We start from the raw sequence: 144,179 nt of genomic DNA on the forward strand, positions 1-144,179 counted from the left end.
TCACCTTTAGTATGGCATCCTCAGTGCTCTTTCCCGGTCGGAAATCATACTGGTTGTCCATTAGCAAATGATCACGAATGATTACCAATCTAACAATAATACGCAAATATAGGACCTTTTCAAAAACCTTACCAATCACAGGCAAGAGCGTTAGTGGACGGTAAGAAGAACTAACAGTAGTGTCACCACCTTTGAACAACAATACCAAGTCTCCATGTTTTCAACACGTCGGAAAATGACTGGCGAAGAGCAACCTATTGTAAATTCTCGTTAGAGGACCAAGAAGTACTGGAAGTGCTCAGACGAGGAGCTCCACTGTGATACAATCATATCCGGGGGATACAATCATATCTTGTGCCGTACCACACTGCAGATTACCTGATGTATCTCCACCTCAGTGATCTCAGAAGACTGTAAGTTGGTCTCGAAAGCTGCGACTTCCTGTCTGACATGCTGGTGGTATGAAACCTCACCAACCATAGTGTCATCTTGGAGCAAATCATTCAGCAAAATATTAAGGACGCTATCCTTATCAATTACCACACCCTCGCTGGTTGACAAAGCTGACAAGAGGACACCTTTCCTGCGCTCTATACACAATGCTCCAAGGGTCTCTATTCCCTTGCTCCTGAACGAAGGAACGCCAGGAATTATGCTTGGAGGACCTAATGCTATGAAAGTCCTGCATGCATTCTTTTTAGAACGAGGGCCGTCATCCGTTGTTTGCAAGAATCGATCCAGAAGTGTCTAAGAGTTACAAAGAGTGACAGGAGAGTTTAGAAGGTCTCCAGCTACCTGTAGCTTGCTGCAGATAGTCATTGCATTTGTGGGCTTGCCCAAATTCATTGGTAGGAGGAAGACAGTGAGCAATGTCGTACGTTCAGGGTAGTGAGGCTAGGGTAACTCTGGCCATCATACAGGATGAGATGCAGTTAACATGATTTTCTTTAACTACCTAAACTTAGTGTTGAGCCGAGGGCTGGAATGTTGGTTGTTTCTACACGGTCTAAAAAAGATGATCTTGTACATGAGTTTAGTAAGGCTATTGGATGTGAGGGTAGTTCAGCTCCACACTTGAGGGAGTTCAATGAATGATATGACTTACTGATGCAATTTTTAGATAATCCCAAACGTGGTTCAATTGGTTCTTGAAAAATGGCTATCTCTGGATTGAGAGGTTTTAAATAAATTATCACTGTCCTATCCAAAGGATATGAGACCTTAGCTGCTAGGCCTGCAGAATTGAGGGGGGTGGTGGTTAAAGAAAAGGTTTCAGTTCCTGTGGTTATGCCTCAGCGTAAGCCTGAGAGAAATGAGAGGCCAGTCTGACCCATAAAAAAACGGAAGTTGTTTTTATCAACTGAGAAGAGGGGGTAATAGCTAACATGAGTATGCAGATGAAGAATGAATTTCAGGTCGTTCATCAAAAGAGGTCGTACCTGAAAATTCATAATATATTTGAAACGAAAAAGGGGTTGTTTGTTGTTACTGATGACAAGCAGACTGTCAAAGTTATTTTAGACTCCCTTGAAGTCGATAATCTGACATGAAAGTTGGCCCCAAAAGGAAGAGGCGTCCAAGGATCATAGTTTATGGCATAGATCAATGTTTATCGGAGGAGGAGGTGATGACTCATATGAAAGATCTAATATTCATATTGAAATGAATAATACTCATATAGGTCATATTGAAATGTCCAATACGTACATTATTTTTCTATGTAGTCAACTCCCTTGTCAATGCACTTGGTCCAGCAGTCCACAAACTTGCATATTCTTCCAAGAAGAAGATTTTCAGTTGGTTGTGAAGCCACTTTAGCACCGCTTCCTGAAATTCTAAGTCTGTGGAGAATGAATGACCTCGCAAGGCTTCCTTGAATGGTCCAAACAGATGCAAGTTGGAAGGAGCAAGATTTGGACTACAGGAAGATGTTCCATTACCTCATGTTTCAACTTGTTGATTGTTTGAACAGTATGGTGAGCTGTATGCGAGCATTGACTCGGTACCCATCACGCACAGACTTTACAGAAGCCAAGCTCATTGTGGACAATTTTATGGGTAGAACCATGACTGATGTTCAAAGTAGACACTACCTCATGGATGGTAACTTGCCTATCTGGCAGAACCATCTCTCAAGCTTGCTGAATCTTATAGTCCTTGGTGAAAGTCGATAGCTCACCCTCTTCATGCGTTGTCATCTTTGTGTGGCCTCCAACTAGAAACCCTCCAACTTTTACACCCTCCAACTAGAAATATCAGATCATGGTTCATTATTTCTCCTTGGTACAAACTGCTAGTAGAGGGGCACTGCTTAAGCTATTAACACTGTAATAGCTGGAAGGTAAATGACACAATCAGGATCAAATTTCGCACATGTGACCGCAGTCATACCAACTCTAACAACACATGCGTAGAAGGCAGTATGACAATCTTGAAGATGGGTTATAATGAAAGTGTAGATAATTTTTGACTAACTTTTGTATTTAACACTGGTTTTTAGCAACTCCTCATGTTACAAACATCATACTATATAAAACACAGAATGAAATAAAAAAACAGAGATAGAAAAAACCTAATATTATCTTACAAATGGTTGATGTGCTTACTGGCACATAAAGCTGTGAGTGTCACCTAGTGGTTTTCTAACTGGCTTGCTAGAAAATGACTGCTCAAATCAGTTACCAGTGCTTCTACCAATTCATGGTAAAATTATTGTGGGTTTGAAGATGCAAAGGTTTTTGGCTGCTTTAATTATTATTTCTTTAATTTTATTACATCTTTTGTTTTTATATTTTTTAATTACATTGAAGTAATTGAATTTTTTTTCATTTAATTAAATCTGGCTTGAATTAAAAATGATTATTTATAGAATTTGTTTAATATATAATTAACAATAATTATTATGCTTTAATTTTTAATAATCATCAATAATTTGTGAAGTGTAGGTAGTATAACTATGAGTAAATTTGTAAAACTCTTCATCTTTCCATATTTTGGAGAAAAATATTCTTTCTCTGGTCTTATCTTCACAATTGAGTGAACCCACATTTGCCAAATTTTTGTTCTTTTCCAACAGTAATACAATAATGATGATACAAGCATTTACCATCTGAACTGTTGCATAATTTCCCTTCCTGAACTTTAACAGAACTCCTTTCTTCCACAATAAGACTGGCATTATGACCTGCCATGTTAAATGTGTCAAGAAGTTTGTTAGAACTTCACCGGTAAGAGTCTGCAGAACTGGACAGCATGGTGAAGTCAATGAACTATTACTGTTCTAAACGACCTAATCTAAAAGTGAAATGAAAATGGGAAAATAAATTAACAAATAAGCATGAAAACATTATATTTCAGTTCAATTAGGTTTGTAATAAAGAATATTTTCAAAAAATACCTCGAATTTTGTTACATAATGTTTTTCTTCCATTTGATGAAATGTGAGACTTGAATATGTCGCTTATCCTCAAAAAGATGGGTTTACAAACCATGCCGCTAGGTAGCAGTACTTAATAGTACTAGGTATCGTACAAAAAATTGATAATGTACTTGAAATAATCGAATTTAAAAGATAATATTCTACAGCTTGTTTTGAATAGTAAATGCTGTTATGTAAATGAAAGTACTGAAGATGAAATAATTTGTTTAATTCTCATCATCTCATTAAAAAAAAATAAAAGTATTACTTTATAAGAGATTATAGCTGTTAATAAAACACAAACAGTACTAAGTGTTGCAAATTGTAATTCTACAATTAGAACTATTTGAACTAATTGATGGAGAAATAAAAAAAAGTTCATTTAACAATAATATAAAAAGTGTGTCCATAGATATAACAGAAATCAAGGGTTACACTTACAAACTAGTAAGTGCAATATTATATCACGTATTTCAGATTCGTGAAGGTCATTATACTATTTTATTAAAAAAGGAAAAATATGGTATGAAGTGAATGATATGATCAACAACAAAAAAATTGGCCAAGAAATTGAAAAAATGTATATTTGTTTGTTCTAGAAAGGCAATAAATTTTAATAATAAATCCATAAAAAAACAATCAGTAACTCATAAAAGAATAATCTAACAAAATGGTGTGATATCCAAAAAAAATTACAATGAAATTGTAAACCGTATGGTAAGAGTCTCACAAATATTTCTTTCGCTCAAAAAACAAACGTTTCTGTAATATAAATAAAAGTGTTTTTAACAAAATGATACTGATATCAAAAAAGTTAAGCACTACATTTCTATTATCAAAATCTGTTATTAATTAGAATTTTGTTTAAAAAAAAAATTCATGTTAAGTATATTTAACAGACAATAAATATACAATAACAGATAATAAGCAACATTTAAGCGTTCCATTTAATAAGTAAAAAATAGAAAAATTTGTTACAAAACTCTTACCAGCCCGATTTCATTTATATGTAATACATATCGTATTTAAAGAAATAATACAATTCTTATGATTATTTGTTGTGTAATAAATGAAACCAGGTCCGTAAGAGTTTTATAACAAATTTTTCTATTTTTTTCTTATTATATGGAACGCTTAAACATTGTTTATTATCTATTATTGTATATCAATTGTCTATTACACACATTTAACATGAATGTTTTTTTTTAAACAAAATTCTAAATTAATAACAGATTTTGATAACAGAAATGTAGTCTCTTAAATTTTTTGATATCAGTATCATTTTGTTAAAATGAGTTATATTTATATTACAAACATTTTTGTGTTTTGAGTGGAAGAAATGATATCTACGAGACTCTTACCATATGGTTTACAATTTCATTGTAATTTTGTTGATTGTTATTAAAAATTACTCATCAAAAAACTGCTGTATGTGTCTATGGTCTAAAGAATATAAAGTTCACCACCAACTCAGCGGACACAAAAAATATGAAATTTATAACAGTAATTTGGGAAAATGAACTAGTAAAAAAGAAGTATAATAGGTAAAAAATCAATAGTATTAACCATATGCTAAATGACTTATTAACTACATTCATATAAATGCCATTTACCACTAATACTAGCACCATCTGCAATACCACTGACAAATAATCATATAATAATTATTAAAAGTTATTCTGGAACTACGTATATTTTTGAAGAGGATATTGTTTTAGGTTTGTTAAAAAAATATTTAAAAAAAAGTAATTTTCAATTATTAGTTACCTTTATTTCATATTTATATTTTTATATATATTATTTTAAATACATATTTACATAATAATTTTACGGTCAGTCTATTTTGGCTCAAATAGTTATCATAAAATTAATCTTCATATATGTATGAATAATAAATATAATTTAAAAAATAAAACAAAAAATAGGATTTGTACATCTCGACTTTTTCTATCATGTTTTGTCATATTTATTTAATATTTTACAGCAGATTTAGTATAAACAATAAAACCACCTCCTTTCCCAACATTTAGATATTTAATTATATATTTTACATATATACATTGGAAATAACATACATATTGATTTTAATACAATAATATTTACAAAGTTTAATGCAGTTAAAACAAATAGCATTAACAATATACAAACTGCATAAAAAATATTCAAACTAAAGAAGAGAAAATAACCTGTACTATAACTTTTAACTAAATTTTTGAATGTTAAGACCAGCATTAGCTGACTTCTATAAATACAATCTATAAGTGTAAATATTACACTATTCAATAATAAAAACTAATTTTTTTAAAAATAATACTGTTTTCTGAATATAAGCGATGTTTTCCTATCTGGACTTGTCCTCCACCCCCAAATTTATTTGTGAATTATATAAATATGCTGATAAAACTTTTTATTATTAAGGAAAAAGAAAGTAGGATGATCCTACAAGAAAAAACACAAAACTTGCTATGAATCCCACAATAGTACTAAGTAAGTTCATCTTACAGTGGGAGCTAGTTGTTAAACTGAACATTTTTTTTCTTCATAATTAGTATTATTTTTCTTTGTTAGTTACATTATACGGCCGGGAAAGCTGATGTAGCTGTTATTAAGGTAAGCTTGGTTTCTAGATCAGCTGATCGTAAGTTTGATTCTCAAGAGAATAACATTTCCTTCTTCATCGTTAAAATATATGTCCAACATATCTGGGATCATAATAAAAGATTGTTTAATTAAATTAATATATTTTTATATAATATGTGGATGAAAGGAGATATATCTTGAAAAACATGTAAAATAAATTTTAATGATAAGATTGCTTTATTATACAATCATTTATTGTAGTCACAAAATGCATCTTTCTAAGAGGAAATAACCACATCCAGTATTCTTGCCGAAACCCAGTTTCATCGAATAGCTCATGTAATTATTTCTTTCAACAATTATACAGTTATTATTTAATTTTAATACTTTTATGAAATTAAAACTATAATTTTAATCGATTATTTTGTTTTTATAAATGTAATCAATTAAATCGTAATTAAAAACAATTTTTCTCTTTAAATTCTGAACATAAATTTTTATACAGGTACAACTTATATTCAGAAAAACAGTTTGAGTTTCTTTAGTTGTTTTTAAATTCAGTAAGTTTAATTAAAATAATTAAATATTATATACTTTAATGCTAAATATAATAATTGATTTCAATATAATTTCCTTTTTTCAATAAAGGATTCTATCAAAACAACATATATAAGACAGGAATACTTTTATTATAGTAATAAAAAAACCAATAGAAAAATTTATTTTTAGTTTTTCAAATTTTATATTATAATCTTATTTAATTTGAAGGTAGAATATAACCAGATCACTTATTCTCAAAATGCCAAATTACATCTTCAATTCAAAATAATTTTTTTTTGTATAAAAATTAATAAATAAATAATATCAATCAACACAAATGAAAAATTTAAAAGTAAAATGAAAACTGCAATAATAAAAATTTTTTCAAACAGGAAAAAATATTTTTTAAATTAGTTTTCCTTTAAATTCTATTTTATTCATAAGTAGCAAATTTTTCATTTTCTTTAAGAATTTTCATCCAATAATGGTCAGGATATTTCTTCACTTTTTTTTAAATCCATAAAATATAGTAAAAACAAACTAAGATGCATAGTTAAATAAATAATAAGCTTCTAATGTTCATATAAAGTTAAATTTATTTCCCTTAACAATTATTTTATTATAATTTCATATTTACTTACACTGTTATAAACTACTACATTAAAACTGTTTTACAGTAACTGCAGATATTCACAACAGATATCCCCTTCCATAAAAATAGACATTCCTGGTAACTATTTTCCAATCCACATAAAAGACTGGGGTTTTAAGATTTAACTGTGTTTTCTAATTAAATGAGTCATTTATTATCTGAAAATGCTCTTCATAGAATTCTAAATTCTTTCATAGAATTCTCATTTGTGAGGAGACTCCTGGTTAAATTACTTATAAATCGAGTCGGTACAGTATTTAAATCATGAAAAAACGATATTCTATTCCTTTATTTTACATGAAAAATAATCCATATTATACATTAATGCATGTATTAATACTTTTCTTATATCAATTGCAGTTTGTTAATTATAAACTATACAAAATGTACATTTCAAAAAAAAAAATGGCAAGAATATTTTAATATTAAAATTCTACTTGAAAAATCCTTTACTTTGTGTTTTCATTAATTAAAAGAAAAAATAATTTTCTTACTATTTTGTATAATTTTATTAAAAAATTAATCAATTCCTTAACTTAATCATTTAAATCATGAATTGATAGAAATATAATAAAGTACACATTTAAAATGTCTTACACACACACACACACAAACACATATACACTGCTTTGGTAGATTTCTGATATAAAGAGGGGCTAACTCATACAGACAGAATTGTAAAAAATAATTAATATTACTATAATTTAAACAGTTAAGATTATGATTTATATTTTCTTTTTCGTTGATGAATTAATTCATCACATAAGCTTTGAAGCTTGTAAATGGGAATACGGTAGCTTATGAAAAATGCCATGCCTGACTGGTAATTGAATCCATGACCTCCACTTGAAACATCAAAATACTACCACTCCATTATAGAAACTGGCATTTCTCTTGTAATATTTCTGTTCATTTCTACTTCAAAAAATTTCCTCTTTAGTAAGGATCTTCTAAATCTGAAGTAACTGAAATTAAAATTTTTTTTTTTTACTGATAATCACTTTAGAAAGGTTGTTTTACTGAGAAAAAAAATACATATATGTCATAAAAACAAAACATAATATGTATATAAGTACAAAATATACACACAGATATATATATATATATATAGACACACACACACACACACACACACAAATATAAAAAAATGAAACCACACCATTAATAAAATTTCTTATTTTCCCATAAAGTATTGCACAGGATGATTAATTTTTAAAATATTAGTTCTTCAAATACATGATGTATAGCACAATAGCACAAACACTTATTTAATAATATTATTATTATTATTTTCATATAACAATTTATTAACGTATGTTTATAATCAAAAAGGAAAAATGATTATTTGGTGTAATAAAATATATATTATTTTATATCAATGGTATCTCCAAAAGGAAAAAAGTTGAATAGGCACATTTAAGTAAGGCATCCGCAAAAATTATTAAAAACCATACTGATTGAGTAGTTTTCTAAAATACATTTAATGCACTATGTAAATGAAGGCAACTGTCTACTAAGTAATTATATTACAAAAAGTGATGGTTATGAAATCTTAACTTTTTGATACTAAAAATAGGGAAAGTGAGCACATAATTGTATGCAAAAATCAGTAATAGAAAAACAATTATGATTTTAAGCAATTTATTGTACCAGGTGTTTGAGAATTATCTGAACAACTTTGATGTCTTATTAGAAAAAATGTAATAGTCCTATTAATGAATAGTTGGCTCTCTTTAACAGGCAACTCGTAAAGTTTCCCTTGGCAAATATTAGATAGTGCTGCGATTGCATATGTAACCGCATACATCAGTCACCATAAATCCACATATGAAAGCACAGTACTTAAAGTGGTTTATTAAAACAAAATCAGACACACAAGTGCGATGCAATTTTAGAACTCGGTATAACTTAGAGCCGCTTATTCATTCATGGTATGACAAATTTAAAGAAACTGGCAGTGTTGAACATAGGAAGAGTGCAGGCAAGCCTAGATCATCAGATGAAAAAAATGGAGATCATTTGTCAGTCTTTTGTTGGCAGTCCTGGGAAGTTGACTCGGAGAGTAAAATGCACCAGTTAAATATTTTGCAATCTACCATTCATGATGTTTTGAAGAAACAATTAAAATTGCATCTCATAAATTACAAATATTCCAGCACATTATACAAGATCGCACTGCTAGAAAGGAATTTGCTGTGGAAATGATTGAGAGAATTGAAAATGATGAATTTTACATGAAAAAAGCTATTTTCTTGGACGAGATGTTTCCACACACATTACATGCGACTGGAAAAGTGAACACTCACTCAGAACATTCCAATAAGGGGATCAGAGAGAACGCACATGTTATTCTTGACCGCATTAGAGATAGTCCAAAAATTAATGACTGCTGCACAATTGCATGAATGGATCTTTTTTCTTTGCGGAAATGGCATTTAATGCAAATATCTATTTGGATTTGTTAAAGGGTTTGTTTACCCCTAGCTTGTAGAATTGCAACCTGAAATCATATCCCAACAAGATGGAGTGCCACCACATTGGGGTTTATTAATGGGTGAATCACTCAACAACACGTTCCCAAATCGCTGCCACTTAATTTTCTCCTATGGAGTTTCATCAAGGATATGCATATAAAACTCATGTAGTAAATATTGATGACCTAAGTAGGATTGTTAACACATTTGAACTTATAGTTGTGGATATGTTACAACAAACATGAAAATGATGTTACAACGAGCATGAAATTGATTATCGGTTGGATATTTTATGAATTACTAATGGCGCACACTTTAAATGTCTCATTATAGGTTAAAAAAACTTCCAGTTTTAATGTTTCTAAATTTGTACGACCCATTTTTGTATCTTAATAAATAAATTATTTACTCAACATCAAAGTTTTCAGGTAATTCTCGGACACCTGGTATTTTAAGCAAATATTTTTATAAACAGATTTTGAGCGTTTTTTTTTTATTTTCCAATATATTTAGTAATATTTAGTGTAGCTCTTTTTATGTACTTATTTTAATAACTAACACAGAATAAAATGTATAAGTTCAGAGAATTCAAAAAGCTTTTAAAAGTAAATTAAAAGTAACTGAACCGAACGAACAAGGAAAATGCTTAAATTAAAAATTAATCCATTATTCATAATTCTCATTCTGAATTTCTGTCTGTAACAGATCTCACAATTATTAACCCATATACAAACTTTTTTCAGATAACTAATAAAATTTAATAAATGCTTCACGTTTACCAATTTTTTCCATTTAATATACAAAACATTTTTGTAATAAATGTAGTGGATATCCAAATTACTTATTTATGTGTTAACAATTTACAGGATAGATCTTATGAGAAATTAAAAAAATTATACAGAAATAAACATCGTAAATAAACTAAGTAAACTTGACACTAATGTTAATAGACTGTAATATAATGTTTTGTTTGCATCAAAACAACTACGCATAAGTAAACATAACTTAGATAAAAAAACATTAGAATTTATAATTATTTGTATAATACATAAAATTACTTACTTAAGACAACAAATTGTTTAAAATTATTAAATATAGCATTTTAAAAATATCATTACACTTTCTGACATTTAAAATGAACACAAAAACAAATGAAAGCATTACATTAATTTTTAAAACAATTCTATTTATTTCAAAAATTTGGTTTGGTTTAACATTAAAAATTAATAGTTTAATATAATTTTTATCACTGATCGTCAAGGATAAAAACATCATAAATAAGTTACCTATATTTAAATAATGAATAAATTTATTAAAGTATGATTAATAAATAATAAAAATTGAATAATTGTTAATCTATATATGTGATGTACAACTATGAATATTATTTTCATGATAATTACAGTTTTATGACAAAAATATTACGTTAAAAAACCTGAGTGAATATAATCGATATAAAAAAGGAATTTTAAATGTACGAACTTCATTTCATTAATCTTTTAAATGCATACTTAGAAATATAAAAAAATAATAAACAAAAAATTAAGATATCATTAAACTGAACTTGCATTTCAACCCAGCGCCTTTAAATAAAATTATGTATTAAAAAAACATATCGTTTTATTATATTAATATTCATCAATTTTAGAACTTTAGAAATTAAAATTTCTAAATTTTAGAAATTAAAATTATATATTTACTAGTATAAACCTTTTTCAGTGGAAAATGATGTATTACATCATACATAAATTTAAACTTTGAATATTAAATATTTATTTACATATTAAAAATTATACATCATAAATAAAAAAATACATAAGCAACTTTCTACAAAGACTTATAGGCCTACCAAAATAATTATCATGACATTTCCCTAATATTTTACCATTCGTACATGACTATAAGGTTACTACTATAGAGTAGCTCTATTATAGCGTATATTACCATATGTAATTAAGTCAAAAACTAAAAATTTACCAACTTTTTCTTTTGATTCAAAAGAAACTAAAGAAAAAATTGGAATTTATCAATGTATATTATTCATCCAGACATTGTTTTTAATTTTGACATGAGTTCTATTTTTATATCAAGATTATATAAAATAGAATGCAACAGTAAATGTTATATAACTACAGATAATTTATCTGATACCTATCCGATTAGTATTTTATCAATTCATCTATAAAATAAGATATACACTTAAAATATAATACTTTTATTTCAGAGTTTATATTCAAATACAAACTATGCACACTAATCTAAGCCTGTCTAATCCTTATTACATTTACATAATATTCATAAACAAATAAATATTACAACACCAAAATAGTATTAAATATTTATTTTATTGAGTATCTTCTGTAATATCTTTTAATGAGATCTTTTGAAATAAATATAACCTATAAAAGAAAAAAAATTTGAATAGCAAGTCAATAAGAGCATATACATGGTATCAGAATAAACCAACTGAAGGAAGTGCACAATCTTCCAAAGACCACATGAAAAGTAATGTATTTGACTGTATTTCAAGAGGAAGAAAAGATTTATTTATATAAAGAGTGGACGTTGCTAATATATTAATTATGGAGTTATATTTCTCTGAAATTGTCAGAAATATGAAACTACATGTAACTTAGAAAATAAAAACCAATTAGAATATAAAAAACTGAAATATATGAAATGTTGAAACTATCTGTCCAATCCTTCATTGAATTCTTAAACATACATGGGATGATAAAAGGACAAGTATAAAACTATTTTATAAGAAAAATATTTGTTTTTAGGTATTATTATAATAATACATGCATAACAGAAAATAAGTTTTCAGTGTTGATGTTTCAGGCAAACTGAAATGAGAAATATGAAATCTATTTAAAATATATTATATGGATGGCAATATACTTCATAGTAAAATAAAAGTAATCATAATTCAACTGAAAACTTTACATGAAGAAAAAATATTTTAGTAGCTAACAGTATACTCCTGCTCTATAAACAACAAATAAGTAAAGAGTAGATGTTACTATATACATAATATATATATAAGAATTATAAATTATATATACATATACACATAAACCAAGATATTGTATATAAATTATACAATATATATTTTAGAAAAAAAAAAACCATTAAAAAGATGTTAGAAAATCGCATTAAAATAATAATAAGTTTATAACAATAAAAAAATAATATTTATATAAAAATTTTAAATACAAAATAAATTTACATTAAAATTAAAGCTACACACCAAAGTTCATTAATAATAAAATTCATTTTAAAATATAAAAATAAATTCTACAATTAATTATGTATTGATAATATTACATTATTAGAATATGAATGAATACTTAAATAAACACACAAATAAATGTGAAACAATACATAAATTTGTACGTTCATCAATATTTAAATGTTATTCACCAAAGTAAAATTTTTGCATCACGCTAATTCTTTACCCACAATGTGTCCTCTAGCTTAACTGTATTATCAGGCTTGCTTAAGTGAAATTTTCAAAAATTTATTTTTTAAGTAAATTAAAAAAAAATGTTTTAAGATTAGATTAGAAATTATTGGCTTGGATTAAAATTACTAAATTAGATTACTGGCTTACCACCAGCACCAGTAATTTACACTGCATCAACAACAATAATCCACTTTTTCATTGGTTTCAATGATTTTCAATAATATTTCATTGGTATTTATTATTAAATAATAGAATTGTAAATTATTTTATCCTGATATTTAAATTAGAAAAAATTATTCTTAAAAGATCAGTGCCAATTATTGTATTACCTAACCACGAAATTAATTTTTTAACATTAAATTTATATTAAAAAAATTAGAATGACTATTTATCAATAGGGTAAAAACTTTTATATCATTAACAATTTTTATAATTTTCTAAAATCAGGAAAAATCTCTTCAAAATCAGTTAAGACGCGACTGTTACAATTCTACAATAAACATAGTGAGCTTTAAATAGCGAATAAAACAAACAACTATTATACTCGTATATACTTTCAGTATATGAGTCGCCCATACACTTACATGTTGCAGTGAAAATACTCATTTATCATTATGATAAAATATGAAAGTACGGAACCCTATAGGAAACCTGGTTAATATTAACACATTATTACCAAAATATACAAGAGAACTGTTTCTCAGGGCCGACTCCCAAAAAAAAAAATAATAATTTGGGTATAGTAACTCAAAAGAGCTATAGTGATGGGACCAGCATATAATCACTTTTCACTATTTTAGGCTTTTTTACTATTTTAGGCTTAAAAGTTACTAAATGTCAATAATGAGTAACAAAAAGACAGTATTGTTCAAACGTGAATACAATGGAAACAAGTTGCCTACGTGTAATGTTGACCAATACATCTCGTAAGAGCCAATGTATTAGTGTAATGTAATGATAAAAAAGATACAAGGGGTCAGATATTCAAAATGAGATTGTTAATAACTTATAAGTTGATGCAGCATAACATTTTGAAAAGTATTTTATTTGTTACTCAGAAACTTCAGTATATAATAATCAGTTCAAAGGGATATTCACGCAACATCAGCTATAAGACAAATCCTATGCAGTAGCCATGATTCTTTCCAGTTTATAAGTGTAAATGATTAACCAATGATGATCTGTTGGTCAAATAAAAATAAACACTGAAGAAATATCATGTTGCCATGATTTCAATGACCTTACTAATAAACATCAATTAAATAATTCTTAGCTGTTAATAACAAATTATTTTATAATTTTTGTTTTAATATAAATTTTCCTTGAAATAGATTTTATGTGTTCCTTTGAAGTAATGATTTTGATTTTATAGTAATGTGCAAGGACAGAAATTATAATAAAAATGTAGTGCAATGATTCTTATTATTGTAGAGTGTATTAAATAACAGTGTGGCTAAACCGATCGAGAGAGATAAAATATTTTATTAATTGCAAAAACATAATCATCATATAAAAATTATAACTTATTGGCACTGAAAACTAATTGTTATATAAAATTAAATTAAATATTTGTATTAAATATTTATACCGTGTAATTACAATTCATTAGTTTATAAACATGATAAACTCAAACTAAATTAAGTTTCTCTAATGCGTCTAAATAAATGACAAATGGCTTGTATAAATAAATTGTGTCTTAAAGGCAGAGTTTATAAAAATATTTTTAACAAAAATAGCAATATATAATAGTCCAGCGAAAGGAGCAATTATTTTGTTGATGAATTTTATTTTACAGGACTTCTTTTAACATTACCATTTTAGTGATCATTCACACAATTGGAATTAACATTTTTTTAGACAAATAGAAATCTTAACTACGCTTGGTTTTGAGTAAAATGAGCATTTGTGCAGTTTACATAATCTGATAATCCCTTTACACTGCAAACTTAATAAAACAGCTAAGAAACTATATCACTCATGCGTTCAATTTAATTTGAAGTAACGTTTATAAAATGCAGAAAGAAATTACAATTTTATCTCAAAATAATCACAATAATAACAGGTATTTTGAATCGTTCAATAACCAAAACGAATTACGTTGCATTATGTTTTTTTTTGTTTATACTACACTGCGGGTAAAAGATTTTATCATGAATTAAGTAAATACGAATATCATACATATTTTGCTATACAATGCAAGATTTAAAAAAAGTTTTACAATATATTAATGTAGTTAATTTTGTTAATTAGTATTATTCAATTTTTTTTAAATCAGATAAGTTTAATTAATTAATAGAAATTGAAATACATAAATTTACAATCATTTATAGAAAATATACAATCTCAGAGGATATACAAAAACAACAAATATAATTTAACTTAAAATTTTAATAAATATTTACAATTATCACAAATTAATAATATTAGTAAATTATATTTATTACAAATAATTATGTTTACTATGTAAACAACAAGGAGTTAAACACTCCTAATATTTAAAATTTTATTTAAATACCAACTGTGAATTCTCTCTTTCTTTAAATGATTCGCAACAATACTTGTGCAGTAACAAAGTATGGAAATAAGCGGTTTCATTTCAACTTATTTAACTGTTGTAATAGGGGCCATCAAAACATTATCTTATGCTACTGATTGATGCCATACAAAGGCAATCAAAAAAAATATAGACGACTCACCTTTAAGGTTGAATATAACAAGAGATATGGTATTAAAATATATAAATGATAATTATTTAATATATTGTATTCAGCTCTTATTAAACATTTCTTAATAAACTCCTTTTTCTTAAAACATCACAGGTGTTACTTGTATGGAAAGACTGACAAGACAGTTGTGAGCAACTCCTATGTATTAGATAATCGCTCTTTTGGTTACTATAATGAGCACATTAGGAATTCCTCATATTGTATTCAACTCTAAAAGAAGGCTGTTAACCTTTAGAAGGCTTTTAGTACGTTATGAAAAATTTAGGCTCTTAAACTTTGACGTGAACTGCACAAAGTGACTATCACTGTAGTGTTTTCAGTTTCCAAATCTTACATTCATAAAAAAATTACAAGTGAACTGATAAAGTCAGCAATAATCTTAAAAAAAACAATAAGTTGCGATAGGTTTCCTACTAGTCGCATATGGTATTTGTAATGGAAGCGTTGTTCCATATTATTACAGGAAAAAGAAATTTAGTGCAGACAAATGAAATTTTGTTCTCGCATGTAGTTTTCTGTGTGGCAGGCTAAACTTATTAAAAGAATACAATAAATTTAGAAAATGATTTTTAACATAAATGAGGGGTATAAATGCAAAACTCACATTTTCCTTTTTTTTAAAAATTGAGTTAGAACAAAATCTTGTTCCTCAAACTGAACTACAAAGTACACATGCCCGATACAAATAAATTTAGAATTAATTTTATTTTTAATTGTAAAATCTACATTTTGTTTCAAAAGTCACATTCTTCACCAGAATATTGTCAACAGAACTTTTAATCTCATTTACCAGTAGTAGGCACTGCATAGGAAATCCTAAAACATGGCTCACCTACTCTCTTTTTTAGCCTCCGGGACCGTCATTAGGTATTGCTTCAGAGGAAAATATGAAATGACACAGTTTTGTAGCATGTGAAAATGCCATACCTGACCCGGATTCAAACACGGTACCTCTGATGAAAGACCGAGGCCTACCATTTTTGCCCTGGAGACTGGAGTAATATTAACTTTGTTTCGTTGATGTTATGTTTTTTATGAGAGTAGCTTAAGACATATTAATGTTGCTTTAAGATTAAATTAGCTCTTTCATTTTAATAATAAACCGGCTTTTTCTTTTAATAATATTAAAATGGAACAATTTGTTACACCGAGTAAAAATAAAGAAGAAAAGGATCCTGAAAAATTAGAAGAGAAACAAAGACAAATATTCTGCTGTATTGCCTTTTGTTTTCTTACACGAGGTACTCGCTAAAAACTTACTTATCTACAGTGAAAGCATTGTACTAAAACATATCATCGTTTTGTTCTCTCGATACAAGATGTTGTTTCATTTCACAAACTGTTTTATAAAAATACAACAAAAGTCGAGTTTTTGTTGAAGTATATTGAAAAATGTCTGTATTCAGGTGTAGACCAAAGGACAACTTCAAACAAAAACGACAAACTCACTCAGTTTTCATTATTAGAAATCGTAGAGGTGTTAGGGTACCAGTTTGTAAACAAGAATTTGTCAATATTTTGAAAGTTAGCAAGCGTAGAGTTGACAACATTGTAAAAAAAATTTAATGAAACTGGTAACTTAGCAAAAGAAACCAGTGACGAGCAGAGGAGAGGAGAGGAAGACATGAAATTTGCTCCTAAACATAATGCCATAAAAAACTTATCTTGTTAAATTGTGTTAAATCACACTACTGCAGGAGGATATCTTGGAGACAGTATTTGTTATCTAACTTAAATATAACTAAATTGTTTGAGATGTACCAAGAAAAAGCAACAGAAGAACTAAAATCAAATGCCCACTATTTCCATTATATTTTTAAAACCAAATTTAATTCAGGCTTTGAACACCTAAGACAGATAAGTGTTCTACCTGAATACAATTAAGAGAACACATTCGAAGAGAAAAAGATCCAGTAGAAAAAAGTAATTAATGACCACAAGATATATTCATAAGAGGGCTGCAGCTTTATATGAAAAAATGAGAGACACAGCTCCTGAGACTTTAATATTGTCATTTGACCTGTAGAAGAATATATGTTTGCCTAAATTGCCTGACCAACAAGTATATTACAGCAAACAATTATATCTCTATAATATGACTATAGTTCAGGGTAATTCACATAGCAGTTTTACAAAAGAAAACTGCAATAGTTATTGCTGGACAGAAGACCAGTACCTGAAAGATTCAAATCAAATTGCTTTTTAGTTTTGTTTGACAGGTTAATTAAAATAGATATGGCCCCTCACAAGAAAGTTAAACTTTTTTGTGATGGATGTAGAGGGCAGAAAAAAAATTAGATTATTTTAGCCATGTGCAATAAGTGGTTAGTGGAAGCCACCACTAACATAAAATCTGTTGAAATAATCTGACCAGTCAGGGGACATTCGTTTATTCCCCCAGACAGGGTTTTTGGGCTTATCGAGAAGGATATAAAAACTTTCGAAATAATTGCTAATCCATCTAAATACTTTGGCACTGTAGAAAATCATTCTACTGTTGTCAATAACTTTATGGTTACTGGCTGTAAGAGTGAAGCACATACGGTGCAGAAGCAGTTAGAATCATGGCATTTCAAAATTAATGTTTGTAAGAAATTCATTTTAGAATGACTTTGCACTAAACCGAATGTAATTATAAGGGGAGAATTATACTACAAAACAGATTGTGGTAATGCTAAAGTTCTAACTTAAAGTGGACTAACTGTAAGTGACATAAACCCAGATATATTGAGGCTGATAACTTAAACAGTATTAGTAAGGAAAAAGTAAAGGATTTCAGCAATGTCAGAATCTCACTATGGTAATGACTGGCAGAATGACGATGAACTGCAATATTACAGTGAAATCTTGAACCTAGCTGAACATTTAGTAACAGTTCCTTTTAAATAAGAAATGTGTAAAATGGTTTTTGATATTTTAGATGAAGAACATTTACATGTTTAATTGTTTATTTTATTTCATTAATTATGCAATTAATGTCTAAAATGTTATTTTTTCTTCAAATTAAGTTAGGAACTTAAGCTGTTATTGTATCTGTATAATATTAAACCTATATTTTGTTAATTAAACTAGTCTTATTATATTTATTTAACATTAAACACAACGCTAGTATGAATATCCTACAAAGGCAACAAGAAAAAGCTAAATCTTGGTTTCAAAAACATATATCTCCAATAAGGTTGGAAACAAAACCGGGTAAATTCATATGTTGGTATCAGTCAAGTATCTATAAACTTTAAATATCAATTATTAAAAACTTTGGTGCAATATTCAATAATTATCAAGTGTAATTAACAAATCCCTCCATGTTAGTATACACTAAGAAAGATTATCTTGATAAAATGTCAGAAAATGAATGAGGTAGTTTTCTTCCTTTTCTGAGAAATACAACAGGGTGGAGATACCTGGTTTTGTAATCAAATGACTCAATTGTTGTAGGTAATGATGGTGAAGAGGAAAATATATGTGAGCAACGTAATGAAATACCAGCAACATCTAATATCACAGTATAACTTTTAACTTTTTTTTCTTTAGTCAATATTCATATAACAAGAAGTGCCACTTTTTAAAAATATACAGTTACTGACACTCTTGTCAAGTTTTTGGTATATCCAACAAATAACATTGCTCTAGTTAGAAAACTAATTTTGAAGAATTTACAATATTTTTTAGTAACACAAAAATCTAACTCAGAAAAAATCTGTTAAACAAAAAATAATTATTATTTTACCACTGTTACACTCCATTGTGACTGTAAATTATTTGCTGTGTGAAACCGACTAGTTAATACTGTCTACATAGTCCAAAATTTTTATAATATTATTTCTGGCTATACAGCCAGAATGGTGTCAATTATAAAATTGACACTAGTCTCTTTATAACATTCTTTTAGGCAGTTCAAAACATTCATGTTTTTCACAATGTAATGGTTCCAGAAAAATTTTTCTGGCATTTGGATTTTTCTCCTGCAACTTCTTCAAGCTTTAATTAGTGAACACCATCTCACCACTACACCCACTGTTTTTCAGTTCATACATAATCAATGAATGTAGACTTTGTTGCAGTCTGACTACTATGTCCTGTGCTGTGTCAGTGTAACAATACTATATTCTTGTGTTGCTCATTCTCCATTTTGTCTAACTTGCTCTGCGTTCTGATTGGGTGCAATCAGCTGTTGTTCAAATTAAATCTGAGCTAATTAATAGTGAGTATTAGCTATCTACTGAAATTCTCTCTTTCATTTTTCACGATCAAATACTGTCCTATATTTTGCAATGATGATAGCACATTTTCATAAATCCAGCGTGTAAATTTCATCGCCTCTGGTTTGTAGAACAAGTGATCAGTTCATATAAACCACATTCAGAAATAAAAATTGTATGCGGTTGCCAAATGGATGGTATTTCAGAAGTCTGTGGCACATACAGATACCTTTGAACGATTCTGAAATACACTTGAATTCTTCAACTATGTTGACTAATACTGCTTGGTTTGGATTTTTGTAATCTAAATTCTCTGTATCATTAGCTTTAAATCAAAATTTCTCCATCCCATTCTCTTTTATAGCCACTATAATACAGCATTCCAGTATCGGTGCACCTGTAGACAGACATTCATGTAGAAGTGCCATTTCTCTTAAAATATTGGTTCCAGAATACTTATCTATAAAAAAAAATACAAGGGCTGCCTTTATTTCTGTAGGAGCTCTCTAATGTACAATTTGACAAGATGAGTTACCATAAATGCTAAATTTTGTTTGTTCAGTAGAATATTACAACAGCGTCCAAAAATACTGTTCTAAAACTTTAAAAACTGTTCACATAATTGTACTAACTGCCTGCAACTGCATCATGGCAAAATATTAAAAAAAAAAACATTATTATGCACTGGGCCAATCACTTCTAGGGTATTACTAATTCTCTGAACCTTTTAAATGTACCTGAACATAAAAATTTGTGGATTAATAATAAAGATGAGAAAATAATTTTTGATATTTTAATCTTAGTATTTAAAGATATTTTCAATTAAAATAAAAAAATTTATAAATTACTTGATTTAGTCAAATTTTTTCAATATTTTTCTTGTTTCATAATCTAGCTCAGTGCGTTTTGATTTCGTAACAGTATTCTCAAGTGTGAAACAAAACCATCATTATCCTAAATAGTACAATAAAACTTTCTCTAAACTTTAATCCACTATTTTTAAATTTTATTTCCAGTATTTTCATATTTCACTGCAATTTTCATATTTACAATGCAATCTGTTGGTAGTAAAATAGTACAGAAAAGATCAGGTTTGGGTGAAAATCAAAATGACATATGTTTTTTCACTTGGAAAATTTTAAAATTGGAAAATGTGTGAGTTTTGAATCTTTATCCCTCAAACTTTGGTTTTCAAACCGTGTAATAGTTATCAGTAAGATAATTATCAGTTACGTTCCACATAATTTTTTCTTATTTAATGAAAATTGTGATTTTTTTATTCAGTCATATAACATGATGCCTTATTCTTTAGAAAACCTCAGAGATCATGCAATCATTCAAACAATGTCAATAATATTCTGAATAAAATTGTTTCATATTCAAATCCCTCAATGCCACACATTTTTTATAATATAGGTACATATTGTCAAAGTTTAAATTGCACCACTAACAGGATTCTGATTACAAGACTTACTGGAATAATTTTAGCATTGAGGATAATTCAGTGGCACTGTTAGAGGAGTGATTACTTAATAGGCGTTTAACCCATTAACTAGCTAGTACATAGTAAATTATGTTGTAGGACTTTATTTAAATCTGAAAGTTCATGGCTAAAATATAAAGTTCTAAGTTTGGTTATCGATGTCATACATATGCAGCATGCAATTTACGTAAAAAATAATAATAAATAAATAGAATAATATTAACATACTATTAAATTATAAAATAGAATTAAAGAAATAAACTTATACATTATCATTAAAGCTAAACACTTCTTACTTAACCGACTTTTCATAAATGGTTATGTACAACTTTTTAACAAAACTCCTGAACAATAAAGCAACTCTTTCTCATAAAATGGTATTGAATTACTTATTTTAAATTTAACATAAAATTACATTTTAATACAAGATTTACCAGATAAATTTTTGCAAATTTCCTGTGCTGATTTTTATTTTATTACAAAGGAATCACAGATCAGAGATTTCAGAAACAGATTATTCAATAACAGATTATTCAACAGGTAAAAAAAATAAGGATACATTTCATAATTTAGCAGAGTAAATGATGTCGGTTTAAAGCAGAAAATAATAATTATTGATAAAAATTGTTTTTTATTACAGTTACTATTTTTAAAAAAAATTTGGGTCTCGTATAGAAAATGATTGTATTAAAAAAAATTTTCTGTTGTAACGCTAAATTTACTTATCTGATTATATTTAAGAGTCCTTAAATGAAATTCAATTTATTTTAAATTTTAATCAAGCTAACCTACATTAACCAAATCCCTGTGCACGCTTTCTAGCCCCTGCAACAACTGATTACCTCATACCGTGTTAGGATTAAATTCAAAATAAACAGGTACTAAGCAGATACCAAATGCAAACTATTTTTTTTAAAACCTGCAGGACCACCAGATATTTCTTAAGAGGATGAGATGAATGATTTATGAAAAATGTGAGAAAAATGCTGTGCCTGACTGGGATTTGAACCCGGGGCTTCGGATGAAAGGCCGAGATATTACCACTTGCGCCACAGAGGCCGGCACCAAATGCAAACTACTCACTCAAGTGTCAACCACTTCCAAAAACTTTGTCAGCCTGTAGACAGGTGCATTTTAGAGGCCATCTAGTCGGTACACGGTACTGTGTACAAGGCACCTGACGGTTGTGGACATAAGATAAATGCCTACAAACTGTGGAATCATAGGCATCTTTCAAACGGGGGAGACAAACACAAGAATTGTTAGTTTCTATTTGTGTAAATACGTATGGCTTTAGCCATACATAATGATGGCGATTTATCTGAGAAAAGAAATCACTTCGTATAGGATACAATATAAATTCAAAATAAACTGGAATTTCGCTTACGATAAGGACACTTCAAACAAAGTTAAGATAAGCATATGCGGTAATTTTCTATACGAGACCCAAAAATCGTTGTTTCCTAGTCATAAGTACAATATTTTCATTAATCTTTACATTAACATTCAACTGATTTAGCCACGAGTATATATTAGGTATATTTTGCCCCGCTTTGAATAAAAATAAATAAATGAAACTGCATAACTTTCATTCTAAATTTTCATTAAAAGAGGTCATAATGAGATACAATTGCTTTCCAAGACTCCTACAGAAAAATGTAAACATTAAAAAAAAAGTTGTAAATATCATCAATAAACCGACGATAATTTCTGTTTATTTAAAACACTCAAAATTATTAAATTTAGAAAAAAATATGCAACCGTGTATGAAAACTCAAATTCTAAAACCTGCCAACGTTATGTGAAAATCAAGCATGCTAAGAGCCTACTTGCAACATACATAATGTAAGGATGTTTTTAAATTACAAAGATAATCAGAGTTATCAAAGTTATCGGTCATCTAATAATAACAGTTTCAATTAGAAGTATAAAGCTAAAATTTTAATTGAATTTTACACTAAAAGTTTCTTTAATATTCTTTTTGGAATAACGTTTAAAAATGTTAAAATTTATCTAATTAAATTTTTTCCAAAAAATGTTTGGAAGGAGCACATAAAATGTGCAAAATTTAACAAAATCGCTTAGATTCTGTAATCTCATAAATAATTAATTTAGTCATCAAGGTACGTTACATTACCTATTATAACTAAAAATTGTATTAAGTATTTTATTTATTTAACAAAGATAACTAGTTGTGAACTCATTCGGATAATTAAGATTTTTACGTGTAATTCTGTCTTTTACAGTTAATTTGCTTTAATCTTTCTTTCCTAGAAAAAACACTCAAAATAACTTGAAATTAATGTTGGACGCATGTAAAATGACATCACAAAATCAACAGCGATAATTATACAAAAAAAAAACTGTACATAGAAATAAATTATTAATGCAATTAAGGTTAAATGGAACTCTTTTAACATAACCCATAATACAAGTGTAAATAGTTAAAAAAGTATCATATTTTCAAGTAAATGAAATTGCAAGGAAAAAATAATCAAAAGTGTTATGCCAAAGACCTATTATAACGATTACAGTAAAATATTATATTTTATGCTGTAAGAAAAATCGCATTCCATTAATCCAAAACATAGAATTTTCATTAAGCTACATCGAGACAAATTTAGGATCGCATTAAACAAATAAACTTTAAAACCTATATGACTAAATTACTGTAAAACAACTTAAAACTGTATAATTTCAAACTTCGGTAAATAATTTTACGGAAATATTTACTATAGTAATAACAATTACTTTGCAAGTTAAAGTTAAGTTTTCCAAAAAAAGGTGAATATTCATTCGATTAAAATATTTAAATTAGGCCGGTGGATTCATAACATTTATTTGTTATAAAGAAAAAGTGATCTGCTCTTGAAAATTTAAAAATATTATTGTTATGGAAAAACATTATTTCATCGTATTATTATTTACGAAAATGACGTTTTCATTAGACATCGTAATAACGGTTGTAATTCATATCGCATATACACACAAACCATACTCTTTCAATGTATACAGTTCTCGGTCTCACGTTACAGGAACATTAACATTTATTTCAAAAACAAAACATCTTGTACGAGTATGATTTTTTCTTAGTTATTTGTTTAATAAGCTAATAAATAAGTATAAATCACTTATTTATAAGAACACTTTGAATAAAAAAAATTAACCGAATGCTTTTTAATAAAAACAAAAAAATCCATATTTATAGCGATTATGTTACGTAAGTAACTTGTAATAATAAAATTGCGAAATTATAAGTTTAAACAATCTAAAATGCGTTTAAAATATCCTTCAACGGGTACAAAAATGATTCTGCTTACAATCACCAGAGCGACATAAAAAAGAAATAAAAGAATAACGCTCCGTTTTCCATGTAGCAGCTCAAAAATTTGACAATAAACCTGTGTAAAAGGTTTTTCTAAACAAATAATATTATTTATTAAATTTTTTGATCGTTCTTTCTTTAGGAATACTCAAATGTACATTTTTGAAAATCGAGTAGAATTAACGCTCGTCATACTATGCGGCGAAGGTACGGTATGAAGTCGGACAGCACGGCCGTTTTCAGCCAGCCTATATTTTATTAACAATTCTCGAAACAATTTCCTGGCCGTAATATTCTGTCGTCGGGTTTTAATCGACAACAAACATATTTTGTATTAACGATCCGGAGAGATAACGAGCAACAGTTAACACACAACTACAGGAACATGTGGTTGTGCTACATATTCCTCGCTAAGCCTAACCAACTGTTACATATTGTAAGTAACGTTGACTTCTTACAGGCAGTCGCATTTAAAATTTGTAATAATGAACGATCAAAAATTTTGTAATTTTTGTTTTACTTTTTAATAATGTTTACAAGATCTTTTTTTTTACATAACGTAAGCGTACGGTATAATGAAAGTTATATCAGATTTTTGCCGGTAAGAACACATTTTTTAACGTGTACTTTTGCTACATGGAAAATTAAAAACTTGTGCGTAGTTTATTCGCCGGATTTCATCGGTGTAAACAAATTAAACTTCTCTGTTTCTTAACGAAATCTAACTAATGAAGGTACATAGTAACATACTGTGATCAAATCAGGAGTTTATCGTTTAAAGCGTAATTTTATTTTGAAATCAAATTTAACGAATTTTAGGAAAAATAATCGAAAAAAAATTTAATAAAAATATAATACTTACGAAGTAATAGTAATATTAATAATAATACTAATTAAACTTAATATCGTAATTAAAATTAGGGAACTTAAAGGGGATATAATCAAGGTACTGGACGAGGAGGAACTGCTAACGGGCAACCGGTTCAATTCTAACGGAGTAGTTCTGTTCTGTAAAGAACCGGGATCAAGCCTAAGAACATCGGCTTGGGCCGAATGAGCGGCGGCTGTGAATCCGTGCCCCTCACCGGCAGTCATAGCGTCAAAAACGCACCAGTCTATGTAATAATCTGTTAAATTATTCATTATTTCGTTGCTCAATCGATCAGTCTGTTTACATTTATTTAAAGCCGTTTCCCACGATACAGCGTGTCCGCGTGCAGTTACCAAATCTAATTTTTCACTCGGCGGACAACCTCTCGTACACAACTGAAGATTGTTATCGTCCGACATCGAAGATTTTACTAAATCTTCGGGTAATTTTGCAGAAAACGCCAGATATTTACCTACTCTTCTAATAACTATTGTCGTTTCGATGTACCGAATATATATTTCTACTCTTTCCGGTTGTGTTTCTGCGCTGGCTGCTATCAATATACTGTCTGATATATATGTACCGTCGATAAACGTCGCCGGTAAAGGTGAATCTGCCGTAGCTTCGTATGTTTTCTCTGTTGTACACGGTGTATTTCTTCCTTTTACGATGACGGTCACCTGTGAAAAACACAATAAAATATATAAAACAAACAGACAATACGGTCTAAAAAAATATTGATATTTTACATTTTTATAGATTTGGTGAACACAGGAAATGCACACATACCGCACCTAACACATAAAATAATAATAATAATAATAATATTTACTTCACTAAACAAACAGATTTCAAGTAAAAATAAAGTTATTTACAGTTATAAATTCTTAAAACATACGGTTAATAGACATATAACCAAATAATAACACAACTAAAATAATAAAAATGAATATTTCATATAAACTTGTGGAACTAGGACTTCCTAAAGTAATACTGTACTGGAGATTACCATTCGTTATTTTTCCGACGAGTAAAATTATTAACTAACTATTTATTGAAAAATGATCAGGTGTGGATTTCCAAGTGGATTACAAAATTAATTACACGATAAAAATCTTTCAAACTAGTGACAAGATTATAAATACGCACACATTAAATAACTAAGAACCGTAAATACAATACAAGAAAACGTGATCAGATTGAAAATGAAATTAATTTTAGATAAAATTGAAAGAAAAATTATGATAATAAAAGTATGAAACTTTCAGTTACCGATTCCACCCACAATCACAGGCGAATTAATTTAAAAAAATCTCTACATCTTCAATTGAAAACAACCGATCGTAAATTAATTATTAAAACTGTTTAGAGTCTTCTACGAATTTAAAGTCCCTCGGGTAAGCGATTAAATGTTTTGGACCTAAGTATGAATAAAAAAAAAAAGTTTAAAAATGATAAATGCAGCCGTTGAAATAAAGATTTAAGATTAAATTTGTCTTAACTTAAAATTTTTAGTACGTGAAATCTCTGGCCGTGCTGTCAGTTGCAATAGTAAAAACACGGTTCAGTATATGCATAGTCATAGCACGGAGAGCTATGAGCTAGGCTTAACTGATTTGGGCCGGTCCAAAGTGCATCCACCAACAGAGCGTACCTCAAAAAAAAAAAAAATATATATATATAAGCAAAAAAATTGTATTAAAATGAACGATTATAAACTTCTAAACGAAATTACAAAATAAACTTTAAGAGAAACATAAAAGAAACCGGAAAAAATGTTGCTTTACTTTTTTTATAGTTATAAACCGACTCGCGTTATGTTGGTCTATTCTTAGTCAAAATTCTAAATACTTTTGGTTAGATTTAGGATTTAAAAATGTTAACGGTAAAGAACGAATTACAGAAAAAAAAAAAATATCTACAGCTCACTTTTCAGAAGCGGTATAAATGGAAATCGGCAATGACGGGAAAAATTAATGGTAGTAAGTTATAAGGACGACCGACATAAGTTTCATCCAAGCTTATTGTTCATTTGTTTTAAATCCTGGCTACTTTTTAAAATCGTAAGATTACGAGAAATAAAACAAAAATCGACGATGATATGTTATAACATTGATCGTTATCCGACTAGAAGCAAAATTCGAGCAAATTAATAACATGCAAAATAAGTTTAAAAAAAAAAATATATATATATATAAGTAGATATATAAATATATAAGTCGAGGGTTTAATCTCTGAAGAATAAAACGTTTTAATAGTTCTCGGTTGATACGCGTAATACAGCAGAGTAGTAGACTAATAACAGCATTTTTTTCCGATTTCAGTGCGCTTCATCATATTTATGTGCTTTCATGTTTTATTGCAACGGACAGCTCGGTGTATAAGGTGCAAAGGAAAATAAAAAGAGTCTGAAAAGGAGAAGAGGATGGATAAAAAAAAGACGAAGGAGAAGCGAGTAAGAAGAGTGGTTATAAAGGAAGTCAGTGGGCGAGAGTTAGGAGCGGCAACACCCACGAACATCAACGTACACAAATGCAGGACCGTAACACGGATCTAACCGCGAGTATCTCTTACAGCGAACACCAGGTGTGTTTTAATATTATTAAACATTTTATTATCATTAGTAACACCATACACTAAAAATAATACAAATATAAAAATATAAATACAGATTCCGAAAAACAGTGATTTGTTGAAGAAAAAGTTTAAAAACTTTGAAATAAATGTTACGGTCATAATTTTACATACTAAAATACGTGAACATGAAAAAATGTGTTTACACGAGTAAATTAAAAATAATTGAAAAAACTGATATAAATTATGTCTGATATTGATCGTTTTTAAACTTCTAGGCGTACCTGTGAACTATCCTCAGCGCGATACAACTTAGCGGTAGCGACTTTGGCGTTTTACTGTGCGGTGAAAAAAAACATCGTTTAATAATAAAATATATTTATACCATTAGAATCACCAATCTATTCTGCTTAAAATGTACAAAACAACATCGCGTATCGCTTTCAGATTTTCTAACTATCGGCAGAAAAATAGAAAAAAAAACACGGTTTCTTAGGAGATTTTTGAAAAAATAAAATTTGAACTGTTATAAACATACGACGATAAAAATTTGATATCCTAACAAATTCATGGGTTGTCCATCGCAGTACTTTATGTAGCTACAACTACAAAAAGAGTATTGATATTAAAGTATTATTCAATTGAAACTGTGCACCTTCTGCCGTTTCGCACGTAACTTTTTAATCCATAAAATAACTTCAAATCTACGCTCTTAATCATTTTATTTCGACTTCAAATGTTATTGTCGAATTCCTGTTACATCGATTCAAAATTTATCGACCACCACATTTACTACACCGAATTTAAACGCCCGTCAGATATCCTGGAATTCGCTTCTTTTGAAGAAAAAAAACGACATGGCTGATTAATTGAATCTGTATTCAGCACGAATGTTATACGCCAAAACTATACCGGTTGTCATCGATCTGACGCAAATCAAACTCGCTTCAAAAAATTACAAGATATTAAAAATAACAATGCCGCTAAGCCAGGCCTACGAAGGAGAAAGAGGATTAAGAGCAATTTCCCGTTACTTTTTTTACCGTGCCGAATGGACTGTTACATGTTCATTGAAATGTGCCCGTTAGCCGTCAAGTCCATTGAAATGCAGGTATTATTCCGGCATAAAAGCGATACCTTTGTTTAATTTTCACCACGACTGATTGTTAATGAACATCGCAACTTTCAGGGAAAGCAGCACAAGCAACTAGTCCAGATCTTACTTCAGGTACTAGTCATACCAAATTCTACTCCTCATATGAAATTCTGTGAGATGGTGAAAGCAACGAAAGCAATGTATCACTTTTTGTGGAAAATAATTCATACACTAACATCCACTCTGTAAGTAAATAAAAATATTAATTACAAAATTATGTGATATTCTGTAAAATTTTGTATAAAATTTATTAAAATGTAAGCAGAGAGCGAGTGTATGTATGTATGTATGTATGTATATATAAATATATATATAAAGGCGTCTTTTTTAGAGTGATAAAATTTTGATAGAGATAGCTGTCATTTGTTTTGTTCTGATGACATTTTGTTTCGTCATTTCAGATCAGTGAGCATTGGAAAATGATCGTGGAAAAACTGACGCCGCAGCAACGTTTACAAATTGTGGAAATATATTTCCAAAATCAATGTACTGTTCGCCAAACGTATACGGCACTTCGTAATTTTTACGGTGCACATAATCGTCCATCAGAGCAACTTATTCGTCAAACTATTGATAAATTTTGAAAAACATTTACTCTACTCAATGAAAAACCAACAAGACAAAACGTACGACGAAAATTTCGGTGCTGTCAGCGATAGTGGTGAAGAAGATTCGAATGTGTCTGTCTATTCATCGCCGTTCTTAACAACTTCCAAGTCCATCCACTAGATGGGAAATTTTACGCAAAGATCTTAGTTTAGACCCATACAAGATGCAACTGGTGCAAGAACTGAAGCCGCAAGACCATAATAAGCGTGGTTCGTTTGGTGAATGGTACCTAAATCAATTGGAAACCGATCCACTTTTTTACCGAAAGATTTGTTTAGTGACGAAGCTCATTTCTAGTTAAATGGTAATGTCAACACGCAGAATTACAGTATGCGGAGTAAGACCAAACCTCAGGAAATTTACGAATCTCCACTGCATCCTGAAAAATGCACTGTATGGTGTGGGTCACATGCTGGAGGCATCGTCGGTCCTTATTTTTTTAAAAATGAGGCTGGAGCGCATGTTACTGTCAACGGTGATCGTTAGAGATCAACGATCGGTGATTATTTGTTTCTAAATTTGCATGACATCGACCTGCAACACTTTCGGTTTCAACAGGATTGTGCCACACTTCATACTGCTATCGATTTATTGAAACCACAATTTAGCGTCAAAATTCCTTCACGAAACGGTCCAGTGAATTGACCTCCAAGATCATGTGATCTAAAGCCAGTGAATTATTTTCTTTTGGAATATGTGAAGTCTCTGGTTTATGCCGATAAACCAGCAACAGTTAACTCTTAACGAAATACGACTCCAATTATTTGAAAAAGTGGTTCAAAATTGGACTGATCGAATCAAGTTAATCAAAGCTATTAGTGGTGGACATATGCCGGGAATTATTTTCAAAACTTAATGTCAGAAAGTTAACTTTCAGATAAAAACAAAATTGGGTTCAAACTAACCTTTTTATGCGTTTTATTTCAACTCAAAGTTATATCGCTCTAAAAAAAAAACCCCACTATATATATATATATATATATATATACACTAGCCGGTCGGGGTAGAGCCCCCTGGACTCTCAGAGCACAGGTTAGCCAGGTCAACCTCGGAGCCGACCCAGAGGCTACGGGGGCGAACCCCAGGGCCGCAGAGCTCGCCATTCCTATCTAGCTAGATTGTTCCGCCCCCTGGATCACAACACAGAAATAAAATAATGGAAGTAAAAAGACTAATCTTTTCTTTTCTTTAATGAATACACTTAATTCACAACTTCACCCCAAAAGAGCTAGGGCCTAGTTTTATGGCTTAAACCTTCCCTGGAATAACACGAATGTATCCTGCAATCGGTCTGATGGTTCTCGCGTGTTGCGAGAACATACAAACTTTCGGTTTTATACATACGAAGAAAGATATAATATCTTTAGTATAGTTACTAATTTGGTGTACACACACACACACACACACAATCAGTGCGGCTAAATAAATAAAATGTGATTTACTCTTACTAGGTAAATGTAAAAATGTTTTTTTTTAAATGTGGTAATTTTTTTATCGATTAGAGTTTCAAAAAAATTTGAAAAACAAAAATTTTATGCCTTTTTTCCATGACGATGACATTAGTAACCAGATACCAAATTTAAATAATAATGTTTACTTTTTCTAAAAGAAAAAACAAAACAAATTGGAAAACTTCTCTTTAACAGTTTCCACAAGGAAAAGTTATTATTTCAACATTTACCGGTTAATTATTTTGATATTTAGCACTCGTTATTAAAAACCGAAAATTTAATTTTGGTATAGCTATGCCAATTAATGCCGCTGAAATATTGAAAAATAATACGCAGAACAGAGAGTAAGTGTCATCTTTAGTAACAAAGGTAAAACCATACGTCTAAGTTTTTTTTTTTAAGTTTATTTATAGATTCGAAGTGTAAGCGTACCAACTAAGCGGCACAGGTAAACCGATAAATATACGTTGACTACAACACCTGGACGACGTCGCGACGATGACGACGACGATGCTATTTCAAAACCAACGCACTGCCAAAATACAAGATTATAAATAACTAACCAGTAGTGTGTTAGCCCGGTTGTCCGCCCTTTGTTGTCTTCTCTCTTGAATAAACACGTTTATACTAAACATAAATTGGTCGCGCACTCGCAAACACAGACACACAAAACGACGGTCATATAAACCGTTAGTTTAGTTCAGTTCCTGGAAAAGTCAGTTACATAAGAAAATTACGTTACAGTATTCATAATTTATTTAGGAACCTTACGAAATTAACTGTAATTTCATAAACTATCCGCAATTAAAGTAAGTATTAATTTATTTTCCTTATTTCCTAATTCATCATTCAACTATAATTTTGATGAATTCTAGTAAATTCCTTTTCAAAAATAATAATATACGAAAATGTAACGGCATAAACAAATTTTTTTTTTGTCTTCAGTCATTTGACTGGTTTGATGCAGCTCTCCAAGATTCCCTATCTAGTGCTAGTCGTTTCATTTCAGTATACCCTCTACATCCTACATCCCCAACAATTTGTTTTACATACTCCAAACGTGGCCTGCCTACACAATTTTTCCCTTCTACCTGTCCTTCCAATATTAAAGCGACTATTCCAGGATGCCTTAGTATGTGGCCTATAAGTCTGTCTCTTCTTTTAACTATATTTTTCCAAATGCTTCTTTCTTAATCTATTTGCCGCAATACCTCTTCATTTGTCACTTTATCCACCCGTCTGATTTTTAACATTCTCCTATAGCACCGCATTTCAAAAGCTTCTAATCTTTTCTTCTCAGATACTCCGATCGTCCAAGTTTCACTTCCATATAAAGCGACACTCCAAACATACACTTTCAAAAATCTTTTCCTGAGATTTAAATTAATTTTTGATGTAAACAAATTATATTTCTTACTGAAGGCTCGTTTAGCTTGTGCTATTCGGCATTTTATATCGCTCCTGCTTCGTCCATCTTTAGTAATTCTACTTCCCAAATAACAAAATTCTTCTACCTCCATAATCTTTTCTCTTCCTATTTTCACATTCAAATAACAAACGATTTTGTACTTTCTAGAGTAGAGCTCTATTGTTGCTGTAGCAGCAACTAGTATAGCGACCAAAATTTTGTGTATCGGGGTTTTTTCAAATGTCGACTTTTTAAGATTTCCATAGTAAAAAAAAGACATACAAAAGATAGAAATTTCTGGATGATGTACACCTGTAGGCCTGTATTTTGATTCAATACCTCTGGACTGGTCGACGTAGGTTCTTTGAAAACGATTAATAAAAGTCAAATATATAAATTAATAAAAGAATTTATATAAATACATAAATCAATAAAAGGTACATTGATGGCGTTAATTTTGGTATTAAAAAAATAGGGAAGGGTAGTTTTCATAATTTTTAATTTTGAAGGTTTTTGTTTTCGGTTTAATACGATGAAAAAGTACTTATTAAGTTACCCAAAATTCTGAAGTTAAACCTGTTGAACAAGAAAATTGTAATCTAGAACAACGATTCAGAGATATATCCAGCTTTGGTCCCGTCTTCGATCCCGCTGGAGAAGGGCGTATCACTTTACCCGTATTTTCTATCGGTTAAGATATAGTTAATATCTATTTAGCCTTGTTGAATAACAATGCACCAGATCGGGCCGACTTTCATTATTCCTATAAAGTTTTAGTCTGAAAATAACAACAAAAAAAAAATTGAATACTTAAAAATATCAATTTACGTTAACCTTTCAATTTCAATATTGAAAATCCACCTGCATGTATTATTAATGTAGACAACATGGAACATTTTACAAAAAGGAGATCCCATGGGGCCGCATTATTTTTAATTCCGATACTTTATCAATTTTTCAAGTTGTGGCTGTTATTAAAATAGTATACAAGATGGTTTTCGAGCAAGAAGACCAAACAGGACTAAACATTTTTTAAATAAAAATTTTGATTTTTTTAGCAATTATATACTCTAAATCTTCCTCTATGAATCACGAAACCTTGCCGAAGGCGAGGGAGCTTGAGTGCTCAGCGATACGGAATAGCTGGACCGAAGGTGCAACCATATCGGAGAGGTATCTGTTGAGAGCTAAACTAAAGAATAATTCCTAAAAGAGGGCAGCATCTTCAGTAGTTGTTAAGGGCGTATGTCAGGAGGACTTAAACGGCCATATCAATCACTAAATCTTCTGAGTACCGCGCAGCTGAAAGCAATGGAAAGTCTCATCGCTCCCGAAACAGCCTCGCTCGCTCGGACCGGACATTGATGTATCTGTGTGTGGCCCATAACCTCCCCTTACCAACGAATGCGTAATTTATATTACCGGCTGGCTTTTGCGCGGGCGGAGGCCGACATATTGAATTTTTAAACTTTTGAACACATTTTCTTGAATTTTTTATACATAAATATTGTCAAAAATACACTTATTATTAAGATAAATTAACCTCAGAGTACCTTGTACGTTCTCTAGATCTTTCGGCTTACTTGGAAGCCATCATCGGGAGTTAAAATTAATGCATTAATGTCACAGTTGAAAAATCGTAATTAAAATTTAAAAACAGTCGTGATTGTCCCGGTCCTGCTAGTATAACTTTTGATTATACTAGTAGGACAGGAACAGTCTGACAGTAAACTGAGACCGGGACTATTTTTAAACTTTTATTTTAATGCATTAATTTTAACTTTTTTTCCAAGTAAACGTAAAGGATCTAGAGAACGTATCAACGTGCCGGTAAGGTGGATTATATTAATTGTTAATTTGTTAATTTAATATATCAGCGGTACCATATTTGACAAATTAATAATTATTACTTAAACCGATCTATCTCGACAAACTTTAAACACAAACACACGAATCACGGCATTATCACGGATAAGTTGTGAGCTACATTGAATGGAAACGAGAGAGAACGCCAGTTTTGGCCGATCTGCGCTGTGCCCCCTTCTCGTCAACCCGCTCGTCAGTAACGCAAACTCAAAGTCGTATCGGCGAGCTGACCGTGTAAGTTATAAAATGACATCGCATTTACATCTCCGAGATTAATAATTAGGGAGTTATTAAGGCAGGACGATATAGACATTTTTGTTACGCTACAAATTTCTGTTCTGGTACCCGTATGTTTCGGTGTGATTTTAAAGACGTTTCACGTCAAAAAAGAAGGATGAGAAATTTAATTAGAAAGAAGAGAAGAGGGAAACAGAAGTAAACGAAGAATGAAGGTTACGAAACGGGAAAATATTTATTTATAGCCGGACATAAATAAGGGTGGTCTCTTAACACATAGGAGAACGAGGGAAGGTACTAACTACGCCTCGGCTTCACAACGGGGTTGTAGTGGCGGGTAGGAGAACGAGGGACGAAGAAGTAACTGGATTAGAACACATGGAGACCAGCTGCGATGGAATTCCATCGCAGCACCCCACTACCCTCTCTTCGGCATCAGCAGTAAATAAAATATATGGCAGGCAACCCCCTACGAACATCACATTTATATATTCTCGTAACCGTCCCCACTGAACTGCTTAATAGAAAAATAAGGTCTAATCTTACTAGTAGGCCCTTTAAATTTCCATTAACTTTATTATTTTATATAATTTAATTTAATCAGATGAAATTAAGAAGCCAAACTAAGAAACTGAAAGATGGAAGATTAATTTTAGAACTGTATACGGGTCAGAAAAGGACTAAAAATAAGTGATGCTCAAACCGAGTGGTTTGGTCCTAGGGTGACACCTAAGCCAAGGTTGCTGCTTGTCGCCGAGTTTGTTTAATACGTACGCTAAGATATAAACGGAACGATGAAGGAAATAAAAAGAATAAGGTTAATTGTAGAAGTAAACGGTACAAACACTTACAATGTTAATAGAAAACTGGAAAAGTAAAAACGAGAATAAGTTAAGGAAAAAATTACTGTAAAGAAATAGTTATTATTTACAGTAATTTTTTTTCTGTATTCTTCAGGTATAACTTTAACTTATATTATATAATAAGTTAAAGTTAGACCTGAAGACGCGTCTTGAGAAGTATCATGTTCGGAGTGTACTTCTGCACGGATTTGAAACGTGAATATTACGAAAAAGTAATTCTGAAGATATTTGAAATGCAGGTGGAGAACGGAGGAGAATAAATAAACAGATGAAGTAGTAAGGACAGGGAACGAAGATATAAACTTAATCAGATTAGGATGTTACTGCCGGCCCGTACCATGAGAGGAGGATCGATCGAAACAGCGCTAGAAGGATCAATAGAAAGTAAAAAAAAATTGAGTCCGAAAGAGTAAAAATTATAAACCACCTAAAAGGAATAGAATCTATCAAGATCTAAAGTTTAGCTGGGAATAGAGGAGAACGGAGATAGACATGGTGTAAGGGACAGATAACCGTCTGACGAATAATTTTATAAAAGCGAATGAGGCAACTGAAATGTTTCTTTGCGGAGAAAGGTGTTAAAAATTAAACTTCGAGAAACGAGAATATTCCAAGGTTCCAAAGAGGGTAGGAGAGGGAAGAAATTTTACTGAATTTTTTGTCGGTTTATAACTAACAAAAAAAATCCTGGCTGACGATCTGCAACGTAACAAGAGTATAATTTCAAGAAAATGAAATTCGACTTTCCATATATTAACAAGTAAATAATTAAAAACTTCAGAAACTCTTTCATAAACGATACCGTTACGAAGAGGAAAAGAAAATAATTCGAAACGGGTGCGTAATGAAAAAGGAATATTTTTATGGGAATGCATTAAAAGTCACAATGAAAGGAACTAAAATCGTTTTAAAGGGGAATCGCGAGGTGAACGATGCGAACAAGCAAAAAATTCCCAGTGGACATTACCTCTCCTCGAACTGAAAAAAAGATCTACGCTCTAGAAGGATCGGGACGCAATTTTATCTTCCATCCGTTCAATAATTATGAATTTCCGGCAACTTAAATATATAATCGCCATCTAACAAGAAAGATGAACGACGACGATTGAAAGTCCAGTTACTCAGTAGGTATAAGCCCTCTGCAGTATATAGAGCGGATGAATAACACATAAAAAACTCGATAGAATCGAATTTGTAGATAACATATTAAAATACGATAGGTATTTTAGGACGAAAAGAAAGGTGCAAGGTAGAATACCATAGGAAGGTTAAAACGTTCAGAGGTAAAACAGAATAAGAATAATACGTCCATGGGAAATACTCAAGGGTAAAACCTTTCATTAATTTCAGATACAGCTTAATAGCATGACAATTACATAACGATACAGCATAACGCAAATGAATTGTTAACAGCACGAGACCACATATTAATACACACGCTTCGGTTCATACAATAAAATCCTCAGCCGGAAAACCTATCAAACGCCTGATTTCATTCTCCATAGAAAAAGGGATATAGCTCCTGAAGAAAAATTAGAAATAAGATGGGGTAAAACAAAAGTAAAAGTATTTAGCGAAGTTCCTTAAAGTAGGATCAGCCTTCTTTAAACCGAATCGGATTAAATAAAATGATAAAGTGCAATGAACACAAGTTGATGAAGCGTACCTAAAAAAGAAGGCGTAAATCTAATACATAAGAAAACCACGTATGAGACAGAAGATGAAACAATAAATGAAATAATATTGCGAGAAATGTGCAATTGTTCTGCTGTTTTTTTTTTGAAAATTATTAATAAAATCAAAAAAGTTAATAGATCGATTGATTATTATAAATTTATAAAATAAAGAGGACAATAATTTAGGTAATTCACTAATATCGATGCGATCTGGATTGCTCAAGCCCATCAATATAATGGTCTAGTGGTGAACGCGTCTTCGCAAATCAGTTGATTTCGAAGTCGAGAGTTCCAACGTTCAAGTCCTGGTAAAGGCATACTTTTACACGGATTGGAATACTAGATCGCGGATATAGGTGTTCTTGGTGGTTGGGTTTCAATTAACTACACATTTCAGAAATGGTCGACCTGGGACTGTACAAGACTACACTTCACTTATACTTATAACATATCATCCTCGTTTATCCTCTAAAATAATACATGACGGTGATTCCCGAAGGGTAAACAGGAAAAAAAAATAGCAGTGGAGGGGATGCCACAGCGCACTACTGGACCCGCTTTCAGATATTATATACACTATAGTTTAATCGATTAATATTTATCCCGTAATAGTTTCAGGTAAACCGTTCCTTCAATACGTTTTTTCGGAGTAAACACTATGCTTTCCAACTGCTTGTCGAATGATCCATCAGTCGTACACTCGATTGTTAAAAAACCATAAGATTTAATTATTCAAAACTCAATATTTTGAAATCCATAATTCTTGTTTCACTAATTTTATACATATTTAAATACAACTTTCAATTCTAATAAATAATTAATCTAACTTATCTAAATATTTAGGTTATATAAAAGGTTAGTTAGTAATTTTTGCTAATACAATAAAAAAGTCACTTTTGTTCAGTAGAATAGAGTTCGTGACAAGTCTATAATATACTTATCACGAATATTACTGTAACAAGTAAATTAAAACGTCATGTGACAGTTTTAACTTAACGTAACGATATTAGTATAATTATGTTTAATGATAATTAAAGGAAAAATATACCAGCGTTTAATATGAAAGGCGAGTAAGAAAGTGCGTCTATGCACAATAAATCAACAAATAATGTCGTACACATGTTAATGGGCAATAAATAGGACCGATACGTACATGTTCGGCTGATTATGATTACAAGACCAGTCGGTTTTTTGTACGAGGGCGACACGCAAACAATCAAACATAAATAAGTGTCTAGTTTAATATAAAATAAATATGTAATATTAATTTCTAATACTGTAAATACTCAAAACTCTACAATTTAGTATTCGACGAATTTTTTTTTTTTTTAATAAAATAAATTAAGGGAATTTATACAAACAAATAATATCAGTTATCGATACGATTTTAATTAATTTTTTTATTACATAATAAATATATTACACTTGGCCGAAGCTAACAACCGGATCGTATCAAATTCAAAATGAATAAAAATAACTCGCCCTCGATATCCATAACAACATAATCACAATAACATAATCTTTCTAAATTAAAATAAATTAATATATAAACGGGTTTCTACAAAAACTCACAATTAGAATCATATCGAAAAAAACGGCTAAACTATTATACAATTATAACTAATTTTAGAGATATTATTTATTTATTAGTTATGAAATTACAAAATAATCTAACCACTAACCCACCGTGTTGGTATAGTGGTGAACGCGTCTTCCCAAATAAGCTGTATTGGAAGTCGAGAATTCCAGCGTTCAAGTAAAGACAGTTATTTTTAAACGGATTTGAATACTAGATCGTGGATATCGGTGTTCTTTGGTGGTTGGGTTTCGATCCACACATCTCAGGAATGGTCGAATTGAGACTTTACAAGACTACACTTCATTTTACACTCGTACATATCATCCCCTGAAGTATTATCTGAACGGTAATTACCGGAGGCTAAACAGGAGAAAAAAATCTAACCACTAATCACTCGTCCATCAAATGTCTATAGTTACATCGGTGCACGTGCAAAACCACACAAATCGACAACATAAATCCCAATATATATAGTAAGCGGTCGAGTGTGATTAATTCGCATAAAGGTAAAATATTTCAAGCTATCTTATCTTACTTCCCGTCAGTTTCTTATTAACCGATTTGTTTTTAAATTTGAATTTACCTTCGTAAAGAAACGTAATAAATAAATATAAGAATAAGGCTCATTAATAATAAATCTAAAAAAAAGATCAATTAAATATCCCCTGGTGGCTGGGATATAGTGGTCTTATACCGAAAAAATAGATCTTTTTAGGAACGTTTGCTTAATTTCATTATTCAATATTTAACTGTCGAAAGTTATTTAAGGATTTCCTTAGTTTATATATACGAGGTCTGTAAATAAAGTAATGAGACTAGTTTTTTTTTTTTTTTTTTTTTTTTTTTTTGGCAGCCAGAGTGGCAACAATGTAAAGTTACTAGTAAACATATGAACAGCTGATTTATATTAGGTATAAATATTTTTAGTCTATTGTTGCCACGTGTACGTAAATAAACTTTTCGTGAAACGAGTTTTTATTGTGCGTTACAAAAATGAGTGATAGTAATTACGACCAACCCACCGGGTTGGTCTAGTGGTAAACGCGTCTTCCCAAATCAGCTGATTTGGAAGTCGAGAGTTCCAGCGTTCAAGTCCTAGTAAAGCCAGCTATTTTTACACGGACTTGAGTACTAGATCGTGGATACTGGTGTTCTTTGGTGGTTGGGTTTCAATTAATCACACATCTCAGGTACGGTCGAACTGAGAATGTACAAGACTACACTTCATTCACACTCATACATATCATCCTCATTCATCCTCTGAAGTATTATCTAAAACGGTAGTTACCGGAGGCTAAACAGGAAAAAGAAAGGCACGTTTGCTTAAATTTCATTATTCAATATTTAACTGTCGAAAGTTATTTAAGGATTTACTTAGTTAATATATACGAGGTCTGTAAATAAAGTAATGACTAGTTTTTTTTTTTTTTTTTTTTTTTTTGGCAGCCAAAGTGGCAACAATGTAAAGTTACTAGTAAACATATGGTTATATGAACAGCTGATTTATATTAGGTATAAATATTTTTAGTCTATTGTTGCCACGTGGACGTAAATAAACTTTTCGTGAAACGAGTTTTTATTGTATGTTACAAAAATGAGTGATAGTAATTACGACCAACCCACCGGGTTGGTCTAGTGGTGAACGCGTCTTCCCAAATCAGCTGATTTGGAAGTCGAGAGTTCCAGCGTTCAAGTCCTAGTAAAGCCAGCTATTTTTACACGGACTTGAATACTAGATCGTGGATACTGGTGTTCTTTGGTGGTTGGGTTTCAATTAATCACACATCTCAGGTATGGTCGAACTGAGAATGTACAAGACTACACTTCATTCACACTCATACATATCATCCTCATTCATCCTCTGAAGTATTATCTAAACGGTAGTTACCGGAGGCTAAACAGGAAAAAGAAAGAAAGTAATTACGACCAACGTTGCGCGATCATTTTGTATTAAACTCGGTGAGAATGCTACTGAAACCTTTTCAGAATTGAAAAGGGGGTATGGAGATGACGCTTTGTCACAAGTTGTTCCAAGTTTTAAGGTGGTTTAAAGCATTTTCTGATGGCCGGAAATCAGTTGCGAATGATCCATTCTCTAAGAATGTTAACGCCAAAAAGTGACGACAATGCTGAGCGAATCAAAGACTTGATAAGGTCGACCGGCGATTAACTGTCAGAATGATTGCAGAACAATTGAATTTGAACCGTACCACGGTCCATCAAATTTTTACAAACGAATTGGACGTGAAAAAAGTTTGTACAAAATTGGTCCCAAAAATCTCAATGTTGAACGAAAAACAACAGGGTGGAAGTGTGCCGTGATCTTCTACGACGAATTGAAACTAATCCTGATTTTCTAGTGTTATTACTGGTGATAAATCTTGGATATTTGAGTGCGACCAAGAAAAAAAACGCCATAGCAAGGAGTGGTACATTTCAACTCACCACGTCCCAAAAAAGCAAATATGAGCAAACCAAAAATCAAAACAATGCTAATTTATTTCTTCGATAGTAACGGCATTGTCCGTAATGAGCTTTTGCCTACAGGACAGACTGTAAATCAATATGTTTACCGAAAAAATCTTGAAGACTACGAAAAAGAGCTGCCCGCGTAGACCAGCCATAAAAGAAAACTGGATGTTGCATCATGACAATGCACCTTGTCACACTGCACTCCCAATTAATGAGTTTTTGGCAAAGAAAAACATTCCTGTAGTTCCTCAACCCCCTTATTCATGTGACTTGAGTCACTGCGACTTTTTTATCTTCCCAACATTAAAAAACCCTCAAAGGGCACCATTTTGGAACAGTAAAAAATATTAAAAAAACATGTAACCGATCATCTGAAAGATATTCCGGTTTTTGAATTCCAACACTGTTGTGAATGTGGGAAAACCGTTTGAAGCGTTGCGTGGCTTCCCAAGGGAACTATTTCGAAGGTAATAGAGTCCATGAACCAGTCTCATTACTTTATTTACAGATCTCGTGTGTGTGTGTGTGTGTGTGTGTGTGTGTGTGTGTGTGTGTATGTGTGTGTGTGTGTGTGTATATATATATATATATATATATAATCTAACTCCATCATTAATAATTATTAATGATGAGTAATAAGTGATCATAAAATATATATATATATTTTATGTACCGATTTACAAGTAATAATCTTTTTACGCTTGTCTTTTAAATAATCATTCCGGACTTTTTCTACACGATTTCTCAATTTAGTTTAAAATAATTTTTATTAATATTTTCATTATTATATACAAACTGATGATATGTTTTATATAATTGTTATTCTTACATTGATATATATATCCGCTAAACAAGCACTTAATTAATTAAATGTGTCACATGAATTTCAAAAAAGAATTAACAGTATAGTTAAATGATGCCCAGATCCACCAATTTCATTTTTTCAAAAGTCATATATCCGAAGGAATAGGGCGGATGGAGGGTGTGGTCCGCATAGGCCAATATATCCTCAAAAAAGGAGTCAAGGATTTCGGTCGAGTTTAGACAGCTGGACGACTCGTACTTTTCTGAATGTTCCTTGATGGTTGCTTAACTGGCGTTAAAAAACGAAAACCTCCTGGGCGCAAACAGAGCCCTTGATTCAATCGTTACTCGACTGTCGGGCAAGGTGGATCTGGATCAGGTGTGGTGAAAGGAGTTAAGGACTTCAAACCGGAAACGGTGAGGGTCCTTGGCGAGATCCACACTTCTCTGAAACGGGTGGAGGAGAAGGTAAAAAAGCCTGTCTCCTTGAGTACGACCTCTAGGAACTTTTGGTCCAGGAGCCGTACACGGTCGGAGATAGGGTGGTCGGCTTCCATGAGGTTGATGTTATTCAATTTCGTGGGGACGGTCACTCTCTGCATCGTGGTCGGCTCAGTCTCGCTGGGTGTCTTCTGGACGCCCCTCAGTTTTTTGACAAGCAATTCACCGTTGTGCGAGTCACGAGGGGTACGCTCGATGTCGTACTGGTGTCGGGATATTTTCAGCTTGGATGGAGTATCGGTGTCTTGTTGGCGAAATAGGGGCGGATTCTGGACGGTCTCCCGGGCATCAGAGTGCCGGTTCCTCTGGACGCTAACGCCACCAAGTCTTCCGTCTGGAGTTGACCACTCTCTAACTCCAGAGGCGCTGGTCTCGCACGGTTTGTTGAAGCCAGGAACCTCTACTTGTTTAACGAGGCAGAACAACCGCCGACTTTCCCTTCTGAACAGGGGGAAAATTATATCGACGTCACCTTGGTGACGGGCAATGTGCTTAGGTATACATGTAGTTGGACTGTCTGGCGCGAGGCCAGTGTGAGTGATCATAGGCTTATAACTTATGTGATCGCTAACAGTGGCGGTCCAAGAGCTCCAGATTCGGGTCGTAATAACCTAAGGGACCTGGATCAGGATAAGATGCGGCGCGAGTGCGCCGCTGCCTTACCGGAGTTGGAATGACGCATGTTGCATAGAGAGGAGGTGGAATTGATGGCTGAACATGGCCGGGCCATCAAGACTACGACTACTACGACGGCTTTGGCCAATGGACGGACCCTTGGGTAGTAGCCAGTCCGCTGATCTGAGAGTGGCTGGAGCCGTCAAGACCTCCACTTCCAGGGAGCCGTCTGTTAGCCGTAGACGGAGACCTGGGAAAAAGTGGTGGTCCTCTGATCTAAGCATACTGCGTGCAAGATGTAGGCCCGCTAAGAGAAGATACCAGCCTCGCCCCCTTACGGGGATTATCGTTGACGACGTGCAGGCTGAGAGTCAGCGGATCTACCGGCACGTCCGTAGTGTGTACGTTCATGCCATGAAGGAAGTCAAACTCAAGTTTTGGAAAGACTCCATGCGCGAGTTGCAGCGCAACCCATGGCAGCCCGGGAAGTCATGTTACCGGCCAAAGTCATTTCGGCGTGCTGTCCAGTGTTCGATGCGGTTTTGGTGGTCGTGAACACACTTAAACATCTGTGGTGACTTACCAGGCGTTCCTGGATACTATGTTTCCAGATGCTCCGGAGGGTGAAGCAGAAGTCGGCGTAAGGACGGGTGAGATATCATTCTCTGGCGTACGGGCTGTGGATCCCGTAGATATAGATCGAGTGGTTTCTCAAATGGCACTGAGAAAGGCACCGGGGATTGCTCAGCTTAATCTGAATATTTTCCATCATCTGCCATTGGATAATATGCTATTATATGGAGGCTCAGTAGCCGTTTGTGGCACAGGCATTCGGTCTTATGCTTTGGAGCGACCGAATGGGTTGGCGGCGGGAGAAATGCTAAGGAAATCAAAAAACACTATATCTGCAGACCGGCTAGAGCAAACGTGGTTTCAGCAGGACAACGGTACGGCTCATACAGCCGACAACACTATGACTTTTTTGTATAAGTGTTTTCACGGACAAGCGATATCGAAGGGGTGGTGCTCCCCTCGGTCTTCTTATTTATCCCCTTCTGACTTTTTTTACGGGAATACCTTAAGAATGATGCTTACAAAACTCATCCTCACATCATTCTCCCGAACTGCAGAGCGAAATTGAACGATGTACCGCTACAGTTCCTCAACAAACGTTATAACATTTTCCCTTCTACCTGTCCTTCCAAAATTAAAGCGACTATTCCAGGATGCCTTAGTATGTGGCCTATAAGTCTGTCTCTTCTTTTAACTATATTTTTCCAAATGCTTCTTTCTTCATCTATTTGCCGCAATACCTCCTCATTTGTCACTTTATCCACCCATCTGATTTTTAACATTCTCCTATAGCACCACATTTCAAAAGCTTCTAACCTTTTCTTCTCAGATACTCCGATCGTCCAAGTTTCACTTCCATATAAAGCGACACTCCAAACATACACTTTCAAAAATCTTTTCCTGACATTTAAATTAATTTTTGATGTAAACATATTATATTTCTTACTGAAGGCTCGTTTAGCGTGTGCTATTCGGCATTTTATATCGCTCCTGCTTCGTCCATCTTTAGTAATTTTACTTCCCAAATAACAAAATTCTTCTACCTCCATAATCTTTTCTCCTCCTATTTTCACATTCAGTGGTCCATCTTTGTTATTTCTACTACATTTCATTACTTTTGTTTTGTTCTTGTTTATTTTCACGCGATAGTTCTTGCGTAGGACTTCATCTATGCCGTTCATTGTTTCTTCTAAATCCTTTTTATTCTCGGCTAGAATTACTATATCATCAGCAAATCGTAGCATCTTTATCTTTTCACCTTGTACTGTTACTCCGAATCTAAATTGTTCTTTAACATCATTAACTGCTAGTTCCATGTGAATATCATAATGGAGGCCATTCTCAACAACTATTGTATATTCTCATTTTCCCACATGGTCGAGTCACTTTTTGAACGCTGCACAAATTCTACCTTTTAAAAACACAAATTTATTTTTCCCTCATTGGAGGAAGTCTTACGATAAGACATCATCATATTACCGTTTACTTCTGAAAAACTATATCATAAAATCGGAAACAATGTAACGTCACTGTTTAGTTACCGTAACATAAACGTATAAAATAAAACTATATATAAATTGAATAAATACATATTCACATGTTTGTATAACTTATGTCAATTATAAATACGATGTCTATCGATAAATTTCAGCGGTAATAAAACTATTACCATTAGTAATGATAGTAATATAATCTAATACGCAAATAATTGTGTACCGTGCCTAGGGAATTAATGACTAATGACAATCGAGGTCATTCTCTTATCGACCGATATAATATAATTTAATTTAATTAACGTTGCTAACAATTTTAATTAATCGACGAGTATTTTATTACCCGTATAAAAGCAATTTACATAAATAGCCTTAATCTGTTTACTGCATTATTAATATAAATCTAAGACTTAAAAGCAGCAAACGACATTAACAAAATGTAACGAATTATTGTCGATGTCATTATATCGAATCATCTTAATTACGAAATTCAAATCTAAATATTTTGTAAAATCTTTGATTTTGTTTATAGTAGTTTTTCTACGGACTTTATTAGGAGTAAAATATAAATAAACATAATTTCTGTAATAGTAATGTAACTTAAGATATTACGGTTTGTAAAATTAGTTACACAGTTGAAACCCACAGGGTTTGTCTAGTGGTTAAACTCGTCATCGCAAATCAACTGATTTCGAAGTCAAGAGTTCTAAGGTTCAAATCCTAGAAACGGCAGTTATTTTTTTACGGATTTCAATACTAGGTCTTGGAAACTGGTGTTCTTTGGTGGTTGGGTTTCAATTAACCACACATCTCACGAATGATCGACCTGAGATTGTACAAGACTACAATTCATTTACATTCATCCTCATATCATCCTCTGAACTAGATTAACAAGTTACAGCGTTGAAAAAAGATTCAGATTTTTAACCCCTCTCTCTCTCTCTCTCTATATATATATATATATATATATATATATAAATATGTTTGCTAGAAGATAGGTCGAAGCCGATACATTTAAATATCTACTCGTATTAATGGTCGAAAGAAAAATACTCATCTCATTAAACGATCAAAGTTTAAAAAAAAAGAATTTTTAAGAAAAACAATGCCGTTTTTTCCAGATATAAACTCTGCAAAATAAAAAACATCGATTTTTTAGCTTGTTTCAAATTTGTATTACTTGACAAAGCTACCGTTTATATAAGGGAGCATATTTCTGTTAACTCTTGTTTTGCAAACAGTAGGCGCAGTAGTTTTGACTGTTTATATACGATCAGGTTATAACTAAGTGTGATTATGCACCGTATTATTTTGCTAATAAAATCTTAGTCGGTCATTGTCATTATAAATTAACTTATATCTCACATTGTTTAATTTTTTTTTAAAAATTAAACCGATTATTAACAAAGAACAATTTAGCTTAAATGAAATCATTAAACATATGAAAAATACAAGTTTTAAGTGGTAAAACAATTTTAAAATAAATACCTCTATAAAACAAAATAATAAAATTCGTAGGTAACAAAATTAAATCGAGTTAATTTCAAATTAAATCAAGTTAATTTTAAGTTTTAAAACAGTAAATATCCCGTAATTTTGTTTTTCAATGAATAATTTAACAAATCTTAAATAATTAAATTACAAAAATATAAATTTTTTATTCTTTTAAGTAGGTAATAATTATTAAATGGATCGTATAAGGAACGGATAAAAAAAGGAACTCCGCAGTATTTGACAGAGTATATAAAAGAAAGAAAGCCGTGATGAAACTTTCGTCAGATCGGCATCAGAAGATTACTTACGAAATAGAAAATAGATGTATTCTAAGTCTATTAACCTTTTAAAATATAAATGCAAAAAATAGTTAACAATTCAGAAGGCATTAATTAAAAATTATCTGAGTACGTATTTACGTACACGTTGAACGGAACACAATAAAATTCAGAATTGTTTTTAATTTTTTAATTAATTTAATTTAAAAAAAAAAAACAAACATCGACGAAGTAATACTATTACTCTTATAAAATAGTTTTTTTAATCGCATCTTAAATAAACTGGTGGGAAGATATTTTTAAACTGTACGGTTATTTATTAAGAATAGCATCGTAAGTACAATAATAAGGCCCTTTCTCGTAAACCGAAATATTGTGATGAGTTACTCAAAAACGAACATTGTGTGGTTTAGAGACCGCATTATTATTCATCCGTTTAGAAATGGATGTCATTTTTTTTTAGCAAAGATTTCCCATAACTTATTGTACATAAGAAAAATCCGATTTGAAGACATTACATACAATTCTATTTATTTTTTTTTCGTCAAGAGAAATTTCGAAAAAGCCATAAATCAAAACTGCCGGTTTAACGATTAGATTATTTACGTAGTACTTGCGTAAACTATCTTTTTTCCTGTTTAGCCTCCGGGAATTACCGTTCAGATATTCCTTCAGAGGATGATATGTATGAGTGTAAATGAAGTATAGTCTTGTACAGTCTCAGTTTGACCGTTCCTGAGATGTTTGGTTAATGAAACCCAACCAACAAAGAATACCGGTATTCAAATCCGTATAAAAGTAACTGCCACTACTGGAGCTTGAACACTGGAACTCTCGACTACCAAATCAGCTGATTTGGGAAGACGCGTTCACCACTAGACCAACCCGGTGGTTTAGTACTAGCGTAAACTATTGAATTAAAGGTGCACTTAGCGAGATCCATTGAATAAAAAAACCATTAAAAATATATATTTTGTAAACCCTTTTTTGTAATGCGGAAAAAAATCAGCGACGTCACGTCGCTGATTTTAACTCAATTTTTATTTATTTTCTAATCATTTGATCTCTGCAATTAATATCGGTTAAATAGCATTATTATTTAACATAAATATTTCTTTATAACCAATTGAAAACGAGAGAAAGATTGGTTCGTACGTTTAGATCGATGCGTATGTAAATTCGGTAATAAATCGAAATAATTTTCGCATAACACGATTTAATGGAATCTTGTTTTCCATCGCTTTTTTAAAACTTTATACATCGATGAAATTTGAAGCGAGATATCGGAACCGATTCCGTAAGTATTCAAACCGGCTAACTCTATAAGAAAAGGGACGATATTCATAGGACAGAGACGAACAACAGGGAAGCCCGTCTGTAGCGGTACAGACGTTAGATGTTCAGTAAAAACTACACCGCCGGTTGACGGACCTATCCCCGTAAATCGTAAACGTGTGCGTAGGCCACTGATCTCTACATAACTGGAGAGAGAATCCTTATGCCGTAAAATACAATTAAGAGTTCAATATTGAACCGTACCCCAGCGCCGCAGAATGAATGGCTGGAACTAAATAAACCCGTTGTACGCTTGGGCGACTATAATCGTGACGGTAGGGATGTTTTCAGATATCAAAAGAACAGTCATTTTCGTAAAAGACAGAAATTTACGGACAGCTGTAGAAAAGTTATATAGAGATCAGTGTTCAAAATACAAAATTAGAACACTTCTACTGCATCGGTTTAAAACGTGGTTTTATCCCTACTCTTACACTTACCTCCGCGCATGCGCCGTTTCATTTTATTTAGTTCTAGCCAATCAATTGGTGGCGCTAGTTTAAACTTCAAATTTTACCAATTCCAGTACATGGAATCCTCTATCCAGTTATGTAGAGATCCGTGGGTAGGCCTATACGCTATACCGTCCAACGTAATAACTAGTGCTACCGACCGATGATGAACGTTACAAAAAAGATTGCCGTTCGACTTCATATTGCCTCCCGTAAGAAAAACAAAACGATTACAAATTAGCCATTATATGTTTAATTTAATCTCATAGTTGTAAGAAAATGAAATACTCGACCTTATAAGATCGACCTTATTTTTGGCGATGCATTTTGTTTTAATACCCCGAAAAAATATTCGGTTATGGAACAAAGTACGGGATGGAAAGGAAAAAGGGTTTTTCATTATGAGAACGGTCTCTAACAACTTATTTTCCAATAAAGTGATCGAAAGCAATTTAAACATTAAATAAAATGAATAAGATTAGGGAGAAGTTATGTACCTTCGACGCAAAATGGAAATCTGTTAACTTCGTAAGGTGGTGGCGCTATGACGGTGTGAAAACTAACTACCAGAACCGATAAATCATCGTACACAAATCGATGACGATCAAATTACTATTTCAAACTTTTAACGATCAAATATTATAATTAAAACTTTAAAAATTATGTACGGTAATAATCGAATCGTTCAAATTACTTTGACGATTTAATCTTTTTTAACAATAGAAGAAAAACGTAGATCTTTTCGAACCCGCATAATTTTATTTAAAAATTTTCAATTTACTTATTTTTTAAGTTAAATAATCAATTATTAACGTAAGTTACACCGGCAATATGTAAAAAAAAGTTATCGAGGTAGGTAGTACTAAAAGCAAAACGAATATATGTAGTTTCAAACCCACAAATGATCGCTTAAATGGAGATCTAAAAGGATAAGTAAAGTACTCATGTTTATCTAAACAATTATAAGTTTGTAAATCATTACAATTACACAAAGCTACTTATCTTTAATAATATCTACAAACAAAAACTCGGACTAATGTTGAGGGAACCCAAAAAACTAGTATATTATCCGAAATATTTTTGCAAGATTTGGACTTAAAAAAGCCTTGAAAAAAAAATCATGATATCGTTGTATATTTTCCAATACAAATATTTTTTTGGTATAAATAATGAAATTGTAGTGAGACGTTAATAGTATGAACAGCCAAATCCGTAGTTTGCACAGTAATAAAAAATATATTTATTTTTGCAAAAGACAGTAACAGAAAACTTAATTATTTTGACCTCACAGTCAGTAGAGATCATCACAGAATTCAATATTTACAGAAGCCCACCGACGTGAATATTACAATACGTAATAAATCAAACCTTCCGATAAGCCAAATTTTCGGTAGTAAGAGCTACGGTTAACAGAGCACTGAAATGACCGATAAGCGGCGCAAATTTTGAATTTGAACTTAAATATATAAAACGAGTAGCAATGTTTAACGGTTATCGTGCAGACATGCCAGAAAAATTACGCACAGAAATTAAAATAAAATTAAATAACCAATTACGTATAAATAAACATACGCAATAAGTTCGCAGAGTAGTAATATAAGGAACAAAAAATATACGCTATTTAACTGTACAGGACCAGAAACTTATAAAATCACAAATTTATTCAAGAAAAGAACCGGTACACAAATAGCGTATAAAACTAGTAATAATTTAGAAAAGAAAATTATCACAAATAGTGATAAAAAAGTAACTACATGGGTTCTGGCGTATACAAAATGACTAGCGAATCACGCCACAGTACATACATATATTGGCCAAATAGTAAATTTTAAAAATAAGTAAGAACAATATATATAGCTGCAATACGATTGAATCGGCCAGAAAAAAAATCAAGTTGTTGCACGTCGTATTTTGAACATGGTGATAAAACGATGAAGTTAATAAAAAATTTGTAATATGAATGCGTGGGAAGCGGCCGTGTCCGAACACGACCATCTCCGGGACATCTGCCGAGAGAACCGTACTCCACAGGGTATAAGAAAACGGGCTCATGCCGTATTAAACGAACCACCGTAAAGAGGCGATACGAATCAAAAAAAAAAAAAAAATTACAACCAAGCTTAGGAGCGTCTATATCGCGAAACCTATAAATGGAAACCGCGCGAAAATTCCGGTGGCGAAAGTGACCGTTTTCACAATTAAATTTTTTTTAACTATAAAAACCTAGACGACAACACCCCACACCGTCCCACGAAGAAACCATAATTTCATTTAGTCAGCATATGCGACTCCCTCCGGAGAACGGGACGCATTTCTCCCGCCAAATAACTAGCGCTCCGGTAGGTCCTGGTACCGAAACGACTTCAGCGGATGGACTGAAGAGGAATCACGTCGGGATTAGTAGGCTCAAAAGCTTAGTCTCCCACGGTCAGACTCAGTAAATAAATTTCACGCTGGTCCTTACGGATAGGAACGCAAATCACCAAATCCGTCCGTAAATAAAACTTAAAATTTGTAACCGCCACTAAATAACCGATGAAATCGCCCGATAATAGAAAAATACAGCAGCAAGGGTCATTGTCCAGGCTCTGCGATCTGTAGGGAGAAATATTGAAACTCCTGCCGTTCTTGCGTTCCGTTCCGAATGCGTAGGAAAGTTTAAAAATATATAAAAATAAAAAAAAAAGCTCGCTTCAAAACTCATAAATGAACGAATAAATTTTGAATCTGATCACATGTTTTCTGCATCGGCAATAAAAGATAAAAATTAATCAGGACTCCGCTTACACCGGATACGGGAATTTGGTCGGGTGCTTCTTATAAATATATACTATAATATGTAATACTGTAATGTGGTGTTCTATGTTTTTTGTATGTAAGACTGACAAAACGTAATCGTGGATAATTTCATTCCCTGATGATGCCGATACACTGATACGGCGAAATGTAGCAAATTCCTATGACAAATGTACGGTAAGTACTATATAGTAATGTTACGTTTCTAAATAAAATTATAACTTTCCCAACCTTTCTTTATTTTATTCAATTTATCTTACAACATCTTGTTCATAATTAAATTCTTTACGAGTTTTGTTTAAAAGTTTTTTGTGCTTTATTATCTATTTAACAGAATTATTTTACGTCAAACATAAAAAAACAGGGTTTTTTATCCTAATTTATTAGATTTCACCCGATATTTCTCAAAAACTACTGCTGATACTGTTCTGGGATCTATTTCATTTGATTTTTCAGGTCAAAAATCATAAGAAATCGCTAATTCTGCCCCTTAATTAACATCCTAAAAATTTCAGTACGACTTCATTTCACCGAGGTAGCTGAAATCCGAGCAAAATCTTTCACTAGTCGTAACTCGCAAACGAAGTATTTTAGGACGTATGTTTATGTGTACTTTTTCAATTATTTTCACGAGTAGAATAGGTTATGAAAGTTCCGGGAGAAATTCGTGATACACTTGGTGTGTATATATACATATAGTGCATCACTCTGTATGGTTACACACATCATTTCAAACACGATTGTTTGAAATAGTGTAATTTTCAATTCTTATTAACAATCACAAATAAAATTCACCTCTCTTAACCGATATTTCGATTACATCATGTCGAAGTCACGTTTATAAAATCTATATACTTATGCGCAGTGTTTATTACAGTAAAAATGATTCTTTCTGCAATGTACAGAAAAAATAAAAATGTAGTTTAAATTTGCATGCAGACGAGCAAAATCTCAGTTAAAAGAAATAAAACTCGATGTAATCAGAAACTACGTAAAGTAGTTTCTGATTACATCGAGTAGTTCAAAGTAAATCAAATCGATTTCGATATAACCTTTTACTGGAAAACTCCTTTTATCTTAATTAACAATACATTGATTATATTTTTCAAATTCAAAAAGTATACGAGACAGAAATTAGGTTAAATTATATTTCAAGAGAATATTTTTAGAAAGCAGTAAAAGTCTTAAATATTACCCGTTAAGCTCGAGATATCACAGAAAGATAGATGATAAAATATATTTTACGTTAATACGTAGAAGAAAACTGCAAAAGAAAGGAGTGGAAAAGAACACGCAGAGAAAAGCTTCATACTTACCACGTAACTACATAGATTATATAAACAGTATTGTTTGTAGCAATTCATACTTTGATTTTCAATACAGACGCGATGGAAAAATACTTAGGCTGGACGTAAATTATTGTAAATCTTAACTAGTAAACAGCGTGATGAAACTGTCTTGTTACAAAGTAGCATGAATTATAGTTGTATATAACAATTTAAATCGCATATAATACCGATAACAATAATAACGACATCATAAGAGCAATTCGAAATCGTAACGAATCGAAACAAATTTCTTAACTTTAAATATTTTAAATCGACTGTTTAACAGCTGATTTTCGAAGCCGAAGGTTCTGAGGTTTGAATTCTATTAAAAGCTAGTTTATTTTATACGAAACTGAATACTAGTCATCGGATACAGATGTACTTTGGTGGTCGGGATTCAATTAACCACAAGTCTAAGGAAGGTCGACCTGAGTTTTTGCAAGACTAGACCTCATTTACTTGTCATACATATCATCCTCATCTTACTGGGCCGTGGGGAGGGTTGCTTCTTGTTCACCAGTTGAACAGATTGCAAAAAATACTGTAGTTTAAATAAATCGTTACAAGAACTTTTTAAAGGTAGGATAATTTATTAAAAATGACAACGGAAGCACAAGACCAAAGCCGAACGAAGTATTGTGTTCAATTTACACGATAATAGTTCTTCTGTTCGGTTTTATAAAAAGGGATAAGTACTATTACTTTTAGCAAAATCGCAAATTCATTGTACTCGACCGAAATATAGGAGGATCAGTAAAAAAAAAAAACATTTTAGCATTACAGCATGTGTTTTCTAAGGAAGCAAACAGATCTGCTGATTAAAGGCTTTTTTGTCGCGAGTGTCTGGTCTTACATTTAGTTAAATAAACAGAACCGATTTCACGGTTTGTTTAAATCCTGCTTCATCTATAGCGTGCGCTAGTCCTTACAACCGAATATATAATAACGCTTTTTATAATACTTACACGATAGTTAATGCTGTTTCGTATAACAAAAAAATTATAACGTTTTTTCTTTTCAGAAAAAATTACTTAATTTTCGTCGGAGGAGGATAAGAAATCGACTCCGTTTTTATGTTCAAATTATTATTATTATTATTTAACCAGCTTAAAAAAAAAAGAGTTAATCACGCTCGTGTGTACGGTTTTTTTTAAAGGAAGTTCCTCTGGCGATAAGTTTCTTCCAGCGACAGATTTTTGGAAACAAAAATATTAATTGCAGGATCTAAATGAAAATCTAAGGGTATTTTCATATAAATAAGTCCGATGTCATTTTATATATAACTCGTAAATTCAAGAAAATCGGTCGGAATAATTAAGCTTAAACACATATATATAATAAATACGTAGTCCCAAGTTACCCGTGCTCGACAACGGTTCTCAGCAGTCTTACTTTTAATTTCATCTTTTTTATTTATTTACAGGTTTCAAACCTTTAAAAAAAAAAACAAAAAACGCCGTTCACAATATTTTATTCGGTAAAAGATTTTTTTTGTAGCATATTCCTATTAAAGAATGAAACGCGTAACTAAAAAAAGGCTACACAGAAATAACTAAACATAAAACTAATAAAACGAGACGTATTATAGAAAGTAAGAAATATTTAATCGAAATTACATTCCCATTTACTGATTAAACTGATGTTCATTTATTTGTTTGATTTTAACGCTTTCTTTTATAACGCCATACACATACAATTTTTAGATATACCTAAATACATATACATACAGATTTTTATTATTTTTATAAATCTCATTAATTTAATATATTACCATTAATGTCATTAAATTAAGGCGATCGAAAATATAATTTAAATTGTAGCGACTTCGTACTTCATGTGTAAAACCGAAGTTTTTTTAGATAACCAATTATTAAAACGGTATAAAATCAAAATAGAAATAGGATGTATTTAAATAAATGTAAGCTATAATGAGATGTATAAATTGATAAACAAAAAAATCATATATCTGTGTATATAATTAATGGAAAAATGACATAGAATAATATGGACTCCTAATACTCATTAACAAAATATATATATATATATATATATATATATACACATATATATATATATATATAGAGAGAGAGAGAGAGAGAATCAGAGAGAGATAGAGAACAGTTTGTGTACAAATAAATGCTTAAATTGTTTTTATCTGTAACACTTTTTAAGTTTTAATACATAAATACCACCTACAGAGAGCCTCATAGTTTAGTATCGGCACAATAGACGTGTGACAAAAGGGGCGGGGACTAAACAACACACATACGATCACCTGTATGAATGTTAAAAAAAGTTGCTGCTTTCGTAGACTATCGTTAAGTCGTTTAAATTATTACTACTACGGATAAATTTAATAAAAGACCGTCTAAAACACTCACTAATATTAAAAAAAAACAACAAATTCATGGACACATTAAACGTTCTTTGATCTTAAATTCAATTAATCATCCCCAAACCACACAGATAAATATCTTTAATAATTTTTTTTTAATATTTGTTGGATTCGTTTAATATTTGTTGGATAGTATAGTCTTTACACTTCCATCTATTTCTGTTTAGCCTCTGGAACCACCGTAAGATATTACTTAAGAGGATGATATGTATGAATGTAAATGAAGTGTAGTCTTATGACCGACTACACTTTGACTTAGAAATCAGCTGATTTGCGATGAAGAGTTTAACCGCTAGACCAACCCAACGATTTAGTCGTTACGCTTAATATAATATTAGTACACGAGTATAATTTTTGGCGCGAATAAAAATACCGTACAATTTGAAAAAGCCTCTTCTTAATTAACGTTTTACATTCCACACTGTTATAACGTTATAAAACCGAGAAAAATATTTTAAAGTACATCGTAATGATTAAGCGTTAACATTTATCGTTAAAAATATATAATTATTTAGAATTAATATTGTTAAATTCACTGAAAATACTAAAAAAAAAGTTAACAAAAATTCTATTTAAAATTTAAAGTCAGTTGCCATATCGATTGTTAAACAATCATATAAGTGGATTAATAATCGATATTTAGAGTGCACTGTAGGCAACTTTTGAAACTATATAAAACATTAAACGGGTGCCATTTTGGTTAATACTGTCACATCCCAATTTTTTTAAGTCTACATTTTTATTTTAATATTATTTAAAAGTACGTGCCACAATCCTACTCTTTTCATTTAACATTTTTGAGTTGCTCCTCCCCGTAGAGGTTTAGGGTGTTCTTATCTTAAAATAAATATTTCCGAAGTAAGAGCATTCGGTGAATTTAATTTTTCTACATTTAACTGTTGAAAAGTTATTTAAGGATTCTATACAACGTACATATATGCGCGCGCATGCGTGCGTTTTTTAATATATGTAGTTGTTTAGGTAAATTTATGTATTCAACGACCAAGTTTGTGTAACGAGAAAATACTCCTAACATGAATGCAGAAGACTTAAAACGGAAAGGTGTACTGTATAGTATAATAAAATACCTATACGAAATACGAAGGGTTCTTAACTCCTAGAGAACTACGTAAAAAAGAGATTTAGTTGAAATATTGAAAACGGGGAGAGTAATAAATATAGTCTGGCTACAAACGTAACAGTACAAGGTGAAAAGAAAAAGATGCTACGATTTGCTGATGATATAGTAATTCTAGCCGAGAGTAAAAAGGATTTAGAAGAAACAATGAACGGCATAGATGAAGTCCTACGCAAGAACTATCGCGTGAAAATAAACAAGAACAAAACAAAAGTAATGAAATGTAGTAGAAATAACAAAGATGGACCGCTGAATGTGAAAATAGGAGGAGAAAAGATTATGGAGGTAGAAGAATTTTGTTATTTGGGAAGTAAAATTACTAAAGATGGACGAAGCAGGAGCGATATAAAATGCCGAATAGCACAAGCTAAACTAGCCTTCAGTAAGAAATATAATTTGTTTACATCAAAAATGAATTTAAATGTCAGGAAAAGATTTTTGAAAGTGTATGTTTGGAGTGTCGCTTTATATGGAAGTGAAACTTGGACGATCGGAGTATCTGAGAAGAAAAGATTAGAAGCTTTTGAAATGCGGTGCTATAGGAGAATGTTAAAAATCAGATGGGTGGATAAAGTGACAAATGAAGAGGTATTGCGGCAAATAGATGAAGAAAGAAGCGTTTGGAAAAATATAGTTAAAAGAAGAGACAGACTTATAGGCCACATACTAAGGCATCCTGGAATAGTCGCTTTAATATTAGAAGGACAGGTAGAAGGAAAAAATTGTGTAGGCAGGCCACGTTTGGAATATGTAAAACAAATTGCTAGGGATGTAGGATGTAGAGGGTATACTGAAATGAAACGACTAGCACTAGATAGGGAATCTTGGAGAGCTGCATCAAACCAGTCAAATGACTGAAGACAAAAAAAAAAAAAAAAAAAAAAAACAAACGTAATCTGTAAAAGCAATTAATTATATAATGCGCAGGCATATATATACATCAGTATACCGATGTACACAGTAACAATCGCTGCGGTAAAAACCAAAGGACGATTGATGTCTGGGTTCTTATTCTTTTTATAATAGTGAAACTAATAAAGCGTTAAACACGATATTTTAATACCGTGACATTATTACTGTGAGCGGGCATGCGCAATAGTAACTTATTCAACACAATACAAAAACAAAATTATACAGATACAAGCGTGTTGATTAATTCAGCGCGAACATATAACCGTGAGATAGTTAATGCAAGTAAAAGGTAAACCAAATACCGCTGTATGAACAATTTCTGCTTCTCATAAAATGCATACAAATCTTTTAAGAACTTTAAAAAAAGATCGCCAAATACTTATTTACATTATTCATCCATAAATAACTTAATATAAATTTTGTTTGTTTAGTCAATATTCCTAACCCACCTAAGTTTTTTAAAATCTTGGTTTAAGTAATATAAACCAAAGGATATTTCAAAACAATAATTTTATACTTTTCAGATTTTTCACTCCGGTTACTGTTCTTGAAGTACTTAAAAAAAAATAAGTTCCGTATCGGTTTTTCAGGTCTTCTAAATAACTTTTAACGATATAGTAATAACAACTATATAATCCCAACAGTAATTTTCATCTTTTCCACAGAAAAAGATATCTCTATTTGGAAAAGATTTGAAAAATGTAAAAACTTTAGTACGTGTGTATATATGTATATACACAAAAGATTATGTATGGCGCACTGAGTGTGTATGTATATATACGAGTACATATAGTGCGCCATCAACAATTAGTTTCTCATAAACCAAAAAAGCTACGCAAAACCTTAAACGGGAAGTTTTCTCGATTTTTGAATCTATTAACCCCCCCCCCCAATAGTTCGAAATCGCCGCCATTTGTCCAGAATGATGGCCAACTTATTTATTTTTTTTTAAACATCACCATTTTTATTACATTTTCAGATGCAATACGTAATTCTAGGTATTAGATAGATTTCATAAGAAAGTTACCTATTGTAACGGGTACCGTGATTCGACTTCCGAAAATTTCGACATATCTTCGCGTTTTACACCTCACAGACCCCAAAACCACCGTCAGTTTAAAAATTTTTATATATACATTTATAAATATCTATATATTTCACTTTCTTGTGGACGCGATAACTGCCGTAATTTTGTGTCAATCACTTTCAAATTGATACATAAAATATAACGACCAAAATTCTCGGTCGAGTTCGTTAATGGGCAAAATCGGACCATGGGGGGGAAATGGGTGGGGGTGGGCTTTTTCGAGAAAAAAAAACAAAATATCGCTATTACTTTCTTATTAAGTAAATTATCGAATTCGTTTAAAGTTTCTACTATTCTTTGGATAAGGACCTAAAACTTATCTAAGGAATTTTTTGGGTATCACCTACCACTGGCCCAGCGGGTGGAAAAAATGGGGTTTCGAACACAAAAAAAATCATACCTCCCTTAATAGGCACAGTATCGTATCGGTTTGAGGTGGTCGTTAGTCCTCTAAATATTACCTAAAAAGTTTGTCTGAAACGATTTTTGATATGACCGAAATACTGTTGGAAATGTAAAACGAAGAGGCTTCCCATATGTTAAACATGTGAAGCTTGTTTACATAAGAAATTATTGTCGTATTGAGTGAATTTGAAGTGAACGCATTTAAACTGTCACGACTTACTATTGTGTATATTTTAATTTTTACAAGTGACAATATTTTATGTAAGTAATGTAAGCCTATTGTACTTTCAAATCATCTTCTCACTGTCACTGTGTTACATTTATACATGATTTTAAATAAAACTTTGTGAAAACATTGTCTTTTTTTATCAATACAGAGACAAACCTAGAATCTCTCGCTAATACTCAAATAGGTATGTTGTCAAGCAGTTCAGGATAAATCATAAGGAAATTTTGATAAATTTAGCAATAGCTTGTAGTCCAATGAGAAAACGTAGTGTCCGTAAAACATGGAAAGGAAGATTTGATATGAGCTCGTACAATCTGAGTTCGGTTACCCGTATTTTGCCTCGGTGAAATCTACCTCCGCCTTTCGGGGAACCGAAAGGATTTTTTTTTAATTTTGGACATTTCCTGTAAACACAACCTTTCTGGAGGTACAACTCGTTTCCAGTCGTATTTACCGACAATATATACTCTAAAGTTGAGTATAAACTCACAATGTTGTAATTTACTATTTTTTTATTGTTACTGCTATTCTTATTTCTTTTTGTTAATTTCTAAAAACTGTGTACTTTTTCGTCTTAAAAAGTTTAGACCGCTTTTAATCAGCGGCCCAAATTCTGCAATATTTTTATTGCAAATAATTTAATCCACAATACTATAAAAAGAACAGTCTCAATAGAAAAAAATTTAAGTACCAATCAGAAAAACCACCTCCAACATAAGAAATATTCAAATATATTTTAATACAGTATTTTATTTTGGAATAATTTTTTTATTATTCTTAAGAGTTTTACGCTTAACGATAAACGTTTATAAATAATTACGTTTGTAATACAATTAAAATAGCGAAATAAAATTTTTTATTAATATTACTACAACAGGAAATCGTTCTAAAAAATATTCATTCGGTATTCTCTTTTGAAGAAAACTGTTCTTTGAAAACAAGTTGTGGAAGCATTCTAATTTTCATTTCGATTCCCGTTTTCAAATACAGTCAATTTTCCAAAATTGAAAGTATCCACTTTATTTCCTTTTGTTAACGTAGAATAGAACTCCTTAAATAATTTTTCACGAAATACAGTCTAACGTCGATAAGAATTAGGATAAATTCTCCCTGCGCCTTCAATTCGAAGTCGATACTATCCCTGGCTGTTATTCTACAGTCGGTTGCTAATTTATGCAATGCATCGTGGGCCGACAATTCGTGGACGTAACCAGCTATACATTAATTCATTACAACCAAGGGACGCAGCCGGCTAAGACGCCGGTAAAAATAAGGTTGCAGTAGATATACTAAAAACCTTGTTTAATGAATGTTATTTAGATCAAATTTTTTTAGGAAAAAAATATGCCATTTCTAACCAATACAATATAAAAATCATAACCTTAAATATCTATCTCTTACGAGTATTCATTGTTGAAGCTTCTCAACTTTCTGCAAATTTCCAACCGTGTGTTTGGGATTTCTTTTAATGTTTCTTTTAAGTGTATCAATACTTGGAGGTTTGTTGTTATAAGCTCTACTTTTAAAAAAAAAACCACGAAGAGTACTTAGTCGCACTTAAGTCTACTAAAGTCTCGCTTAATAATGGACGTCTTCATTTCTCCAGATTGATGATTCCCAAAATTGTTGAATTGGAGCAACAATTGTGTTGCTCCAATTCACACAGTATACACTAGAGCAGTATGCGCTGTGACATCGTTTTGTTGACAACAAGGTAATCGATCAAATCGTGTTAATCGATTGTTTAGAAACCTTTCGATCAAACTGAAGATGTTGCACGACCTTTCTATTTTCAAAAGAAATAAGGTTTAATAATTTTCTAGGATCAGGCAGTACACTAAACGACTGACTTTTTCTGTGTGAAGCTACTTTGGATTTTCTTACCCGGCGTAAAACAAACGTTTTGTTTATTTACAAAACAATAAATTAAAACTTTTCCGGTACTAAAACATCAATTCTTGAACAAATAGCGATTTATACGGAATAAAATTGAAATCTTTTGACAAAATTCTTCGTATATGATATTTCTTCGTATATGATATTCTATATGATAAACGATCTTGAATGACTTCGGGCGGATCGAGTCGGACTCTGTAAAACAACTCTAGGTTTGCGACCGTTCTTATTTTACCAGCAAATAGGATTTTTTTTTTGAAAATGTTTCTTCGAATTTCTTTCCCGGATATTTATCGCATGAAGAGATGAGACAGCATTAACGTGACGAGAAATTCACTTCGCCGAAGATTAAAGTGCTGGTGAAACGGTTTCGAGCGCAGTCACAATGTTTGTAATACGATTTTACAGTGAACTTTGTTATACATTAATCACTGCTCTACGTTAAGAGGAAACGATACGACTGAAGTGCAGAGGTGCGTGTACAGACACGTTTACACAAACCTCAATTTTTCTGACATTCCAAAGAAAACTTCCCGTTTCTTTGACCCATTCTATATAACTGCAACACCTGAATTTTTACATCTTTTCGATAAAAATTTACGCATTAATTTAACTAAATCAATAACCCCGTAAATTAAATCCATTTTTTAAATTTGGAAAAATGCGGTGGGATTCACCGCCTGACGCGATTTCAGAGGTACATTTGAAATTTGCTGCCTAACGATAATCTCAAATACTTAAACAAAAAAAAAAAACACAACTTAAGTATCTTTTACAGAAAGGTTCTACGAGAACGTTTGGAGAGGTTTTTGTCCTAAAAAGGGATAAAAATTGATTATCAGAAGAAAGTCAAATAACTCCGCTGCTTTGTCCTTATAGGAATTTTATTAACATGAGATTCAAAAATCTTAAAATAATAAATAAAATACACAAATATATGCAACACGTAATTCTAGTTAGTTATACGATCAAGAAATCGATTCGAAGAAACTAATATATTCACACAGTATATATCGTGTAACTTGATATTAACTACACGGTAAAAGAGAATCTAGTTACAGTTATGGTAAATATTATAATAATAATACAATAACATGTAACCTGTAACTAATTGCAAGCAGTACGTGCTCAATATGAAAAAAAAAACCACGAACACACATGCACAAATAATAGAGGCACGCGGTTACTATCACGTATCTTGTTTCAGTCTCAACATCAAATTACACGAGTGTATTATTCACATACGTAATACAATACGATTAGTAGGTTAATAAAAAAAAAAAACAACAAAAATTCAACATTAAACATTTTGAATTAATATATTTAACAGGGTAAATTTAAATATATTTTAAGCCATAATGAAACAAATTACTTAAATATAGAATTTACAATTATTTTTTTATATTTAGCGGTCAAAAACAACTTTAGAAACAATAAAAACGTAAAATAAATTGTAGTAAAAATAAATTATATATGAATCTCATAAAATTCATGTAAACGGATAATAGTCTACTTAACCAAACTTATAAAATTTACGAGGAAAGAGGAAAATCAATGAACTTATTTCTACTAGGTGTAGTATTAAAAGACGACTCCAGACAAGAATTTAAAAGAGTATGTTTATAAGGAAAAAGAATTAATGACAGATCTTAAGTGTTCTAATAGAAAAGAAGCGAGAACGAGTTGTACAACTATTCTGGCCCCCAATAAAAAAAATTATTTTCATCAATATTTCAAGAACAGAAGTCACGCTGCTAAATTTCAAATTTTTATGTAAATGAAATTCGGAGTTTAATAACTGTACCCTTAATTAGTAACAAATAACATTCTTCATTCCTTTTTAAATACTCATCAAGTTAAGATTAGACCATAATTTACCCTAATAATTAACTATTAAATTAAATTACAAAAGAACTAATGAAAGCCAGCTCCGACTGAAAGTCGTATATTTGAAATATTTATGGAAGTAAGTGGCTTTTGACAAATTAATTTTTCGCGAATATGTCATACTTCATACTTCATTACTTAGTCATGCATCAAAAATCTTAACTAGAATTTTATACAGAAGAATTGAGAGGAGAGTGGAAGAAGTGTTAGGAGAAGACCAATTTGGTTTCAGGAAAAGTATAGGGACAAGGGAAGCAATTTTAGGCCTCAGATTAATAATAGAAGGAAGATTAAAGAAAAACAAACCAACATACTTGGCGTTTATAGACCTAGAAAAGGCTTTTGATAACGTAGACTGGAATAAAATGTTCAGCATTTTAAAAAAATTAGGGTTCAAATACAGAGATAGAAGAACAATTGCTAACATGTACAGGAACCAAACAGCAACAATAACAATTGAAGAACATAAGAAAGAAGCCCTAATAAGAAAGGGAGTCCGAGAAGGATGTTCCCTATCTCCGTTACTTTTTAATCTTTACATGGAACTAGCGGTTAATGATGTTAAAGAACAATTTAGATTCGGAGTTAACAGTACAAGGTGAAAAGATAAAGATACTACGATTTGCTGATGGTATAGTAATTCTAGCCGAGAGTAAAAAGGATTTAGAAGAAACAATGAACGGCATAGATGATGTCCTACGCAAGAACTATCGCATGAAAATAAACAAGAACAAAACAAAAGTAATGAAATGTAGTATAAATAACAAAGATGGACCGCTGAATGTGAAAATAGGAGGAGAAAAGATTATGGAGGTAGAAGAATTTTGTTATTTGGGAAGTAGAATTACTAAAGATGGACGAAGCAGGAGCGATATAAAATGCCGAATAGCACAAGCTAAACGAGCCTTCAGTAAGAAATATAATTTGTTTACATCAAAAATTAATTTAAATGTCAGGAAAAGATTTTTGAAAGTGTATGTTTGGAGTGTCGCTTTATATGGAAGTGAAACTTGGACAATCGGAGTATCCGAGAAGAAAAGATTAGAAGCTTTTGAAATGCGGTGCTATAGGAGAATGTTAAAAATCAGATGGGTGGATAAAGTGACAAATGAAGAGGTATTGCGGCAAATAGATGAAGAAAGAAGCATTTGGAAAAATATAGTTAAAAGAAGAGACAGACTTATAGGCCACATACTAAGGCATCCTGGAATAGTCGCTTTAATATTGGAAGGACAGGTAGAAGGGAAAAATTGTGTAGGCAGGCACGTTTGGAGTATGTAAAACAAATTGTTGGGGATGTAGGATGTAGAGGGTATACTGAAATGAAACGACTAGCACTAGATAGGGAATCTTGGAGAGCTGCATCAAACCAGTCAAATGACTGAAGACAAAAAAAAAAAGTCATACTTCCAAAACTTTTTCTGTTGTTACTTTTACAAACAAGTAAGGAAAATACCTATCTCTCCTGACAATTTTTATACACCTTCCTGGGAGGGGGAGGGAGATAAAAAATTAGGGCTACGGTATGTCGATAAAAAACGGAGCATAAATAATGGGCTTAAACATTTTTCCTTTTTTATTAATTACGATAAGATAACATCCCAAAAACACGTGGAAATAAATAACATTAAAATATGGTAAAAGATTGAAATTAATATTCTTTTAATATTCGTAGGAAAGGGTTTTCTAATGAAATTTGTTTCAAATATAATCGATCAAAAGAGGCAAAAAAATGTATTCTTTGAACAATTCTACTGAAATACGATTATATTCTCTGCTATCGTATTTTCCCGATTACTCGACGGATTATTTGGAAAATTTAATAAAATCAACGCCCCACATATCTGAAGTCATCCTAATAAATTTCAAGTTTATACATAAGCCCCTTGCTGAAATATTAAGCCAAATAGAAACTAAAACGCACACAAAGACGCATTATATAAATATATTTATCTGTAATCGGGTTAATTACTTTTTATGATTCCCGAGTGAAAAAAAAAATATATATACATATGTTTTCTCCAATCAGTTTTCCAGCTAATGCCAGGTCTGATATAGCTGCAAATACAGTGCACTATAACTGTAAATATCCCGGTAAACATGCACTCGGCACAGACTAAGGTCGACCACCCCTGAGACGTGTGGTTAATTGAAACCCGTCTTCCCAAATCAGAGGTGATTTGGAAGTCGAGAGTTCCAGCGTTCAAGTCCTAGTAAAGTCAGTTATTTTTACGGATTTGAATACTAGATCGTGGATACCGGTGTTTTTTGGTGGTTGGGTTTCAATTAACCACACATCTCAGGAATAGTTGAACTGAAACTGTACAAGACTACACTTGATTTACACTCATACATATTATCCTCTGAAGTATTATCTGAAAGGTAATTACCGGAGGCTAAAAAGGAAAAAAAGATCACTAAAGAACACCGGTATCCACAGTCTAACATTCCAATCCGTATAAAAGCGATTGACTTTATGTTAGGATAACGATATTACCCCTTTATTATAATTCGATAATAGTCAAGAAACTAAATCATTGTAGTTTTTAGAAATTTTTTAGTATTAATATTCTTGTCCATTAATCGAGGACTAAAATGCAGAGTATAAATCACATTTACCTGATTTCCATTGTACACCCTAAATCAAACATCAGAGAAAGTGAAATATAGAATTTTTACATGTTTAACTTAACACTTATCATTATTATAAAGTCCGTACATGTACGTGAAAATGATTTCGTAAAAGAAAAAAAGAATTTTAACACCGCTAATTACTAACAACAAAACACAGAAACAACACAAAATTAGACCGGCACAAAAAAATCCATAGTGATATAATCAAACACAAATTACGTTTAAAAAAGGTAATTATATATTTCTAAAATAGTAGTAACATTTTACCGCATGGAGACGTGGGTAATCGAAAACCCAGAACGACAATTTGAAATGCGACATCGTAACAGAATTTTCAAAAACTAGTCGGAAATGGAAATTAACTTTTTTTAAGAAGATATGTAGAAATGAAATTTTTGTCTTTCTGTAAAAAGAAAAATATTTATAAGGTCTATTAACTTATAAGAGATTAGTTAATCGGGCGATAAAAGAAAACCTAATGATCAAAATTACTCGAGGATATCAGGCTTATAAATAAAACAAGGAATAATTGAGAGCGCCAATCTCGGCAGACGAAAAAATAATTAAGGTATTTCTGTAGGCTTACCTTAGTGGTAGCAGTAGCAGGAGATCCGTCGAACACAGGTTCATTAGTAACTTGAACAGCGAGGTACGAGTTATCGATGAGCGGCCACGCACCCTGTACACGACAAGTCTGGTATTCGTTATTGAAAGTCTTTAAGTGAGGATCCCCAAACAATCCGCAGTGTCTGAACGCATGTCTACCGTTAAACGTAGTACAAGCTGGAACCGGAGGCGGCGGAGGAGGTTGTTCGGTCGCAGGCTTCGGAACCGGACGGGGTAAAGGCTTACCCTGTTGAGAACAATTATACCTTTGATTCATCGGTATTAAGACAGATTTAACAGTATGATATCTTAAATTTCCTATACATTTGCGAGCCGTCTGTTTTATGCACGCGCCGTACGTTTGTAATATATGACAATATTCCGGTGAAGCGACGGGCCCTGATAGACCTTCTTCGTCTAGGGCACTATTATAAGACCGTGTACACTGATCCACCCTGCATCCACCGCAGCTTGCTAAAACAGAAGAAACAAAACACTTGGATTAATAGAGATAGTAAAATAAAAACACAGCCTATTTAATCTTTCTTACAATTAATTATTCTACGATGCGAGTTTTATAGATAAGAATCGTTTTAATTTTTATACTTTGAAAACAGATAAAGTATAAATACGACGCTTATTTATATCTGTTGGAAACATTATAATCGGTCGTCGTACATAATCTAACTGTTGTTAAAATAAATAATCCACCAAGTGTGGGTTTTGGGTAGTATTTCGTTTCTTAACGGCAAGAAATAAATCTACTACTGAAATCCACAAAGAAATTTGCAATATACATAGACCAGGTATTGTGTGTGAAAATGAAGTTTGAAAACGGCATAATTTTTTGTTAGAAGAAAAGACTAATAATCTTCACGATGAAAAATGTACCGGTTACCCGTCCGCAATTAAAAACGATTTGTTTAAAAAAAGTGAATGAAATCGTTCTCCAAAACGGACTAGTTAAGATTTCACAATTAATTAATGAATTTCCTAATGGTTCGCGCTCAGCGATTTGCGAAATTTTAATAAAAAAATTGCGTTATAGAAGGTTCTACCCACGAGTATACCAGAAATGATGAAAAATGGATGCAAGGAAAAAGTCATCCTGCAGTTAACCTTAACCGGATTAAAGATGAGACTTAGATTTTGTTCGCTGATGTTGAAATAAAAAGCGGTAATCGTGCAGCGGCGGCATTCATCATCCCCTATTTTCCCAAAGTTTAACCGAGCAAATTCAGATAGCAATTACAGCCGAATCAGCCGTTATAGTAAAAGTTTTGCGACATTATACGACTTTTGATTCAAGTTCAATTGAAGGTATAGGATTTTTTTAAATCTAAATTTGATTGTTTCGTTTACTTCGCAATGAACAGCGATCTAATAAACATTCTTAGAAGTAATCGGTTTGCTTGCGGATAAGACAAACTGCCGTAATCAGCGAACAGCCACGGCAATGGTAAAAAAAAAGTCATTTCAAGACTGCACAATTTATTAAAATACAGCGAGTACATTATATTAACTATTAGCTCCAGTTTCTGGCTCTATTCCGAAAGCGTTCGCCAAAATGAATCGGCTTTGAAAAATTTTCTTCCGTATCATTAATTAATAAAGTTATTCCCTTGCACTGTCTATCTCGGTCTTTCTGATGGCTGTGATACGTTAAAAACATGTAAGGTTTTACGAAGCTTCTCAGAATCGCTTTTTCCAAGAAAAACAATGTTCAGTAAGCCGGTTCCCGTTGTGAATAAAGCGAATGTGTCTCTTGTAGAGCTGAGGATCTCAATATTTTGGCGGGATCGAAGGAGCCGATGCACATCAATACGCCTAAACTGGTAAGAACACAATAGAACTTCACTTTTCTTTGTAAATTCGGTACGAGATATTATTTGATATCTCCCGAACGATTAAAGACTTGATTCTCGTCAGGTCGCCTACAACCTTTTTTGTTTTGTAAGCTGACTTACACAACCGATATGAATAGCATCATTATTCAACTTCAAAATATTTTATCATTTAACATTAAATCGGTGATTCCTAAAATAAAATTTAGAAAAGTTAAATTAAACGAGTCTGTTTCCAGGAAATTTATATACGTTCAGTAGACCGCATAAAATAAATTTAAATGCGACGTACTTAATACAACGATTTGATTTGCGTATGTACAGTAAATCGGCTAAATATAACTTCTTAAAAACCAGATCGATACCCTTTTATTAATTAAAAATACTACGTTTAAGGCCACAATTCATTAGCGATAAATACGTTTAATAAACTTAAAAATTATGTTAAAACAATCCTGGAATTTATATCGCTGAAGAATATTTACGTCGATTATTTTTTAACGTATATCATACATACATCAGATGTAATAATAAATGTGATTCCGTTAAACCAAATTATGTAAAAGGTGATCTCCGCAGATATTTCGAGTGCTGTTCGCTACTGCTGTTAAAAGTTCAATCTTGTAACAAATTCCTTAACCTACGCTCGAGACCATTCGCTAATTCACAATTTATACCGACCATACACGCGAGTGCATGCACCCAGACATACAATCACGTATCCACACACACTGATGTATTAAACGTTAACTAGAATAGTCCGTCTAACATATATCGTAATTAAAAAAAACAAAATAAATTTAACGCGCAATCCTATTTATATTTACCAACTACGCACGCAAACGTATGTTACGTTCGCAAATATTTATCGCAAAACATTGGAGGACGATGTAGTTAAATAGTTCCGAGCCTGAATTATAACTATTTCATAACGTATTAATGAATCGGTCAAATACGTATTTTAAAACTAGACCGTATCACTCGTAATTCAACCGAAAACTATTTAAATTTGGTAACTGTAACTTTATTTTATTATGTAAGCGTAAACCGAAGGATTAAAAGGAAATATTTAAAAATTTAGACGATTCTGGATTAACGATTACATTTTTACCGATGCAAAGGTCTCCAAGGAAAAAAGTAGGTAGAGCTACCTTAAATAGGGTTACAATCTTACACGATGATAAACTTTAAAATATTTTTTCATCGACGAAGATGTGGTACCGTTAAACCAACATCGGCCTGTTCACTCTAGATACAAATTTTAACTGGTCTGCCGAACCGGTAGAATCTTTACCAGCAAGTCGATTAATCTTCAATCGCTCTTTTACGTAGTTTTATTCCTTACTGTGACAGAAATTCTATAAAACGGAAAAATGAACTCGTTGAAGATTTACTTTGGACCGGTATACGATGTACGAACTAAAAACAATATTCGTTCACGGAATGTAAATGGTTTATCAAAGTCCCAAAACGGTTTATCAATGTAAGTGGTTAATCAGAAACAGATGGAATAGGGCATAAAAAAGCAATAAATTAGAATAAAAAATAATAACCGAAAAAACAAGACAAGTTAGAAGAATTGTTGTTGCTTTCAAATCGAATCGGTATAACGTTTTTAAATTATTTGTTTAATTTTTAAATAACTAAAAAACAATCGTGGACTAAAATTCGATATAAAAAAAAATTAATTTTATTCTTGAGAGGAGAGGGCCAACGATTAGAAATGTATTACAAACCGATAAAAATTATTAATTTCTAAGTTCAACCTATTTGATAAAGAACCGGTCCCCAAAAAATTAAGTTATATATAAAGGGTCTAGGAAGGAATCTGCTAAACTTTATAGGCACATTTCTCCATCATTAAAATAATAGAAAAAGTTCATATAAATATGGATCCATAAACTTCGTTAGCCAGTTACGGCTGGCGAAAGATTTCGCCCCGATTTCTGCTTTTCCGCTGAAATAAAGCACTACTGAAACTCTGTGATTAAATTAAGGAGCGAATTTAGTGGTTTCTTATGGTTTCTGACCTTAAAAGTTTAAAAAAATGAATCCCAGATCTGTATCCCCATTTTTTTTACAAAATAGGGTATAACAAAAATAAAAATTGAGACGAAAAAAACAGTTTTTCAGCTTTGGAATAAAATAACTTTGTTTCATTGTCAATAAACAAATACAACTTATTGGCAAAATCGGTAGACAAATTATTCTGAAAAAATTGAAGTAAATAAACTCGATAAAAAGTAAATAATAGCGCAAAAGAGTAATGCATTCTTTAAACAATACGTACCGATATGGAAAATACTGTATTACAATTTAGACTAAAACCAACATTCTATTATTAGATGAATTGTAAAAACAAACTAAATTTCTAAAACCAAATAAAATAGCATAAGTCATTCTTATATTACATCAACAGCTCAAAATGACCGCCATCAACCTGAAAACACATTCAGCACGGCGAGTTACAGATGAGATGGGATTTTCTAGCATCGGATAATTTTTTATTTTTTCAGTGGCCCACGTGTTCATTTGCATTTTATGATTTTTTTGCATACACTAACGCTTTCATATATCCCTGCAAAATGAAATCCAAGGGATTCATGTCAGGCGATCTAGCAGGGCACAGTTGAGGTCCATCTCGACCGCTCCAGCGATTAGGAAATGTTTCAATCAGATGATGAATACCGTAAAAATAGGCTGGCGCGCCGTCGAGTTGGAAATACATATCAGTTCTTGTACTAAGTGGAACATCCCCTATCATTTTGAATAAAGTTCACGGAACCATTACCTGTGAGTCTACCGTTCAAAATGTGAGGTCATATAAAAACATTACCTATTATCCCACATCAGATATTTAATGAAAAACGGTGCTGCAAATTATTTTCATTGGCTTCACGAGGATTGTTATGTATCCAAAAATGTTATTTTCATGTACTGTTTATCCCATCTCGCATAAATGTTGCTACATCAGTAAATAATATCGGCGATGGAAGCACATTATTTTGTAATAACCGTTGACGATAATTCAGCCGCAGATTGTAATCGCCTCCTTCAAGGCATTGAACCGGTCGAAGATGATATGAATAGAGACCTTCATTGTGCAATGTCCGTCATATACTGTTGTGTGGAATCCCCAAACGTGCAGATAATCTACGAGTGCTAGTACTGTCGGCTGCAAACGAAAATGCGAGCTTCGGCATTAGCGGGGCGGAGAGGAATTTACTGTCCTTGGTGTGGTTTCTATAGCAACGGTACTGTTACTAGTTCGAATTAAAACAGTATTTACAGTCGCAAATGCCTTGTTATTTCAGCTTCCGTATTGTTACTTCGTACATTCGCTAGGAAGCGTTGTAACTGCCGAGACGTTTTTACTCCAGCGGTTTTCGGTTCTGCGTAGCGTTGTATAAAAATGTTATTTTTTCTTAAATAGTAAAGTTTTATCGTATATTTATATATTAACGTTTGTATAAATATATTAGTTAATAACTACAAAGATAAATGTTTTCGTTCTTTTTAAAAAAATGAGTTCCAAACAGTACATAGTGAAGCCCGAGAAATAATTCGTAGATTTGCAATGAAGAGTATAGGAAGAGTAAAACTCCGAAGTATTCAAAAAATGGGGTTCAAATGGAAAAGGTGTCAAAATATGAGAAGGATTTCGATAGAAAGACCAGATATTGTGAACTGGTGCGCTAGATATCTCCAGTCCATTAAATGTCATAGAGAAAGAACTATTATCTACATTGACGAAACACGGGTAGACATCAACCTTACGTTTGGAAAATGCTGGCAAAGTAATGAAGTCGTGGGGCATAACTGTAGATAATAGTTCAGCAAACAGACTAATTGTTGTTCACACTAGCACAAAAAAATGGCTTCAAAACCGGAGCAGAGCCGTTTTTCAGGCAGGAAAAGCGTCTGGGGATTATCACGGATAATGCTGAAAAAGCTATCCAAGCTGAAAAAGCTTTTCGAGCTTCTTGATAAGCTGAAAAAGCTTATCAAGAATGCTGAAAAATTTGAAAAGTGCTCGTAAAAAAAATTAATATCTAACTTGCACAAACAATTGTGTCACTGTTCTAGACAACGCACCTTATACCGTCCAGCTAACAAGGTACCCATAAAAGAGGCGAAAAAAATGAAATGAAGAACTGGTTGGCTAGCAACAATGTTCTATTCAATAAAGACTTGAGTAAGTTCGAATTGTCATCAATTGATGGCCACAAAAAAGAGAAGACCTACCGTGTTGATGAAATTCTGAAATTAAAAGGTCACACAGCGTTGCGGCTTCCGCCGTATAAGTGTGAATTAAATCCAGTAGAATATATTTGGGGCCAAATGAAAAAATGAATAAGAAATGAAAATATTGGTGTAAGTCTGAGTATAAATTCTCTGGCAAATAAAACACGTGAAGCAATTACATCTATTTCGAAAGAAGACTGGGGAATTCTCTGTGAAAAGGTAGAGAATGTGGAAAGAGAATATTAGAAAAATAACTGATTCATTGAAAATTTAAAGAAATATGTTGCAATACAAATTAATGAAGAAGACCCGTTAGAAGGATCCTCTTTTTTTTACCTTTATTTTTAAAAACAATTTGTTTTTGTAAAAATAAAAAAAATTATAAATAAATGAATATAAAATGATTTAAAAAAGTTATAAAATAGAAAAGATATTTGATGATAAAAGAATAAATAAGTAAAAACAAGTAAAGAATGCAGACGTATCACACGGTTGTGTGAACAAATTTAAGGTGAGGAACAAGAAAAGTATTAACAGTAACTATCATGACGTAAACCGCACGTTATCCGTTAAAGGCCGCTTTCCTCATCCAACCAATCTCTTCTGCAATCGATAGTACTAGTACTTGGGCTCCGCTTGTCATACGTAAAATTTACTCATTCACATTTGCTTCCCGTTCAAATTGTATATTAAATGTTCTGCTTTCCCTTAGGTCCCGGTTAGGAATGTTTCGATGTGGAATCCCCGACGATATTCTTTAACGGCTCGTGTAACATTGTCGTTACAAAAAACATACATGAAAAGAAGTCGGCATATTCCTGATTTGTAAACTTATACGGCATCTCTCTTTTAGTACAAAACAGGTACTTACTAATTACTATCAATAGCTTTTTAAATCAATAAAAATGGACTAATTAAAAACACAAATTAAATAAAATTTTATACTGGAAATTAAATTCTCAATAACAAATACAGCTCACTGAAGCAAGGTTCTAAATTATAACCACAAATATGCTTGAATATTTTGTTTGTAGAGTTTTATTCTCCGGGAGATTAAAACACATACTACTAATATTGTATTAGCAGCATTACAGCGCCCTAAGTGGGAAATTGATGCACTAATAATTAAAAAATAACATCATAATACTGCAGGCGGAAAAATACGTATAGCGTAATTTTTCTGTTATTAAAATAAAAATTAATAAATCCAACTTACCAGCTATTAAAATACAATTATATACTGCAATATATTACAATATACGAGGTGTGTGAGAAAAGTAATGAGACTGACTTTTACTTACCAAAGTTTTGATTTTTTTCAAACAACAATATTATCTTCTTCAAAGTAGTTCCCTTGGGCAGCTATACACCGGCGGAGTCGTTGTTCCCCACTCCTGGTAGCAGCGCTGGAAGGCTTCAACCAGTAGGGCTTTTAACTGGTCGGTCACAGTCTTTTGAATATTCTCCACAGTTCCAAAATGATAGCCTTTTAAGACATTTTTCAATTTCGGAAAAAGGAAAAAGTCGCAAGGACTCAAATCAGGTGAATAGGGGGGTTGAAGAACCGTAGGAATGCGGTTAGAGGTCAAAAATTTCCTGATGGAAATGGCCGTGTGACACAGGGCATTGTCAAGATGAAGCATCCACTTGTCTGCAATGTCTGGTCTCACGCGAATGACTGTTTTCCTGAGCCTTTCAAGGACACCTTTGTAAAACATTTGGTTGACGGTTTGTCCTGGAGGAACAAATTCTTTATGGACGATACCCCTACTGTCAAAAAAGCAAATCGGCACGGTTTTGATCTTTGATTTGCTTATTCGACATTTTTTCGGTCGAGGGATGACGAAGTGTACCACTCTTCGCTTTGCCGCTTTGTTTCAGGATCGTACTCAAATATCCAGGATTCATCAGCTTGATCACATGACTGAAGAATTCTTGGTCATTGTTAATCCTCTCAAGAAGATCAACGCACACGTTTCTTCGATTGTCCTTCTGTTCCGTTGTGAGGTTTTTCGGCACAAATTTCGCATGTCCAAATCGTCTGTCAAAATTTGATGTACGATGAAAGCGTTTAAATTTAACTGTTCACTCATCATTCTTATTGTTAAACGACGGTCTGATCTCACAAGAACCCTCACACGCTCAAAGTTTTTGTCACATTTTGAAGTTGAAGATCAACCTCGCTCCCTGAGCGAGGTTGATCTTCAACGTGTTCTCGGCCTTCAAAAAATTATTTGTGCCAGCGGAAATAAACACAGCGTTGCCAGATCGCTCGCAGTGTTACCAATTTCATTACTTTTCTCACACACCTCGTACAATATACCAATAGTTGAATATATTGATAATCATCCGTACAGTCAGGACTGTTGTTTTATTATAATCTTAACTTTATTTTGTAATATTTTAATTCTTCTGACGATGGTTTAAGAACCGAAAGCTCTTCAGATTTTATATTTTAATTGCTGGTAAGTTATTTTATTTGATCATACCAGCGGAAACCATGTTTAAGAAATTTTCTGTTATTGTTTCACATGAAAGTACAACTAAATTGCTGTTGCGGGATTTGTTGATAGATAGTTTACAACTTTTTTTAGAATTAAATTCTCTATCAATTTAACCGAAAAGTTTCTTTATTGACAATTTTGCTAAGTTATTTTACGCCAAAGCTAAAAAACTGTATTTTTCAAATCAATTTTTTTGTTTATTATACCCTACTTCGTGGAAAATAATGGGGATACAGTTCTGGGACTCATTTTAAAAATTTTTCAGGTCAAAAACCTGAAGAAATTACTAAATTCGCCCGTTAATCTTCCCAGAATTTCAACAGGAATTCATTTCAGCGGAGGAGCAGAAATCGGAGCGAAATCTTTTACTAACCGTAACTCGCTAACGAAGCGTTTTCGGACCGGTGGTTATATGAACGTTTTTCATTATTTTAATGAGAGAAATATGCCTATGAAGTTTAGCAGAATCCTCCCGAGACACCTGTGAATAATGTAATCATTTTATATATACATACAGAACATAAAATACTAACTGAATTATAGAAAGGATTATTTTTCACTTTCACTGAATTTCTTCGCCTGAATTAAAACAGTACAAAAATTAAATTAGGTCAGGAGAATAATTTAGAATAAGTAAGTATTAAGAAATTCAAAATTGAAATCGGCCAAGACGGGCTCATAACCACCACGTTTAGAAAAAAAATCAATCGAAAAAAAAGCAAATAAAGAAAGATCCTTTTTACTTCCTTGTACGAAGTAAAGGAAGTATCATCGCGAAAAATGTCTGTTTTCAGATTTCGGAAGTATCCATTTTGACCATCCCTGAATCCATCTTGACTTGTCTCGGCGTGACGTCTATACGTACGTATGTATCTCGCATAACTCAAAAATGATTAGCCGTGGATGTTGAAATTTTTGATTTAGGACTGTTGCAACATCTAATTGCGCATCTCCCCTTTTGATTGCTATCGAATTGACCAAATTAAGCCGAAAATCTCCAAAAATTTGGATTTTGGACTTTTTCTTTACTGAAGTAATAAACCCTCATTGTGAGCATTTCAACGATATATCATAAGCGGTACATATTTTCGTCGGTTACAAAGTTATAGCCAAATAAAATTTTAATTACTGAAATATTTCGATCTTAGAAGGGGAAGGCATATCGGTTCAAATGCGACTTAATCTCTTCTTTTCTAATTTTTTCTTTTAATTTTTATCTATTATTTATTAATAATTATCAACCGGGAATTGTAAACAAAATTTTCACCATAAAAAAATAAAAAAAGAAGTTATTAGTGAAATAAAACTTATGTACTTTTAAAAATGTATATATCTAATTTAATAGGCGTACAAGGAAGTCATGTGTGGTGTCCGCATCAGATTTTTTTATCTTGGGAAGATTCATTTAAAAATAATTGAACAAAATAACAAAGTTATAAGACAGTTTAGCGGATGGATAGATGTAAAGCTGTTATTACTACACAGATTGATGTAAACAGAATCTCCTTCATATTTTTTTATTATTTTGTTTTTTGTTACAGTTCATTTAAGAATGAATATGCATGACGTTTTGGTAAAACAGAGTTGGATTTTAACAATATAAACTATAATTTAGTAAAAGAGATACAAAGAGAATGAGCGAGAGGGAATATAATAGTTTTGTTTTTCGTAGAATGTAATTCAGGTAGCGAGAAGCTGATGTAATCGCTAGGTCGGTCAGAACGAACGGTTGACCTCACCTTCAGGGTAAAAGCAGGAAAGTCAAGAGCACGGCTTCAGACTACCAGGCCTGACTACGCCAACGCTAATGTCAGCACATCATCTAGACTGTGAAGAACGGATGGATAAAATTCATCTATTCACAGAAATCGACAAAAAAAAATTGCAGTCGAGTGGAATTTAATCCAGTACTCCTCCACTCGCTAGTAAAATCTCTATTTTGCAATAAAATTAAAACCGAAACGACTCTTTTCTACTACCATAATATTATAAAAATGCATTCAGACAGAAAAAGAAAAACGGTTAAAATAAAAATACTTGTTTGGCGTTTTCTATTTTCATAACTGCAAGATACAAAAATTAAATATAATGTAAATATAGCAATTAAATAAGGTGTTTTTAACATTTTCGGTAAAGTATAATTTGGAAAGCTAGAAAAAGATTACAGAGTCTGAAGGGCGCTTGCAATAATTTTGTATCGTTTTAATGTCGTCCAACACGAATTCGAATCCAACAGTTTGAAATCGAAATAAATTTATTATCTGTAGCGGTCTAAATTTTATTTTCCGAAAATCTTTTGAAAAACTGTTTTTTTCCCGATTTTTACTTCGATACAAAGAAAACGGAAAACGACATGTTTGTACATTTTACGCAGAAAATATTAATGTATCTAATAGTATAATAATTACATTTTTCCTACGTTTCTGTATGACGACAGAGTAACACGTCAGTCATCCGTCAAGTTATACGATGGTTAACCTTTTATATGCTCGTACATTACACTTAACCTCGATGCATTCTATTTTCAACGATCTGACATCGCGCTGAAAATTAAGCGTCATATGTGGTTAGTTGAAAAGTTTGAAAAAGAGTGCAGAAGTATCTACAACAATACTTAAAGTTATAAAAATCTGCACTTGAGATAAGTACTATGTTTTATTAACACGATCGCCTCTAACGTGACAGCAACCTTCTATTTATTCTCGAACACTCTGTTCTTTCATATTTACCGAACCGAGTTTATCGAGCAATCGTTTCTTCCCGCGGTTTTTGTAAATTTCTTGTGGTTAACGTACTATTTGTGATTTGATTTTTTGTATTTATCGATATTTATTTTTATCTTACTCAAGTGTATTTGAGTAGTTAAAAATATGTCGAAATAGGAAAATAATACGTACAATCAGAAACAATTATACGAAGAGAAATAATAAATTACGGGTGTATCCGATTATTGACTGGTGAAAACAAAAAGGAACATTTTTATAGTTTACATGTGAAACTTTTATCGAAAGAGAATCTTTTTTTAAATTTATTTTACTATTCGACCATGAATCGCTTTAATAAATCTCTCCAGATTAAACTGTTCGAGTGATACTACAAAAAAAAGAACAAATTATTATTTTTATTGCTTTAAATTTGTAAAAAAAAAAATGTACAATATTTTAAATGTAAATAAAAGAAACCTACACTACATAAAGTGCATATAGGTAAACTTACTTTATAAGTAAATATAAGAAATAAAGTAGATATAAAAAACGAAAATATATAAAGGTGTCTGGAAACGGCTTAATTATAGAAAACTGATTGTGACTACGTTACCAGAATAAATGTAGTTGATTATTATATCAAAAAACTACTTTGGTACGGAAACGATTCCAAAAACCGTTTTCCAAAATCGTTTCTCGTTACTTAATTATTCGAAATTTATCGTTACGATATTCGATAACGAAATTCTAACAAAATCAACTAATTCATTGCATTTATTTATTATTTCATTAAGTAAATATAAAAAAACAACTTCTTTTTAGTTATTTATAAGAAGTATTTTTTCTAGAGAATGAGTAATGTAATTAAAATATTCCGAATGCGTACTAAAATTACAAGAGATATTCGAAGTGTCCTCCTACTGGTTGACAAAATCCTGTATCCGTGTAAAAATTATTTAGAGTATTCTGAATCCCTTGAAATTTCAGCTACTTCAATTAGAATTCTTCGTCTTACTTCTCAGATTTTCTGGATTGGTTTTGATTTTTCATTATTATAGAAAGTTGGTGAATCGATATCATCAGATTTTTTATATACTCGTCTATATTATTTTCGTTAAAATTTAAGTTAATTAAATTTTTAAATATAATTTTTATTACTTATTACATAATAGCATAAGAATTACTATTTTTATATTATATAATAAGTAATATACGTAAATAGACGGAGCATGACTGGGATTTCATTTAATATCAATGTTATGAAATGATAAATGCATTAGTAATTTATTAATAAAATATCAATTTCGTGTCACAATATTTATATAAAAATATAATAAAAATATATATACTATATACGTGATTATTTTTTAAATGTAGTATATCGAAGAACAGATACAAATGAATTAATGGAATCTAATGCGATTAAAATATTAAAAAAATTACACTATATTCTTTTCACAAAAAAATAAAAATAAATAATAATCGGTTAACAAAATAAAATGTAATACGCGGATAAAATAGATAAAAGAAGTAAAATTACACGGGCTATTACGTTCGTGTCTTACAAAGACTGGTCCAACAGCCGGAGAGGCAAGGTAAGGCAATTCAAAATGAAGGTCGGATCAGCTCAGATCGTAGGTTTAATAAAGGTATAAAAAACTATTCAGATAACCATAGACTTGAATAAGGAGTAAGTGGTTTATGCAAAGGAATGCGGACGTTGTTTATACGTATCATATTCTTCATAATACCCATGCGAGATAGATAATAATCATAACTTTATAACCTATTCGAGGACATCACACAGAAATGTAAACTAATTTTACTAATTAAAATATTACACTAATTATTACTCTCCCACTGTTTTTATTCTTGTTTTTAAGCGATTTCTTCAAGCGTACGGCATGTAGTAATTGAATAAAGTCGGAAAAATCCATATACTAAATATATGTATATATATATTATGTATAACATAACAAGAATCATTGCAAATTTAATTCAAAATAAATACTCGATTAATATTCTGCCCAATCACTTCCTCACGTTTGAATACACACACGTCTTAATGACAGAAAATCATGAATATAAATAAAACATACAGAAATTTTTATTAAAACAGTCCTTACAAAAATATGAGCAATAATATTGAAAAAAAAATCAGAAAAAAATTATTTTTAATAATTCTATTTAAACGCGGTGTTAATAAAGTATGAAAATACTATAATAACTTTCAACAGATGAATAAAAAAAAATGAAATCTTGCAAATGACCTGTATGAGACTACCACACCAAAAGCTCTCATAGCGGTAACAAACATTTTAAAAAGAAAGATTAGAGTTGTAACACGTCAAAATCTGCTAAGAAAAAATCTGAAAGTAGATAATATATGTACGTTCAAGCGCAGTTCAAAGTCGCAAGCCGTCGTGGTTGGACCGGACGCCTGGCGTGCCTCAGCCTGCGTCTGGTGTAACGTTACAGGCGGTGCGCCTCCTGACGGTCTATCTGCCTAGATTTAAACCTGATATTTTATTAGGATCAGGTGTAAACATATTTTGAGGCCATGTGACGTCAGAGAAGAAGTCGCCTCCAGCCGATCCAAATCGTATATTTTATATAGTCTGAATACTATATCGTGGATACCGGTATTCTTTGGTGGTTGGGTTTTAATTAACAACACATCTAACGAATGGTCGACCTGAGATTGTACAAGACTAGACTTCATTTACACTCATACATATCATCCTCTGAAGCGATTCCTTACGGTAGTTCCGGAGGCCACAAAACAAAACAAAGTAAAGGTCTGATGTTAGCAACTGAAGGTCATCTGACGTCAGATCAATTATCGCCTGCAGTGGTGGGTCCAGAAATTAGCGCTGGCGGCGGATTAGAGTGGAACTAAGCAAACACTAGCACTGGCTGTTGGATATGAACTCGAAGACGCTAGTGCTGACGACGAGTTAGAGCGGAACGAAAGTTGATAGGTTAAATAATAATCGAAACAGTAATAGCGCGAAATATGACTTAGTAAATAAACTAGGTTAGAGCTTTTGTCGCTCGCATTTAATGATGACAAGCGCAAAAGACATCTGTCAGCTGTTTAAAACCAAACAGTCCTCTTATAACCGGACATTAAAGCTTAGTGAATTGGTGGTGAACAGGGGATAGAAAATTAGCTGTGTTGAAGATTAAAAGAAGTTAATATGACACTGGTGTCTAAGTTGGTGGCGATCTTATCCGAAAATCAAAAATGAATTCGACTGCTTCTTGCCAGCATTTTATGTAAATCGATTTACTGATTCCCAGCTGGTACAAGTACCAGAGTTAACATCAGATTAATTGAGTGTCTTTTGGATGCCCCAATGCTCGGATGAGCAATTCACCGTCGTGGGAGTCACGAGGGGTACGCTCGATGTCGTACTGGTGTCGGGATACTTCCAGCTTTAATGGAGTATCGATGACTTGCTGGCGAAGTTGGGCACGATTCTGGACGGTCTCTTTGCTACCAGACTGCTGGTTGCTCTGGAAGCTAATGCGACGTCTCCAGTCGATGCTCTTAAAACCAGGAAAGGATCCTAGTGAGGTCGGCAATTATCAACCCATCAGCCTCAAGCCGTTAATCGGTAAGTTGCTTGAAAGGCTGGTTGTGGAACGGCTCTGGGAAAGAATTGAGGTGAACTGTTTTCTAAAGCGAGGCCAACGAGCTTCATGAAAGGGGTTGGCACCCAGGATTGCACCTTAAATGCTCTTGCCGAGATGGAAAGCACCGACTACAAATATGTTTTGGCAATTTTTATACGCATAGAAGCAGCATTTCCTTCCTTGTGATGGAGTTCTGTCCTCTATGAATTGGAAAGTCGCAATGTTCCTGTAGCCCTGCAGACCGTATTACGTGACTATTTGTCTAATCGTACAGCTCTGTTTCGAGATGCACACTGAGCTGTGGAAAAATCTGTCACCAGGGGAAGCCCGCACGGTTTCGTTCTCGGTCCGCTGCTGTGGAACCCGGTATTTGACGCGTTTCTGAGATTAACATTCCCTGAAGGGGTCACGGACCAGGCTTTCACCGATGAATGCAATCTGTTAGTTCGGAGTAATTCACGACCGCAGCTACAAGACCGAGCTCTGGTGGCTTTGTCAACCGCGGAGGCGACATGCAAAATTTAAAGATTTCTGTGCCCAAGACGATGTGTATGCTTCTCAAGGGTGCAGAAGAATTAACGTACAGGTCGTAACCCCCACATTAAGTATAAAGGCTGTGTCATGAGCCGAGTTGAAATTCCTAAGTGCCCAGGTGTTTTGTTTGATGAAAAGTTGCTGTTTAGCAACCAAATAAGACAAGTAGCGGGGGACGCCGTTTCTGTGATTCACAAGCTTAGGAGGATTGCTCAAAAGGATTGCGGGCTGTCTGGCCGTCATTTTTACATGGTGTACCGAGGTGTCTTTGAGAGTATGGTCTCATGTTGCGTCCGTTTGGGCGGATAGGTTGGATAGAAATCGAGCACTTATTTAAAACGTAAGGATTGCTTACCGCACAGCCTTAATTATATGCATTGGTGTTTTGAAAACAACTTCCTATGAGGCTACCACCGTATTGGGAAAGGCTCTCCCAATCGATTTAGTAGTGAAAGTTAGGGCGGTCAAGTGGAGATTAAGAAAAGGCAGGGAAACCGAGGTATTTGGGAAGCAGTTTCGGGCCAGGCCTGAACCGGAGCGGAACGGTGATCTCAATGCACCGGTTCTAAATTTCGAATAGTTGCCCATATCCCGCCTGCATCTACATCCTCGAGATGGATGCATGGCAGCAGGAATGGCACGCCACGACTACAGGAAAGTCCTTGTATGGATTTATACAGGACTTGGGGGGATGGTATGCCTCTCCTTTGTTTTTAAGGGCAACGGGTCTCCAACCACGCGAACTTGAACCAATATTTGTTTCGGTCCCGCCTGGCTGCTGATGAGCTGTGCGTCTGCGGGGAGGTCCAGTCGAACGAATAAATGATGTTCGACTGCCCAGCTCTTGGAAGGGCACCTTGGAAGGGCACTCAGATCACCCTGGACCTTAAGAGGTCAAGGGCAAAATTCACCACTCATAAGCGGCGAGAGCCTCATTGTCGAACCGTGTTCCTTGATGTCGTTGCGTTGTTCAACCGGCATCAGTAGTTTTTCAGGGGAAAAAAGACTCCTACCGTGCTGCTGTGGGAAGCTACACGAGAGTGATGGCTAGTCACCCGCCATTAAAAGCTCCAAGCGCTTTAATATGGTGGACAGGTACTTTCTGGCATTCAGCGACCTAAGCGTGGCAGCGAATTGCTGTCTTGACAATATAAATTTAATTTATTGAGTGTCGTATATTTTATTAGTTGACGGGGTGCGCCTATCCATTTTTTCAGTAATATATGACAAGGTCGGGGTGGGACACAAAGCGAGTGGTGTGTGGCACCACCCTTAGTTCGCTCACGCAATTAGGTTAGCTCTAGGAACTAGTTAGGACGGGTTGCTGAACTGATTCGAAGCTCAGTAACCGTTTTTGGCACAGACATTCGGTTTTATGCTTTAGGGCGACCGAATGGGGTGGTAGCGGGAAAAATGCCATGCAAACCAAATCCTAACTTTTCCGTTTAAAATCTCCGAGTTCCCGCTATGAGGGCTTTGGGTGTGGTAGTCTCATACAGGTCATTTGCAAAATTTCATTTATTTATATTCATCTGTTGAAAGTTGTTATGGTATTTCCATACTTTATTAACACCGCATTTAAATAGAATTATTAAAAATAATTTTTTTTCTGATTTTTTTTTTCTTCAATATTATTGCTCATATTTTTGTAAGGACTGTTTTAATAAAAATTCCCGTGTTTTATTTATATTCATGATTTTCTGTCATAAAGACGTGTGTATATTCAAACGTGAGGAAGCGATTGGGCAGAATATTAATCACTCAACCCACCGGGTTGGTCTAGTGGTTAACGCGTCTTCACAAATCAGCTGATTTGGAAGTCGAAAGTTACAGCGTTCAAGTCCTAGTAAAGCCAGATATTTTTACATGGATTTGAATACTAGATCGTGGATACCGGTGTTCTTTGGTGGTTGGGTTTCAATTAACCACACATCTCAGGAATGGTCGAACTGAGAATGTATAAGACTAACACTTCATTTACACTCATACATATCATCCTCATTCATCCTCTGAAGAATTATCTAAACGGTAGTTACCGGAGGCTAAACAGGAAAAAAGAAGAAGAATATTAATCACAAGTATTTACTTTGAATTAAATTTTTAATGATTCTTGTTATGTTATACATAGTATTTATATATATATATATATATATATATATATATATATATATATATATATATATATATATATATATATACATATATATTTAACTGCTCAACAGTGAGACATTAAAAAAAAAAAATTGTCAAATGCTCCTACCTCGAAATAAAACGAAACCCCGCAATTTTGGTTAAATTTTCATAATGCTACACAATGTATAAGTCATAAAAATTCAAATCGAGCGATAATAATTAACGTAGGCGAAGAATGAATGCGAATATGAGAGTCGAAGAAGGACGTATTCGATACTTCCCTCGCTATGCCATCTAGTTGTCAGCAGCACACAATTTTTATTTCCAAACCCGGTTTGTACGCGTTTGTACGTTTCCTAAAATATTAGAACTTGTTAAATTTACTCGCTGGGCTTACGAAAGAGTGCTACCGTTGTGCAAAAGACCGAAAAATATTCAATCACGAAAAATAAATAGACGATTTGAGTAAATAGTTGTACGGTCACTGACCAAACCCTGATCGGCTAGCGATCGTTTTCGCTTAAGATATTAGTAGAGAATTTATTTTTCACTCAATTTTAAAACGTCTGGGGAAAATATTAAATCAGCACCATTTTGGCTAGGAGTTTCATAGAACGAGGTTCATTATGTCAAAACTTTTGACTGGCTTCTCTTTTGGGCTTAGAGTGTGGTGGTCTCATACCGAAAAAAACATCGATTTGAGATAGAAACGTCCGCTAAATATTATTTCTCGATGTTTAACCGTTGAGAAGTTCCCGTAATTTAATAAAATTCTGAATATAAAGTTACTATACACTCGTAATTAAGCTCCAACTCTGCGCATAAGAATACATGTTGCACGAGTAGCTTACGAAAAACGGCAAGCCTAAGCGAGACTCAGAATTTTTCGGTTGAAAACGAAGACGCTAATACCATTCCGTAATGACGGCCGTCATTTATCTAATTATTTTTCACCTAAGAGATCGAGAAGAGTATGATTGTACTGGAGGGACTTATAGGTACTCATTAGAATAAGAATTTTAGTCTCGTCATTATTTTCTTATCTATTTCCATTCTACGCCGATGATGTTTGTCTTTATTCTCCCAAACGTTTACCGGATGAATCGCTGTACAGCTTGGGAACTTTCTCTGGTCCTGCCTCCTTTGTACGCGTGTACTTTGGAGGGTTCTGTCTATAGAGCTAAATAGAGAATCCGTTTTATATTCAGCATCTTTATCTGCAGCCGAGGTACTTATCGGGTAATCCCAGGCTTCCTAACGCCATCAATAACAATTTAATTAGAAATCTTTCGAAAAATAGAAATAATAAAACCGTTCATGTTCATATAACAAAGAAAAAAATTCACCTACTGAATGACGTGGCCCTGATATCTGCCACGATCGTTCATCTAGTATAAATATCGGGGTTTATGAGCACTGTTAATGGTCTTTCTGTTCAGCCGGTTTAACGCTATTAAATCATCTGAATGCTATGTCGTCAATACTTACTCTGTCTTTTCAAGTCTAAGGCTATTTTTTATATTTAGTATTCTAAGTATTAAGGAAAAGCTTCCTGACCGTACCTAATAAAAAATACGATCTAATTTATTCAAACAGTCTTCTGAAACTGTAAACAATCTAAAGCACAGTATATTATATAAATTATTAACAGTAAGTGATCGCTGTTAATTTCACACTATTAGGCGGAATATACTTTAGTGCCGTGATATTTATTATATTCTCTGTTTAAAAGAATGTCGCTTTAAATTAACCACGATTTAATTACTGACAATACAATACGTATAAGAAAAAAAACCAGAAAGATGAGCTAACCAATTTCAGCTTGCTAGTCCGGCTATTTTATTACCTCCCATCTTCACGCTTGTGCATATCTCAGTTTATACTGCTCTGTTGAACAGATGGTGCTGGATAGTCGAACGTAGCTGCCTACAAGTTCCGAGAATTTGTTTTATTTCATACGTATTTAAATTTTAATATTCTTCATTCTTACTTGAAATATATCATGAAGAGGGAGGATTAAGATGTTTATTTTACCGCAATTTAATATTTATTCTATTATTATAAAAAATATTCTATCTTAAAAATAAAGAGTTGTTAGGGTGACGGGTGACAATTAAACTTTTATATCATTCATTACCATACGGATCCGCGAGGTACTCCATTCTCCTTTCTTATCAGCTAACTTTTAAGATCTTGATAACTTCCGAGATCGTTTACAATTTTTACTTATTTCCGACCTTGTTTTTTTGAACCGTTTACGATATTTTATTCAAACTTTCCTCTCATATGTTCCAGCTGCTTAGCAAAGTTTTTAATCTGAATCGTTTAATTAACTTCCTTTTTCCTATTTAGCTACCGTTCAGATAATACTTCAGAGGACGAATGGGGATGATATGTACGAGTGTAAATGAAGTGTAGTTTTGTACAGTCTCAGTTCGACCGTTCCTAAGATGTGCGGTTAATTGAAAGCAAACCACCTAAGAACACAGGTATCCACGATCTAGTATTCAAATCCGTGTAAAAATAAGTGGCTTTACTAAGGCTTGTACGCTGGAACTCTCGACTTCCAAATCAGCTGATTTGGAATGACGCGTTCACCACTAGACCAACCCGGTGGGTTGATTAACTAATTTTATTCACTTTCCCGGGACACCGATTCTTTTTTTTTCATTGTCTGTCCTATTTATCGATTGCGTCCAGTATTTTTTCGTCTTTTTTTAAACTATGTTTCACAACCGATCAGAAGTACACTCCAAACGTAACTTCACAAGATTCATCTTTAATTCTTCATTCTGTCTTACTACATATTAACATTTTTCTTTCTGTTAAATGTTTCCTTAAACACTGTCGAGTGTTTTTTTTTTTATTCGGTTTTCACTTTTCCAAGTTCTTATTAAAACGGTAACCGAACATATTTATTCGAGTTTGATTGATTTTACAACAATAAAAGAAATAATCATATGATTAATATTCCTCGTAGATAAATCTATGAAGTTCACATCGATAAATTTTTGGATCCTCGATGTTGATTAAAATTTTCGGTTGGAAAAAATCTGTTCGATCTCAGAATGATTATGCGAACTTTGTTCTACGTATTTATTATTTTTTTTATTTAATTGTTAACCTAAATTTTGGTATTTTTAAATATAAACGTTTTCATGTTACAATAGAATCGTTTATTGAACATGTAAAATACCAATGTCTACGTAAAATACGAGGTTTACAAGGATGAATTCGGGACCGATAATTCTTCCTTTCAATAGAAAAATACTTCTGTGGACCTATGTAAATAAACTAAACTCCATTTGAATAAAACAAAAACAACAATAGTGAATTTGGGAGGAGAAAAAAAGAATCGCAGCTTAGTCTAGTGATGAGGGTAAAACAAAACTAACGAAACTAGAATTGCTTAACTTAGTTTTCTGTGTGAATCGGCCTTTAAGCTTGTTTCAGTAATAATAATAATAATAATAAAAATATGTAGAAAAAAAATAAGGTGAACTAAATAGTCCGATAGTTAAAAAAAAACGACATAAAACAAAATTTTTAAACGTTGGATTTATGCTGGCACTTTTAATATCCTAAAATTAAGTGTTGGATACAAATTCTTTATTCGCTTTTTATCACTTAACAGATAAAAGCCAACATTTCTATTGTGAAAGTAATATGCATTACATGCATGCATCTATTTCATTAAACTGCGTTTTAATAGCAGTAAACATCAAATAACAGAGAAGTAGATAAGGATAATGAAGAGGAAATATGCATAATTTAAAAAATTAAAAATAAATCTTTCCCTAACGGACGAACCAGGTCAAACTGAAAGCGCTGCAAAAATTTCTCATAGGTCGGCTTTAAAAATCATTTATATTCCACTTCGGATTATAAAATAAATAATTTATTTAAATTTATCTGTTGGACGTATTCCTACAAGGGCAAGCGTGGAAAAACTTAATTAAAATTTATACCCGACATAATTCATTACATATTAGATAGATTTCATAAGGAAATCCTACCTATTGTAACGAGTACCACGATTCGACTTCCGGAATATTTCGACGTGTTCGCGTTTCACATCCCCCAGACCACAAACCACTATCAGTTTAATAGTTTATATATACATTTATATAGTATTTATAGTTCAAGAACCACCATGTACACACTTACATAAAATATCAAGACTGATCTCAACTTTAAGTGTAACAACCTTTTTTTATTCAATAATAGGGCCTTTTTGGACCCTCCGATTCATCATCAGTTGTTAACACAATTAATAAAATATTAGGTAATCGGTCGCTAAGGTAAAACTAATTAAAATTTCAACCATATGTTAAAAACAGAAGTTAAATGCGCAGATGTTATAGCTTATTTAAATAGATCGTCCTTTTCGAAATGCGTTTGACGGTTCACCAAATTGAAGTTCTTATATTTATAAATGTAGTATTTCTCTAAATTCTTCACTATAACTTTCTTATTAAGTAAAATATCGAATTCGTTTAAAGTTTTTACTATTCTTTGGATAAGGGCCTAAACCTTATTTAAGTAAAGTTTTTTGATACCACCAACCATTTGTCCAGGAAGTGGAAAAAATGGGGTTTCGAAGACAAAAAAAAAATCATACCTCCCTAAATACGTAGAAAAATCGTATGTTAAACATGTGACATTTTTTTCACGTGCAACCGTTGTCGTATTGAGTAAATTTTAAGTTTTTCTTAAGTTTAAGGTGGAAATCTTTTTTATCCCCTACTTACCACCGGTGAAATCTACCTCCGCCTTCCGACGTGCCGAAAGGGATTTTTTTGTTATTAATTACAATAAATTATTAATTTTATAACAGTTATATAAAAATAAAATTAAAAATTTATTTTTTATTACAAAGCTGTACGCGAATACGTTTGGTTGTAATCATAAATACCTTTAGCTACCGATTCTCATATTAATTAAAGATAAAAATGACAAGGACAGGAGCTGATTATGTCCGACAGTCTGATGTTACATTTGGCCTAAAGACAACTCTAAGGCGATCGACCTTTTCACTTTTTAGTTTTCTCTCTCTTTCTATTTAGTTTTATTATTATCTGCTATCCTTTTCTATTAATAATATAGGGATTTCAAGTAGACAAAGAGGAATGGATTCTGGATCGCTCCTTAATGCCACTTAAATGTTTTTTTTTTTTTTTAATCTTGTTAACCTATCTCTATTTTCTGTCGTACTAGTATTTCTGTGTTTCATAAAAATAAATTATAGTAAAGCTACACGGTTGACAGTTTACAAATTTTTGTAGTAAATAAATGCTAATTTTAAAATGAAAATTTAAGCGTCGTATTTAAGTTCACTCGAGACATTTTTTTTTTTTTTTGTAAGGTTTTAGTTTCACGTACGTGAACGTCTATTTCCATTCTATAACTTAGAATAAATTTTGAGGTCATCCTCTTTTTTGTAAAAGGTATTCACATACTTTTATTACACAAAGTCGCCTCTTAATGACGTCACGTTTGTTTTCCCCATCGAGATTTCTAGCTACTGCCGGGTCTGGGTGTGCGTATAGGCAAATGCAATTACGTTACTAGCTTGCCAGACCTGACGGAGCCGCAGAGTAAGTGTAAATTTACCGGTAAACATACAGTCTGGAACACTCAGGTCGACCGCACCTGAAACGTGTAGTTAACTGAAACCCGATTGTCAAAAGAACAACGGTAACCGTAGTCTCTCATTCAAATCCATATAAAAACAACTGCCTTTACAAAGATTCAAACCTTAGAACACTTGACTTCAAAAATCAATTGATTTTGCGATGATCAGTTTAACCGCTAGACTAACTAACCGGGCGGGTTAATTACTTCATGTACATTTTTTGTTCTAAGAGATATATTAATCGGACATTTGCTGAGACACGAGGAGATCTTGAAGACTGAGGAAAGGAACCGTCGAGGAAGAGTAAGACTGGAATATGTCAAGCAGATCATGAGTGACGTAAACTGCCAAAGCTATCAAACTCAACAGCAAGGCGCAGGACAGAAAAATTCGGAAATTGGCTATAACTAATCTACGGATTGATGAAAAGAGAGAGAGAAATTTGAATATTCCGGTAGTCTCCAGAAATTCCATGCAGCTTTCTGGATTCGGGGCCCGTACGCATCCGCGTCCCTTGGTCGTGACGTGTGAGTGAGATGTAGTCTTGAACAGGCTAAATTAAAAAATGTTCAAGTACTTTATTGAATTTTTTTAAGAAACAAATAAAACTAACAATAAAAGAACAAGAACAAATAAAAACATTTTTCGAAAATGGCAGATGTTTTAATTATTCACGGTGCAGACAATTCTAATCGACAGAAAGACGATAAGGATAAGCGTTTACTGCAATATGTTAGGCGCAAATATTAAAGCGCAAAAGCAAGAAGAAAAAAAATTACAGCTAATCAATATACGCTTTCTTACCGATCATTAGTAACAGAGCAGTTAGCAGCGGCAAAGCCAATTCCATCACGACGTGGCCATTCCGCCCACTACTGACGACCAACTCATACCATCTTCCGACTCTGAAAAAAAGAAAAAATTATATAAATAAATAAAATGGTTTAGATAAAACACATTCAACCTTTTTCCGTTCCCGTAAAAGGTTTCCTTTTTCGCTTATTTTTAATACAGTATAACCACTATTTGTATTTTTTAATACATTTTATAACGACTAGGCTGAAAAGACTCTATAAAAGTCAAAGTATTTTAACATTAAAAAAAAGTCAATGTATTAATAGAAAAAGAAAAACCCTTTAATCAGAAACTGAAATCACGAGCCTGGATTGCAAGCTCTAAACGCTGTCAACGGATTCCAGTCGATCAGTTCAATTTATTTCTAATAAAATATATTTGTGGATCATCTCTGTACGACAATATAAAACCGTTCTTCGTTGAAAATAAAAGCTTCTGCCAGGAAAATGGAAAAAACCAATTTAATGATATACACTGAACCGATCTGTTTTTTTTCCAAAGAATCAATAAGATGACTACATAAAAAATCGAATAAATAATATTTTGATTTTTTTGTTAGAATAAGAAAAAAGATTTTATAATAATACAAAGAAAAAATTTATTTCGTCATGATAGACAGTAAAATTAACTATTCATACCGTAATTAAAATTAACAATCTGATTTTGTCTTGTTTGAGGACGGTTGCAACCAATAAAGAAAGGTCACATCAAATATACATAAAAAGTTTACAAAAAATCGTGTATACAATTTCTGACAACTAATTAAAATAAATATATAAACCTCCAACAGAAAACATAATATAAAATGAAATAAAAATTTTCATTTATACCTTAATAAAAATATATTTACGGCCGCTTTAAAAGATTATCACCGAACATTGTAGCTAGAGATGTCGAGTATTTAAGTCTTCATACTCAGATAAGAAATTGAACAACATAAGTACACAAACACATAACATCGTAATAACCTGTTAATTTAAAAAATTAAACTTTACCAAACTAGATCGGTGAAAATATTAATTTAATTTTCCTTAAAAACGAATTAACAACAAAAAATAATAATTTATAAGAAATAAAAAGTGGAATGAGAAAATATAAAAATAGCAAAATACAGATAAATTAATTTAACTATTATTATTTTACTCTCGGAAAAAAAAAACAGTAACGTTAGGTGCTATATATAAACGTTTATAGGCAACTTCATACGACTCAAGTTATTTACGAGAAATATAATTCTAAAGAAGCAGAGCATCACGTGCCTGGTTCACCGAAGAAAATAAGGAATGTCCTTTTCTTTGAATTTTCCTTTTCCTTCTTAAACGCGCCGAATGTGCTGGGCTGTATTTCAGTACGCCTATACTATTGAAATGTACCAAAACTGACATATTTACTTTGTTTACCACCGTGAATAGCTGTATAATGAACATCATTACTCTCACAAGAAGAAACTTTACCTAGTTTGGATTAGGTTTGTTTAGTTTATTTTGGATTTCAGGAAATACGAACGAGTCAAATCTAGATTGCGATTAACAGTTCTGAAATCTAGTTATTTATGGTCTAAGATCGTGAAATTAATTCGTTTCAATTTTATATTGAACATAATTATTAAATCTAACAAAATCAGCTAGTCAACCATCCCACACTGCTCTTTTCTATGATTAATCGGAGCCTACATTATTTTAACTAGCAATCCATCAAAAATCTTAACTAGAATTCTGTACAGAAGAATTGAGAAGAGAGTGGAAGTGTTAGGAGAACACCAATTTGGTTTCAGAAAAAGTATAGCGACTAGAGAAGCAATTTTAGGCCTCAGATTAATAATAGAAGGAAGATTAAAGAAAATAAACGAACATACTTGGCATTTATAGACCTAGAAAAGGCATTCGATAACGTAGACTGGAATAAAATGTTCAGCATTTTAAAAAAATGAGGGTTCAAATACTGAGATAGAAGAACGATTGCTAACATTTACTGGAACCAAACAGCAACAATAATAATTGAAGAAAATAAGAAAGAAGCTGTAATAAGAAAGGGAGTCCGACAAGGATATTACCTATCCCCGTTACTTTTTTATCTTTACATAGAACTAACAGTTAATGACGTTAAAGAACAATTTAGATCCGGAGTAACAGTACAAGGTGAAAAGATAAAGATGCTACGATTTGCTGATGATATAGTAATTCTAGCAGAGAGTAAAAAGGATTTAGAAGAAACAATGAACGGCATAGATGAAGTCCTACGTAAGAAATACCGCATGAAAATAAACAAGAACAAAACAAAAGTAATGAAATGCAGTAGAAATAACGAAGATGGTCCACTGAATGTGAAAATAGGAAGAGAAAAGATTATGCAGGTAGAAGAATTTTGTTATTTAGGAAGTAGAATTACTGATGATGGACGAAGCAGGAGCGATATAAAATTCCGAACAGCACAGGCGAAACGAGCCTTCAGTCAAAAATATAATTTGTTTACATCAAAAATAAATTTAAATGGCAGGAAAAGATTTTTGAAAGTATATGTTTGGAGCTTCGCTTTATATGGAAATGAAACTTGGACGATCAGAGTCCCTGAGAGGAAAAGATTAGAGTTTTTGAAATGCGGTGCTATAGGAGAATGTTAAAAATCAGATGGGTGGTTAAAGTGACAAATGAAGAGGTATTGCGGCAAATCGATGAAGAAAGAAGCATTTGGAAAAATATAGTAAAAAGAAGAGACATACTTATAGGCCACATATTAAGGCATCCTGGAATAGTCGCTTTAATAATAGAGGGACAGGCAGAAGGAAAATATTGTTCAGGCAGGCAACGTTTGGAGTATGTAAAACAAATTGTTAGGGATGTAGGTAGGGTACAGGGGATATACCGAAATAAAACAACTAGCACTAGATAGGCAATCTTGGAGAGCTGCATCAAACCAGTCAAATGACTGAAGACAAAAAAAACATTATTTTGTGTTTATGTACACGCTGGCAGTATATATTTACACAAAAAATATTATAACCGAAGACAAGTTGATTTAGTAACGGAAACCTGATCTAGTAATCACAAACTATTCTCCTTTACATTACTTTATAATTTCACACCAGCGAGATATTTTGTACACTAATGCGCATAATATATATATATATATATATAAGTGTGTGTGTGTGTGTGTGCGCGCTTATCTATTGTGTGTGTATGTGGAAGCGCACATCAGTTTATTATTTTTCAAAGTATAATCAAGAATAAGATCATATGTGATGTACGTGAGGCGTAGCGTGTGAAGAGGTGAGGTAGTCGTATGACACGTTTGCTGCTTTTGTTTCACTTTTCCTCATCAACTAAACGTGCAGGCGGTTTCAGAGGTTATAATTTTTAACATCATAAAGAGAGCGTTAAAGGAATACGAAATGAATAAAGTTAAGAAGGAAAAAATAGTTTGGATAGGAAGAGGCAGGAATTTGTTTTTTTAATTTTTTTTTTAGATTCGAGCTGAATTGTGATCAGATACCTACGAGATAAAAGGAAGGATAGGGATTAGGTGGTGGGGGGGGGGGGGGGTGAAATAAAAACAAACGGTTGACAGCGGTTTAAATCCGCTCTGATGTATGAGCACGACTATAAACGCTCATTAAAATTCGGATTACAGGGCAAAAAGGTGGTTAAAGAAACTTCTTTTACCTATGTGCTTAACAATTTTGTTTTTTCGTACCGTCAACTGTTTACGATGAAAACGATCGACGTTTAGGAAATAAACCTACCAAGTGATTGATAGATCTTGTTTTTAATCTTAACATTAAAAAAAAGTGATAGTCGGTTCAACGTTATCCTTAAACGGAACACTAAGTTCCTGGTGCACGAGAGAGAGGTCATTTAATGTCAGGAAACGTGTTAAGAGATAGCCAGTTCCTTTCCGGAAATCAATTATTACCAACAATTGATCCATTATCCGGATGAAATCGAAACGATTAATTAACCGCGTTAATTAAATGTCGTCACAGTATAATAATAGCAAAATTCACGAACGTAAGAAAATACCGAACCGGTAAAACGAAATAAAACTTAAAAGTGAACTCTGTCGTACAGTTTCCTTAGAAAAAAACGGTTTTATATTTGGTGAACTATTCAATTATTTTACTATCAAAAAAGGTACACGGAACCTCAAATACCCTCTAAATTTGGCACCTTTAAATTTATGTAGTTTGAACAATACAAACGTCGCTGAAAATAACACGATGAATTAATTAAACGTTTGATAACATGATAATAAATGCGTTACTCTACTTATGTCTTTTTTTTTTCATAAAAAGTGTAGCCCGACCGAGCTGAAATCTTTTTGCAGCATCAACGCGATCGTGTCGCTTTATTTACCCTGTACAAAAGAAAAGTGCGATAAGAATATTTTCCTCGCCATCACAGCGGAGTCGCACACAATGTCTAACGTCAATTTCAGTTTTGAAACGAGTTTAAAAGTGATTTTATCCGACAGCTGTATTATTTAAAGTTATTATCTCTTTTATTTTTTCATCGAATCTAATCTTACAAAAATATCCCCGTTTCATTCCATTTTACGCTAAGTTAAGAAAATACATACGGTTTTTGTTACGAATTTCATTATTGCGTCTGAATATTCTCAACTCTTCGATTAAAGTACCTAAACTTTGAACAGGGACTAAGACGTTTTACACTATTAATATTCCCTCAGGTGCAGGGTACACAGGATTCGTATATACTATTGAGGTATCCGACTCTATATTCGGTCGGTGCCGATTCACTGATATTTTCAAATCCGATTTATGTAGCTCGCAACTCGAATCCTAACCGAATCCGCTACCAATTTATAACTTTATTTGCATACATCCTTAAAATTTATCGGCAATCGTAGGAATCGTCAGCGCAACAAGAATTAGACAATAATAGTTTGAAATTAAAATAAATTGATGGAGGTGCATGGATCTGAAACTACTTTATTATTAAAAATGGGCTCTTGGAACCCAAGTTCTCCGGTCCAATTACACATATTTACAACGGTACACTCGTCGTCGAAAATTTTAAAACATATTAACAATAGCAAATTGCAGCCGCATATTGGTGTGAAACCAGACTGAATGTGATTCTAGCAAAATAAGGAGGCGTTCTGAAAATCATTTAATCGAACGGGTACTCTACCGAGGAGTAAATAAGGATCAGATGAACAACATATAAAAAAATATCAAATTTTTATCAAAGTCTGTTATTTTTTACGGTTGTCCAAATTTTATTTCTCGTAAATCTGATGGAAAAACCTTTTTTTTCTATTTTCACGCCAATAAAAAGTAAACATAAAACGACAAGCAACGTTTTTTTTATTAATTTTATGAAGATAAGATTGGTGCGATTCTAATGAGTAATTAATAAAATTCTCTCTACAATTTTTTTTTACCATTCAATAACACAGCAAAGTCACCGCAAAGTTACACGCTTCTTAGTACAAGGGACTGATTTTAATAATGCAAGAACCGACTTTACGAACCAAACAAACCTGATTTAACTTCTTTTTCCCATATTAGAAGACAAAGAAGAACCTCATAGTAATTGACCGAACGAAGTTAGCCGGAAAATCAGTTATCTCGATATTGACTTTTTGTATAAGTTTTCTAATAACAAAAGTTTTAAAGATACAACTAATGAAATAAAAGGTAAATTTCTAAGTAAAGTTCTCATCAATAGTAACGATAGCGCTTCTGTTCGAACGATCGACTTGAACCGTTTACAACAAAATATACCGTAATGTTTTGCTTTGCATCGTTTTCATAAAACGCTAAGCTTGTAATTATTAAACATTTTATTACACTCGTTTTCCCATGTTAAGTATAATATCACCTTTTAGAGCTAACTCAAAAGTCAGAGCGTCTTCGAGATACAAAAATGAATCGTGTAGACCGACATTTAGAACTTTAAAAATATGAATTATTCCGTTTTTTTATATTTATAAGCTAAAAAGAATACAATTTATTTGTAAATAATTAAAATAAATACTCCATCCGAACAACACAGAACCGTTTTCGTATAACTCGACGCAATGTTTCAGCTTAAAGAAGGGTTTTATTATGCTTTTGCTGTAGCTTTCAATAAACCGTATCAAAAAATCTTTCCACTAATTTATTTAAAAAGATTTTATTTTACACAGAAATAATATCACTTGATTTTTAAATACATCCTGACCCCGTAGGGGAAGACACCCATCATGTGACAGCTGAAGTCGCCACGCCTCCCCTCCCTGTAAAACCCTTATTGGCTTTACCGGAGGTAAACTTCAAAACCTCGCCAAAAGGCATCTCTCAGCCTTGTTCTTACCTCAGTCAGGATAGCACCGATGCGAACGCCACATACTCCAATCCCATCGGTGAACTACTTTCCCTAAAAAACATCAAACTAAAAACAAAACGCATCTTACGTTAGTCTCAAACAAGATAGAGTAAATAAAATAAAGAAAGGCACTAAAATCCACCAACTACCCGAAGTTAAAAGAAGCGAGTTCAAGACGCAATTACAATAACATAAACCAACAACAAAGCAACTACAAAACAACCAAAGAAAAATTCGGGAAAGCGCAGTCGGCACCCTAAATGCCCTCGGCAACCCATGTTTTGTCAGTGTATGAAATTCTCAATTATTATTCAATCGCCCGGTTTCGCCAACTCACACGGAGCTCCAGCGCTGACCCGAATATATCGAACCGACAGATAGTCTCCGTGGGTATCAACTCGTACTTTGAAAAAACTTACAGATGATGTACGTCGTTCAACTGTCCGCATTGCGGACACATTCCTGAGTCCATCAAGCCGAACCTCAGCAAGCTGTCCCGGAAAGCGCCATGCCCAGAAAGATATTGCGTCACGTGCTTATTCGGGTGTACCCAAGACGCGCCCTGCAAACTAACAACATCAGGAAAGAGACCGTGCGTATAACGTCCCCCATCTGGCCTGTCACAAAGCGTCACCAAGTCATTCAATTTCTCGAACTTTATGAGAAGTTAACCCAACTAAACTTCTTGGCGATATAACGCTGTTGCCGCTCTGACGCGATCTAGTCCATCGGTTTCACGCCTGCAAAATCACCAAGATCGCCTTCCGCGAAATCGTACGGTAGCCAACCGCTACCGTTAAAAGTGTAAGGCATTGAGCCCTCAATAATATGTACCGATAGTTTTTAAACTTTATCCTATCCGTCTAAACAGGGACCGCATATAACATAACTGACTCGCAGCCGTCCTTATGCAGGATATTCGTGGTCTTAGAATTAATCAGGATTGACCACACGCCGAATACCGAAGAAGGAATCCCAACCCCGTAGGGGGAAGACTACCAAAGAAGGCAGATTAACACTTTGGTTTTAAATCTTAAATTTCTCTATCTCCGTTTAACGTATTCTTAAATACCGAGCTAAAATAATTTTTAATAACGCCGTCTGGAATTTTAATTATTTTGTAGTTTTATTTTTTATCTTTGAATATTAATGTGTTTATATTAACACTATATCGAGCGTTTATATTTAAAATTAATATGGACTTTCATCTTACCCATCTTCGTTTAATAATTAATTACGTATTGCGTTATGCAGCTCTGATCGAAGGCAGAAGTTTCCTTTGATCGATCCGGCTGGCTAAATGCCACGGAAGTATTTTTTTTCATTCGGTCGAGTAACATTTCTACCCGTTCCTCTTGCGATCTACTATAATGTATTATTTCGTGCAGATCAGTATAAAAATTTATTTACTGGTAGAATCGTGTGCGAAAACTACTTTTTAAATTACTATTAGATCTTAAAAAAAGCGAACAAAATATAACCGGTTTCAATTAACTTTTCTTCGGAGATATCACTCGATTTGTTTTATTTACACATTTTACTCGAACAGCTTTCAATTATACGTTTGACAGGAGTAACAGATATGAATTCAGATACCGCAGAATTCGTTTACAGAATTTAAAACGTAAACCTTTTCGGTCGATAAAGCATAATAAATGAAATTTTTGTAATTTCATTAGGTTATCGTCGATTTATTTATCGATAGGGGAAACAGAACGACGGGTAAAGAAAAGTAAAACGTTCGTAAAAGTAGAGGAGAAAGAATTTAGAGTATACGTATGTAATAAGGTGTGAAACGTAATTACAATGAAGGAAAATAATTGGTGTAGAAGTAAATAAAAGGTGTGGTGTAACAGTATATTATGTATTAAGATAAGACATCTAGAGAATCCTGTCGCGGCACCAAACGCAGTCAAAAATAACAACACAACACACGCACACACGAAAAGACGCGTTCGTTTTCTTTAATAATATGAACATAAGAAAATAAAATAAAATAAATAGAGAGAAAGAAAGAGTAGAAAGAACAGAATATTATTGTGAACCGGTTAAAAAGAAGAATGGGGCGCCAGTGTCTGTGTCTATGCAGCAGCTTTGGTATAACCTATCTTTCCTGTAGGTCGCTACACTCGAGCATTCTCGCCATCGCCTTCCTTTTGTAATTTGCTCACCCGTACCACACTAAAAAAAAAAAAAATCACCTCTAGAGATCAACTGAAAAGATTTTCTACCGCACTCTTTTTATTTTCCTCTCCTTCTCCACCGTAACATAACATATATACATCACTCGTTATAAACGATACATTCTTTACCATACGTTTATGTACCGTCCGACCGACCCAACCCCCCTCACGACCTAACCATAAACAGACTGTGTCAAAGCCATCTTCCTGTTCAATCTTTTATTTTCAACTACCAAACATTCAACCACAACACTTTAATTGGATTGGAATGGATTGAATTGAACCTGGACCGACAAAAAAAGACAAATTAACGTTCGGCCGTTCAATTTTAGTTATAAATATTGACATTTTTTAAGGACTATACCAAATTAAAAGAGATTTTTATTTGTTTTTTAAAGACCAATAAACATTTTTAAAAAGCGGCGGTAAAAATTAAATTACAATACATAAAAAAAATATTGATTTTTTTTGTCTGAAATTATTTTCCAGGACGAAATTCAAACAGAATTTGAATTTGTTCTGCAACGAAAGAAAACTTAATAAAACCAAATACATTGAAAGTAATTTAGTCCGGGGAAAATGCTGTAGTTTCAAACTACTGGGTTTAATCCGTCTAAAAATCAACGGTGGACACTTTTCGAGTACCACCTTCTAACCCCGACTTCAATTTCTTATAAGTTTCCGTGATTTCGTATGAGAAAAAAGCTGAAGAATTCGGGAAATAAAATAAAAAATACAAATCGTCATTAATCGGCGATTTGTACAAAGAATTTTTTCTGTTAATATGTAAAACGGATGTTAACAAACGATTGCGATTCTTAAATAAATGTTCAACATTTAAACAAAATAATTACATTTAGAAAACGCAATTACCTCAAAACGATCTATTCTTTCAGTACGAGACCGCCAAATCCCAAACATGCACGGAGGAAGCAGCTCAAAATTTAAGTGGTAAAGTTACAGTCCTCCCACCTCTGAATGATCTATTTTTCCTTCGGTATGGTGTTACAGATCGGGGTGTACTGTTGACCACTTTTGAATAATAGTTAATTAAAATTTAAAAAAATTACAGTTACTTACATAAATAATAAATAAATTTAATGAATCTGCTTTTTCTAATTCTGTTACAATCTCGTAACGATAAATTTCGAATAATTAAGTAACGAGAAGAGATTTTTGAAAACGGTTTTCAGAATCGTTTTCAACATGAAATTTCAATGTTACCTGATGTGTAATTATTTCCCTTTATATCGAAAATATTTATGATGAATGATGTGGACGGCAGTTTTACCCCGATCTGGACACTTTAAATGGTCCGATCTAAAACCGGTTTAACTTAAAATTGTCACTTTAAATGATTTAATCTAAAACAAGGATAAAGCTATGGATGCGGGATTTTCTCTAAGTTTTTCCCTTTAAATTTACATTAAAATAGTGTAATACGGTCATCATGCTGTTTAAAAAAATAAAATTAAATTCAATATGACTATCCATCCACCTTGGATACATCATTGTCGTCGACCAATTTGGCCGAAAATAATTTCAAACACAACTCAGAGTAGTTTCTTTGATACATTAATCAACTGCATTTAATCTGGTAACACTCAGTATTCTGTACAATTAAGGTGTTTCTAGACTTTCCGGATATTCTGTGCAACAAAACACACACGCACAAAAAAAAATATATCTTACTACGTGGTACGTACGAGGAAACAGCGAGAGTTAAGTTTGACGCAAACTAAATTTATGGTTTCTATCCTTCGAATATGAAATCCAATTTTTCAAATTTAAAAAGGAATTATAAATTAATTTAATTTTCCATACAGCTCATTTCATTAAGAATATTTTAAGTTGACTTATACAATATTACATAGACTTATTTGAGATTGAGTACAATATGTTAACAAAACGTAGTTATGTCCTTTTAAATTTTTAAATCGTACCGAAAAAGAATAGTTTTATTTGAATATTTTATAAATATGTTACATCTATTTGAATATTTCTTAAATATATATATATTTTTTTTTAAAAATATTATGTATATATATAAAATTTCTTAAATTTTTCCTGAAACAAAATTTTCAAATAAAGCTTTTAAGTTTTTTTTTATTCGTAAGTTTTTAATCGTATAAATAATTTTTCTTATTCCCGACTTCTAAGATATCTAACGCAGCTTTATTATCACAGAGCCCGAAAGTAGCTGAGTCCTTTATTTATATACATGTAGCTTAATACTTCGTTTCATCCGTGAATCACCAGGCGAGAATGCGTGTTAATTCTTACTCAACATCCCAACCCCGTAGGGGAAGACACCACCTTGTGGCGATTCCGGTCTCCACACCACCCCGTCCGTTCTAACTGATTACATCTCACAGTCATCAGCCAGGCCTCAGTCGGGATGCCACCGACGCAAATGTCTCGGTGCACATTTACATCAGAAAAATATTATCTCAGCCAATGCCTTCGCTTTAGGCTTCTGTCGGACATCTTCACTCTTCTTTTCTACAATATCACCCTCTGAACAAGCTAACAAAGCCCGCGGAAGCGCGAACCCCGCGACTAGTCACAGAATGATGACAGGGAAATATGTTGGGGAATCGCTTAGCTTTAAAAATTTAACTTATACGACAATGAACGTCCCGCACAGGAAGCCGAAAATTTAACTATCCGCATTACTCCGACGTACCTAAAATAAATAATTGCCCATCATTTTTTACAAAAAAACTTTTAAATAACATATTAATGAAAGAAACTTATATTTTTCCCTCGTTTTCGACAAGATTTCTCTTACTAAATAGTTCTGGATGGTCAACGAAAAAGTAGCCTCGCCGTGTTTACAGTAACAAATGTAAGATCAATATTAAGAACCAACATACCTGTACAAATCTTTACAGTAAATGCTGAAAACGATCTTCACAAACAGCTAAACAGTTCTGTACAATTTCGCCGGGGTAATACTGCTAATGCACGTCCTGATATTCTCCTTCGGTTCAAAGTTTGGATTGTTTTGGTACATTCGTCCTTTCAACGTTTCCTTAAATAAAAAATCACATGCCGACGAGTCTGATAACCGCAGCAACCATAAGCATCTACTCGATGTTCGTTCAGCAGTAAACAGTTCACGAACACGAACTAGTGACCTCTCAACAGTCCCATCGTCTGCTGAGAAAGTTCGCCCCATCATGCTGGAAAAAGCAGTACTCACGTTCTGCTGTCGGCTGTTGAGCAGTCATCCAAAACGGTCAGGTAGCCGTGTATGTTGACTGGTATGTAGAAAAATATTAGATCAATAAGACACGTGGTAAATGCAGAACACCGCACATCTATCTTCCGGTCAGGTAAGGGTATCTCGTGTATTAGGTTTTGTCTGGCGACAAAAAGTTATACGTTTTTGTTTGCCCGGATCTCAGCAGACAACTGACGGTCGGAATATTGAAAAAAGGAGGAGAGATAATCACGTGGCTCACGGGAGGGGATTTCTTACGTGGTCAATGTACGTCCCCTTTCTTTGTTCCATTTTCCATGCCGATGTCCTGTGCGCGAACGTATGAAGTTAATGTTCTATTCAATATTCCACATTATGGCGGGGATACTTTTTCGTGGCCCACGCTGTACCACCTCCACTCATCGTGAGTGGAGATGCTACTTCCGATTAGTTAAAATCACGTAACAGATTAATTTTACGTTATACCGAATAGCGCGATACTTTGTCACTGTAAAGTGATTTCTTACGATATTAAAAACAAAAAAATGATTGACCCTATGTTACGATTATTAGCAATGATAAACTAAATACTTTTATTAGAAATGTACAAAAATCTTAGTTTCGATCCAGTCAAGCAAAATCTAACATCGTAATTTAAATTTATCGTAATTATTGTTTTAATGAAAAATGTCCTCTTTTGAATAAAGGAACAACCAGAAACTAATAAGCATCGTTCGATCTCCAACCTCTACCAGAGGTCAATGATAACGCAGTAGTTAGGGCAAAAAGAGTTTGCCTTCCCAAATTGGAGAGCAAATAACGATTTATATGGATTAATGGTGGTACTGCTACCTAAAGCTTTTCGTATCTCTCAAATAGCTACGGGGATAAGTTAGAATCCTGCTTTTTAAGCAGAAGTCACTCTTTTTTTTCTGTTAAGCCTCAGGAATCACCGTAAGGTATTACTTCAGAAGATGAATGAGGACGATATGTATGGAACATAAATGAAGTGTGTCTTGTACAGTCTCACGTAGACCGTTCCTGAGATGTGTAGTTAACTGAAACCCAACCACCAAAGAACTAGTATTCAAATCCTATAACAGTAACCAGCTTTACTAATTTATTTGATCCTTAGAATTCTCGACTCCAAAATCAGCTGATTTGCGATGACGAGTTCCACTTACTAGACTGACCCGATAAAGCAGAAGTCACTCGGTAAGCATATACGTGTAGTTGATGGTTGTACTGAATTATTCTATATGCAAATCGAATCCTGCAGTCCTTGAATTTTTACTTGGACACTTTCCAAACAATAAAAATTTTTGAAAATCATAGGAATATACAGCTTAGATATTACTAATAATCAAAGATTGCCGTTTTCTTTCAGCGCCGAAGACAGGAATGAACATTGCACCGTTCAGAATCATGAATTTTTGTGATATAGCATCAAGTCGCGTTAAAAAATGTATAAGTGCAAACTCGTAAGACGTAGTTCTTTTACCATTATTATTAACTTACAAAAGTATAGAACGAAAAATCTTATTGGCAACTCGTGTTATCTTAAAAACAAGATACCGATATCAACATGTACAACATAAATATGTTTATGTACATAAATTCTGTTTATATTTTTGGCGTACGAAATGTTATATTCCATATCTTAAATCAAGCATCTACCTATTTGACACGACCCACTTCAGATAAAAATATCGTTTCGGATTTGATGTTTATTCTTATTTCACTCACTGGATTTAGTAAAGAATGGCCGGTCTGAATTGAATAAGGATAACGAAAGATAATAATTACGTTTCTCTGGAGGTATGCAGATACGCGGATAACTATTATGTCCTTTTCTATAAATTGTTATTGTTGCCTTATTTGATTTATATCATTATTAATGCGGGTGTAGCAATAATAATAACAACAATAATAATAATAATAAGTATAAATAAAAGGCAATCGATTCTACACAACCCAGAGAGAGTTGTAATAACTCGACTAATTTTTTTATAAAAAGGAAGATTTTCTCTTCTTTTTAATATAAAATGTAATCCAGTAGCTTTGAAGCTTTATCGCATTAAAATATAATCCGTTATAATCACTAAACGTTGTTTTTAAATAAATAATTCCTTTATCAAGAATTGGCGAAATAAATGAAAGTAAAAGATCGGCATTAAAAAAAATGTTTAAGCCGGTTTGTTTTTAATTCATACTCGTCGGTCAGTTAAATGGTTTTGATGCTATTCTCCATTTCTTTATTCTGTATGTGCTAATTTTCTAACCTACATCCTTTATTCCTAATTATCACTTCGATAAAATACAAGCTTTATCTCTTCCTACACACCTTTTATTTTTTTATATCCCTTCATTATTACATTAATTAATTCTAAATGTCTCGATACTCGGCCTACCACTAACCTGTTCGTCTACGCACAAGATACATCCGTAATTTCCTCCTCTTCTATTCGCTTTAAGACCTCTTGGTTACCAATTTTTTCGACCGACCGAATTTTCACAGAACTTCTGTAACATCACGTTTCAAAGTAATCTAATCTTTTTGTTTTTTTTTTTTTGAGGGCGAAAAACATTTACGTGTTATCATCGCCCGGATCAAACTAAAACTAGATTCATTAACCTAAAAGAAAACCGACTAAAATGAATGTAAATTATACAAAATGTGACTAAAAAACTAATATAATTAAAAACTTACCATTAATGTAAAATACACCAGAAAAAAATAAAATACAAAGCTAAAAACTAAAACTAGATTAAAATTAAAATATTAAAAAAGAGGAAAGAACAATTAAAAGTTAAAGTTAATATCACAGATATCACTAAAAATTTCAAATTAAAATAAAAAACTTCTACAACTAATATAACAGTCAAAATCTTAACAGTACAAAAATTTATTTAAAAATAAGTACAAAAATGAGAAAAAAATCCGTGAAGGCCCCCCCTTCACGGATAAAAAAGTATGTAAATTTATAATTAAAATATTATAATAATAATCCTGGTCCTGGGGAAGTGTCACATGATTTTTTTTTAAGTGCGTATGACAATTCCTTGAATACGAATGAGGAGTTTAATTCGCCAACCGAATTACCAATGTTTAACGATAATATTTCTACCTGTAACTTGTACTTCTGAAAATCGTTATTATATTATGAAGTGAGAGACACCGATCGGAAAGATTTTGCTAAGGTATTTGTCATTGCGGAAGATGATGAAATGAGTTCTCCTTCATCAATAAGACCGAGAATAGGTTGTTTTGGTGATCCGAAAATTGCACGGATCTTTTTCCACATAGAAGACGTGGGCTGTGCGTGAGACAGTGTTCACGTATTTCGTCCATGACTTTTTCTTAGCGTCCAAGAATATACGACGGCATAACGCTATAACGGTATAAATTTAGATGTTCAGTTGTAGGCCTGCGGTTAAATTTGCCTGCTATCGATTGTTAATAGCGTTTTGGCAATCATCATTCCACCACGGAACGGAAAAACCCTAAGTTTGTGGGATATATCTGTTATCATTCTCAAGTATCATGGATATAAAAGAAGAAAGTTGGTCAAGGATGTCTGCACCATCGTCGTACTGTGATCGGAAGGCTTTATGGTATCCGTTCCAATCCGCCTTTTCAACAATCCATTTCCGTGGCCTTCTTTTCACCACGCGGTCGACACCGAACCAGTAATAAATGGCCTGTGATCACTGCCGTAAAAGCCATCACAAACAGACCAATTAAGATGAGGGAGTAAACTCAGTGAGCATACGGAGAGGTCGATGTTAGATAATGTACCAGATGATAGAGAAATGAATGTGTGTGACCCGTCATTTAGCACACAAAGGTCGAGGTCTTGTCTCATTCTATTTATCATATTTCCTCGAGGAGCAGAAGGATGAGCCCCAGGAAATATGGTAGGCATTGACGTCTCCTACTATTAACGATGGCGATGGTATTTGCATGAGGAGTTTTGAAATTTCTAGAGCACTGAACTCAGAGTTCGGTGACAGATACTGACTGCAGATATGCAATTTGAAGGGGACCTTTACTGCAACAGCAGGAATTAGGGTGGCTAGTGGAATCCTTAAAGCCAACACCTAATTCTTCACGAAAATAACAATTCCACCACTCTCTCTATTGTCTACTAGAGAGTCGTATCTCTCACAGAAATACCCTCTGAGTGTTATTGGATCTTGTTGTAGAAGATGTGTTTCTTGGAAGCACGTGATTAGTGGATAATGTGTAGACCTCTAAGGTTCCACTGAATAATGTTCATGAAGGTAGTTAGTTATATTCAGAAATACAAATAAATATATGGAAAATTATTTGTATGTGATCCGGTTTTTCTTTTTCGTATTTTTAATTTTAAAGAATTACGATGCCTTCGGATCAGGCGGTTCCTCAGTCATATCCTCCAGTATACGAGGTGATAGAGGAACAGATTTGGATGAATGGGAAGCCCAAGACGACATCACAGAATAGGTGGTTAAGTGGGTTCCCTTAACAGGGAGCTTATTTGGTAGCTTACCACCAGCTGTATTTACTCCTGTCCGTAAAAGTAAAACTTAAACTACGATATTTTGCATCACCGTTTTCTGCAGGATTTCAGCTACTGTTTGTAACAAATGAATTTATAAGTTTTAGATTAAAAATAAAAATGTATTTTTCTAATTAATTTAGGTAAAAATAGAACTTATTCAGACAAATTTAACGTCTATATGATTTTAATTATTATTATTTACCTTTTTATACTTACAACTATTATAAATAAACAAACAAAAAAAAACTTAAAAATTTGACATCATTAATAAAAATCTAACCGCTAAATAAATGTTCAACAATTAAACAGAAAAATTAAATTTAGAAAATGCTTCTACCACAAAACGATCTATTTCTCGGTATGAGACCACCACATTCCTAAATGTATGTAAGTTTGAAGGTAACTGTAGGGATGTAATAAATCTTTTTAAACGGAATTGAAAATCAAAAAATGACGTAAAATACTTAAGGGAACGTCAATCCAACCCAAAATGGAAACGATTTAATACGTTACTTTTTAAATTGGACTATATCACGCCCCTAGCAATGATCTAATATATATACAGGGTCATTCACGGGAACCGGATGTTTTTAAAATAATCATAAAAAATTGAATATTTACTTTAGAAAAGTTTTATTGGTACTGAAACACTTGTTAAATCAAAGCATTGTTACTTACTCGTGAACGAAAAATTATGTCCGGCAAGTGATGTCCATTTTGGGCAATACATTGTTGTAGCCTTTCACGGTAACTGGCCTCAATTCTTTGCAGCATGTCTACATCAATCTGGGTGACGTGATGACAAATTGCGATCTTTAGGTCCTCCAATGTACGCGGCTTATTGCCGTACACACGCGATTTCAGAAATCCCCACAGAAAAAAAATCACAACTACTCAAGTCGGGGGACCGAGGGGGCCAAGGAATGTCGCCGAATCTGGAAACGATTCGTCCCGGAAACAAGTTACGGAGAAAAGTCATCGTTGCCCTCGCTGTGTGCGCTGTAGCTCCATCCTGCTGGAATAACACATTTTGAAAATCGATTCCCCGGTTTCGTAACTCAGGGATGAAAAACGTATTCAACATCGCAATGTAACGATCAGCTGTTACAGTTACGGCAGCGTCATTTTCTTCAAAAAAAAATACGGTCCAATAACACCGACCTTTCCTATTGCACACCAGACAGTCACCTTTGGGCTATGAAGTGGTCTCTCGTGAAGCCGATGTGGGTTTCTTTCTGCCCGATACCGGCAATTCTGTTTGTTGACGAAGCCATTCAGATGAAAATGGGCTTCGTCACTCATTAACGATAACAAATTTTCATTTTCTTCAAAAACGATAAGCATTTGTCGACAAAATTGTAATCGCTGCGTGAAATCTTGCTCGTTTAACTGCTGCAAGGATGGAAATGCAGGTCTGTATGCAGAATTCGTCTTACCGTACTTGTGCTCATTTGAAGCGCTGCTGAATGCCTCTAAATAGAGCGGCGTTGGGTTCTGACAATGGCTTCTCTTACTCGTTCGATGTTCTCCGGAGTGCTAGCGGTTCGTCGGGGGACCCGGTGGTTTTTTCTTCAATATTGAACCGCTTGTTCGAAGGTTGTTTACTCATCGCAATATTGTGTTACGAGAAGGGGTGTTTAATATCCATTACGATGGATATTAAACTGACGGCGGAAATCTCGCTGAACAGCAGTTACGGATTCGTCATTTAAAAACTATCATACGCGTACAGGCGTTGGTCTAGCGTCCACGGCTCCATTTCAACGACAAAAATGTAAATGCTATGAACAAAGGAAACGTCAGACACCAGCCACGTGCCCCTCCCACCATGAACGCCCGAGTACAACCCACTTCAAAAACATCCGGTTCCCGTGAATGACCCTGTGTATATATATATTGTTTTGAGATAGGATCATACTCTACATTTCATTTACTATCGTCAAATATTTAAATAAAAGTTATTTAAGAGTTAATGTAAACCATGGATAACAATAATAAGTGCAATTTTCAAAGTTTTCTTCATAAAATGAACTATTGTGATTCAATGGACTATTGTACTACACCACTAGCCAAAATTTCTTTATAATCTACAACAGCTTTCTTTAGCTACAGATCTATAAAAAAATTCTTTCATAGAATTGTGATGTCATTGGCAAGTGTGTTGCGACATCACTCGTTTGACAGTTCGGCTGTCTTGGAACAAGTCGTGGACAAATATTTCACCTGAACCTTAATTATTCAGATAAAAATAAAAATTCAGATTAAGACATTTAAAAAATTTTTATTATGATGATCTCCAAAAGTTTTTAATACTTTAAATATATGTGAAGCACTTATAATATTAGGTAAAACGTTTAATGATTTCTCTTAAAACTCTTAATCCTTTCCATACACGGTTTAAGACTCACGTGACCTACCGGTTACTATATAAAGCCTTATTTTATCCATTTATTCTTATACAGAGCCGGTAAATTTATTAGCAAGATTAAATGAAACATTATATATTATCAGACAAGTACGGTTTAAATGATGTTAATGAACAGGCCATATTAACGTCATTTAAAATCATATTTGTCAGAATACATTATTCTGTACCGTCTGTACCGCAGTAGCCTACTTCGGTTGTAATTTTAACAAATAAAACTGAATTAAATTCGTAGGACAGCATTACGAATAACAATTCGTTGGGGGTCAGAAAATAATTTGTAAAATATTCGATAAAAAATCGATACGATACTGCTCGCGTACGTTCATATACAAAAAGAAAAAATGTAACCTCAACTGGAATGCAAGTACTGTACAACTTAATGTGCTAACGCCCACATAATTGAACACACCCAATATTTAATATATAATAAACGAACACAATACAAAATAACACACTGTAACATTCATACTAATGCATAAATAAACAAATTTTAAATCTGCTACGTGTCTGTGAGCTAAGTCGAGCGTATAAAATGAATAAGACAAGATAGTATTAAATTAAAAATTTAAAACCACCGCCTTCTAAACCACTTCAGGTACATTGTATGGCTGCAGATCAGTTACTTAAATATTAAAACTAAGTAACAATAGTGCTAAAAAAAAAAAATAATTTTTTAACTTTTTAATATGTGTAATTAGATAATATATTTGTAAGGTGATAATATATTTTAAGCCTAAGAAAAAGGCCACAAGTATTTTTGGTTTACATTCGTGTATAAATTTCAAATATATTAACTATACTGGACATCAGATAGGTGGTGTAGTAAAAAAATTGAAAAAAAAAGATTACACTCTATGAATGATAAGTATTTTCTGCGTAAAATACAGAATAAATCACGAAGTACTCCTTTCATAACGTATTTTACTTGTGAAAATAATGGGAAAAGTTCATATAAACATATTTCCTAAAATACTGTAACAAAACCGGTACAGCGGACCTTGAGTAACGGATTCCTACCGATCAAGAAGAAAATAGTAAAAATATAAAATGAGAGGAATCCTGAAAGGGACTAAAAGAAAACCTTTTAGTAAAAGTAACAGGTCCGTTTAACAATCGTCCTTTGTAATACTTCCCGCTGACAAACCTAAACAGATGTTGTTCCGTGAGAAGAGTTACCGGACCCAGTTTACGAATGCATGGGAGTGAAAGGGCTCGGTCGCTCATTCTCACGGTCAACTGGGGTCTGGTCCTGCAGATAAAGAGGATAGGATTATAAATAAACCCGGGAAGACCAGTTGACTATCAGTCTGCGAGATGTCAATCTGCTAGAAGATTCCGCGAGGAGGTCAGTGAAGGAGTGAATTTCTAGTGTGTACAAAGTTCGACGCGATTAAGGTGATGTCACAAGCAATTCCAGTACATGAAAACAAGAAGTGGTTTATTGAGTTACTGTTAGACTAAAAGTGAAAGAGATAATGTAATAAATTTCATTCGTAAACTGTTAGGGTAGTTTTATTTACGAACAGCAAAAGTATTTGCAGTAAAAGAACTTTATACTTGTTATCTATTGTAATATTGTTGTTAATATAAGACCGGTGTCAGAGTGTTCAGAGTAGCGATCATGCTAATGTCTTTTGTCCGTGGGACTGAATTCTGCTTTTCAATATTTAACTACCTGTAAATAAATCCTAATGATTACTTTAGATTCTGTTTTGTATGTAATCACTGTTCATTATTATTGTTGTGGATTGTGATTACATGTGTATTATTTGTTTATTATTATTATGATTTTTGAGTCTGGAGATGGATGTAAAATACTGTATACAAAACAAAAATACATTCTCATGAGGAATTATCGTCGCATTATGGATGCGGCAGAACTTAAGGACAGCCCTGAAGAACTAAAAATAGTAACAAAAGCAGTACAGAAGAGTGCCGATAAATGTACTGAAAATGGCGAAGTCATTTTTGAACATTTATTATAAACTGGCACTTAGATTTAGTGTACTACCTACCGGGTTGGTCTAGTGGTGAGCGCGTCTTCGCAAATCGGCTGATTTGGAAGTCGAGAAGTTCAGCGTTCAAGTCCTGGTAAAGGCAGTTACTTTTAAACGGATTTGAATACTAGATCGCGGATACCGGTGTTCTTTGGTGGTTGGGTTTCAATTATCCGCACATCTCAGAAAAGGTCGACCATCAGATTGTACAAGACTACACTTCACTTACAATCATTCATATCATCCTCATTAATCCTCTGAAGTAATACCTGACTATAATTCCCGGAGACTAAACAGGAAAAAAAGGTCTAGTGTACTGTTTCTAAATAAAATTCGAATTTTCCTAACTTTTGTTTTATTCATGTTATCTTACACCATTTTGTTCAGAATTAAATTCTCTACAAGTTCTGTTTAAAACTTTTATGTGTTTATCACCCGCTTAACTAAGTTACCGTTAGTCAAACATAAAAAAACAGTGTTTTTTATCCCAATTAATTGATTTTCACCCAAGATTTCTTAAAACCTACTGCAGATACGGTTCTGGGACCTAGTTTATTCGATTTTTTCAGGTTAAAAACAATAAGAAACCACTAATTCTGCCTCTTAATTATCGTCATAAAGGTTTCAGTATCTCATTTCAACGGAGTAGCTGAAATCCGAGCGAAATCTTTCACCAGCCGTAACTCGCAAACGAAGCATTTTAGGACATACGTTTATATGAACTTTTTCCATTATTTTCACGAATAGAATAGGTTATGAAAGTTTCGGGAGAACTTCATGTTACAACTGTATATAAAATAGTACTTTCATGTCGTTCTCCTTTTTTTTAATAGCGGAAAAATAGAAAGAATACACGGAAGATTTTTAGAAAAGAAAAATTCCGACAGCTGTAAAAAAAATAACAGACCGATATTTATTTGGTATTTTAACATTTTGTTTATCTAATCTTTATTTATCACTCCGCCGTGTTCAAGTTCAAAACAATTTTTGGAACGTTCATGTTTTTTTTTTCAAAAAAACTCATTCCGGGATCTGACGGACTTTTTTCGTTAAATTTGGTGTTAATTGGAATTGTTAGTGCAATAATAATTTGAAATCGACATACAACGATGAAAACGCATAATAAAACATAGTTTGAAACTAATATTAGCGCTTTTGACGACTAATAAAATGTTATATGAAATTTGATACAACCTAAATTGAATAAATATCACAGGATAGCATTGCTGTAAAAAAAAAACCGTATATTGTCCATTGAATTAGTGGTCAAACAAACACCTTATAGAGTGAAACACCCGTCTCAGCACTCCCACTGTGTGTGCGTGCGTGCGTGTGCGTGCGTGTGTGTGTGCGCGCGGAGGGTGTACAAACTACCTTTATTAACTAATATAACTACTGCAATTAGATATCCCAAGATGAAATCTGAACCCAAATATTATAATTAATTTTTACAGTAGTAATCTTTTATTTTAAAATTTACTAAGAAAAATATATAACGTCGATTTTGTCTACGTTAACTATAGAAAAAAGTCAACTATCTAATCAGTGAGAATTTCATCCCTACTAGGTATATTAATTATACTAAACCAGGTTTTTTTTTTAATATGATACGAAATAATTAAAGTTTCCTTTTATTATTTATTATCCCCGTGCCGAATAGACGAAATGTACACAATACAAGATAATGTTATCTTGTTTGACAAAAAGGGTACGTTTATTTATTTCTTGTCGTCTTCTTATTACCAGAGTTCATGTAAAGAACCTGAGGTAAAAAAAAAGAAAAAAAAACAATAAGAAAAGCGTTCTCTGAGAATAATGTTGTTCACTATACACACAGAATGAAGATGTCTCTTTTAAAGCTGAACACTTCTGCTTTTGATGAGCTCGGCGTGCTGATGTGCGACAATATGCTCGGCTGAATGAAGGACGCAATGGGAAACCAAATAAAAATAAAATGAGAAAAGAAGCAACGTATGAATAATAAAATAAAATTGATTACAATACAGAGAAAGAATAAAATTAACCTGTTTTATTGATTAAGACATAAAAATATTTTAAAAAATAAGAGAAAAATTTACAAAGAATCATTAAGGAAACTCGTTTAAATATGCAATTATTACGCCACATTCTGCAACAAACGGTTAAGACAACGAGTTAAAGGCTAGTAACATCTGATTTAACATTTTGTAAAATATTCGGGTTTATTGTAATATATTACAAATTACGAAATCGAGGAGAAACAAGGAGCGCTTTATGCTTATAATTTAAAAAAAAAATTAATATTATAGGTTACATAAACTATTAAAGAATCCAAATAGGATGATGATAATGCAGTGGAAGGGCGTCACCAGCCGATTTAATTCTTTTCATACACGATTACGTTAAGGTATAAACGTCTGTCGGCCTGTCCACCGTACAAGGAATGAGATCAGGATGTCCTTGGTTATACGCCTACAATTATTTTCAGATAATACGAGTATTAACACCTGTGTACAAAGTTCCGATGCCAATAAATGTAGGCGTGACGAAAATAGTAATATTACGAACATTCAAAACGTAAATGTTTCTCTTGTACATTTAAATAATTAAGTATGCACGGAATGCTAAGAAAATTCTTTATAATTAAATTATTAAATGAAATTCTTTAATTAATTTTAAAATTATCTTGAATGTTAATATACGTACTCGCTCGCTAACGGTTTATCTTAGAGATTACAGAAGCTCTCAGCAGTAAAAGGAATTTTACTTTTGGGAAGGAGTTTACATAACAGTCTATTAAGATATATTAATATATATTCTTTAAATGTTAAAAGACTTTTAAAACTTTAAAAATTGTTACGCATTACCAGAAACGCACATTACGCCTGGAAAAAATATTCCATTTCAATCGTAAAAAACTGAGATACGATGTTTAAATTGGAAAATTTGAATAAAATTTCGAGTATGAATATTAGCGGGCATAATGGGAATGATGCTACGTATATAACGGGAATAATGGGGATGAAGTCACAATATATATATTGTTGCTTTATCCCCATTACGCCCGTTATATGTAACTTTTTTTATAGGGGTGAATTTATGACAGTTTATTTCGAAGGATATTCGATGTAAAAAATGCTGTTTGAGGGGGTATATATATGTTTTTAATAGATTTAGATTCTATTTATTGTAATTACGAAATTAGGCTGCGTTTAAAAAAAAAAAAAATTAAATCTAATATTAATAATAAAATTTCAATGTAGATTGTACAATACTATTTCCGTATTTAATATATTGCCACCGATATAGCCTCGATCGGTCCAAGACATTTTTACTGATTACCTAAAATTCAATCTGGAAATCTATGAAAGCTCACGCGAGGTTTCTGGGGGGGAAACAAAACAGAATTTGTCACCATTTTATGGGAGATAGACTATCTGCAACTGATAAAATGCCTAAAAATAACCCACCAAAATTGGAAATTTCTTGAAAGTGGAAGTGTTAAAAAAAAATCGAAAGAAGAAAATCGTTTCGAGTAACCACTTTTGGTACTACTCAGGTGGTTATAAAAAGGTATAAGGTGGTTATACCTTTTTATACGTACGAGTGAAAATAAGTTCCTATTCTTTTAGACGAATTATCTTTTTCTTTGTTTTTGAACACACGTTTCAGTTTTTGCTTTCTAACGGGGCTACAATCCGATATAAAATTTCGCCTTTCTTGGGTTCATTTGATCGGATAAAACCACACCGAATCGGAACGTTTAGTAGCCATTTTGGCAATTTTAACTTCAGCGTTTCCTCCGCATCATCAGACAATTGCTTTCTCGGTCGTTTCCCCATCGTTCTTTCCTTTAACACGTAAGTGAAAATCTCGTTAATTGAGCTTTGTCAGCCATTTTATTTATGTTGCCCGTCTTTCTTACTTTTACTTCAGACACTGTCTAGTCAAGATCCCCCTTTTTTTTGTTTATGTTTGTTAAACACCCCAAGGTAACCTCGGTCCTCGCTGTTATGCTTTAATACAATCACCTTGGAGTGTCGTAGCAGTTGACCCCCCCCCCCCCCCACCTGTATTGCACTCGCCTAGGGCATTCCATCGGGGCCCTCCCGGTTTCATCGAGACCTCTTCTCCTCTCCTTCTGGGCGACTAGTCTAGATCGCTACAACGATAAACTTAACGATACTTGTCAGTTCCTGCTTCTTTACATATACATTCTTCTTTTACATATACATTCAAATATTTTTCCCGCACAACTTGTTTTTTTTTAACTTGTGAATACTCAAAGTTTAAGTTTCAAACAAAATCGATCTTATAGGTATCTACACGAACACTTTTTTCAGGACGTTGGTTGTAATAAAAAATCTAACTACATAAAAATGAAGTTCCATCGATCAATAATGTTAAATTAAAACTGTAAACCGCAATGAAAAAGTATTTTTTCTTAAATAGTTTTGTCTATAAAACTATCTACAGCCGGTTAAAAAATATATACAAAAATTCAGTTTTCCATAGGAAATATATATCATCAAATCATAAAGTTTTAGAATTTTAATTTTTTAATTTATCAACTATAAATACACAGAGGTAATTATTTTTTTTTAATTGTTGGAAAATATTGATTGTTGCCGATAAAAACATGTAATGGTAGAATAATATTTGTAAAAATTATACTAAAAATTTAAAAACCGATACAAAATATTTATGAGAAATTTATCTTTAAAATTTGTAATTTTTAATTTTAAACCTTCAATTAATTTAAAATCGTAAATATTCGTTTTTTAGAACGAATACATAAAATGACTTATAATTTTGGAAACAATAAAAATAGAATTTTTTGAAAACTACTCTATTAAAAAAATAAATAAATAAATTTTAGGACGATTACAAATCCTGCTGGAGATCTTTACGGTGAACCCATAATTTCCACCTATATGTTTTATCTTATCGATTGATCCTGTAGGTTTTTTTTAATAGTGCGTACCAAAATCGCGTATGACAATCCTTCCTTCTAAAAATTCAAACTATAAAGAGAAAAGAAGTCAAAAATAATTATGCATTTGTTCAGTAATTTTGAGAAATATGTTTGCAGATCCCCCAAAAACGCGTAATTGTAATATTCGATTGACCGATAAACTTGTAAAAATATTAACAAAAATTTACGAACAAATTTTTGTAAATTCGATTTTTAAATTAAAAAAAAAATTAAGGTCGTGCGTATCATGCGAAGAATTGCGATTTAACGAATTTCAGGATGTTCGAAGAATCGCTTAAATTTCATTTATTTGTTTCTGAAAGCTAATTTTTTCCGAATAAGTTTCGCTATTATCGACAGGCTTCAAATAAAAAAACAAATAATAATAATAAGTAAATGAAAAATAATCATTTTTTCTAAAGTATACAAACGTTTACGTTTCTGAACTCGGCATCACATAACGCTGCGCAATTTGAAAGAGAGGGTATTAAATAATCTGATGAAACAAAGAAAAACGGGGTAAAGAAGGAAAAGGAAACGGAAAAAAGCAATTTTATAACGGCAGTTTTTTTTTTTAAATCAATCGCAGTGGAATTACTGATGTGTTACTATGATTTGATTCGTTCATTAAATATGTCTTCTACAGCTGTATTAAATGTGTTTTACAGTATTTTATCAGACAGGTAATTTTTTTTTTTTTTTAAATTTATGTTGATCGACAAAAATGTTAAACGATTGACGAATCCTCTTTCTCACTGGATTTATTATAACTTTCATTATTACTGATGATCGTTTAGAAAATCTATACCGATAAAAATATCTCTATCGAACTTTCAAGAGGAAGAGGATTATACTCGTATAATGGGCTGTTCCCCAAAGAAAGGGAAAATATTATGTTATCCAAGATATAGAACGTGTGTTCAATGAATGTGTATGCAAACTACGTTTTGCAATGAAAAATGGCGTTATACCGATAACCAATCAAAGGTTATTCAGTAGATTTATACCTTTTATTTTTTTTTATTATTATTTTTAAGGGATGTTTTATGGATTTTTTAATTGTTTTCTAAGCATTGGGTGTTTAGGGTTTTATCATAACTGGTTTTTTCAGCGAGGGATGTCGCTGAATGATTTATAATTTAGTAAGAAATTTATACATTCCAAACGATTCCGGGTATGAACGAGGATGTTCCTCTAGGAATCCTTCGTACCTGTTCTCGACCGCGGTTATTTAATTTCTGAAAGAAAATTAATTTTACAGTATATATTCTTAAATAATGATCGGTAGCGTGTGGCTCACACCGGGTGTAAACGCCTTATCCCCGAGGGGTCTGGACGGAATAGGCGGTCGATACCCGGATGGGGATTTAACCTTTAGTATGTATGGAGTTCCACATCGAGTGTTACGGTCGCGTGGATCGTTTATATTTACCTGATATCTCTTTCAGTTACCCTTTTCTATTAAAATATTTTGAGTTCATGGATGTAATCACGACCTGTTGAAGATATTAGAAACCGTTGAGACAGGATAACTCGGTTGTAATCTGCTGGGAATTCTGCTTTAATAGGGATTCGAAGGACAGAATTCCTATCTGGTGGCTGCAAATGGTTGTGCCTGCGCTAAAAACGGGTCTTATTATTATTCTTAAAATAAAAATGCTGGTGATTAAAAAAATAGGGTTTTTTCCTATATAAATGTAGGTGTGTGTGTGTGTATGTCTGTATGTGTGTATGAATATATATATTTTTTTTTTCAAGGAATACATTTTGTTTTATTGTAACCTTCAACCAGGAAACAGCGAAAGAACAGAATAATACGCCTAAAAAAATTACCCCCAAAGACTCTACTTACTTTTAACAGAAAATCTTCGAGTCAGATAATGTCCAAGAATAAAAAAAATCCGTAATCTTGGTGGAAGTTAATAACTAAAATAAAAAATAAAGCCAGGAAAAAATATCTGAAATAACACTATGTAGGTGTATTATAAGTTAATAAAAAAATTGGTTAAAACATAAAAAACGTTACGATAACAATAAACATTCAAAATACCAAAAAAGTACCAAGTGTTCCTTGAAATTTTGTATAAATAATTCGCGGTGGGATATATATATATAAAAATTTAAAAATAAAAAATAAGTAATATATTATATTTTGCAAAACATGTAGTAGACCGTAATTACTACGTGTATAATTTTGTCAAAGCATACCCGATTTACTGAAATCGAAAAGGTTGCGTAAATTCAGAGTCTTGCAACCGTAACGGACAAAAAATTAGTACAAGCATTCCACAATAGGATAGAGGTTACACAAGAAATGGGAAATAATCCGTGAATAATCGAAAGGCAGAAGCAACAAATCGACCGAAAAGATATACACGAACAAAATAAACCTCGACCGGAATAGAAAAGCTATTCCAACGTTCCACCGCATAATAAAATACAATCGTGAGAAATATAACAAAGCGTGAAATAATTCAACATTATTATTGTTGTTGCTACAAGCGTTAAATATTTTCTTAATATCAGACAGATACGATATACTACTAAGAAGTTTAATAAGAAAAATTTTCACAGAAAAATAAAAAAACGTAGAGATAAAGAAACCTGACGGTTGTTACCTGAAAATCGCACAATAGATCATGTTAAAAATTGACAACCGAAAAGTTTTTCATACTGCCAATAAAATGCGACATTCACGGAAAAGTTTACAGTAAGTTTTTATGCGATTCTTTAATCGTACGCTTTTTAGTTCTTCCTCTTGAGAAACATTAATATTGACTTTTAGCTTTCACTTCTAGGTCACTCGTGGATAAATTAACTGTAAACCCTGACAGGAAATTAACCGCTGCTCTCCCGTCGATTAGTTTATAAAAATTTAAAAGAATTAAAGTTACTTAACGAGTTCGGTTGAGATTCGTAAATGATATTTTTGCTAATATTTCATACTGTTAATCATCATAAAAACGTTAAAAAAATAAACCAAATCGATCGGTACATTAAATTTACCGTACCTATGAAACGAAAACTGAATATATTAAAACTGATTCGTAGAGAATAAATAAATCGCTTTAGATAAGAACGAAAAAAATATTACGGACTGTGAAATTGATATAATTAATCCTCTGCGGTATAAGACGGCGACTTTTTACGCGATGGTTTTCAGAGCAATCGGGGAGCCGCTTAACCGGCGGCTTATCGCAGAAAAATATTTTTATTAAAGATACGAGGTGTGTGAAAAAAGAATTGAGACTGACTTTTTACTTACCAAAGTTAATATTTTTTCAAATAACAATATTATCCCCTGCAAAGTAGTCCCCTTGGGCAGCTATACACCGGCGGAGTCGTTCTTCCCACTCTTGGTAGCATCGCTAGAAGGCTTCAACTGGTAGGGCATTTAACTGGTCGATCACAGTCATGATGAAGCATCCACTTGTCTGCAATGTCTGGTCTCACGCGAATCGCTCTTTTCCTGAGCCATTCAAGGACACCTTTGTAAAACACTTGGTCGACAGTATGTCATGGAGGAACAAATAATTTATGCACGATACCCCTACTGTCAAAAAGCAAATCAGCACGGTTTTGATCTTTGATTTGCTCATTCGACATTTTTTTCGGTCGAGATGACGGAGTGTGCCACTCTTCGCTTTGCCGCTATGTTTCAGGATCGTACTCAAATATCCAGGATTCACGATTGAAGAATTCTAGGTCGCTGTCAATCCTCTCAAGAAGATCAACGCACAGGTTTCTTCGATTGTCCTTCTGTTTCGTTGTGAGGTTTTTCGGCACCGATTTCGCACAAACCTATCGCATATCCAAATCGTCTGTCAAAATTTGATGTACGGTAAAAACGTTTAAATTTAACTGTTCACTCATCATCCTTATTGTTAAACGACGGTCTGATCTCAAAAGAATCCTCACACGCTCGACGTTTTCGTCAGATTTTGAAGTTGAAGGTCTCCCTGAGCGAGATTGATCTTAAACGTGTTCTCGGCCTTCCAAAAATTATTTGTGCTCTTGACAAGCAATGTTCCCCGTACGCCTGTTTCAACTTTTCAAAGGTCACACGCGCGGATTCCCCAAATTTCACACAAAACTTGATCGCACAACGCTGCTCTTAACTCCGATGCTCCATTTTCGTAACACACAACAAAAACACAACTTTACTGATGGCGCTGTCAAAAATAATGTGTTGGCTGAACGGAGTTGAAACTTATACTTACCATGTGGAAGGGATGAACAATCCGATCTAGCACAGACCGGTAGACACAGCGTTGCCAGATCGCTCGCAGTGTTATCAATCTCATTACTTTTCTCACACCTCGTAAATCTTAATTCAAGTTACTAGAAATACTGAAGACAGGATACAGAAATGAATCGACAAAAAATTTTACAAACACGGCAAACCTTATTTAAGGAGAAGAATTATCGAAGGGAGCGTGAATAAATATTATATCCCTCTAAGTATATGGAAAAAGATTTTTTTTAAATTCCAATTCTAAGATTGCCGGGGTAGATCTATGAAATCGGTCCCGCCCTTGAATAAGCTACACGTAAAACTAAACTCGTTAAAAGAGTCGAACCGATTCGAAAAGAAAATAATTCAATATAAGATACGTAGGGAAAATCGTAAGATAAATTGAAACTAAATTAAACGAGTATTCGACTGATTATAATTACGGAAAATCAGAGAAATACGCTGCAGCCGGTCATCGGTCGGATGCCGACAAAGCAAAATTAGTTTATTATAATCGGTGGTTTTAAATACGATATATGTAATAAACAAAAACCGGATGATCGCTAACTTAATTAATTGTGAAGAAAAAACTTTATTGTTGGAACGATGGGGGGCCGACATCCGATAGCCTGTTTGAATTTAAATTTGTTAAAACGCCGTTTGTGATAGTTTTAATCATAAGAACATTAAATTGTTCTCACCTCCTTGAAAATTTTCTTTACGAGCGGGATGTCATTTTTATCGGTTTAAGGTTCATGCCGTCTTAATATTTTATCGAGATAAGTTTTATCTGCCTAACCGATAAATGGGGCTTGCACTAAGTCGTGAGAAGGCAGAGTAAATGGTTCAGATATTTTTTAAACTAAATTTACGTTTCCTGTTAAGGTATCGCCTTGAACAACAATTTTTTTTCTTGTTAATCTCGGCTATAGTAGTCGTCTTACATAGAGTTTCCTAAGTATAGTTTACGAGTAAATTAATTCAGTTTGTAATTTCTTTGTTTTATTTTTTAAATATGTCTAATACGTCCTTTATTCGTAGAGTCTAAACGCGAATGATTGTTTAAAAATAAAAATGGGATATTTAGATTTAAATTTTAATAAGTTTTTTGAAAACGATTTTTGTGGTTGTAATCTTATTTTTCAGTGTATTTCGATACAGTATCTGACAAATTTTCTGCCTTATCGTGGTTTTAAATCGTCTTATATTTTAATTTTTCCCCTTAAAGAACGAATCAGAAATACTGGCTTGTAGCTAAACTAGTAACACTTCACACCGGCGTAATAATCATTTCATAAACTCGGAAATAAATATATAGTAAAATTATGCGCTTTCCAGAACTTTTCCACGTCTTTTTTTTATTTTTATACCTCAGATTTCCTTTACGAATATAATACTTTTCAAATTCTTAGAAAGAGGGAAATTCATTTCCTGATTTTCAGGAACAGGTGAAAATGTAAAAAAATTACACTTTTAAATTTCACACAAAACAAATCCTAAAATTACAATCGCGTACTCTTTTCGCAAAATAAGCGAGTTAAAAATGACCGCTATCGTTTCAATAAATTTATTTAATTTCGGAATACGTTTTAAATCGTCAGCATAAAAACGGCAATAGCACACAATACAACTGAATAATTATACGAAAGATTTCTTAGCGGAGATGCGATTCTTAGCGGAGAGCGAACACACAGAAAAAGTGATTGAGAGAGGTAGGTATTATTTATAATAACAACAGAGAAAATAATTGAATTCACCCTCTCGCCACTCCCGACTGGATAACTAATAAAAAGAAAAACGTTAGGCACACACCGCAACCGTAATATAAAGAAAAAATAATGTTGCAGCAGACCATTCAATGTAAATGTTTGAGGCGTCTTTAATATCAGATCTTATATTGTGTGCAAATAGGTTATGTAAATAACACGCAATAGAGAAAAGCTTGACAACTCCTGAAAACAAATCTATATCAAACGTACCCTCCTTTATTTCCCACCGTTAAAGCTACCTTTATAATCGAGTAAGCGCACACATAAAAAGTACACTCACTCAACAAGATGTTATTTTTATTAAATTATTTTTATTTAAAAAAAGAAGTAATTAACGAAGCGATTAAAATTATATATTTTAAACACTGAATTCAGGATAATTTACGTAATTATACAATTAAAATTTTATTGATAGAGATTTTTTTTAATTTCAATTTTAATTTAACAGAAGATTAAAAATCGAGATTTTTGAGCTCAAAATATAATTTATTAAATTTAAATATAAATAAAAACAGAACATTACACTGTGTTTTATTTCCAAAGACATGATGTCATGTAAGTTTAATCAAATACAACTATGCGACTCTCATCACTGTTCTTGTGCGGCAACGATGAAAGTAATTATTCGGACGAAAAGATATTATGAACGATTACTTTTAAATGCAAAAGTAATCTATAAGTACTTCAAAATTTAAACGATTAACAATATAAGAAACGGCAGTTCAATTCAGAGAACCTTCAAAAAACCGTTAAAAAAAATGGTTTGCATTTATAACCAAATGCACATTTCGACTGTTAAACAAGCAGTCAGTAGGCAGTGAGATTAATTAAAAATTAAAAAATATAGAAAGTAAAACACAACAAAAACAGTAATAATTTTTTTTCTGTTTAGCCTACGGAATCGCGGTAAGGTATTATTAATTCAGAGGATATGTATGAATGTAAATGAAGTGCATTCTTGTATAATCTCAGGTCGATCAATCCTGAGACGTGTAGTTTATTGAAACCCAACCGCCAAAGAACACCGGTATCCACAATCTAATATTCAAAACCGTGTGAAAGTAAAATTAAAACGATATACTAGGATTTGAGCCTTAGAATTCTCGACTTCGAAATCACTTGATTTGCGATGACGAATTCACCACTACACCAATCCGATGGGTTAATAATAATAACTATTTAGGGAACGCATTTTTTTTTCCAAAAAAATTAACCTTGAATTTATACAATACAGTTGTATTTTTTTTTATAATAGAAGAAAAAAATATCAAATTATGCAACACATTTGTTAGAAATAGGACATATTCCCAATCAAATGGTAAAATCCAAGAAAACATTATATTTCGTAGAAAAAGGAAAACGTTTAAATATTCTAGAAAACGTGGAAATATTCAAGTTAAAGTTAAAAGGACAGGAGATAGTTAATGAACAAATAAACACTTGATCTGATGAATGAATTAAAATTTAAAATTGTTAAAATTAACAATCAAAAGAATTAGTTTCAAGAAATTGTAACCTTTAAAGGAGAGCAGAGAAGACGCCGTGACGGTAAGAATGGATATTGGGAATAGCTTAAAATCGTTATGTAATCGACGATTCCAACAGTGGAAGACTCGGTGTTAAAACTAGTTTTGAAAATGAAGATATACCGAAACGCGTCAATTACGGATTTTAAGAGTGACAATGGTAGGATGGGCAGAAAATAATATTTAAAACAATTTTTTTCTATTTTTAGCAAAAATAAAAGAAAAACTATTTTTTTTGTAGTGCTTTTACGTTTTTAATAAAAATTTTGGTACTTACGTATTAACGCCACCACAGCTACAGCTTTATTTAAAAACAAAATAATCAATCGGATTTCGGTGGAAAATGGGCCGATGTAGAGTTTAACATAAATAAATAAATATTTATGTTATAAATATAATTTAACCAAACTTAACCTACGCTCGCTTCGCTCGCTAATCTTGACTAATTAACAGGAGTGTTTTGATTATTTAAATAATAAATAATTGCAATAATTACTGAATTTATTAAATAAATACTCAAAAAATTACGGTGTTAATTAGTCAAGGTTAGCGAGCGAAGCGAGCGTAGGAATGTTAGATTATATTTATAAAATAAATAAATATAAATAACCATTTATATTCTGTTTTGAATCTGTTTCGGCCCATTTTCCATCGAAATCCGATTGACTACTTTGTTTTTAAATAAAGCTGTAGCTGAGGTGGCGTTAATACGTAAGTACCAAAATTGTTTATAGCTAGCGTTTTATTTATTTTTACGTTTACATTTTTAATTTAATTTTTTATATTTCTACAGATTGAAATCAGCAAAACGGAAAAAACAAAATAAACATACCAGGATTTTTATTTATTTATTTTTTATGAATATTCCGAAGTTTCCAGATATTCCATGCAGCTTTCTGGATTCGGGATCAGTGGGCAGCGCAGCTTCAATTAAGCGTGTTGATAATTAAAACACCCAACCGCCAAAGAACACCGGTATCCAGTATGATTCGAACCTAAGAATTGTCGACTTCGAAATCAGCTAATTTACAACGACGAATTCAATCACTAGACCGACCGACGGGTCGATCTATGATACCGTTCGCGATTAAGTTTCTACTATTTAAAAGACAGTAACTGAATTGTCGACAAATTTGATCGGAAAAACTCAAAATCGGGGAAAGCTTATAAAAAAAATGGATTAATTATTGAACAAATAATAGGATATATCTTTAAAAATTTTTTGTAGGTTTTACATAAATGTAAAATAGAAAAAAATTTGAAGTACTTATAGATTACTTTTTCATTTAAAAGTAATCGTTCATAATATCTTTTCATCCGAATAATTTCTTTCATCGTTGGCGTACAAGAACAGTGATGAGAGTCGCATAGTTGTATTTGATTAAATTTACATGACATCGTGTCTTTGGAAATAAAACACAGTGTAATGTTCTGTTTTTATTTATATTTAAATTTAATAAATTATATTTTGGGCTCAAAAATCTCGATTTTTAATCTTCTGTTAAGAACAAAAAAATAAATCAAATAATTTCCAGATTAAAATTGAAATAAAAAAAAATCGCTATCGATAAATGTAAGATAAAAAAAGGGGAAGGGGGAGTATGATACTTTTTTCAAGTATTTCTTCCGTAATTTAAAGACAAATTTCAATAATGAAATGAAAAGTTAACAACAAACTACCTGAAGAATAAAATAAGGCTACCCTTGCGTTATCATAAAACGAGTTAATTTCAAATATATAACTAACCACGGTAATATAGTAATGTAATCGACTTTTATTTTTTTTAAATAATGAGAATTTATTATACCTAATTTATTTCAATAACTTAGCAGAACCCTTTTCTTCGTTACTTTTTGAATAATAAACGACAAGGAGTCGCGATAAACTTAGATTCGTCAAAGGCCGTAAAACCAACCATTCATTAATCTTTCAACCCTCTTCCGGCGATTTTAAATTCTTGAAAAAATACTCTTTTTGTTTAAATCTGTCATAAATAAACATTTCATAAGTTCCAGTAATTCCCCTACAGAAAAAAAAACAAATGATTTTATGTATTATTACTATAATTAATTACGAAATAACATAAAATCTTAAAATTAAAAAATGTTTACGTTAATTAGATAATCGCATATGATGTGTGTAATTCCATCGGTCATAATATATGAATTCAAGTTAAGCACTAAAGATTTAACGACGATTAGACGGAACGCCTGGCGCCAGACAGGTGTGTTGTTCCTCACTTTATATGGCACGTTACGTGGATATGAGTACACCTTCTCCTGCGACGTAGACCTAACCTCCTCGCATAATCGACTTCACTCTCTCCTTCTACGTGTCTGACGGACCGTCCTGTCATATAGTTTTTACTACACGATCGTCAATAAGAAAATCGAAACCGACTAAAACCAGCAGAGAAGCTGCTTCAAGAAAAAAACTGTAATCCGGTACACGAGTTAGCCAGACACGCAATTAACACCGACAGAGCATGCGCATAAGAATATACTTTTCGGGTTTAAATAGCCGATACGATTTACGGTTGACATAATCGTCAAATATAATGCGGTATTTATATCTCGTTGGTTTTATAGCGCATAAAATAATGAAAGATGCTGTTTTTTTAAAGGGTCAGTCAGGCACTTAAAACCTTGAAACGAAAATTCTTCTAGTTATTTTTTACAAAAAAATCGTATTATAATAAATACAGCACATTTTTTTGCAGATCATAATGTGACAGACGGTAAGGAATTTTTATACGACATTATTTTCAACAAAATACCCGCTATTTCCAAAATGTAAATACAAAAAATAATTGTTTGAAATTAAATAAATCTTTTATTAGATAAACATGATAGATGTCAACATTAGATGTAAAATATTTAAGGCTATCGGTCTACTTAAAAATACGACGTTATATAAATACAGAAATCTTCGTTCGACTTGCATTCGACTGTTAAATGAGCATCACAAAATAAATAGATATCATTTACTTAATGAAGAAAATAATAAATGTTTAAAAAATATATAATTATCGACTCGTTATTAATTAATAATAATAAAACGATAAAGATTCTATGAAAAAAGAAATAATTTCCATAAAAAAAAGAATAGATTCGGAGTAACAGTACAAGGTGAAAAGATAAAGATGCTACTATTTGCTGATGATATAGTAATTCTAGCCGAGAGTAAAAAGGATTTAGAAGAAACAATGAACGGCATAGATGAAGTCCTACGCAAGAACTATCGCGTGAAAATAAACAAGAAAAAAACAAAAGTAATGAAATGTAGTAGAAATAACAAAGATGGACCACTGAATGTGAAAATAGGAGGAGAAAAGAGTATGGAGGTAGAAGAATTTTGTTATTTGGGAAGTAGAATTACTAAAGATGGACGAAGCAGGAGCGATATAAAATGCCGAATAGCACAAGCGAAACTAGCCTTCAGTAAGAAATATAATTTGTTTACATCAAAAATTAATTTAAATGTCAGCAAAAGATTTTTGAAATTATATGTTTGGAGTGTCGCTTTATTAGGAAGTAAAACTTGGACGATCGGAGTATCTGAGAAGAAAAGATTAGAAGCTTTTGAAATGCGGTGCTATAGGAGAATGTTAAAAATCAGATGGGTGGATAAAGTGGCAAATGAAGAGGTATTGCGACAAATAGATGAAGAAAGAAGCATTTGGAAAAATCTAGTTAAAAGAAGAGACAGACTTATACGCCATATACTAAGGCATCCTGGAATAGTCGCTTTAATATTGGAAGGACAGGTGGAAGGAAAAAATTGTGTAGGCAGGCCACGTTTGGAGTATGTAAAACAAATTGTTGGGGATGTAGGATGTAGAGGGTATACTGAAATGAAACGACTAGCACTAGATAGGGAATCTTGGAGAGCTGCATCAAACCAGTCAAATGACTGAAGACAAAAAAAAAAAAAAAAAAAAAAAAAAAGAATCGGGAATAATTCGATCTCAAGCCACCATGTATTAAGTACCACTCAACCACCCGACCGATCACTACAGAAAAAAGGGATACATAACACAGAAAAGGGAAAAGTTTAGATGTTTATGTTAAATAACTGAATTCTGGAGGAAATCGGATCATCTTTTATCGTACAAGTAATTAATGAATTCTGAGAAAAAATGTTAGAACCCGATTTAACGATAACATTTACTATGTGAACGACCGGACGGTCGGATAGGCACACAGACATACCGACTTTATAATGCGCTTACTCTTTTTAAGTACCATAAATATTGATAATTTTTCAGTTTCAATTAATGAACGATAGTCGGTTAAGAAATATTCCATTTAAATAGCGTGAATCAGCGATATCCAAATTTAGCTATAAATTTGGATAAGCAACAATTTTATTAATAATAATTAAACAAGAAATTTTAGTACTCATTTCAAATGAAATAGCCTCCAGAATTAAAAATAAAAGTGAATTATGAAAAAATAAAGAAAAGCCTGTATTAATAAGCGACTTAGGTTTCATTAATTAATAATACATACGTTGGAAAGAGGAAAAACTGAATTTATTTTGCTTGGTTTCTAATTTAATTTACTATACGAATAATGTAAATAAACACTAAAGCGCCCGCACGGGAACGCCGAAAAAAAATTAAATTGACGGTAAACGAAATTTAGCATCACTGACGTAGATTTTCTTCAAGATATATTTTAATTAAATGTAAAAAGACGTACCCAAACCTGCATTTTTGGAAAACTTTATAAATGTATATATTAGTAATTAGTTAATCGATCAGAATTGCGGTAAATTAATCAAACTTTTAAAGGACTATGAATAGACTTAAATCTTCCATCTTCTGGTTTCTAAATTTCATTAATTTACTCATTTTAAACCAAAGAATCAAACGTTTTTCCCTGTAGAAATAAGAGAATACAATGTAATAAGAGAATACTTCCACTATTGCAATCGTCGAAGTTAAACAACGGTTTTTTGGGTTATTTTCTTTTTAATAAGGAAATCGATATAAGAATTTATTTATCGATCTATTTTTAAAAGCGATCGTTATTATTGCAATAATAACTTACCATTTTTCTCCATATTTTTTTATTTTATTTTTAATGTTACAGATAATAGTTAAAGACTATAATATCTACAACCCTTCTAATAATATAGATTAAAACACCTGTAAATGTTTTTTTTAAATCTACAAAAATATACTACATAATAAATTGTACTTGAAAAATAAATACCGATAATTTTCTTAACAAGTTTTAATGTACTTGAATGCATCCAGTTATTATCCGAAGTTAACCACTCTCATATTTCTGTTACTGCAATATTCTGCTTTGTCTACAGCGGTTTACGGGAAATAAACCTTTTTTGTACCAAATCATTATTTTTATAGACATGATATACAAGAGATTCACAATTTCCTTCATTCATCCTTCGTGTATTCGTTACTTGAAAAAGTTTCTGTCAAACGAATTAAATTTAAAATTCTGGGAGTCGGTTAGTCCGTAACAAAAAAGAAAGTAAGCAATTTTTTTTTTTGAGGGGCGAGAGAGAATGGAATCATTGGTTTTTGGGTTGTACGGGCACTATTGTACATTAAAGTTTAATGCGATAATTTTTTTTTTAAATGGAATGGAATTCGCCAATACGGGAAACAAAAATACCTAACTATTTGCCGTAAGTTTATTTTACCTAAGCACTTGATTGTCTCTGAATCTAAGAAGGATTAGCTCTTTCGCCTTCAGCTCTGAATTACTAGGGGCGTTGGTGAAATTTCTACCGGTAATTTAAGGCAGCTGTTTTTGGAGGACCTAACGGAAAGGGAAAAGGGAAGCCTACGAGGAAGTGTCAGTGAAGAGGCAAGCTCTTCCTCGTAATAGAATTTACTAGTAGAGCCAGAAAGTGGTCCGATGCGGAACAGCTTGCCTAAAGCCTAGGCGATGCCTTCAAAAGACAAATCATCAGGGGGTGAAGAAGCTTTATTCCCCGTCCAAAGCTTCATCCGTCGGGGAAATTAAAGGACCACCTTATGGCCACCAAGAAAGCGTGCAGGAGATCTATGAGGCCAAGAAACGGAGGTGAAAGAGTTACGTGAAAAGGTGAATAAAGATGTTAGCCGATGTAGAAGTGCGGAGCCCTTAAATTTCGGACCGTGCCATAAATCTGTGAAGGCTTTAAGCCGATACGACTTAGTTAAAATATTTAACTTGCTTAAAATACCCACGTACTGTAAAATTACCGTCGCCTATATCTTGGAATGACATTGTTCACTTTGTTGGACGTATTGATTTTGCTGCGTTATTTGAATATAATTTCTTTTCAAGTTTTTTAAACTTTTTTAAAATATATATATATTAATATAGCCTGTGACACTGTCGGTAAGGAATCCAACGCGAGGTCATACATCTAAATCGGTTCAGACGTTGAGCTGCTACGATGGAAGAAACATATATATATATATATATACACACTCTAAATTCATAATACCTTTTGCGGAGTCGTGTAAAAACATCATCCTACTAATCATATTAACTTTGTTATTTTATTATATTCTTGTCACCTATTATTTTATTTCTATTTTGTCGCCTGGAATATTGATAAAAAATCGGTAAAAGAATAAGAGTACAAGCGTACGAACAACTATAGATACACAAATATAAATTATTTAGCGGATCACCAGAACTAATCTATTTCCACACGAAACTTGCACAAATTTAAGATTTGGAAATCGCTAATCTAAAAGTTCTCCGCGTTTAACAGGAGGCTTAGTCTCCCAGATTGTAATCGTAAATTTATTTTTTGACATTTTTTAAAACGTAAACTTTAAAGCTGATGTAACGATCTAAATTTACAATCGATAAGAATAAACGGCACAAAATAATTAAATCAGTAACGTTTAAGACTTCGCTTTAACCTTACTAGCCGATATATATTTATTTTTACGACCTAGAAATAATCAAATATACCGAGGTATACTGTGCAGATGGTTTCTGAAAACATTAAGGGGCAAACAAAATTAAAAGATAGCGAGTGAACATATAAGAGAAAAGAGAGTTTAGAAAAAGATAAAAGTTGTAATGTTATTCGATTTGTTCAACGCTAAAGGGGAAGCGGGGAAGAGGAACGAATGGGTGCAGTAAAAATGTCGGTTTAACGCAACGCCGACAGTAAGTAACCATCCGTGGAAAAGATATTAAAATAAACTATCTTTCTTTATTCCGCTAAAGTTAATTACTTCATATCTAGCAAATCTAAAAGGAAAAAATAAAATATCTTTCTTGGCCCCTCTCTTATGTAAAATACTGTCGCACGAAGTCTAACGTTAGGCGTGCATACGATGAAAGGGAGAACGAAGATTAAATTTACGGAATTATTAACGCTAATCGACTTAAGTGAATTTTGGATCGAAAAAATAATTCATTAAAAAAAATAACAGAACGTTCCGATTACATACCGGTACCCTTCTTAAAATACGCATTCCCGAGCATAATTATCTTTTTCTAAGTAAATAGATAGTAATTGTGCTGAAGGGTCAACGGTAACATCATTGTCGACTTCATACAAATAATAATGCAGTAGTAATAACAAATCTGTAGTTAAATAAAATAAAGAACATCGTCAATTTATTTTATAATAATAATGTGCAATAACTAAAAAAAAAATAAGCTGAAATATAAAGTTATTCTAAACGATAATTAAAATAAACTGAAAAACAAGAGTAACATATAAGCAGTTGAATTATTCGCTCAGGTAAACGCGCACAATTTCGTCCGGAATGACGGATGCAGAAATAACCTGCGCGTTGTACATCGTTTTATTGCTTCAAATCGACGATCATAAAACTTATATTAATTAATAATTACCTTACACACCATTAATTGTAATATCGAACACTTCATTTACATTACAAACCTACATCCGGTGAAATAAAAAGATTTAGATAAAGCAAAACACTTAGCTCCGAGTAATTACCGGCATTAAAAAATTAACTCACGTCTACGACGCGGCGTCATACTTGTTGAAGCTATTCTTCGCCATTTCTTACCCGTACGTTATTATTATATCATAAGAAAACATTTTTATCGATCATTTTATACACGTTTTAAACTCAGACAACGACCGTTCAGTACGTAAAGGTTTCGTGTAAAATAAAACAACAGGAACGAGTGAAAAAAGAGAACAAATTACGCGTTATCGCTTACGCAAAGAAAATTGGTAATCGTGCTATACACAAAAAATTTGATATAGCAGAGTCCTGCATTTGAGAGTGACGAAAGAAAAACGAATTTCTCGTAGTCGATAAAAATAAGAGAAAATTTGGCGGCGGAGAAGCCTGAAATATCCGGGATAAGATGAAAATCTTACAGCGCATATATGGAGCACGCCATTTTACGTCAGTTTGGGTACACGATTTCTACAGAAACGTATCAGATAAAAGCTCTGAAAATCTCCGATGGATTAAATTCAGTAGGGATGAATTTAACTTGTCTTAACCGGGTACCCTGATTTCTTTGCGACATAGTTTTTCTACTCGAAGGACGACAAGAGCACAGCCAGCTAAGCACTAAGAAGTGCCGGTTGAAATTTCTAAAACGGAGCGGCTTTTAAGAACACCACGATAGAAGGACGGGATGGTGATCCAGAGATCATCACTTTTTACGGTAAAACGAAATTTATTTAAAACGGAAGAAAGAAATTGAATCGGATAAACCTGAACTCCCACCGATGCTTATCGGAGATTACATACAGCATATGTGTACAGAAATATGTAAAATATATATATATTTAAGCGTCTATATATAAAATTTATCTACCTAAATTAAACTCCGTGGTCTTCCTAAATTATAGCGAATTGCGCGCTTAAAAAAGGTAATAAATTTAACGTTTTAAGTTTAAAACATTTATGAAAAAGGGGAAGTTCCGTCAGAGTTCAAAAAAAGTGTTATAGTCATGATACCAAAAAAGCAGAAGCAGATAAATGTGAAGAATACAGAACAATTACTTTAACTAGTCATGCATCAAAAATCTTAACTAGAATTCTATACAGAAGAATTGAGAGGAGAGTGGAAGAAGTGTTAGGAGAAGACCGATTTGGTTTCAGGAAAAGTATAGGGACAAGGGAAACAATTTTAGGCCTCAGATTAATAGTAGAAAGAAGATTAAAGAAAAACAAACCGACATACTTGGCATTTGTAGACCTAGAAAAGGCATTCGATAACGTAGACTGGAATAAAATGTTCAACATTTTAAAAAATTAGGGCTCAAATACAGATATAGAAGAACAATTTTTAACAATTTAACAATTACAGGAACCAAACAGCAACAGTAACAATTGAAGAATATAAGAAAGAAGCCGTAATAAGAAAGAGAGTCCGAGAAGGATGTTCCCTATTCCCGTTACTTTTTAATCTTTACATAGAACTAGCAGTTTATGATGTTAAAGAACAATTTAGATCCGGAGTAACAGTACAACATGAAAATATAAAGATGCTACGATTTGCTGATGATATAGTAATTCTAGCCGAGAGTAAAAAGGATTTAGAAGAAATAATGAACGGCATAGATGAAGTCCTACGCAAGAACTACCGCATGAAAATAAACAAGAATAAAACTAAAGTAATGAAACGTAGTAGAAATAACGAAGATGGACCACTGAATGTGAAAATAGGAAGAGAAAAGATTACGGAGGTAGAAGAATTTTGTTATTTGGGTAGTAGAATTACCAAAGATGGACAAAGCAGGAGTAATATAAAATACCGAATAGTCCGTGCAAAACGAGCTTTCAATCAGAAATATAATTTGCTTAATCAAAAATTAATTTAAACGTTAGGGAAACATTTTTGAAAGTATGTTTGGAGCGTAGCTTTATGTGGAAGTGAAACTTGGACGATCGGAGTACCTGAGAAGAAAAGATTAGAAGCTTTTGAAATGCGCTGCTATAGGAGAATGTTAAAAATCAGATGGGTGACAAATGAAAAGGTGTTGCGGCAAATCAATGAAGAAAGAAGTATTTGGAAAAATATAGTTAAAAGAAGAAACAGACTTATAGGCCACACATTAAACCATCATGTAATAGTCATTTTCATATTGGGTGGACAGGTAGATGGAAAAAATTGTGCAGGCAGGCAACGTATGGAATATGTAAAACAAATTGTTAGGGATGTAGGATATAGGGGGTATACCGAAATGAAACGACTAGCACTAGATAGGGAATCTTGGAGAGCTGCATCAAACCAGTCAAATTAACAAAAAAAAAGTTTAAAACGTTCCTTTCTACAAATAAAATGTAAATACACCTTTGTATATAATTAAATATTTGTTGCATTAATAAAGGATAATCTAATATACCGCATAAATCACAGAGGCATGAGAAACATATAATTAACAGTTGATAAAAAGCATCTGCCTGTAACAATGGTGTACGCAGTATGTTTTCAACAATTACCGGTCTAAGGGATCACCTTTTCATTAGTTATAATTGCGGTTAACATAGGTATTAATAGATACAAATATAAATTGAACAATACCTCAACTACGCTTTAAGTATCATAAACGACTGTGTCCAATCGTTCACCGTATAGCAACAAAGATAAATCGATTCTCCGAATTAAAAAAAAAAAAAGTTAAAAGATTTGATTAAATGTACGATTAACAATAAATTCTAGATAAAAAATCCAGTAACGATGAATTTATTTTAGATTTTTCTATTTTAATCATCATTTATTTTTTTTAAAAATTGGTTTAGTTTTTTTTCAGATTTCATTAGGTAAGAAATGCAAAACATACAGTATTTATGGTAGTCCTTATATTCACAGAGAATAATACGATACGCAGAAGCAGTACACAGGACATGTAATACCGTGCAACAGCTGAGGAATAGAAAGAGTGGGTGAACGTAAGAGAAGACAGATAAATCGATTAACAAAAACGAATAAAAGGAAAGCAGGAAGTAGTACGACGTACGCTGAATGAATTGAATTAGATGTGAATGGAAGACTACGAACGACGAGTATACAGTAGCAATTAGCGTATAATACAACGCCAGTCGACACAAGTGGCCAATGGCCTCGATACAACCTTATTAATATTACAGAAGATTAGTCCCTCGGGCTGACAAGAGTTAGGGAGGAAGCCGATCTGATAGGTTAACATTTAGCGATTATTCTGACCAAAATTTTATACATATATAAAACTTGTTATTAAACCGTATATATATATATATATATATATATAGGCTAATGCTTATACGAGTTACCAACGAGTTACAATTACGCCCATGTTCAAGATACCGACCTGAAGGCGAAATATCTCGGTCGCCCAAACGTAACTATTTTTTTTTTTTTTTTTTTTTTTTTTTTTTACCTTCTAACAAAATTGAAAATGCTACATTTAATACAATGTAAACCATTATCGTTATATTTATATTTTAAGATATCCGATATTATAAAAATCAGTAAGTAGGGGAGACCCGAGTGAGATAACGAATGGCTTAATTTAAGTTCATACTACCAGGAAATACCACCTTAAGGATATTACTAGCGCGCTCCACAACGCTAGCCGATAATAACTCGCACAGTGAAGTCGCTGCCGTCATTTCGTTGCTTTTTAGATGACTTTCGTGTATTTTGTCGGACGTGTTACTTTCAAGACCTTCAACTATGATCTAGTGAATTAACAGGTACGATATTTAGTTATTCTTTGCTATACACGGTTACCTCAGACGATAAGCTTTTCGCAATCGTAATTTATTTATATTCTTACTCTTGTTAATTCTACCACAAAAATCAAGGACTTTTAACACTGACGATCGGGGCAAGTTGACAGCCCAGTAATGTAGCCCTAAGTGCTTTTTACCGTTTTAATTTTGGTGTTAACATGTTTTTTTTAAATTTATTTTATGTGATTTTTCTTGAGCTATATGATCCGTAAACTGTTCCATAACATCTTGTAAGGCGTATAAACCTACAGAAAATAATTTTAAACTTAAATATAATTAAAAACAGTTTAAAAATTTTATTTAATTTAAAATCGTAAATCTCTTAAAATATAATTTAAATCTAATAGCGCCTTTTGCGTTACTTTGTTAATTTCTGGCACATTATGTTTCAGGTCTTTTCATCTAAAGGAACTAAGAGATTCCAGTCTTATCAGAAGGAGAGAGGAAGAAATGTTACGATCATTGTTATATTAACGCTACTGGACATTATCCGTTTCCTTTTTTGGTTTTTACAAGAAAACGGACCTGTATTCGTGGAAAGAGCCGCACCAGGAACCGTTGAAATGGCAGTGATAACGGGTGGGTGGAGCAATCAAGAAATATTTGTGTTGTTTTTGTCACGTAAAACCTACATGACAATATTCATGTAAAACCTACTAGTGTATTCCCTTTCCTGTTGCTTGTTGACGTTCATAAAACACACATAACACTGCAGGCTATCGACTTTTGCAGGAAAATCATTCATCACGGTTGGATTTACACTCCACACTTCGTCTTCAAAAAACTGGATGTTTCATTTTTTGGGCCTTTAAGGACTTATTACAGCCAAGCTTTACAGCCATCCAGGGCAAGCCATTACTTAAAAAACGATTAGCGAGCCGCTGAGCTCTGCTTACTTCAAAGCAGTTACGGTCGGTAAGCAGTGGGTTCAAAGAATGTGGAATCGAACCTTATGATCCCCTTGTGTTTAACGAGCATGATTTTGCTGCAGCGAAAACCACAGAATTATGTTCCTGTAACGGACGATGCCGAAAGTAAAAACGCTACTGCTCAGGCTGCAGTACCTAAAGGCTAAACCACAGAAATTCCTAATGAATATCCTGATCAACATGAGACACAGAAAAATGAAGAACCAGGACCTTCAAGAAATTCTGCTCCCGTTTAGCCAAAATCGTACCGAACTATTTTTGATTTTAAACCACTGCTTTTGCCTAAAGAAAGACCACGTATGAAAGATGAAAAGTCATACGCTATGCGCAAGTTTTAACAAGCTCACCTATGAAAAAAATGTTGGTTCTGAAAGAAGCTAAGAAGGTGGGACAATCGGCTAGGGATGCAAAAAGAAGCTGCTACCAGGAAAATGAAGCTTGATTCCCGTAAAAAATTAAGAAGCCCGAACTTCGAACCTACGATGTCAGCTCAAATTTCCCAAGACATTATATTGCGGTATCCTGTGTGATGAGGTTTATGTTGACCCTCCGTCAGACGTCTGGATAGAATGTTACACATGCTACACATACCGGCCTCCGTGACGCGAATGGTAGCGTTTCGGGCTTTCATCCGGAGGTCCCCCGGGTTGGTTCAAATCCCGGTCAGGTATGGCATTTTCACACGCTACAAAAATTGTCATTGATTTTATCCTCTGAAGTAATACCTAACGGTGGTCCCGGAGATTTAAAAAAAAGCTACACATGGTAGCACGAGAACTGCTCAAATTTTGAAGTAGGAAAATATTTGTGAGCGATTCTGTTTAATGAAAAAAACTGATTTTGAGTTATATTAATTTACTGAGAACCAAAATTTTGAACACAATGACCCTTTCATTACACACAATTCAAGAAAAAAACATTTTTAATTAATTAGTGTATTGTCTTATACTTCTATAAGAATAAAAATGTATTTTTGCCCCTGTACTGGGTCAAGATGACCCTTCTGCATTAATTTTAAAAAATGGCATAATAATTTTGATTATATTAAAATAAAATTTTATCCAACTAGGTATAATACAATAAAAGCCCATTCTAATAACATGCAGATCTCCTCCGTACAGTGAAGGGTCACCAGGCGAAACCGGGGTCCTCTCCGTACGCAGCGACAGAGGGAGGGGATGTACACCGGGTGCGAGCCGATAGTGGTGAGGCCGAACAGTTGAGCAGATATTCCCGAAAAAGTGGAGGGTGCTACCACGGCCCTGACTGGAAGGGGGGGGATAGGAGGGTCCACGTCCTAGTTAAGGATGTGGATACTCTTACGACGCAGGATGAGTTTCTTGGGGAACTAACCAGTGAATAGGTCACTATAGATGTTTTATCAATGCGGCCGGCTTACGGATCAACACAGATAGTCACATTGGCAGTGCCGCCTATCCTTGCGGACAAACTGCTGTCTGATAGGCATGTTTGCATTGAATAGGTGGCCTGTCGGTTAATGCGGCGTACCTCCGATGACCTCTCTACTTCAGATGCTGGAGACCAGGCCATAGGGCCAAGTTCTGTAATGGCACCGATAGGAGTGGCCATTGTTTCACGTGTGGTAAGGCCGGTCATATACGTAAAGATTGTAAACAGGAGCCTCGAAGTACATCCTGCAAGCTGCACGGTCATGCGCCCGGTGGTCAGGGATGTAAGGCGGTTCCTTCTGCGTCACGAGTTGTCTTCATAGTAACGTCATGGTATCTCTGGGTGGGGTTGGAGGCTTCGGTCTTCCACCTTCAATGATCGGGTGGGGACTGCTTTGAGATGCAGCGAAATGGGGGGAATGTAAGACCGTACTCCCGGTGGGGGATTTCCTTGGGAGTTTCCTACTAGAGGCGAGGCAACAAGACCGGAGTCCCGGTGGGTGGTTCCCTTTTGAGAACTACCCATTAGAGACATGGCAAGCAAGAAAAGATCGAGTCCCGGCTACCTTTTTCTTTCTTTTTCCTGTTTAGCCTCCGGTAACTACCGTTTAGATAATTCTTCAGAGGATGAATGAGGATGATATGTATGAGTGTAAATGAAATGTTAGTCTTGTACATTCTCAGTTCGACCATTCCTGAGATGTGTGGTTAATTGAAACCCAACCACCAAAGAACACCGGTATCCACGATCTAGTATTCAAATCCGTGTAAAAATATCTGGCTTTACTAGGACTTGAACGCTGTAACCCTCGACTTCCAAATCAGCTGATTTGGGAAGACGCGTTAACCACTAGACCAACCCGGTGGGTTAAAATCCCGGCTACCTGGACGGGGTCTTGTGCCCTTCTGACGTAGTTTGAGGGGCTGGCACCCCTCGGATCTAAGTTTATGCGCAATTGCGAAACCGGATCCTAGGGGCGGGGGAAAAAATCTTAAAAATGCTATTTTACAGCCGGCCTCCGTGGCGCGAGTGGTAGCGTCTCGGACTTTCATCCAGAGGTCCCGGGTTCGAATCCCGGTCAGGCATGGCATTTTCACATACGCTACAAATCATTCATCTCATCCTTTGAACTTTCACAGTTTTGTTATCCAATTAAAAAGCTGTAACAAATCAAGTTATTTACTTTTTTTTTATAACAAGTTGAAAACATATTATACACCCTTACATTATTTCGGAAAATTATAGTAATTAAATGATGTATGAAGAAATTTCAACTCCTCATCTAGAACTGAATCCGAAATTTAATAATCTACAAAAATATATTGACCGCAACACCTATTAAAGAATTACTCGCTTATTTTACAACGGAGCGAAAACAACATTAATCGAGTACTTAGACGAGGATTATTTTATTATTAGCCTATCCCTAATAATTTCAGGAATTGATTTCTTACTCCGCCCGTAAAATAGCGTGCAGCTTAGAATTTTGACCTAGACTGAAAAAGGTGCAGAGATGAACGCAAACTCATTATAATATTCTGGTCACATACTTGAAAATTTGTCGGGAATTTCGTGTACGTAACTGGAACAGAGGCGTTCCTAAAACTAAACGATCCGAAAAATAAACAAACTCACTGTAAAAGGATCTTCAAACCCGCATCTAAAATGAAAATAAAAAACAACAAAGACGGTATGTACCTTCACAAGAAATTCGTTTTTTCCAGAAAAAAAAAAATATGCGGTAAAACTGATTTCTGCAACGACTAACGTCATAAGCGGATTTATTTCAAATGCGGGTAAATACGGTTGTGTAGCCTATGAAGGCAGTAAAATTAAAATGTATGAAAAGAAGAAATCGAGGGGACAAATCGGACGCCACATGTGCGTCGTGGCGCAAGAAAGGACGGATGGCGGCGCGATTACCGCGGGGTACACAACACACCGGAAGTGGTGTAGCTGCTTATAGATACACGGACGACAACGCACCCGATGAACGGATTTAACCGCATATGTGCTCCCTCCCCCTCTTAACAACACAGCAGAACACATCCTTCTCTTTAATCTGAAGCCATCTTCTCCCGACCTTTTTTTATATCTCAAAGCAACTTACTCGGAAGAAAATTCTCGTACAAATCTTTGTAAGACGCGTATAAGCAAATCGAATCAAAATCACTATTAGAACATTCTCACTTACCGGCCCTATTTTTAAAATAATAATGTAGCCGATAAAAAACAACCTGTAAAAACTCGAATAAGAGTGTACGTTACATTTGTTTATATAGGAAACCTCGTGAATTAAACAGAAACATCTTTCTGAAAAGGTAGAACAAATTTAATATAAAAAAACGATTAATAGAATTATTATTTAAAAAATTTAATAATTTACTTGTAAGTAAAAATATTTTTAAAACTTAATAATTAAATTAAAAAATAAGAAAAACCCCAGACGGTAGTCGGAATAAATAAAGAAATTAAAAAAAGATAAATAAATAATAATTTAGTTAAATTTAACAATATAATAAACCGAGTAAGTTTCTAAACTAAGACGAGACTTAGCTTGGTATTCATTTACTATTTCTTCTTTTTTTTTATAAAGAAAAAGAAGATAAATACGGCATGTCATCTGAAGTTTGTGCTTGCCAGGACCAAAGTCAGTCAAACGCACATGACCACGAAACATGTATACACATACCACAAACCACTCTATAATCCACCACGCTTAATTCGCCTTGGCGAGATTACAGCAAAAAAAAAATAATAATAATAAATAATATCAGCGTGCAAATTCCATACGGAATATCCCATCCCCGATATATCTTACATATATAATAGCAAGCTATTATCATCAGATAAGAGTAAGGCTAACACTTAACTGTTATAAGGAAAGAAAAAAAAGGAGTAGTTTACAATAATCATAATTATTATACTGAACACACCCACTTAAAAAAAAAATTAAATATTTAAATAATGTGCAAACTCATACGATTTAGAAACAGCGATAATGCACGTAACAGACATCACGAATTTAATGATTAATAAACATATGCCACCACTGAAAAAAATTAAAGCCTTTAATTATTAGATAGATTAAAAAAAATTTATCAGAAATATACGTTAGGTCCGATAAGCAAACCGCAGGCGACCTTAAGCAAGAGATACCAGTCGCCGCCGATATTAGTACAAAAATTCTTTTGAATAATAAAACCAGATAATTCTACAAAAGAAATCGAGGGTTGAAGTATTTTTCTGTCGCCTAATCTAATTACTAATCAAAACATACTGTAATCAAAACATACTGTTGAATCGGTCTAGTTCATCAGAATTTGCGTCATATTCTCATGACGGACAACATTTTACTTTTTTAACAATGAAAAAAATAACTACAGATTTCTTACAAAGAACGCAAAGAATTTCAAGTCACGTTCTACAAGTGAAAACAAACAAAAAATAAAAAACATCGGGCCGATGTTCATATGAAGTTCTTTTACTCGAAAATGATTGCATTGCTCATCTAAAATAATTCGCCTGATTTCAAATTCACCGGGTGGCTCTTCGTGATGTATCAGGATTGTTAATTTAAATCGCGTTGAAAACCGTTTTCAGTTCTTATTTGTAGTTTTGTTTTTCCAAGTTCTGTTCGAATACTAGCGTTTTCATTCGGTACTTCATAGGCGTTAATCAGGTTAACCTCAGAAGCCGATTAATCGGTCCGTTTCGTTCGATTGAGTTGTTTTTAAATCTTACGGTAAAATAATTCCTTTTTATTAAAAACGAAGAGGAACCCCATCATATTGAAAAATATATTTGTCATTTCGTCGGTAGTTTCTTTCAAAAGATACGACAAATTATTTGCTAAGAAATTTAAGCATACGTTTCCTATAAGGCGAGATTAAAACATAAATTTATCAGTAATACGTTCGTCGTCGATAATACCACACCGAACAACTACGCTAGAAACACTACTTTTTACTCTGTCGCGTGGTTTTTCGAAATTCCAGTGACGATTATTTCACGATTAACTCATCTTAAAAAAATTGCCTCGTAGATAAATAAAATAAAACTTACTTTATGACATTCGTTTCAAAGCCGGTGAAAGAAATTTAAATGCTGCTCCAGGTAAGAAATGTTGAACCGTCTCCTACGCGGTATAGGAGATTTTCTTTGCAAAGCATATGCCGTACTCTATAGCGCGAAAAAACAGTGCGATATGCTGGTGGCCTAATTCAACTCGGCGTTCAACAGAAAACGAATATGAAGGAAAAGAATTTATTCAACACTGAAATACTTAAACGAAGTTTTTTACGGATTTGAAAAAGTTCTAATAATAAAATTTTAATAATTTTAAATAAAAATTATGTCTGAATATTCCAATTTAAAAATTGAAAAGATATTTTTTGAAAGCGATACTCGAACGCTGTTATTTTCTTCGATTTTGAAAGTATACAAAAACTATCCAAATGCTATACACAAATTTTCAGTCGTTGATCGGCTGTTAGTAAAACAGACAGAAAAATTAAAAAAAAACATTTCTTAATTTATTCTTTCAGAAATATTAATATTTCGACCACCTCTATTTCAATGAAATTTAAATGACGGCATTATAGTATCGTTTTCTATGACTTTTATTTATTTTTAACAATCGATTTTATTTAAAAACATTTTTTAATACCGAACGATTTTCGCTTCGGCTTAGAATAATAAACATTTTTCTGCCACGTTTCGGTCAGTTTTGTTTTAAATAAAGGTCAAATTTCTTAATATTCAGTTTCTCCGGATTAAAATCTTACAAATAAAAAAATCTTAATACAAATTTTATTGAAAAATTGTATTTCTTGACTGGCAATTCAACGAATTTATTGTTTCCGAAACTAAAAAATTGTGTTCTGAAACTAAAACTTTTTGTTTAACAATAGTTTTCTCAAAAATCGCTAGAGATACATTTTTAGAGCCGGTTTCATTCAACTTCTCATATTAAAAACCATACGAATCCGTTAAACTTACCCTTTAATTTCAGTTCCAAAAATTTCCAGCAAATTTAATAAATTTTATATTCAGAACGTCGCAATTTATTTCTCTTATAAAAAAAGACCCACCCGTTCGTCATAACGAACGACTGCCAACTCTGTGTAAACAATTCGGAAGCGATAAAAAATAGGGTTTACAGATAGATGCCAGAATCATTCAAAAGAAACGAAAGTAAGAGATTTACTGCCAAAGCGAAGAGATAAAATAGTAAACTGGAATAGAACGATACGACTTAAGTTTTAAAATTTTTTTCCCGCTAATAATAACACATCAGTAATAAACACCAATATTAACTCGAAGGTCGTATAAGTTAATTACCGTTATAATCGATTAACAATTATTAAAAAAAGATAATCTTTAACGGTTAAGTATCCCGGATTGATTTTATTTAAACGACAGAATAGAATGACTTTTTAATTGAAATTCAGTACCAGAATAAAAGGTACAATTTTTGATTTGATAAACAACGTCTCAGTAACGATCGGTCTGTGACTGGAACTAATGTACAACTCAATTTTATTTAGATTAAAAAACACGTATCAACAGCCAAAAAATTATAACATTAAAAAAACAAATATTAGGAAAATTCTCTAATCACAATGCGTAAACGTTTACCTTGTTTAACAATAAATTTATCATTAAAATAATCTCCGACGATAAAGGTGGTAGGCGTAGTCTAACGCTACATATTGTGCACCATTGACAGTAAAAATCTAAGATTTTGCCAACTCACTTCTACATGCCTTTATTGACTATCATTTTGTTCACGGAGATATAAAACACAGTAGTAGACCAGAATAATTAAAAATTAAACGTTCTAAATGCACGTAGAAAACTTAATACTAAATATTAACAATTTAAAAAAAATCTACATTATCATGCATTATATTTTGTTTTTCTTATGGGTCTCGAACAACCTAAAAGTAAAACAAAACTAGACCGCAGCACTGATCTATTAAAAAATATATAAAATTCTGAAAATGAAATATCTATGTGTGTAAGTAAACTTTTTTTTTTAGGCAGCAGTTTATTATTGGCAGAAGACAACGGGAAAGAAATCCTACAGAAACTAAAACCAATAAAACAAAATGAAAAATGCTTACGAAAAAGGACTATATTATTATTTTAATTCGTAATATTTTTTTAAACCCATAATTAAAAAATGATCGAGAGAAAAGGGTGCACGTTTGAAAAAATATAAGCTATCACGTACTTTAAGTATTGTACTACATACTGCAACCCCGGACATAAAACGAATTACTGGAACAAAAAAAATACGAAAACCCAAAATCTTAATCGGAGCAAAAATAACAGTATATGTTTGTTGTTAAGGCACAAATTCCTATTTGTACGTAAAAAAAAAAAAAACT

At 32.7% G+C, this 144,179-nt stretch overlaps 1 protein-coding gene across 1 annotated transcript; it reads right to left on the minus strand.

Annotated features, from left to right (window-relative positions):
- Positions 1-6,989: 6,989 nt before the first annotated feature.
- On the minus strand, positions 6,990-90,625 carry LOC142321364 (repulsive guidance molecule A-like). The gene is made up of 4 exons (XM_075359391.1): positions 90,530-90,625; positions 66,467-66,960; positions 26,210-26,417; positions 6,990-8,155 (listed from the first exon to the last, which is right to left on the minus strand). Exons 1-4 carry the CDS (start codon positions 90,573-90,575, stop codon positions 8,127-8,129), a joined length of 777 nt encoding a protein of 258 aa, XP_075215506.1. The 5' UTR covers positions 90,576-90,625; the 3' UTR covers positions 6,990-8,126.
- Positions 90,626-144,179: the final 53,554 nt, after the last annotated feature.

Source organism: Lycorma delicatula, chromosome 3 (assembly GCF_047948215.1).
Source record: "Lycorma delicatula isolate Av1 chromosome 3, ASM4794821v1, whole genome shotgun sequence".
Classification (NCBI taxonomy): domain Eukaryota; kingdom Metazoa; phylum Arthropoda; class Insecta; order Hemiptera; family Fulgoridae; genus Lycorma; species Lycorma delicatula.

What these genes read in the sequence shown, in the direction of transcription:
- LOC142321364 (XM_075359391.1), bottom strand. Translation starts at nt 90,575, where the DNA reads ATGGAATTGGCTTTGCCGCTGCTAACTGCTCTGTTACTAATGATCG. An exon ending in TGCTCTGTTACTAATGATCG is followed by an intron (nt 66,961 to 90,529) that starts GTAAGAAAGCGT and finishes CTTCTGTTTTAG; the next exon opens with CAAGCTGCGGTGGATGCAGG. An exon ending in AATAGTTATTAGAAGAGTAG is followed by an intron (nt 8,156 to 26,209) that starts GTAAATATCTGG and finishes TTTTAATTTCAG; the next exon opens with TTACTTCAGATTTAGAAGAT.